Source organism: Anabrus simplex, chromosome 2 (genome assembly GCF_040414725.1).
Source record: "Anabrus simplex isolate iqAnaSimp1 chromosome 2, ASM4041472v1, whole genome shotgun sequence".
In the NCBI taxonomy this organism is placed as follows: domain Eukaryota; kingdom Metazoa; phylum Arthropoda; class Insecta; order Orthoptera; family Tettigoniidae; genus Anabrus; species Anabrus simplex.
In genome coordinates this window covers 277144705-277288883 of record NC_090266.1, presented here as the reverse complement: position 1 = coordinate 277288883, position 144179 = coordinate 277144705, and positions in this window count along the sequence as shown.

Below are 144179 nucleotides of genomic sequence, written 5' to 3'. Positions count from 1 at the left end.
CTATATCTCCGAATTTTCATCTCCATTTTTCTTCCCCCATACACCAACTCAACGCTGTTAACAGTTCACTCAGTGTCCAAATTGTAAAACAATCTTTACTTCAGCTTCCTCAATTGCTAGCTACTGATCCCCGTAGCCTAACCATTTGGCTTTTCTCTGCTCGTAAATTTGTTAATCTTAAGTTGGCTTCTTTTCCACAATTGATTGGTTTATCTACTAAAACTACGGGATTTTTTTCAGAATTTTGGCTGGATAACATCTCTCATTTTTATACATGGTATGAATTACGAAATGCCGTTCAAATTATGTTTTGCCTTATGAAATACGTTTTAACCTTAATACGGAGTTCATTCGCCGCCATCAACTACCTACTGAACCGGCACATGACTATTTAGATTCTATCATTACAGAGAGTGTTGTACTAAATATTGCTCATAATGTCATCGAATTAATATCTATTGTTCAGTATTATGCTTCTCCTTCTTTTCGTCAACTTCTTAATACATTGAACCCTCCAACTTCTATGCTTCAAATGTATAATCTGGCTCAATCACGTGCTATATTTGCATTAAGTGATTCTTATTCTTTCGTTCCACCACCGCTTGTTACCTCTTCTTCTCAACCTACGTCCTCCGTTTCTAGTGCCCCTAATGTTGTTCGATCACCTATTTTTTGTTTTCGTTGTAAAGGACAGGGCCATATTTCAAAATTGTGTACTAATTCATCTTCGGGAAACGCCCTTCCCCCTCGTCGTCAGGCAGTCGACACACTACTGGGGCAAACCTGCCTTCCCATACTCTGTTGCCACCTCACCACAACTCTCAAGTTTTATCTACTTCATTACTGTCTTCTGATTATTTTTTCCCAGTTGTGCCTCATTTATACGTCAGGCTTCTCACGTCATTGTGACTGTTAATAATTTACCTTCTGTTGCTCTTTTAGATTCCGATGCCGCCGTGTCTCTTCTTAGTTAAGCGTTTTTCAATCCTTACAATCAACTAGTTCTCAGTTGCATTCTTTTCCATCTTCTACCCAGTGTGTTTCCGCATCTAATCAACCTCTAAATGTTCTTCGTGCTATTTCGTTAAATATAAAGATGTAATATTTTTCCTGGCCCTTTACCTTTCTTGCTGTAGAAATATTATCCTCTCCTATTATTTTAGGTTTCGAATTTTTTTCTCATAGTGGTCTTGTTTTGGATTCGGTCAATGCTGAGGATTCTTTTCATTTTTCCTCTAAGTCAATTCCACTGGTTGATAATTTTTATTACCCCTTTTTTTCACCAGCCTGCCTCCTTTACAATTAATTATGTTCATTCTGATCACGTTCAGTCTTTGCTTATTGAATTTTTGGATGTGATTACCCCAAAATTAGGCACTGTTAAAATACTGCTCACATTGATCTCACCGACCCAGCTCCGGTTCGTTCTTCCCCCTATTACTAGAGTGCTCCCAGAATGAAAATTCTGAATGAATTGGTTGATCAAATGCTTAAAAATGATACAATTATTCCTTCATCTTCATATTATGCCTGCCCCGCATTTATTGTGGATAAACCGAATGGATCCTTTAGATTTATTGTTGATTATAGGAAATTGAACTCTTTCATCTTATATGACGCATACCCTATGGCCAAATTACAATCTGCTTTTCAGCACTTCTCTAATTCTAATTTTTTTACTATTTTTGACTTGAATTCCGCTTATCATCAAAATCCTCTTGATGATGTAAGTTCTCGCTATACCGCTTTCATTACTCCAAATGGTCTATATCAGTTCACAAAGGTCACTTTTGCCTTAAATCTTGGTTCACAGATTATGCTACGTTTTGTTGATTCTTTGTCTTCGGATACCAAATACAAATTTTTTATTTCCTTTTATTAATGATATCCTTATTTATACTCCTGATTTTAATCAGATTTAGTTCACCTTCGCGAAGTTCTAACTCGTCTTCATTTTGTTGGCTTAACTGTTAACCCCTCCAAGGTACTTATTGCTCAGTCATCAATTAACTTTCTAGGGCATATTTTAAGCTCACAGGGTGTTGCTGTCGATCCCGACAGGGTTTCTGCCATCCATAAAATACCTCCTCCTAACAATTTAAAACAATTGCACTTCTTTCTTGAAGTGGTTGGCTTTTATGCCAAATATATTCCAAATTTTTCCTAAATTTCAGAACCGTTAAATCTCCTTAAAGGGAAAGGGGTTAAATTTCACTGGGCCTCTCCCCCAACAAGCCGCATTTGATATGTTGAAATCTAGACTATCTCAGGCTCCTCTTTTGCAAATTCCAGATTTTAATTTAACTTTTGAACTTTCTACCGATGCTTCTGACGTCGCGCTTGGTGCTGTTTTACAACAGACTAAAAATGGTCCGACATTACCTGTTGCCCACTTTAGCCGTATTCTCTCTTCAGTTGAACGTAAATATTCGGTGTATGAAAGGGAAGCTCTAGCCCTCATTCTTGCCATTGAATATTTTGTGGAATATCTTGATCACCGTGAATTTTTATTAACTTCTTCAGGCGCACCAACCGGAATGTTAAGAGCCACAAAGTTTGAGAGTGATGGTTAACATCTATTTTAATAATAATAATTTTTGCTTACGTCATATTAATTTCTTTTACGGAGATGGCGAGGTGCTAGAATTTTGTCCCGAAAGTGTTCTTTAACCTGCCAATAAATCTGACGTATTTGAGTACCTTCAAATACCACCGGATCGAGCCAGAATCGAACCCGCCAAGTTGGAGTCTGAATGAAAGTGCATTAATTATCTGAGACACTCACACCAGCAACATTTATTTTGATACGTTTCATAAGTACAGCAAAAGTTTTTATAATGCTTCATTTAACTCTTAGAGATGTTTTTTGTTTGGAAGTACGATCTGTAGGTACGTTTAATTTATTTAGTTTTAAAACATGTCCATTATTCGTTTGAAACAAAAAGTCCGTTGTTCTTCCTCAAGTCATTTCCGGTACTACTCATTTAGACAACCTATCCCGTGCATTCTTTCGCTGACGTAAAGAACGTTGTTTACGTACACGTCAATACGACTTTGACTTGTTCCTTCTCCCTTTATGCATTGTAAAACGGGGATAGCAGCATATATTTCACGTCCCGGAGTGCATATCCCAAACCTACGTTCGAATAAGTACAATATCACACATTCTTGCAGGCCTCATATCGACACAGATTTTCTGGTCATTACCACACTCACAGGAGGGTGAGGCTGGATATTCCAATCCACCAAAGGATGTAACAGCGAAATAACTCACATTATCGCCGACTATTCGATAATTTCCAGTACACGGAACCAATCACCAAAGGTTCTGAAGCCCCTAAAATGGAAACAAATTGTTAACAAATACAATGACAGTCTCGCGAGAATGTTACGTAACATGGCGTACCCTAGTAGCGATAGCCTTCAGCTGTTCTTGTAGTTTAAATGCCATGAACATTAACAAAACTAGTTTGGCAAGAATCTTATGTAACATGCCTTGGCATAATAGCTACTGCCTTCAGCTGTTAACGTATTTCACATGCTCTTAAACAAACAAAACCGGTTTGGCAAGAAATTTTCTTAACATGTCGTGCTATAGTAGCCACAGCCTTCAGCTTTATCCGTAGTTCAGATGCTCCTGAAAAGAAACAAAATTAGTTTTGCAAGAATTGTCGGTAACATGGCTGTAATCAAAGCAAAGCTATTCATTCATAACAACAAGGCGTATTACCTAATCTGAAAACATCGTATCCCTTTGCTCACGAAGTTAACTTCCGAGTATTGCTGAAACCATATTATAGATATACCACCAATTCTTAACTTAGCTTAACACTCGTATGTGATTTGGAATGCCATAATGGGGTATATATACGATTTCCCGCGACTTTACGCTAAGCTTTTAACATTCAAAGACCGAACATTACTGCCTACTGGCCATGGGCATACTTGCACGACCGTAGGTCGGCAATGTCTTTGAGGTTGAGCTAGAGGTAGGCCCTACTCTTGAGGCCTGTGGTAATGTGATGGGGAGGGCCCATGTAAAATAAACGATGGTTGGTACGCGTGGATTATGACGGGGTGGAAGGAGTACCTTTGGTTGTAGGACTGTTTTGTCATATGTTATGTAAAATACATGTAAGGCAAATTTGTACCTATACCAGTAACACCCTGCATATCGTACTTATAATCACTCATATTAACTCTGCTGTAAAGTTTCTCGTGTAAACCTGACGTTGTAACATGGCAAAAACCGTCATAAAAAGAGTGTTCATTTTTTCCTCAGTGACTGTACATGGAATTTAGACAAAGAAGGTAATTGAAGTTTAATGGACTGTGGTTACTTAAACTATTAAATATACTCCCTCCTTTTAGTAGTCGCATTACCTTCCTATTTTCTACTTCCTAAGTCAAGTCTGCGAAAATATCAGACTTACTGAAAATACGGTGACTTGAACTATATCTCCGAACATAATGGTGCATATTGGGACATTTGGTGACGAATAGAAGTACCATTTCATCAACAGAGCAACGGCCAATTAAATTCAAACCTTCCGTTAGAACAGTCGTAGATCCAGGACGATGTCATCGCGAAGTGTGAAGTTTCCCTGCAGTTCGTCCCTTCTACAAGGCACAGGAACAAAAGAATACCATATTTATTTTTCTGGGCCGTGAAATCATCATTCTTTTTTTTTTGCTAGGGGCTTTACGTCGCACCGACACAGATAGGTCTTATGGCGACGATAGGATAGGAAAAGCCTAGTAGTTGGAAGGAAGCGGCCGTGGCCTTAATTAAGGTACAGCCCCAGCATTTGCCTGGTGTGAAAATGGGAAACCACGGAAAACCATCTTCAGGGCTGCCGATAGTGGGGATTCGAACCTACTATCTCCCGGATGCAAGCTCACAGCCGCGCGCCTCTACGCGCACGGCCAACTCGCCCGGTGTGAAATCATCAGTCTTATCAGCAAGTTATTCTTCATAGTCACTTCTTTTATCTACATCACTTCGCTATGTACAGTATTACACCACACATATATGAACAGAGACTTGGATTCTTATCGTGCCCTACATTAAACTGAGCATTATTGATGAGCGTAGACCTATTTAGGCTAGTCAATATAAGGATGACATGAGAATGAACGAATATTGCAAGTGAAATTGTGAGGGAAATTAATGTACAGTATTTTTTCTTGTTCTGGCTTTCTGAATACTCTGCATGCTATCATAACGTTAACAGTGTTATAGATATGTCCAATGAAATGTGTGAGGAACTATTACTTGTACCCCCCAGTTGAGAAGCCATGATGTAACTTCATTGAAGTATCCCAGCCCGGTGACAATAAATAAGAAATTGCTTTCATTGTATAATTCTTAAATCCTAGAGATGGTTGATATGATATGTTGTTACACCAGTCTTGTCAGGTAATGGGAAATATGGATTACATTTTGAGAGAATCCAAATTAACACTTACGACTCTGTCTGTGGTATAGAACGGACTATATGTCACATTTCATCTCAGTACCTTATGTTGGAAGGCTATAAATATGATCGAGTAGAACACCTTAGTAAATGTAATTTAAACATTTATACGCCGCTTAATGCCGCTTTAGAGAAGAAGTGCCTTTTAATGACGTATTCGCGAACTTGTTCTGTGTTTTATAGACATGCAGTACATGTTAATTGGGTTTTCTAATGGAATTAATAAGAAGAAGAAGAAGGAGAATGTAGTAAATAATGTATTCTAGTCTATTTTACAACATCTGTAGAAACAGCTTCGTGTTTCTATATGATCATTTTGCGATATCTTTGTATAACCAAATTTTATTCCTCTCTTCATATTCAAACATGAAGGAAGTTTTAGTTGTAGTTGCTGTCGGCTGGTTCAATTTTGATGCCATAGACAGGGCAGTCAGTAGACTGATTTACTCATTGTTTGCATGAGTGTGTATGAGCAAAATCAGGTAACTCTTGTTACATTGGTGAAAATTACTTTGAATGTGTTTATAGTCAATTTGATCTTATCATAGAATCAAATATATCGTTGCTGTTCAGGCAAAATGTCGTATCTCACAATTTTCTTCGTATACATTACTTCCCTTAAGACTGGTCACGCCTCCCAGCTACATATTGATATTTAGTCCTCCGAGCTGAGTGGCTCAGACGGTTGAGGCGCTGGCCTTCTGATCCCAACTTGGCAGGTTCGATCCTGGCTCAGTCCGGTGGTATTTGAAGGTGCTCAAATACGTCAGCCTCGTGTCGGTAGATTTACTGGCACGTAAAAGAACTCCTGCGGGACAACATTCCGGCACCTCGGCGTCTCGGAAAACCGTAAAAGAGTAGTTAGTGGGACGTAAAGCAAATAACATTATTATTAACGGTATTTAGTCCATCAGGACAATATTCGTTGTGTTCATTTTCTTATGCTTACGTGTAAAGGAGAATGAACCTTACCGTGCCGCACTCTAGGAATGTATGTTTGGACGACTTATTTACGCAGTCATGCAGTATAATGTATTTATGGTTCATTTTCCTTTAAAAATTAGCATACGAATATGAACACAACAAAAATTGTTCTGATGTATTACATATATCTATGTGGCTGGGAGGAAAATAATGGATAGGAAGTAGATTGTGAAATATGACCTTTTGCCCGAGCAGCGATGATATTTTACCTGGGAGTAATATATTGCCAACGACTGCCTGGAGTGGATACTGGTGATCATAGGAATCCTTTATTTAATTGGCAGACGGTGGGTTCTGATCCTATTTCCCTTTCAAGCCTGTGGGTGTTCACCGCTTCATTGAGCATTACAGCAGTGTTTCATTCTGGAAATGGTGGGCTCGAAATCTGCCATCGATATTTCTTAAAATGATTTTCCATGGTTTACAATTTGCAAATCGAGAAAATACCGAGGCTGCACATTTGTTAAGACCGTGAACGTTGCATTCTCAGTCCTAGTTCTTTCCTATCGTAACGTTCCTCAAATCCTACCTGTGTTAGAGCGGATCGAGGCTTACAAATCTACGAAATCGTGCTCGGCACGAAGTACTAATTTATTACACATTGCTGACATTTGCCTGCAGCGCTCAGACGATCAGTACTCAACGGTACAAATAAACATGTTAGCGATCCTGACGCCTTTGGCAATCGACCAAGTTGCATTTGATTTGTGTCGCCACGTTTATACGATACCTAAGACGAAAAGCCATTAAAACATCGTAAACATGGCGAAGAGAGGAAATGTGTTTGGGTTGACCTATTTGGAGTGTTTATCTACTGTACGTCTGGCGGTGTACGTGCTATCTGCATCGCGAAACGGCGCGACGGGGCGCGGCGTCTCGTTGACAAGTTTAGGCCTGTCACGTGTTCAACGCTCATTTCCTTGCCAATTGTCTGCGTCAGGCCAGACTTCTACTCTCGGTCGTTAATTGAAAACTCGTTTAAATGATCGGATTGCTCGCTCCCGTGATAGGGAGGGGTGGGACAACGAACCTTCTCTACGACATGTTTATTTTTCAACAGTTTGAATTTCTTGTGATTTCTCACTTTACTACTTCCAGGAAAAGAGCACAAATGCTATGTCTCTATAATAAGATGAAAGGATGAACTTCACTTGCGCTTTTATGTAAATTACATTACTCATGTCTAGACAGAAAACTCAATAGATTCAGATTCGAACCACTTGGGTATCAAACATTAGTTTGGATAACTTTGGTAATGAATAAAATATCCTAATATTAACCACTCGTTAGTTCCGATTATCCGAAAATTCCCTAAAATATCGTACTGAGTATACATTCGTAACGTTCGTTCGAATGGAAATTTTAAGGCTAGTAAACTTCCGTTCACAATAACTAGTTATTCGAAGTATCCAGTGTCATGTTGATGAATTTCTAAAGTACCTGATATATATCAGTCAGTATGTTTATGGGTGTGTGGAACAATCCAATATACCGAGCTCGATAGCTGCAGTTGCTTAAGTGCGGCCAGTATCCAGTATTCGGGAGATAGTAGGTTCAAACCCCACTGTCGGCAGCCCTGAAAATGGTTTTCCGTGGTTTCCCATTTTCACAACAGGCTGTATCTTAATTAAGGCCACGGCCGCTTCCTTCCCACTTCTAGCCCTTCCCTGTCCCATCTTCGCCATAAGACCATCTGTGTCGGTGCGACGTAAAGCAACCAAAAAAAACCAATCCAATACAGGTTTTGGAATGTGTAAAATTCTCGAGCGACTATGTTTACGCACCAGTGATTCCGAAATACGTTATTAAAGACATGCATTTCTACGAAATGGAGCCAAATATTGTTACAAATAATGATAAAATAATAATAACAACAACAATAAGAAGAATAATATGGTAGAAATTATCAGCCCCTCTATCGCCAGCTTAAACCGACATGACGCGATGACAGGTTTACTTTTCATTTAGCTACTGGCAGAGGAATTCCTGACGTGCTGGGCACGTTTTTTTTTTACAATTTGCTTAACGTCTCAACGACATTAGGTTGATAGTTCTTACGACAACGATGGGATAGGGAAGGGCTGGAAGTGGGAAGGAAGCGACCGAGGCCTTAATTAATGTACAGCACCAGCATTTGCCTGGTGTGAAAATGGGAAACCAGGAAAAAAACCCTTCAGAGCTGCCGACAGTGGAGTTCAAACCCACTATCTCCCGAACCGCACAGCAACTTGCTCGTTCAGGTATGGTTTAAGATAATTACATTTTTGTAAGTGGTTGTTAGGTTTTAGACAGTATTTTCACTTATTGACCCATGTCCGTGTAGGTGTTGTGAGAAGTAGAACAATCAATCATTGATAAATTCCCGGCAGAATTTTTCAGAACGTTCGATGATGATATCTACATCTGAAGAACGACTGCTGAACAGACCAAACAATAGTACTTAAAGCAAGCAGTCAGGATTCAACACTGAGAAGAAGACATATTAAACCGTAGAAGGAGAAGAAGATTTTGGTGGGAATGGGCATAAGTCTCTCAGGAAAAGAAATGGTATCTGCAATATCAACTAAGAGTGAATTTTAATTTCAGTGACCGCAAGGCTTGAAAATTCCAAATATTGTTTGGTAGACGAGTGCAGGTTGGACCTGCTACCTACCATGTGAGAAAAGAAATGTGACGCTTTGATTCTTTGTCGCTCAGTATCTGATTTAAATACATAATTGCTTATGGCATTTCTTGATGACCCATACGACTTGGTAAATATAACTTCTCGTTGGCAATGATACGTTGAGGATTATGAACGTTTAATTATTTCTACTTTCATATTTTAATCTGTTCTATACTAGCACAAATTTACGAGATCTCGGAGGTTTCCAGCCTTCATATTTTGAACTGCCGAACTTATGTCAAAACACATACCTGCTAATAATAGAGCAATTAAACTTTAAAATTTAATGTATCTGTGTAATATGGGTGTTACGATTACTGCACGATAGACAATGGACATACTGCGACAGTACACGAATAGAAACGTACATCACATTTGTTACGGTACTTTTCAGTTTATAATAAAATAATATAATCGGTTGGTATTTAACACACGTTTATTTTTATCCACTGATATGAAAGTTTATAAGCCAAACTCTCCATGAATAAAGGGTAATTTCACCTTCCTAGAAATATACTATGGAACTAGAGATTATGAAGAGCTTTCCAATGAATGGGTGAATGAGTTATACATTCTCTGGGCCCTATTTCCCAAGGAAAGCTGCAATACTAGCCTGCATGTGAGCGGATACGGGCGTGATGAAGGAAATGGTGCACATAGCGTTAATGATTGATTGTGGCTGGATTAGTGAGATTACAGAGTTCGCAACACACTGGAGTTCAGAGCAAACAGAAGTACATATGCAGTGTATTATGAGGAGGAATACGTTCTGTTTCACCCGTGCAGGGACTGAATGCTCTCTGTGTAACGATTCGCTGCTTCATAAAAATGTGTCAGCTGGGCATTTAGGATACTGGGAATGTCCAAGTGAATTTTAAGAACTCCATTTAAAAATTCCTTAAAATGATTGGCAGTAATAATTTGTGTTGAAATGAAGAAATGTGGCATTTAAAGTAACATTACCATGTATAATATCATCCGTTCATAATCAGTGACAAGTTAACACAAATGAAACATTATTGTACATATTTAGTATCCTAATCAATGATTTGAAAGAATCTCAGGAAGTTCTTGTTAAAATAAACATGTAATTATATTAGTACAGTAAGTAAATTCGTGTCCTCATCCCGAAGTGTTGCAGCTCACTTCAGGCACACCCCATTGGAGGTGAGCTGCATGTACCATTTCAACCACATACCAGCCCTCATGCCATTCTTAAATTTTTTGTCTTACTGGCAATCGAACCCGAGCCCCCGAGGGCGGCGGCTAATAGACCAATCGTTACGCTACGGAGGTGGACAAAAGTGAATTGAGCCAAAGGCACGTGGTGTTGTCAACCGGTTACCCATCCAAGTACTGACCACGACCAAGACGAGAACCGGTGTATTCAACATGGTATGACAGTTGGCATTATTACATTAGTAATATAATTATGATATTATTAACACACTGTTTCCTCTTTTCACATATGTGCTAGCGTTCCACAAATTTGTACCTCGTAACCGACACAGTGGAAAACTTGAAGGGTATATAGAAGATAAGAATAGTAGAATAGTGTTATACATCTTAGTCCGGAGCTGCACTCTTTGGGTAAAAGTGGAAATTATAGTCTGCTTCCTGAAACAAGTAATACGAGCAAGTAATGCCCAGACAGTCATGCTTTGAACTTGATAGACCGGGCGAGTTGGCCGTGCGATTAGGGGCGCGGAGCTGTGAGCTTGCATCCGGGAGATAGTGGGTTCGAACCCCACTGTCGGTAGCCCTGAAGATAGTTTTCCGTGGTTTCCCATTTTCACACCAGGCAAATTCTGGGGCTGTACATTAATTAAGGCCACGGCCGCTTCCTTCCCACTCCTAGGCCATTCCTATCCCATCGTCGCCATAAGACCTATCTGTGTCGGTGCGACGTAGAGCAAATTGTAAATAATAATGAACTTGATAGAATTATCAGTAAAGTTCTTTTACAACATTTTGTAAACGTTCTGTTCTGTTAAACCTCCGTGGCTCAGGCGGCAGCGCACCGGCCTCTCACCACTGGGTTTCGTGTTTCAAATCCCGGTCACTCCATGTGGACAAACCGGAAGCGTACTCCAGTTTTCCCTGTCATCCTTCATTCCAGCAATATCATTTCATTTCATCTGTCAGTCATTAATCATTGCCCCAGAGGTGTCCGACATTCTTCGGCAGTAGGTACAATTCCCATCTTCGCCACTAGATGGGGTGATTAATTCATTTCATTCCTGACCCGGTCTAATGACTGGAAACAAGCTGTAGATTTTTCTGTTGTGTTACAGTGTTGTTGGGAGCAGTTTTCCAATAGTAGTAATTAAAATTAACTACTGGAAGAATTATTGATTACATTTTAATTTTCTGAGTAAAATGATTCAATTTATCAGTTACTGTATTGAAACAGTTTTCAAAAATACTTAAGGATCAGGCAATCTGTCGAAAATAAGAACAGTACATTAATTCTAAACCTCTTTGATAACCTTTTGATACCAATGCTAAACTATGCCCATCGGATACGCTCGCGTATTATAAACTAGTAAAGAATATTTTGCTTCTTTAGAATAACAGAATTATCTATAAAGTATTGGGATATTGCTATCTTTTCTTTACAGGTTGCTTTTTTTTTTTGCTAGTTTCTTTACGTCGCACTGACACAGATAGGTCTTATTGCGACGATGGGACAGGAAAGGGCTAGGAGTGGGAAGGAAGCGGCCGTGGCCTTAATTAAGGTATAGCCCCAGCATTTACCTGGTGTGAAAATGGGAAACCACGGAAAACCATCTTCAGGGCTGCCGACAGTGGGGTTCGAACCTACTATCTCCCGAATACTGGACACTGGCCGCACTTAAGCGACTGCAGCTATCGAGCTCGGTGATATTGCTATCAGGCACCCTCTTGTATAAAAAAAATTGGAAAAGTTTTACTCTGCCTCTAAGGTGGACACAGCGGTTAAAATTTGTTTGTTGTAATTAATATTAGCTGCCGAAGCAAATTTCTAACAGGCCTGCGCCATAATTATCTTAGTGTGATTATTTACTCTGTTAGTTAACACCATGGTATACAGAGTGCATCCGTGATGATGTCACAAACTTTCAGGGATAATGGAGTACGACAAATGGATCAGTTTGAGATGAGAAACCGTAGTCCGGAAAATTTCAGATTCTAAACTTATTAATAATCCGAGTTGTTTAACATCCGCCCGTTCTTAACAGACGCCGGGGTGTCGGAATTTCGTCCCACAGTAATTCTTTAACGTGCCGGAAGCTAACGATATGGGGTTGTTACCTTTAAACACCCTTAAACGTCACCGACCTCAATCGGGTTTGAACGCGCTACGTGCGACGCTGTTCAAACGACACCGGGGTATTCGAATGCGTACGATAGAACATTGTGAGACGACGCCATGCCTGCATTGACGCAAGGGAACACCATTTCGAACATTTGTTGTAAAATGGAGCGGCTTGTGAAACTCGTGCAGGTAAACGGACTGAAATGAGCAGAATTTTGCTTAAGCTTTGACTCGATCGTTTCCGGAATATGGTTCCTTCTCTCAAATTCATATATTTTCCGTCCTCCGTCATCCCTGAAAATTTGTAACTTCATCACGGGTACTATCTAACCCCTTGGCACTACAGCCGTGAAAGGCGTTGGCCTACCAAGCCCGAAGGCATGCAGATTACGAGGTGTCGTGTGGTCAGCACGATGAATCATCTCGAGCGTTATTCTTGGATTTCTAGACCGGGGCCGCTATCTCACCGTCAGATAGCTCCTAAATTCTAATCACGTAGGCAGATTGGACCTCGAATCAGCCCAGGTAAAAGTCCCTGACCTGGCCGGTAATTGAACCCTGGGCCTCCGGGTAAGAGGCAGGCACGCTACCCCTACACCACGGGGATCATCAGGGATACAGCCTGTATAAATTCAATGAACAATGAGAAGTTAAGAGATCGAATTTTTTCTCTTTTGTAGTTAATAGTTCCCCAAGCACACAATTATTGTTATTATTCACAGGATTGGTGCCGATATTTTAGATCATAATTCGAAGAGTGAATGATGGCAGTCTTCATCATCATGACTTCTAAATGTGTCTAGAATATGGGATTACAAATTGTAAAATATAATTTTATCGGCCTTACTCCTCAGAAACTAGTTTTACGGTTTTCAGAGACGCCGGTTTGCTTGTAACTCTACCGACTCGGGACTGGTGAATGAGAACACCTTCAAATACCATTGATCTGAGCCAGGATTGATTCTGCCAACTTGGTCTCAGAAGGCTAACGCTTCTACCGCTTGAGCAACTTAGATCGTATATGGGATTTGAATATGGAAGCTATTAAACTCCTTACTTTCTCCGAGATCAAAGGACAAATTTCATTGTTACATCTGTTAAGATAAAATATTTGCCCTCTACATTCTACAGTTCTTTTTGCATGCTCGCGTGTCTTCATCCCTGGCAGATTATTGACAACATTTCACGTAGTATAACTTGTATCACTTGAGTTTTCGAACAGCAAAGAGTTAACTGCCCTTCTAGCAAGTTTTGTCTTCAATTCGCCCTTAACTAACAATTCACAAAGTTAGAATCTTCTTCCATCACTTTATAGACCTCCAGAAAGTTTTTTTTACAAGTTGCCTCAACGTCGCACCGACACAGATAGATATTATGGCGACGATGGGACAGAAAAGGGCTAGGAGTGGGAAGGAAGTGGCCATGGCCTTAATTAAGGTATAGCTCCAGCATTTGCCTGTTATGAAAATGGGAAACCACGGAAGACCATCTTCCGGGTTGTGGACAGACGAGTTCGAACCTAGAAAGTTTAAACTGTCGAGTAAGTTGACTACGTGGTTCGAGACGTGTAGCTTTAATTTGGGGTTCAAACCTCATTGTTGGCTGCATTGAAGATGATTTTCCATGGTTTTTGATTTTCATACCAGACAAATGCTGGGGCCGTAACTAAATTAAGACCACAGTCGCTTCCTTCCCAGTCCTAGCTCTGTCCTATCTTATCGTCGCCATTAAGGCCTATCTGAGTAGCAAAAGGAGAGTTTAAACTGTATGTAGAGCAGCGGACACCACCAGTTCTTTACTTACAGGACGTACGCTATATCTACAAACCAGTTGTCCGTTCAATCGACGTCACCTAAATGTGTGATTACATGACTGGAATGTCCGCTACCGGCGTCTAGGAACAGTAAATTTCCTAGCTTCCAAGTCGGCTGGTCTGGGCTTAATTCTCGTCTCTGCCGCGTTTTAAGGCTACTTAGAGGGACTGGAATGAGGCCCATGAAGCCTCCGGTCAAGTAATTGAGAGGCTGAAGAAGAAAAAGTGGGTTAAATCCCAATGTTGGCCATCGCAGGAGTGATTTTCTAATGCTTGAGTTCACCTCTAATGCTAGGTCAGTAAGTAACATATAGGCTTCGACCACACCCTTCCCAATCCAATCCACACTTGGTTACAAACACATGCATCAGTTAAGGCACCACATCAACTCAATATACCAGACAACATTTCTCACACACTAAACACATGGGAGTGAAAATTGAGAGCTCCCCAGTCCCGTACTCGAAGCAGCCGCGGCAACCACGTCTACTTCAGAAAACAGTGTTCAGGTGTTTTTAATTTTCTTCTGAAACCATCTCGGTGCACACAGTGGTCGTCGTTACCTTTCAACTCTTTTATCACTTGCTTAGATTCGGCATTACATATGGACTAAGCTAAATTTTACGGCCGAATACACTTCCAACCCCAGGTGGAGGAGTGTATTCACTGTCTGCGGTGGTTGGTAGTGTGATAATTTTATGTAAATAAAGATGTGTGTCAAGACGAACATAAGCATGCAGCACTTGAATCTCCACCCCAAACGGGAATTGAATACAGGGTCTTCCTCTGAACCGAAAGACTGTACTACGTAGACCATTGAGACGAGGAACCGGAGCTCAGTATCACCGTTTCAGCATTAATAAATGTTATCAACTGTAAAATATAAACATCTGTATGCTTAGATCATCATTAGTAGATTGTGAATACTGTAAATGTATATGAATATACTATCATTTTCACGACAGCAGCGTACTTGAAATTAATTAACTTCCAGCTTATTATTTCGTGGATTCTTATCCCACTGGTGTTTGGTGGCCCTTTTTTTCTGCATTTACGGGGGCGTTAACTGAGCTTCACGTTTAAAAAGGTAAAATAATAGTATTGCCTCTTTAAATGGTCAGTTTATTGCTTTATAAAAATCAGCTTGTTTCATGACGATATCTCCATTAGTTTTATTGTTATGGCCCTTTTAATTTCATACTGTAGGCTGGGCTTGCAGGTACATGCATCAATTTAAACTCCTCTTACCACTAACCACATGTGTATTATAAGAGGTGCCCTTTTACTATAAGTACCAGCACTGTTGATATCAAATTTGCGACTTGAGCTTTATTATGTGTGTAGAATATTCTGAAACTTAAAAATTATAGAAAAGGTCTAAAGAAGTAAAAATAATAATGTTTACTAAAATTGCGTCTGTAGATACGCCAGTCATATTGTTGGTAGGAGTTATACCATAAACTATAGATGATGGGTTCAGTAGCATGGGAAGTTTCAAAAATAATGCACCATGTTTTATATTTTACATCCTCAAAGATAGTCACTGCTCAGGCATAATATTGTATTATGAACTCAGGACTTTCAACATTTAGTCATCTATTACTCCATATATGTGCTATGAGCAGTTAAAGTTTCATGTAAATCAAATGCATGTTACAAGAAATATTATTTTTAGTCCAACTCTGTGCTGAGCTCGCTGTGTTGGTTAACGATCCCGTAACATCTCCTCAGCATGTACTATACTTACGGAATACGATCTAATAAGTTGAAAGTTCATTTCAAGTAGAATGCGGTCGTGAAATTGTCCCACAATGGGTAACAAGCTCACAGTCTATACTGATGACGGCGGTAGTGCCAGGTCGGTAGCTCAGATCCTCTCCAATAGAACAAATATGACCTAGACAACCGTAGCTCAATTTGTAGAACATCGGACGCAAAACTGGAAGGTTGTTGGTTTGGATCACACTGGTGACTGGTTGGACATTCTTTCTGTTAACATCTCTTCGGCATGTGCCGTATGTACTGAACACGTTGACAGTTTATTTCAAAATTCTCTAAATTTAAATTAGATTTTATTCATGGAGTGTGACTGTATCTTACGAGGGACGTTTTTTTCAACCTACGGCGGGCTATAGAAAAAGATACATTGACGTAACAAAATTATTTTATCACCAGACGTTTCGTGTTTTCGTACTTATTTTTCCACATAATCGCCGAAACAATTTAGGCATGCGTTGTATCGTGAAAACAGTTTTCCGATGCCCTCTGCAAATAAGGCTGCCGCCAATGAGGTAACGTGAATCTGGACAGCCTCCTGCTCCATAAATTCCACCAAGAAGACAGCTTTATGGTCCCTAAAAACGACACCCATTGTTTTACTGTTCCTCACTGTCCTTTTAAACTTTTTTTGGATTGTCTGGAGAAGAAGGATGCATCCACTGCTTGGACTGCCTTTTGGTTTCTGGAGTGACATACAGGACCCAAGTGTCATCGCCAGTAACGAAATATACTTTAAGAACTCTTCCCCTCACTATGGTAACGCGTGAAAAACATTACGGCTGCCGTAATTCGCTGAGTTTCGTAATCATCAGTCAAAATTGTTGGGACCCAATGTGAACAAAGTTTCCAGTATCTTAAGTGTAGGGACACAATTGTGTGCAGAAAAGACATCGAAATGTCCGGGATTGCTGTAGAAAGTTCACTGATGGTTAACCTACATTTGTGGTGGACAAACGAACAAATTTAGGAGGCTTTCCAGACGCACATTACCTCACTCGCGGCAGACTTCTTTGTAAAGAGCTTTGGAAAGCTGGTCTCACGATACGACAAATGCCTAAATACTTTTGTCGATTGTGTGGAAAAATAAATATGAAACTACTAAACTTTTAGTTGTAAAATCATTTTATGTCAATGTGTATTTTTACAGCCCATCGGAGACTGAATAAAAACAGCCTTCGTATATACTTACATATTGTACCAGGAATCGCCAGCGGTCTGGGACGTAATTTATTTCAGCGCGTGGTACTGCGAAGTAAACAAAGTCACAGCTGGAACATTTGGTGAGAGAGCGAGTAACTACGTCATGAGCTCCACGCAAGGAAGTGACATTGCTGTGACGCGCCGATCACGTGTACAGCGCGTGATTGCATGGAAAAGAATGGAAGTTATTTTTACGATATCTTGATCCGGATAAGCTATCAAATAATGGAATATGTCATTTTGTAGCCCATCATTTGAAAGCAAACATAACCAAATTTCAAGTGAATCGTCCCACGGATTTACAAGTATTTACACCTCAAAGGAGATAAATCCTGCCTCGGCAGAATGATATAAATGGACAGGTATTCGCCAAGTAAAAGTCAGTTCATAACTAGCAGCTGACGGAACAACACAATGTTGTACGCGAGTGACTGCGCCGAGGTTCTAACATAGCCGCCACGAGTGAGGTTCGCTGGTAAGAACTTTGCCGTAATTGTCGTCAAAAGACTTGTATTAATAGTGCTACTTTTGGACTTACAAATTTTTCGAAAATTAAAATAAGAACTTAGTTTTCACGAACTACTAGGACTATTTCGTGAATGTGTGACAATAACATAAACTGTGGAATAATGCCTTTGAACTTCAACTCAGTTGAAAGCGATTGTGCAGAACTTGTACTCACACCAGATTTATTTTTAACTTGAAACATTTGTAATTTAAAAGCGTGTGCATATTAAAGCAATTGTCCAGTGAAATACTTAAGTACTTAGTCTGTTAAAACCAATAACGCAATAAAAGTGCTTAAAGATTGGTATTTAATTAAAGTGTGATTAAGTCTAAATAGCATCAAAACATTCGTCGCGGGTGAACAAGACAGGGCCGCATTAGACGATCTCTTCTTTGTAACACTCCAACTATTTGAAAGTACAAACATTCATGAGTTTAAAACACTTCTACTGTTGTAAATAGAACTTTCCTTCTTGTGTCATACCAATGATTATATTGGAACTGTGTCTTTCCTCTGAACAGTTCATCCGATAAATGAGCTTTCATAATTTTCCTGCCAGTGTTAAGAACAGGGAACAAGTGCTCATTACAAAATACCGTGCATACTTTTATGAAGTGCAAATACGAGTTATTTTGAATAGGACACTACTAAGCAATCATAGTCAGTTGAACTTTCACGTGTTCGCTAACACTACACAGTGACGCATGAAATCGTGACAGGTGTCTATTTCTCGTAATCATGATATGCCTGCCGCTACACAAGCTGAATCTCGAATCGACGTAGGACGTGTGAACACGGGAATGGAACTGCGGTACCAACGTGGGATATGGAGCGTGGTGCTATGGTGATGACTTCATGACATCGGCTACCTATGGTAACAACTTGCTGTTCGCTGACCAGCAGCTGTCTACATTCCAGTCCTGAGTTCCAGTAAAAACAGGTGATATTGCACCCTGGTGGGGGTGTGATAAGCGACATGCAATTGTAATTATGATGAATTATTTAGGAATATATATTTCATGTTCAGAATAAATAGTATCTTGCTGTCAAGTACAGTAAGAACAGGCCAGGCCGAGATGGCAGGTTTCACCATACCACAGAATGTTGTCTCCAGTGAGATTAACAAACACAATGAGGGACAGAATTAGGTTTCTCAGAACTTGGGACAACGAAGGAAAGAGAGAGGGTAACTTGTTGCCAAAGTTTTCATAGCCCCGGGCAGTCTTGGTAGTAGCAACAGCGCAGGGAGCCGGGTGCAAATTTCTGAGAAATGATGGCGAGGTATCTCCATGTAACTAGCGGGAGTGGAACACGGGGTTGGCACTGGAAGAAAAAAATATGAGCCTTCCCGGTCACGTGGGTAAGGTGGACCAATGGAAAAATTCACTTGACCAAAGCAAGGCGACAACTTCGTATTGTAAGAAGCACTAGCGAGGCTAACTCCGTGGATTAAACTGATAGAAAGAAGTGAAATATCGATTCAGAATAAAGTGGAATTTAGGAGCCTTACTATACCATAAAACTCATATAAAGTTAATAATTGCGGGAGATTGCATGGTGTAATTCTGAGAATTCATGGACGCTATTCGTTGATTGGCTGAAGGCAAAGGACGCCACAATAGAGCGCGAAACCCCGAGCCGGGATACGGCAGCTAAATTCGCGAATATATCCATTACCAGCGAACGATAATAGTTGAGACTTGGTATAGAGCATTTGAGAACATAATTACATCATTGGATCATATATTAAAGCCACGGGCCAAACCGCAAACTGTCGTATGAAGATATCGGGACTGTGCATCCCAAGATGACCTCCGTTGAACTCGGAAGAGAGGGGATATAAGTATAAATATGAGGTCGTATACTAGGACTCGAAAGTACTTCTGATAATGTGTTCGAGCGGATACCACGCCAGTGGTGCGTAACTACTTTTGAAAAAGCGTTCGAGCCGTGATTACGCCAGGGGTGCGAGTGTGTACTTACTCGTGGAGTAGAGTTCAAAGTATTATATTGTTACATAGTACAGTGATTCATGACGTGTTGTAGCTCATATTACAGTCTTGAGCAGTCTACTAGTATGAAGTGTTTCAAATAGACAGGACTCAGTAAATCATAACTTACGGAGTGTGAGATTCTACCAACAGATTAGGAAGTGCGTTACATGAGAACGGTCACGAGTGTTTATGTCACCTAGTAAACAGTCCATTCTAAACTGATACCTGGTCAGCTACACGAACGTGAGACGGGAAATTCAAGTGCGCGTACGGGCCGTTGTAAAGGGAAACCCGAGGTATCCCATGTTCCTAGTGTCCGGGAAAGGAATGAAGAATGTATATCTACATTAAGCGGGCTAGATACAAGGCCGAGAGTGTAAAATTTGTGAATAGAATTTAGGGTGGAAATTATTCCAAAGTGCAACAGTTAATTTATTTGTTTTTATTCAAAATGTGTAAAGTTGAAATGGGTCAAGGATTAATTCTTCAAGCTGGCATGAATACCAGTGGAATGCATTGCTAAAAACCGGAGGGGCTATGGCTTCTCGTCCGGTTTTAGCAGACTACAATGGCAGAGTTGAGTATCTTTTAATATATTTATAGATTGCTATCGTTAGGGGGAGGAAATCATATTATTTTATCATGGTAACTTGATTGTGAAACGAGCCGTTACGGCTCGTATAATTTCAAAGATAGATAGACAAAGGGACAAATTAATATGTAGATTAGACCAAGCACTCATCATAAGTTGATTATTAAATAGAGTATAGTAGTGTTGAGTTGTTCATTCAAGTGCTTGAGTTGTTTGCGATGATATGGAGCATGTTTCACGTAAAGATAATGTAAATATTCATTTAGAAGTGCTTCCAAAGTGTTTTTCCGTTATCGGAACCTTTATAGATATTAAGGCATGTTGTTAAGATAATCCAGAGGTAGGATTACCAAGTGATTTAAATTGTTGTGGGACGGAATGAAGTCCATTGATTTGTTTGTAAATATCGCGAAGTTCGCCAGTGGACAAAATAATAATAATCTGTACAAGTGTCGTAGTACATTAAAATTTGGTAATGTGTAAAGGCGTGTTTAATAATAATCTTTGAGAATAAAGGCACGGGCCTAGTTGGATAGTATGATTGCAAATTAAAGTAATTTAAATGTGGAGATCACATGTGCCGTGAAATATTATAATTTGTGCATTGAATCCGGTTTTAACACTAATTGTTGATTTAACGTTTTTGGACTCCATAATAATCATAAATAAATTTGGTAGAAACGAGATAGGCACTTTTATAATATGGGCACGCTATGTTTGAGGTCCAGAGGGATTTGAGCCAAAAGTTGAGATTTGGAGTTTTGTGGGACAGAAATCCGGCCCGAAATGAAAGTGAATTGTACTGATGTTGATGAAGAAATAGATGGATCTTAAGGCCCACATAGGGGTTGTATTTATATACCGGTGTATTGAGTGGCAGAATAGAGTCCACACACCGAGGGTTAATTTGTGAAAGTGTTTTGAAGAGTTCCAATGGATAAATGGACTTCAAAATGGAAAAGGAAGGAATAATTTAACACTTGCAGAGATTGGAGGTATTTGCCCAACTGCCAGGTGTTATGGGATTTGAGAATTGTCTTAGGAGCATATGGTCTCCATGAATTAACGGCAGTACGAAAATAAGGTGGCGGATTCGAACACTAGTATGTCCCGACCGATGTGAATTCGGTTCTTGGTGATTTCTGTTTGGGAGAGAACGTATGTGACCAAATTATAAAGATGGGGAATAAAAATAAAGATTCTCGAAAGAAGTAATAATAATAATAATATTCCAAGTAAATCATATCTGGATTGATTAGTGCCAAAATAAATCGGAATTGTAAAAGGGGTTATGCGTTAAACATATTAAGAGTGGACTACCGTGTAACAGGCGAAATAAATTTTTTTAAATTAATAATAATAATAAATATTTAAAAAAAATACTTTTTTTGAAGAAGAAGAAGAATTTACTTTTTTTATATTTTGGACATAATAATGATGTTGGGAGTTGAAATGAAAAATTTGAGATTTTTAACTAATAATAATAATAATAATGAGAATATTTGATGAAGGAGAAGAAGAATAATCAAAGAAGGTACTTTTATTACTTCAGATGAAAATAAATAAAATCGCGAAAAGTTGAAATATTAGTCCGAGGATGATTACGGGTTACGATAATCATGATCTCCACGAAACATAATAATAATAATATTAATAATAATAATAATAATAATAATAATAATAATAATATTTAATAAAATATTTTTTATTTATTTTTCTTATTATTTCGGATGCTGATGATGGATGATACTAGTGAAGTCAGCTGGCGAATTAACGTAATAATGTCAATTGGTTGTAAATAATAATTTAAGTTAATATGTGTAAAATGAAGGCAAATCCCTACATCTGGACCATTAGGTTAGAGTCCCTTTGTCGTATTCCTTCAACTAACGATTAGCATATCTTGGTTAGGAACCCGGGGAGAGTTTGCAGTTTCCCGGGTTTGTCTCATCTCAATCAAAGTGGAGGCGATAACATGGTCCATGCGATCGCGCCTACTTAGCCAACAGGTATTTGGTCCATGATCAAATATGGTCATGGTGTTAACGAAGGTAAATCTGATACCTTCAGATATCAACGGTTCCACCACCCAAATGGAAGGGTGGTCAAAAGTGACAAATATTATGTAATCATTTTCAGGAATAATTTGCCAAATTACCGGCAAATCAAGGGTCAACAGATTTTGATTGTGTGTAAAATTTCATTTGTTTACTTAAATAAATGCTCCTTTAGCATTTGCAAGGAAACAGTTCCAGGTTCTTGTTCTTGTAGAATAGTAAACCCTTAGTGACCGTTTAAATATCCGTCCCCATTCCTAGGACGGAGCCTTCATAATTTCCCTTTGATCTGAATATATATATATATATATAATTTGTGTGTTTTATGATGAGCCTTAAAGTTAAAGATTAGAGTGTCCCGTTCAACCCTGTAGTACTGATTGGATGGCGCCCTTACATTTAGTTTGAGATATTATATCTCAAAATATTTTTTTTTGTTTATGAGTTGCGATAGATTCGGACCGTAACACTCCCTGAGATAAATGCTGCTTGGGACTCAGGCTTTGAGCGGGTACATCATGGCGGCCAACGTGAAGGGCTGATTGCATCATGCTTGAGCAACGTGTGACTTTAATTTAATTTTTGCAAAAAAAAAAGAAACAAAAAACCGAAACGAAACTTTGTTGCATTAGCGACGACATCAGGTCACACAACTAAGAGACGGATTCCATAATAGTTAGACCCAATTGTGGGACTTAAACATTTCGGCTGAGTATATTATGATTAAACCCAATCGGGGTATTTGAATTAATTATAGACCGCATCACGGTTATGCGTTGTTGGGAAGCATTTATTCAGATCTAGGAATGTAAATCTAAATAGTGATGCCATCATCTAGTGTACGAGATTACCCCATTATTATAATACGTTGTTTATTAAATTTGATGTTTACATTTCATTTGTTTTTCATTTATTTATTCGGTCATTGTGTTCAGAAATTCATTAACATAGCATAGGCTAGTAATAATTTCCGAACGGGACTCATTTTATAGGATATTAGAAGTAGGTTGTTGGGCTCATCAGTTAGTAAATATTTTTTTTTGTAAATTTTCTGATGCGATTTTATATCTGCGAATGTGGAGGCTCCACATTTTGGTCACCAAAGGGCAGTAGGAGTATATTGTAGGAACAAGGAGAATATGGTAAAATTTATACTTGGTACCAAACTCCAAGTTAATACAGGAATGTGAACTGGAACTGTCGACGAGAATGTATTAATTTCAGATTTAAAGCTACGAGACGGCTGTGTTACGTCAAAATTTTTAGGTGGTGTTTGACATAACAGTTTCAAAATAATTTTCTATATGTGTCTGACACGTATTTATTCTGGATGGAACCAAGCAAGATTTGTTGTCCTTATTCTACTCGTTGTTTAATACGAGTGTGGTAAGAAAATAGAAATTTAATTCGAGTAAATGAACCGTTATATGATAGGACCTTGACCAACTGTTAAACGTAGTGCAGTAGGGCGAGGAGCCGTTTGGCCCTAATTTGTTATTATATAAATTCATAATGTCTGATGTAGAGTGGGAGATATCCCAGGATGGACATGTAGGAGAGGAAGAATCGCTTACGTTGGCGGAGATGATGAGGGCTATGGCTCTTCAACTTAAGTCGTTAGATAGATCTGTAGAACTGTCCAAATCTTCTTTAAAACAGTCTATGGAGCAGAAATTTGAAGAAATGCGGATTACTTGTGATAGTAGTAAGATGGAGTTAGTGGAGCAAATAAGTGAAGTGCGGACCGCGTGTCGAAAGTACGAAGGAGGAAATGAAAGAACATTTCGATTCAAGTCTTATCCGAGTGACCGAGAGGGTAGAGCGAGTTAGCTCCGAAGCATTGGAGGATCGTAACGAAATCAGGGAAAGGCTCGTGGCAGGACTCAATGAAATCACGACCCAGATGTCAGCTGATCGTGATGAGTCAAAGGCCCAAAATGACAAAATGCGAGAGGAGTGTCGGCTAGGACGGGAGGAGATTAGGTCTCAGATCCAAGGCCATATCATTCAAGCCGTACGGAAAACTGACGAGATAGTGAAAAACGTGGAAACGCTACATACTGACCACCAACGTACGGAAGCGAAGGTTTCGGTTCTGGAGTTAGAAGTTGAATCCCTCAGAAATAATCGTGAGGTTTCAACCAAATTAGAGGATGCAGGAGTCCGGATCGAAAGTCTAGATCACAGGTTGGAGGCTTGTGAAGATATAAATGTTAAGCTGATCAAAACGACCGAAGCACTTGAAATACGGGAGCAGGAAACCGAAGAGTTGGAACGAAAATTAGGCAGTAAACTGGAAGAGTGCGTGGAGAGACAGTTTAAGACTAAGTTCATTGCGGATGTCAACGCGGATAAAATAGATGAACTGAGGAAGGAAGTTGAACTGTTAAAAACGCACGAGGACAGGTCCGGTACTCGAGACTTTAACCTAGAGTATAGGGAGTTCGAGACCCCAGAGAACAGAGGGTTGAACAGGATGAAGGAGGAAAACTTGGCAGCTGATACGACAGGTTCGAAACTCCACATGGGAGACGGATCATCGTCGGCTTCTGCGAACAATGCGACGTCTCCTATAGTTCATTTTATTAGGATGTCAGATGACAAACCTCCCAAGTTCGATTCTCGAGGGCAAATCACACCAAAATGGTTCATCAGGGAGATCACGAATTACATCCAAGAGCACAGGATACCTGCCGAAAAACAACTGCGGACAGTGGAAAAATTTCTGGACGGAGCGCCAGCGATTTGGTTCAGGGCGTTTCTTTACACCTTTGATGACTTCATGGGGTTCCTCCAAGCCTTTTTACAGAAGTATTGGAGTATGGAGTCGCAGCAGAATCTCAGGTTAGAGTTATACTCGAGACGATACTCTACTTCTGCGCCAACAAAGTACTCCGAGTACTTCACCGCACAATTTCATATAATGCGCGAGTTGGACAATCCGGTCTGTGAGACCGAGCTCATAAGTGCTATTGCGAAGCAGTTGCCGTTTGAAATTCAGCGAATGCTGATTGCTTCTAATGTACGCACTGCAGTACAGGCGGAAAGTCTGTTAAGGCAACTTGACCAGACGACCCATCACGGAAATGGTAGGCACCAAAGATCGTCAGAGCCGCAAATTAATAATATTGAGATGGGGACAAGCCCGAAAACAGATTCCACTAGAGACCAGAGCACGAACACCAGTCGTGAATTAACAACTTCTAGCGGTAGAACGTATGAGCAAAATTGGCAACCTAGACCATGGAACAACCGAGGGACATTTCAGGAGAAAGGAAGACCGCAGTACCGGGGAAACTTCCAGAGAGATAGGGGATACCGAGGATATGAGGGAAGGAGGAATAACAGTCGACCTTACCCGTACCCAGGACGGAACCCATCCCAGCATACAGCTCGTCAGAAGCCAAATGACGAATTGGAGGCTAGACATCAGGAGAGCAGGCGATATATAGATGAACTGAATAAACGGAAATGGAAAGACGCGATCCAGAATAGGAATCCAGATGAACAGGTTTCCGGAGCTGAGAGCATACAGCTACAGCAAGCCAGATCGGAGCGCCAATTGGATCCGAATGCAAGCCAATTTGACCCTGAACAAAGGTTCGGGGCTACAAAAAAACGCCAAATTTTAGAGGGGAAATGGACGATCGCAAAGATCGATTCATGGATAGCAAACCCGGAGGAATTAATCGACGACCCTCAACCTCTGATCGCCAAGGGCATCAGACAGTTACCCATTATCTTTACTAGGATTGGGAACTTAAAGATACGCTCACTTATTGATACAGGCGCTAGCATCTCCGTAGTTTCACAAAATTTAATGGATGAATTAAAATCAAAATTTAATATCCCTATTATTCCAGTTTCAAGTATCAAAATTCGAGGGATATTTCCGGAAAAAATGTCATTTGTAAGCAGCAAGCTTTATTAGAAGTCGAAATTGGTCAGTCGACCTTTCCACACGCATTCGTGGTGATGGCTAAGATTAACTACAACCTTATCATTGGAGCTGATTTCATGACGGAGTATCACGCTTTGATTGACATGGGAGACAATACAATCAAGTTCAAGTGTGAAGATAGTATAGAGGACGCATCAATGGACCCTCAGGAAGCGACAATAAATAACGAAGAAACTGTCTGGAATACGGAGGTTCAAGTTTGGGACAACGAACTAGTAGACGCAGCCGGCGTTGAAACAGAAGAAATCGTAGGAACTATGGGAGAAGATGATGGGAATTGTGAGAAGAACATTGAGGGAAAAATTAATGAAGCAAACATCGATCTAGAGGGCAAGGCAAAATTAGCGGACATTTTGAGAAAACATTGGGACACATTTGGCGCGAAACAGGGGAAGATCCAAAATTTTGAATATGAATTAAATGTTAACGACTGGTCCCCGTATAAGAGAAAGGTATACCCTGTCGCGGAGAAATTCTATCCGCAAGTCAGGGATGCTATTAGGGACATGGAGAAGGAAGGTCTTATATCTAAGTCCCCGACTCCATTCTTGAACCCGTTAGTGGTGGTCAGAAAACCCGATGTTTCCGTGCGCATTTGCCTGGACGCACGGGCCATAAATGAGAGCCTGGTACCAGAATATGAACAAGCGCCAGCCATTAAAGAAATTTTAAAGAAATTTAGGGACATGAGGTTCTTCTCGACGTTTGATCTCACCTCGTCCTTTCATCACATAGTATTAGAAGAGAAATCAAAATTGTTGACTGGATTTTTGTTTGACCAGCAAACATATGTTTTTAACAGGCTCCCATTTGGTATTAAGAACGCTGGATCAGTCCTTATCCGCGCTCTTGATCGAAACCTCAGCCCTAAAGTCAGAGACACAACCATTCGGTATCTGGATGATATTTTGATAGCCACAAAGACTCTAGAGGAACATTTAGAAATCATCGACGAGGTCCTCACAGATTTGGGGAAGAATAACTTCAAAGTAAATCTACCTAAGTCCCATCTGTGTCAAGAAGGAGTTCTGTTTATGGGTCACTTAGTTGACGGAGAAGGAGTACGACCAAATCCTTTGAAAATAGAGGCAATCAGGTTATTCCCAAAACCTACCAAAATTAGACATATCAGGCAGTTTCTCGGTATGTGTCAATTTTTCGCGGATCATTGCCCAGAGTATACATCATTCGTGGCACCATTGCAAGACCTTCTCAGAAAGAACAACCGTTGGAAGTGGGATTCAGCATGCGAACAGGCTTTCGATCAAACCAAGCAAAGGCTATTGCAGAGCGTAAAATTAGGATATCCAGACTACGAAGCAAAATGTATCATTCAGACGGACGCTTCCACCATAGGGATCGGAGCGGTCCTATTGCAAGAAGAACCAGAGAACAATAGCAAGAAAACATACATTGCGTTCATGAGCCGAAAATTGCGGAAACATGAGACCAAATACACCATCACCGAGTTAGAGATGTTGGCCATCGTCAATGCCTTGCAATATTGGAGGAAGATAATCTATGGTTTCCCGATTATCATTCGCAAAGATCACAAGGCATTGACATTCATACTGAAAACCAATATGGCAAGTGAGAGGGTCAGCCGTTGGGCTTTGTTTGTTCAACAGTTTGATCTTACCGTTGAACACTGCCCAGGGAAATTGAATATCTTGGCGGATACATTAAGCCGTAACCCGAACCCAGACGATTTCGCGATACACCGTTTGGAATTGGTCGATGAGGATCGTGAGGTACTTGAAAATTTGAGGGAAATCGGAACGCTGCAGAAGAGAGACGATTTTACCAATTTAATGATTGATTTCTTTACCCAGAAACTTCAACCTGCCAGTCCCGAATTTGTTAGGGCAGGCGAAATGGCTCCAAATTACCATTAATACAATGGGACCCTGCACAAGTTCGTGGACGAGAACCATACGAAGCTGAGGATAGTCGTGCCTTCGGAGATCCGAAAGGCACTTGTAAATCACGTCCACCGAGTCATAGGCCACGGTGGAATCGGGAAGGTGTTATCCACGATCCAAGAAACTTTCGTATGGAATAGAATGAACAAAATTGTCAGAGATGTATTGCGAACATGTGACATTTGTCAGCGCATTAAGCCGAATCCATTCTTGCTCAAACAATCACCGCGTCCATTGTTACCAACTGAGCCAAAAGAGATGTTCGCAATGGACCTATACGGCCCTTTGCCAAAGGCCGGCAGGGGAAACAAATTCATTTTAGTAAGTTTAGACGTGTTTTCCAAATTCGTAGCTCTATATCCCATGCAGAAAGCAAATTCTAAACTGGTATTGAGGGGGATAATATCTCACATAATCCCAAATATGGGAAAGCCGAAATTCATCTTGACTGACCATGGAAGTCAATTCACATCCTTGGCATTTGCAAATGAACTACGCGAGCTAGACATCAAACATGTACTGAGCTCGATACGGCATCCTGAAGCCAACCCTTCAGAGCGAATCATGAGGGAGATCGCCAAATTCTGTAGGATTTACTGCTCAGAAGCACACTGGCGATGGATCGATGTGGTACCGATAATCACAGAATGTATCAATACCACTATGCACGAAGCTACGGGACGGATACCTGCGGTGGTTCACCATAACCAATTTCCAGCCAGACCATGGCATGAAGTCGTCGATTGCCCGACGGATCCGCGAGAATCACAAGAAATGTGCGTAACTAAGACACGTGAACACCTGCAAGCGCAAGCTGATAGAAGGTTGAGGAGGCTGAGGAACAAGCGGTTTCATCGCCCATTGAGGGTAGGGAGCTTGTATTAGTCAAGAAGCCGACGCCATTGAATCCAGAGCAAAAGGTATACCACAAATTTTTTCGACTTTATGTGGGACCATTCAAAATTATTCATACTTACGAGAATAATTCCTACAAGGTCCGGAGCATGGATGGCACCACAGAAAGTGTGTACAACGCAGCAAACCTTAAATTGTACCACACTCCAGCCGAGGGTATGGAAGAAGGCGGAGAAGACGAAGAAGACGAGGCAGAAGAAGAGGGGAAGGAGATGAAGAAGAAGATGCCGTAGGAGAAGAAGAAGCCATGGAAGTAGATGTAAATATGATCCGGCCTACACCAATAGCCAGACCATGTTCAGAATGTGGAAACCTAGACAGCGACGTCCTGGAGTTCATAGCAATGATTCGTCAGATAGAACAAGAGAACGAAGCACTTCGGAAGGAGAATCATCGACGACGGAACGAGATTGTTGAAGCCAAGGAACTGCTTGAGTTTAGAAGGATGTCAGAAAATAATTGATGACGCTATAGTGATTCAAAAGTTATTAAAAATTTCATGTATGCACAAAATTTTTAAACGTAGCGTGGGAAATAATGCACCCTGGTGGGGGTGTGATAAGCGACATGCAATTGTAATTATGATGAATTATTGAGGAATATATATTTCATGTTCAGAAGAAATAGTATCTTGCTGTCAAGTACAGTAAGAACAGGCCAGGCCGAGATGGCAGGTTTCACCATACCACAGAATGTTGTCTCCAGTGAGATTAACAAACACAATGAGGGACAGAATTAGGTTTCTCAGAACTTGGGACAACGAAAGAAAGAGAGAGGGTAACTTGTTGCCAAAGTTTTCATAGCCCCGGGCAGTCTTGGTAGTAGCAACAGCGCAGGGAGCCGGGTGCAAATTTCTGAGAAATGATGGCGAGGTATCTCCATGTAACTAGCGGGAGTGGAACACGGGGTTGGCACTGGAAGAAAAAAATATGAGCCTTCCCGGTCACGTGGGTAAGGTGGACCAATGGAAAAATTCACTTGACCAAAGCAAGGCGACAACTTCGTATTGTAAGAAGCACTAGCGAGGCTAACTCCGTGGATTAAACTGATAGAAAGAAGTGAAATATCGATTCAGAATAAAGTGGAATTTAGGAGCCTTACTATACCATAAAACTCATATAAAGTTAATAATTGCGGGAGATTGCATGGTGTAATTCTGAGAATTCATGGACGCTATTCGTTGATTGGCTGAAGGCAAAGGACGCCACAATAGAGCGCGAAACCCCGAGCCGGGATACGGCAGCTAAATTCGCGAATATATCCATTACCAGCGAACGATAATAGTTGAGACTTGGTATAGAGCATTTGAGAACATAATTACATCATTGGATCATATATTAAAGCCACGGGCCAAACCGCAAACTGCCGTATGAAGATATCGGGACTGTGCATCCCAAGATGACCTCCGTTGAACTCGGAAGAGAGGGGATACAAGTATAAATATGAGGTCGTATACTAGGACTCGAAAGTACTTCTGATATTGTGTTCGAGCGGATACCACGCCAGTGGTGCGTAACTACTTTTGAAAAAGCGTTCGAGCCGTGATTACGCCAGGGGTGCGAGTGTGTACTTACTCGTGGAGTAGAGTTCAAAGTATTATATTGTTACATAGTACAGTGATTCATGACGTGTTGTAGCTCATATTACAGTCTTGAGCAGTCTACTAGTATGAAGTGTTTCAAATAGACAGGACTCAGTAAATCATAACTTACGGAGTATGAGATTCTACCAACAGATTAGGAAGTGCGTTACATGAGAACGGTCACGAGTGTTTATGTCACCTAGTAAACAGTCCATTCTAAACTGATACCTGGTCAGCTACACGAACGTGAGACGGGAAATTCAAGTGCGCGTACGGGCCGTTGTAAAGGAAAACCCGAGGTATCCCATGTTCCTAGTGTCCGGGAAAGGAATGAAGAATGTATATCTACATTAAGTGGGCTAGATACAAGGCCGAGAGTGTAAAATTTGTGAATAGAATTTAGGGTGGAAATTATTCCAAAGTGCAACAGTTAATTTATTTGTTTTCATTCAAAATGTGTAAAGTTGAAAAGGGTCAAGGATTAATTCTTCAAGCTGGCATGAATACCAGTGGAATGCATTGCTAAAAACCGGAGGGGCTATGGCTTCTCGTCCGGTTTTAGCAGACTACAATGACAGAGTTGAGTACCTTTTAATATATTTATAGATTGCTATCGGTAGGGGGAGGAAATCATATTATTTTATCATGGTAACTTGATTGTGAAACGAGCCGTTACGGCTCGTATAATTTCAAAAATAGATAGACAAAGGGACAAATTAATATGTAGATTAGACCAAGCACTCATCATAAGTTGATTATTAAATAGAGTATAGTAGGGTTGAGTTGTTCATTCAAGTGCTTGAGTTGTTCGCGATGATATGGAGCACGTTTCACGTAAAGATAATGTAAATATTCATTTAGAAGTGCTTCCAAAGTGTTTTTCCGTTATCGGAACCTTTATAGATATTAAGGCATGTTGTTAAGATAATCCAGAGGTAGGATTGCCAAGTGATTTAAATTGTTGTGGGACGGAATGAAGTCCATTGATTTGTTTGTAAATATCGCGAAGTTCGCCAGTGGACAAAATAATAATAATCTGTACAAGTGTCGTAGTACATTAAAATTTGGTAATGTGTAAAGGCGTGTTTAATAATAATCTTTGAGAATAAAGGCACGGGCCTAGTTGGATAGTATGATTGCAAATTAAAGTAATTTAAATGTGGAGATCACATGCGCCGTGAAATATTATAATTTGTGCATTGAATCCGGTTTTAACACTAATTGTTGATTTAACGTTTTTGGACTCCATAATAATCATAAATAAATTTGGTAGACACGAGACAGGCACTTTTATAATATGGTCACGCTATGTTTGAGGTCCAGAGGGATTTGAGCCAAAAGTTGAGATTTGGAGTTTTGTGGGACAGAAATCCGGCCCGAAATGAAAGTGAATTGTACTGATGTTGATGAAGAAATAGATGGATCTTAAGGCCCACATAGGGGTTGTATTTATATACCGGTGTATTGAGTGGCAGAATAGAGTCCACACACCGAGGGTTAATTTGTGAAAGTGTTTTGAAGAGTTCCAATGGATAAATGGACTTCAAAATGGAAAAGGAAGGAATAATTTAACATTTGCAGAGATTGGAGGTATTTGCCCAACTGCCAGGTGTTATGGGATTTGAGAATTGTCTTAGGAGCATATGGTCTCCATGAATTAACGGCAGTACGAAAGTAAGGTGGCGGATTCGAACACTAGTATGTCCCGACCGATGTGAATTCGGATCTTGGTGATTTCTGTTTGGGAGAGAACGTATGTGACCAAATTATAAAGATGGGGAATAAAAATAAAGATTCTCGAAAGAAGTAATAATAATAATAATATTCCAAGTAAATCATATCTGGATTGATTAGTGCCAAAATAAATCGGAATTGTAAAAGGGGTTATGCGTTAAACATATTAAGAGTGGACTACCGTGTAACAGGCGAAATAAATTTTTTTAAAATTAATAATAATAATAAATATTTTTAAAAAATACTTTTTTTTTTGAAGAAGAAGAATTTACTTTTTTATATTTTGGACATAATAATGATGTTGGGAGTTGAAATGAAAAATTTGAGATTTTTAACTAATAATAATAATAATGAGAATATTTGAGGAGGGAGAAGAAGAATAATCAAAGAAGGTACTTTTATTTATTTCAGATGAAAATAAATAAAATCGCGAAAAGTTGAAATATTAGTCCGAGGATGATTACGGGTTACGATAATCATGATCTCCACGAAACATAATAATAATAATAATAATAATAATAATAACAATAATAATAATAATATTTAATAAAATATTTTTTTATTTATTTTTCTTATTATTTCGGATGCTGATGATGGATGATACTAGGGAAGTCAGCTGGCGAATTAACGTAATAATGTCAATTGGTTGTCCATGTGATCGCGCCTACTTAGCCAACAGGTATTTGGTCCATGATCAAATATGGTCATGGTGTTAACGAAGGTAAATCTGATACCTTCAGATATCAACGGTTCCACCACCCAAATGGAAGGGTGGTCAAAAGTGACAAATATTATGTAATCATTTTCAGGAATAATTTGCCAAATTACCGGCAAATCAAGGGTCAACAGATTTTGATTGTGTGTAAAATTTCATTTGTTTACTTAAATAAATGCTCCTTTAGCATTTGCAAGGAAACAGTTCCAGGTTCTTGTTCTTGTAGAATAGTAAACCCTTGGTGACCGTTTAAATATCCGTCCCCATTCCTAGGACGGAGCCTTCATAATTTCCCTTTGATCTGAATATATATATATATAATTTGTGTGTTTTATGATGAGCCTTAAAGTTAAAGATTAGAGTGTCCCGTTCAACCCTGTAGTACTGATTGGATGGCGCCCTTACATTTAGTTTGAGATCTTATATCTCAAAATATTTTTTTATTGTTTATGAGTTGCGATAGATTCGGACCGTAACACTCCCTGAGATAAATGCTGGTTGGGACTCAGGCTTTGAGCGGGTACAATATGAAGTGCATTTTAAACCACTTTTAAAACAAGTGCATAAAATTCCACAAAAACTAACTTTCTTCTTGCCAAGTGGAATAGTAAAATCAGTGACTTCATTTAGCAGTTTTACGAACAATTATTACAACGCTCATTGGAAACTAGACTTTTACTAAATTCTAGTTTGCGTTCTTTTCGAAGCGTTAAATTTTTCTTACGTATAAAAACTTTTAGGGAGAACTTCACAAACTCTGAAAGTGAAAGAGTACTTATTTTAAAGTGAAGGAATATTTATTATTATCATTTAAAAGACTGTAGGAAAGAAGTGAAATTTATTATTTAAAAAGACTGTAGGGAAAACAATTCAGTATTTGTAATTTTGAATTTGATCTTCTGGCGAAAGACATTCATTTCAATCTTTTGTGGATATCACGTTTTAAAATCAGGCAAACATTCCATTACGAAAATTTCGTAAAATAACTTGCTTTATTCTTTAAATAATTTGCCAACGAAACAAATATTTCGTGAAAAGGAGCAGGAATAATACAGTAGGAAACATTGCCCATAAATACATGGTGGTGAATAAATTGAGTTTTAAGCCCAACTATTATTTTGCACTGCGTACGCCTCTCTGTACCTGCTCCATAAGAGCCGTCCACCCCTACGTGAAGATTCTCATGCCCAGATCCCTGATCGTTTCCCGGTACAATATGCGGTATATATTCATTTCAGTTCATAATTTCGACTTCAGTCAATCCCTCTGTTCCAAGAAAGCGAGTTACATCGTGGGTGAAGTCCCTGGCGTTTGAGGATGTTTAAATGCTACCTCCTCCTGTCTTTAGTTTCCCACACGTTAGAAAACTCATGCGGAACAAAATTTCGACATCCTGGTGTCTCTTTAAAGTATATTGTAATTATGTATAAATACGAGGTTTAGGGCATAAGTAATGGCAACTATTTTTCTCTTAAATTTCCACGTTGTTACCATACAATGGTCAAATGTCCTGGAAAGCATTGAACTCATAGAACATAGACACTTCACGAGATAGCGGTGCGTTGTGCAGGCGATGGGACTGCATTAGTAAGTCAGGATCCATGCAGAGTGGATGTGACGAGGCAAGAATAACGTGCATACATTAAACAGGCTGCTCGCTGGGGTCGCAGTGCCAAAGAATGTTATAGAGAGATTGTGGAAGCTATGGGGAATAATGCACTTCCGTTCCGAACCGATGCGAAGTGGGCAGCGGCATCAACATTGACGTAAACAAGCAGCGATGTCCACGGTCCTGAAGACTTGTCAGTGTCCGGACTGGTGTGACACGTGCAGCCATTATCCAGTTAATGAACGTAGATAGAAGATGGAGACTACTTGAGTTACAAAATGAAACGGGCATTGAAAAATTAACCATCCACAGAAATTTACGGGAAGATTTTCAGCTGCATAAAATTGAATTAAGGTGGGTGCAATGTTCACTCCCTCATTTTCAAATTGGACACGTTATGGTATACGCTTTGATCGCTTTATATGCAGCTGGCAAGAAGGAGAACAAATGCTGGAGAGAACAGTGACCGCGTATGATCTCGAGCTACAACGCCAGTCTGGAGAATGGCAACGGTCAGAATCGCCACGAAGACACTTCACTCCATGTTGCACAATGGTGACAGCAGCGTAGTACACAAACTTCCTGCAGAGACAGTTACGCCGTGCCATGTGAACAAACAAATGTGTTCTAAGAAAGCAGAATTATCTAGAAACATATCCAATATGTTGAGAGAAGTAGAGTTGAGTGGTACAGAGATACAAATTAGTTGATGTTATTGTAGTTCAGTTTTTATGATACCGGGACAGTAGTGAAACGGTCATGAATGATTGTGTATGTTTAGCCGTGAGATGTTGAAGGAGAGTTAGGGAGTTGTGTTGTTGATAATGCTGCGGCAGATCAATCGTGGTTTAATACAGTCATGTGTTGATAGAGATTGTTGATGTATAGTGGTACCGACACTGTGGGCCTTTCGTAAATTACTATGCATTTCGTATGTGAACAGTCAGGAAGTTATTGTGTATATGTTTTGAGAGTCATGTTATTGTATTTGTGTTGAGTAAAAAATATATGTGTAGTCAGGGATAGTAAAGGTGTTCTTGCACTTAACTACATCGCTACACCTACGTTGAAATTGGGCAACGGCAAAGCAACAGACGCCCTTCACGTATTAAACCCAAGTTCCACAATTTAACCTTCTACACTTGTCCTTATTTGAATGCATTTACTCAATAATGTGCAATTTATTTCTCACATATATTGTCACCTTGTTTTAAATAGACTTATCACTTATGCAAAGTCCGACTCGTTGGCTGAACGGTCAGCGTACTGGCCTTCGGTTCAGGGGGTCCCGGGTTCGAATCCCGCCCGGGTCGGTGATTTTAACCTTAATTAGTTAATTCCAATGGCGCGGGGGCTGGGTGTATGTGTTGTCTTCATCATCATTTCATCCTCATCGCGACGCACAGGTCGCCTACGGGTGTCAAATAGAAAGACCTGCACCTGGCGAGCCGAACCCGTCCTGGGGTATCCCGGCACTAAAAGCCGTACAACATTTCATTTCATACTTATGCAAACACACGTTACTTCACCTAACAGACTTATCTATCCCTTCTAGGCCTAAATGGGCCATAGATTAAAAAGTACGCATGTCCTTGAACACTAAGTCATTCCGTCCGTGGGTAACATTCCATCTAGCCATGAAAATATCCTGTCAAATGTACTGCAATAATACGCATTATCTCAGAAAACGAGATATATCAGACTCAATTAGACTATCAATACAATCAAGATATGCTATAACGAAAGACAATCCAGATAGCACAAGGCTACCAGATTATCAAGACGTAAAACTAAGAGACTGACGATCATATTCACAGCCTGCTGTGACCGAGATAGATGCCCTCTCTGGTCGTACATCACCTCTATACAGGGAGTATATATTTTTTTTTGCTAGGGGCTTTACGTCGCACCGACACAGATAGGTCTTATGGCGACGATGGGATAGGAAAGGCCTAGGAGTTGGAAGGAAGTGGCCGTGGCCTTAATTAAGGTACAGTCCCAGCATTTGCCTGGTGTGAAAATGGGAAACCACGGAAAACCATCTTCAGGGCTGCCGATAGTGGGATTCGAACCTACTATCTCCCGGATGCAAGCTCACAGCCGCGCGCCTCTACGCGCACGGCCAACTTGCCCGGTGGAGTATAATTTAAGACTTCGTAGCGGTGTACCGAGGCATAGGAGCGCAGTGGCCGTAATGGCGAATGGACGTAATCGTCTCAAAGAAGCGGCATGTTTACGCCTATAGAAACTAAACGAAACTGAACTCATCATCTATTTAAATGCTCGGGACAAATAAATACATAAATCAAACAAATAAACTAGTAAATTAAATTGAAATCGCCACTGAATGGGTCCGGTAAGGTCGTAAATGTAATACTTTTTTTGCATTACGTGCTGACGGATGTGAAATACCAGTTTCCTGAAGTTCTTTCCGAAGCGACGTACATGGACTGGCTTGCAGTCTTGCCTGTGTATCTTCTAACCTCTCGTGCGTGAGAGCTGTTTTCCTTCACCGTTTTTTCTTATTAGCTACGGAACAAGTACTACACAACTTGTGAACGAGTTATTGAAAGTAAAGTTTCGATGGTACTGTAGTACCGGGGAATTGCCTACGGAAGTTTCGAAGACCCTTTAACTGGTTTCTTCTTCTTATGCAAATAACATTAGATTAAAATATTATCTGTGCTGTAGTGTACTTAACAACCGCGAAAATCCCTCATTCCCCTCTTCAGTTACTGTTGCATCATAGCTTCCAAGTCTTGAATGCAGGGCTATTCAGTCTCACGAGATGACTCGTGTGCGCTTCCTCTATACTTTACTATGGAGACAATTTCCATGGACTTGCAAAACCCAAGAACTGGCGAGCTATTGCATCTTCCTGGATGACATATTATTGTTCACCGTACCTTAGATAACTTTGATATCGTAAGTACTATACATTTCATGACGTACAAGATCCAATATGGGGACCTTCCAGCTTGCACTTCTAATTTATTTACTGGAAAACGTAATAATTCGTCGCTTTACGGTCAAAAGGTCATATCTCACAATGCTATTCCTACCTATTATTTTACTTCAGATTGGTCACTATAGAAGTAGTATAATTGAAGACTTCGCATTTCTGCTTACAGGCCGAGGGAATCCCCAAGCAAGCGTCATATGGCTTGTGTCGAGCTTGACGTGATAAAACGTCTTGCAGCCGACGCAACATTTCGCTAGTTCGTATTGGTTTGGTGTGGTGGGATTGTTTCAGTTTGTAAGCGATAGAGTTCGACAGAGAAGTGGGAGCGTGAACAGGTGTAATTTTGTGTACCGTGTACTGTTAAGTTTTGGTCCTAGTATGTCTGTGTAGTGCGTAAGCAATTAGCAGATAGTTAATACATCGTGGAGTAAACGCTGCCAGTTCTGTGTTTATTACCCCCCTCCCTTACACGTGCATATGTACTATCATAAGATAAAGCAATTCAGAGGACGTTACATAAATAACGCACACTCATTTTATGACGTAAAGGTTGATCTTTTGTCTTTGGACCTCAAAGTTAGAATCAACACCTTGTATGAAATTACTAATGACAAAAGTGAATCTTCACGTATATTAGAATACGATAAACGGTAAGGATATCGACACAGTTAAAACTCCCATCTAAGTGGAAACATTATCATTTAGGACAGTAACGCTCTGCGTTTTAAATAATGTAAAAAAATTGTTAAAAGTTGGTTTCTATTTGGTGGTCATTTAAAATAATATTTGGACTTGTAGAATTCCTATTCTGAGTGGTGCTGTTTTTTCCATAGTAGATGATTTTATTGAGACCATTAAAATAACTGTTCTGCAAAAGCATCTGGTGACTGCTAGAGAGCCTCATGCGTTTCATCTTTTATTAAAAGTGTGCCATCATCCGCAAACAAAAACTTCTCAGATGAATCTATATTCTGCGTTATATTTGTGCATATATTTCGGAGGACCTCCCTTTTTGTTATGCTGTTGGAAATTTCGGTCAGGTACTATCCTACACCGGTGCAGATTTAAAACTACGTGAAAAATTGAAAAAAGGCCTTCTAGTCTTCCATATATATTGGCTGAACAGAATGCTGAGGGCAGAAAAACGGGCTATTTTATACAGTAAGTTACATATAACTTACGGTTTACGATGCATTACTTGCAGAAATAAGGTTTTACAGATTCTTTAGAGTAATTTCCTTTAACCCTCCTATCATATGTAGTATACATGTTGATTTCTTTGGTTGTTTTAAAATGAATGAAGCAAGAACGTTCATAGTCCATGTACTATCTTACTTCAGTTTGTTCAACCAGCCAGTGTAGTGTTTAGCAGTGGCGGCGCGTGACTTTCGTCACTGGGGGTTCAACAGAAGGAAAAATCCCCCCTCCCTCAATATCTCCCCTCCCCCCCTGTCACCTGTGCCATAACTAAGTTCAGAGAATGGGCATAACGGTGCACATAATGTGCATGCCTAAAATCTTCCCTGATGAGAACTTGCACACTGAATGGTGACCACTCATTACATTTGCTCCATCGTAACCTTGTGAAATCAACTTATCTCTATTGTCCACAACTTCGCTCAAAGAAAATTTTAAACACTCTGCTATTGTCTTAGCATCATGACTAGAGGGTAGAGGAAACCCCAAAATCTTTCAACTGGTTTACCGTTGGGAAGAATGATAACAAATTGTGCTGTAGTTGATATATCGGCGGTCTCATCTGCGATTACCGAAATGAAGTGCGCTGTGGTGATTTTTTCCTCACGACAGATTTCATACATACACGAAAGCAAATAATTCTGAATGTCTTTCAAGGTGCCTCTGAAAACAGTAGCTTTGGACAGATGGTCTCTTAATGCAACGTCAATTTCAGAACTAAAATTGACGAGGCCTCGAAATATGCCAGGATTCGATGATTCACTTGTTTCGTCATGCCCACGCAATGCCATCTCAAACGTGCCACAGAACTTCACACAGCACATAGCGAATTTTCCGTACTTGGTCGCTGTCTCTTTCCACAGACTGCCTGTAAGCACAGTCAAATTACTGACGGTTATCGTGTCTTCCCAGGAGATCGAATTTTAACTGGGCAAGCAAATGAGATTTAGAACTTCTGTGTTTCTTTATTATTATTTTTTTTGACAAATATCCTACATCTACCACTCCGACTTTGGTCCAAGTCCCTTCGCTTTCATCACCCATGAATCATAAAAGATGAAAACAAATCAACATGTTAGTAATTTCGCACCCATAGATCCACTCGATTCTTTTATACCGTATAAATCCATTCTGAATTTACGCACGATTTCATTACTTTTACTTTTAGGATGCCTCGTTATATCAAGATCAGGCATTAGGCGTCCGGCATCCTTAATGTTAATCTTAAATTTACGCTCAAGAGAGAGAGAGAAGAAAAGTTTGTCTTCATAAGTATCGTATCACTGTTCAAACTCATTATGTAGCTCCTTACCTTTCCCGGGACCAAAATTACGGACGCAACTACAGTGCACCAAAATACACACACGGAGAAAATATTGTAACTTCTTTATGCCCTAAAAATTAAGTTTCTGAACGGCACAACAGTGCAGAAAAACACTCACACGCTTGCACAGCGTACAATAATATTACGAATTATGATAACTATTGCAAACTGTTGTAAACACTAGCATCACACTTGAAAAACAGAGTAACCTTTAGGGATGTATGTTCGCAATGTTGGTAACTTAAATTTAAGAACTCCTGTGGCTAGGCAAATAGCGTTTTCTTTGGTATTACATTCCCGCTACTCTTTGCCTCGGTGATTTTTAAGTTACTTTTCTCTCAAAAGAGTAATTATTCCAAAGAAGGCAAATGAACAGATGTTTAGTAAATATTGATGTATTTGGGAAAAGACATCAATTGGAATTTGGCAATTTAATGTGACTGCTGGCAGTAATGGTGCTCTTCAACACTAGCGCTAATTATGTGCACTATTTTCTGGTACGTAGTTGAATTCCCGTAAGGGCAACAGATGGCAGGCACATACTTACCCGAACACAAGGTCAGTCTAGACAGACCTTGCTCCAACACCCCCCGACAACACGACTGGAGAGAGTGGCATATTGCGCATGCGTAAACCACGGATATCTGTTTCTGCGATATCCTGATGTTGTCTACGTGCCGGCCGATGTCCCCCCGCACCTCGGCACTCCCTTCGCCCAGGTACAGACGGAGAGATTTCCTTCCAAGGGGGTTCATTCCAGACAAGTATCCAGCCACGGAACGTGCGCAGTTCACATGAATTGAAAGCTAGTACGAGTATATTACGGATAGATGGGCTAAGCAAGAGCTTCGAGATTGACAAGGGAGTTATGAATATTAAATAGTTGAATAAAATGTGATATAAACTGGAGGTTCATTGCTCCATTTCGCTATACCAGAAACCTCAACTGGTGTTTAGTGACAAAGAATGAGTGAGCAGAGGTTACATAGTGTTGAATGGAAGACATAGCTGAAAGAACTGAGGTAGAGTATACACTCATACAGCAACCCCATACACGAACAACAGCAATGAAATACGTTTTCAAAAGGAATCTGCTTCTTTCAAATCTAGGAACAAATCACTAATAGAGTATTTCTTATATTTATCTTTACCTGCTACTTTCTAGGGGTGCGAAGGTGCGTAGCCGAGGTGGGAGAGGCGTGTTCATTTCACCCACAAGTCGATTCGATTCTCTGTCACAAAGTCGAATTACTTAGAAATGTGACCACTTCTGGAGAGGCACATGTCCCCGGGGCTCATTAAACATTCTCCAGAAATGAGTACCATGTTAATTTCTGGGGGAAGAGAGCGCGGAATATAGAGCTGACTACTCTATCCCACCAAGCGCCAAGATTATGGTTAAGGGTGGTCGTTTCTCTAGGTGTTAGGAACGACAAGATTGTCAGCCTATTGGAATGTGTGTATCTTGTATTTGTGTACCTCTATTAGCTTCTTGCTTAGTAATTAGGTACGGTTAACTTTCCCAGCATTTTCGTGAGTGACTGCGCATACCTGGAAACATTTGAGATAATAGTTGGAATGGACCAAGATCGAAACTGTAGAAAACCTCAATGAGTTCGTGGCTATTGTGGAACGCGTGAATCCAGGTGGAAGGAAACAAGAAAGCATGATTTTCTTACTTAATCCCCGCTCCACGATCCCTAGTGAAACACAGTCTGGTGATATATGAATTTCTGTCGCAGACCTCCTGAGTAATATTCAAAAACGTAATTACTACACTCATGTAACGTTTAATCTATTGCTCGAGTAGAACTGAAATGTTTAATGACGGCTGTCTCCGTCGTGGCAGAGCACAACAAACTCAACAATCTGGAACAGTAATGGAATGTAATAACAGTCACTTGTCTCGTCATATATCGACGAGCTGAGCTTCAGTAAAAGGGACGATATTACTCTAGCAGTCTTCCTCATGGGCCATTGAACAATCCATGCGTAGCATGCATCACCTCCGAAGACGAACTAAAGTAATAGCAATAGATAAACTCGGTGTGAATGCTAAATACACAATAGTAAAGAAAACTACTGATATATTTTGTCGTTCTTTCTCTTGTTACTTACATGTCCGCTGCCCCTCTGGTATTTAACGAATGCTATGCAGAAAAAAATATAAAGTGAACAGAACTCTTGCATGTTATATGCCTTCCAGGTTCAACATGCCGCTCGTGTAATAAAATACCCCCCCCCCCACCACCACCACCACCATCACCAACTAAAAATATTGGGGTGGTAAATTTCAAAAAAAGGGGGGAGATAAACCTATCAAAATATCTTAATCTACTAGTTGCTTTCTACCAACAACCTAGCCTGTCTATCGTCCTCTCTTGACTTTTTTCTTCGCTTCACACATTTAATATTCGTTTCAGTTTATTGCACGAAAATTTCACTGTATGAAATAAGTGCGTACTGACATTCCTTCCTGGCCATTGCGTCGCGTTTGGGGAACGTAAGTGAAATAGACATAAGGACATAATTTTCTTCCAGAATATTTAAAACAGACTAGGCTACTATAATTTCTTCCGAAGTACATACGGTTGACTGGAAAAAGTATGCTTGACTGAAATCATAAGATGTACTGATAATTTAAATTAATTTTACTTCATCCCTCACAAATGTTCGTCCTTTCAACATCACTTCCGATTCTACTGCTCATCCCTTATTTCTAATTTTATAAGGTGATCGAAATTAAATGGAGAGAATAGGTACAACTATCCACTTCATCTAATTTGCCTCATATTATTTAGTCTATACTTGTTTACTTTAAGCTACTTACCAGATAATCTAATATTAATTTAATTTTTCTTCATTTTATTCAATTATCGTTTAACTCTAGTTTCAATTGATTCGTTCTTTCGTGTCTTGGAGTGTAATATCATTGTATTTTAAATTGCACTATAAAAAGTCTCAAGGATTGTACATAATTAAGAGTAAGAGAGGACTAAGGAACTTTTTACAGTGTAAATTATTTAATGTGCGTTATCGTTGCACCTAGAATGACTGTGTATTAATGTTGGCACACGGCTTATTTTCCATTCCGAGTGAGAATCATTTGGCATCTTGCACTGTATTCAGCATGATATGGCAGGCTTTCCAGAAGAGTTGTGAATTATGATATGTTGAAAAGCACTTTGTACTGCATCACGATGCCTAAATTAATTTGTATACTTGAAAATGTTTCTAACTGAAAATGAAGGAATTGCATTCGTAACCAGTCTGATGTACCAAGAGCCCATACTTCTGCTGTGTGATACAGAGGAAGGGACGGAATTCTACTGTACACTCAGGATAATTATCGGAAGTTGCCATGACCCAAATTCAAGTAACCTAATTTGTACTTTCAACGTCCTTATAATCTGTCAGCCGAAACATGTCCATGTATATTAGTTAAATGTGCTGGATATAAATTTGTTTGGCACTGAGTACTAGGTTACCGTGTAAATAAGCATTGAACTACTATGGAAATATATGGGGGAAATAAGAATGGGAAGTGCTTACTGGACCTCTGTGTTGGTGTGGGATAACCAGCTGCGAATTCATTCTTCAAACCTAAGGTTATTCATCGCAACACGTGGAAGCGATAGGAGCACCAGATCCATAATAGACTATGTGAAAACTGGCTTTGATCTGTTGGGAATGCAAGGGTGTTTCTGGTATTTTTCTATTATACAACCACTATCTGATCTGCGGTGAACTATCCCTTTGTAAAGACAATTGCGGTGTCTGACGCTTTTGTCCAGTTTTCCCCACAAATGCTCAATGGGATTTAGCTCTGTATTTCAACTAGGTCAGTCTAGAACTGGGAATGAGGTAACAGATGATTTTTCATTTTATCCCAGTATTGAAAACAATTAATCGTCCCATTGACATCATATCACAAAACTGTCCTTATCCTACTTCACGGTAAGAGCCTGATATCGAACATTGTTTTGTTTATTTGGTAGACGTCGAAAATAATAAATTCTGTCCGAAGAAAGTAAATTGAACTTCCTCTCGTCACTGCAGAGAGACCAGTTTGCAGAGGTCTAGTGTTTGTACATTTGAGCAAAGCGAAGTTAGGCCATCTCTGATACGAGAGGCTTGTCACTTGATCGCCGATATCCTTCGTGCACCTTATTACTAAGGAAACAGGAAACTTTACATTATAATTTGCCTCCAAATCATCGCATTTAACAAGATCAATAGGGCGAAGATTTGTCACAGACTTCCTCCTGATGAGATTATGTGTCCTTGTCGAGGTTTTTCTTCGTCATCTGTACCTTGGCACATTTTATTACATACACTTACGGTTTGTCCAGAAAGCTTCAAATTGCGAGGTACATTTGCTTGATAACGGCCCTTCCTCAGAGCAGTTTTTAGAGATTTCTGCGAACTCTTTCACTTTAGGCATGATATCAGCATCTACAAGCTTCAGCTTGTAAATAATACGATGGTTGGCGCATAAGTAATTGCAACTATTTTTGCACGAATGTGGGATCGGCTTGACAAATGGAAATATACAGATGGGAGTGGGGAGCATAATCTGCTGTGGAATGTGTGAATGATGCCGAGTATATTTACCAGGTGTAGGATATAACGCGATGAAAGTGTCAGCCGTGAAAATCCGTGTGTTTCACAATTTATACTTTCAGAGTGTAGGCCTACAGTAACCTTTATGGTAAACCGTCAATGTGGTCCCTTAGAATGTGTCTGTGTCCCGAACCGTCTCCCACGCAATGATGCATTCACTTTGAGAACGAGGTCAAAATCGCACGGAGACTTGGTGGGTTTTTCCAAAAAATGCTCGATGGGATTAAAGTCTGTAATTCAAATAGGTCAGTCTAGAATTTGGAATGAGGCAACACATGCTTTTTCTGTTTATTCCAATACTGAAAGCAATCTAACGTCCTATCGTCACTTACCAAAGCACCTGATCCATTATGAAGAAAACACCCTCATACCACAAAACTGTCCTCACGGTAGGAACCTGAGCCCTGAGGTTGCCTCCGTACAGCCTCTGCTGCATGCGGTCTGGGGTTGTTGTGGACAAGGATGACATCCTTGAGAAGATCCGGGTGTTTGTACCTAATGGCACGCCGCGCCGCGTCGTAACTCTCTCTGCAGGAAGTTTCTGTAGTACATTGCTGTCACCGTTGTGCCATGTGGAACGCACTGACACGCAATCACGTCTCTTATGGGGAAAATTGCAATGACCATCAGCTTTATAGGTGAAGGGTTTTGCCGGAACTCATGTCTTCTTGGTGATCCTGTAAGCCACCATTCTGCAGACTGGCGTTTGAGCTCTAGTTCATACGCCCTGGCCCGAAATTCATTCGTCACATCCATTCTGCACGGAACCTGGCTTACTACTGCAGTTCTAGAGCCCTGTGCATGATACCTGTCAAATGCACTGCAATCTCGTAATGTTCCCATGCACTGCGATTGTCATGCTTTCCAGGACGTATAGCCATTGTGTGGTAGCTCCGTGCAAATTTGAGGAAACCGATGGTTGCCATGATTTATGGTTTTATTATGCAAAGTCTCAGTAATAATAAACAGCCACGCTACAAAGATTTCTGAGAGGTACTTGAAAGGATCGACTTACCTATCTAATGTGGTACAATCCCTGTTCTGGGCGAGCAGACGTAATGAAATGCGATTGTGTTGTACAAACCCTTCTTGCCAAAATATTTCTGAGCGCTGGTGTACGTGGGGTATTCGTACAAACACCACTAAATGATAATTAAACGGTTTCAATTCACGAGTGTAGAGTTGATGACGATTATAAGCTGACATTTGGAAATGATGACTTATCTCCAACATATTGTACTGTGCTAAACGAAGTGGGAAGGAATAGAGAGAAACTGTGAGCTCAGATATCCTTTAATTCGAAGATGAAAGACTCAGTCACAGAGAATGGCTTTCAAAGAAGGAATGGAGGGATGCGTACAGTTTAGTATTTGAAATCAGATAATCATACCCTTCTAGAAAGGAAGCGAATGATGACAAGAGACCTGTGGTGATTGGCGTGCAGGTGTTTATTTCAAGGATTCATTCCTCAAGGACGTGAAAATCCCCTTTTTTCCTAAGAAGAGTAGAAATCCTAAAAAATAGGAAACTTATTTATAATGTATTTAGACTTTCATCTTACAAAATAATTAAGAAATTCGTGATAAAGTTAGTGTATTATTTGCTAAGATACTCGATCTGGAAACAAGATTCCACCGTTTACTACTTTGCAGTTAACAATTTCCACCATGGCTAAATGGTTAGCGTGCTGTCCTTTGGTCAAAAGGGTTCCGGGTTTGATTCCCGGCAGGGTCGAGAATTTTAACCATGATTGGTTCTTTTCCCTGGCAGGGGACTGGGTGTATGTCTCGTCTTCATCATCATTTCATCCTCATCACGACGCGCATGTCGCCTACGGGAGTCAAATCAAAAGACCTGCACCTGGCGAGCCGAAGTCTTCGGACACCTCCCGGCACTAAAAGCCATTCGCTATTTCATTATTTCCATTTTAATTCCTCATGTGGTACCAAAGTAACGTAAACTCATGTTCCCGTCGCGAGATGGTGCATGATTTTTCAGGACCACTCCCAATGGAGGTGAGCTGCATGTACCATTCTAACCACATACCTGCCCTCCTGCAATTTTTCAATCCGCGGTAGTAAACGAATAGAATACGGCCCTCCGAGGACGACAGCTAATAGTGATACAAATAATACAGGAAATATAAATTTGTAGAGAAACTTTAATTCCTCACGTTTGCAGTACTGTCGTAGCAAGTGTTGACGGTCGACAATGCAGTACTTGATTAGCAATTATGTGCTGCCCTGTGTGAGTATTCATAATGTATTACTTTGAAGATAGCCTCTAACGTTTCACATTTCTTGTATTGTATGAACCTGTATGTACGAAATACGAAACGGATAATATTCAAATTTTAATCAGTATCTTAAAAGAATTACAAAAAGCCACTGACCCATAACTCTTGTAAAATATTTCTCGAAGTCTGAATTATAAAGAATCATATAGTAGGCCTAATTGATCCCATCAGAAAATGGTTTTAAGTGAGAGGAAATCATTAGCCGTATTTAAACCGTAAGGATTCCGTCATTATGGTACAGTGAAGTTACAAGCGATGCCAGAAACTACCATTATTATTACTTCTCCGTCCGTCTCGCATAACTCCATCATCGACGTCGGTTTATGTTTCAGAGATTCAGGGTAAAAATTTCGACAACTTTAACAATGATGGGTTCGGTAATCCAACTCCCTTGCAATTACGTCTTATCTTCATACAAACTTGTATATTGTACCCAACCCAATGGCTAGGGTACAATACATACATACATACATACATACATACATACATACATACATACATACATACATACATACATACATACATACATATGCACATACATACATACATACATATGCACATACATACATACATACATACATACATACATACATACACATAAGCTTCTTCATTATGGACTCTTATGCCTTTAATCGTTCAGTCTGCAATCCTCTGGGAATTAACTATGCGTCGCCACAACCCTCATTTTACAACTAGCTCCGTGGCCTCATTTAGTTCCAATCTTCTTACCATTAAATCACTAGAAACTAATTCTAACCGTCGTGGTCTTCGTGGTGGTGTCCTCTACTTCTCTTACCCTCCATCGTCGAATCCATTATTCTCCTAGGTATCCCATCCTTCCCCACCCGCCACGCTGAGTAGCTCAGACGGTTGAGGCGCTGGCTTTTTGAGCCCAACGTGGGAGGTTCAATCCTGGCTCAGTCTGGTGGTATTTGTAGGTGCTCAAATACTTCATCCTCGTGTCGGTAGAATTACTAGGAATTCCTGCAGGACTAAATTCCGGCCCCTTGGCGTCTCCGAATCCCGTAATAGTAGTTAGTGGGACGTAAAGCAAATAATATTATTATTACTTCTCCATCCGTCTCGCATAACTCCATCATCGACGTCGGTATATACGCATAGCTACATCCATCGAGTTCATTCCTAACTTACCCTTCATCTCCCCATTCTGAGTACCTTTCTGTCATTGTTCCCACCTGTTCTTACCCGAAATAATTCTGGATACCTTCCTGTCTGTTACTTCCAACTTACGAATAAGATGGCCCAAGTCCACACAGCTTTCCCTTCCGTAAAATAAAGTAAAGATACGTTTGTCCGTGAACTCGCTTCTTTTCTTGAAGGATACTGTTGATCGAAACTGCGAACTTACTGCATTAACCTTATTAAACTTCGATTCGATTTCACTAACGGTTTTGCCATTTGGGATAATACACATTCTAAGTACCTGTTCCAGTTTTTATTGCATTCCCGATTTCCACTTCTCCTAGGTCTCTTCCCACCTGACATCACTTTACTCTGGGGAATGCTAAATTTCATTCAATTAGTGTTGGCTACTGAATGCATGATTCGAAGCAGTGTATCGATTCATTCAAATGTCCGAGCGAATCGATTCACAGGAACGGTGAGCTCACGGCTCACGATTCAGCTTATTCCCAGCGGAGAGTGCTGGCGGGGAGCCGAGCTTCCGCTGCAGCGAGACAGTGAATCATGGCACACCGAAAGAATCGTGCGCACAGTACGGCTCACTGAGACACAAGATACACACGGCTCCTTATTAGCACACTGGACACTGGCGGAGAGTCGAGCTTCCGCTGCAGCGAGACATACACTGAGCCTTGGCACACCGAAAGAATCGCGAACGAGCACGGCTCAGTGTGACACAAGATACGCACGGCTCCTTATCGGCACGCCGGACACTGGCGGAGAGCTGAGCTTCCGCTGCTGCGAGACATACATTGAGCCATGGCACACCGAAAGAATCGTATGCAGTTACGGATCAGTGAGACACAACACACACACGGTTCATTGCATTCACTGTCCTCTTCTTGCAGGGAGGTTTAAATAATAGATGGATGTATTTGCAGTGTTAAAAACGTAGCCTAAACATAATTCTAAACTAGCTAGTAAGTAGGTAGGCTATTAAGTTATACTATTTATTAGTTTAATGAATCTTAGTATTATAACTTAGTTGACATTTGACAATTAATTAAACTCGACTCTAGCCTGCCGTTTGGCTATGAGTCATGCTCATGACCACTCAAAAGTACCTGTTTTATATTGGGAAGAACGACTCAGTATTCTCTCAGTTCGTATGTCACATCGTTGCACAAGACTTCAATAATATGTGGACTGTAAGTGAGCCGACTGACGCAATAACTTAATCAACAGTATGTTGAATCAGGAAACCAGTGGGCTACTGTACATCTCGGGTAGCCTATACAAAATATGACGATTTAAAAAATCCTCTGCTGATAGAAAAATACACATTTTCAAAAATGACTGAGCGAATTGTATGTGCGGTTAGTATCGCGTAGCTATGCGCTTGCATTCGGGGGATGGTGGGTTCGAATCCCACCGTCGGCAGCCGTTAAGATGGTTTTCAGTAGTTTGCCCATTTTTACACCAGGAAATCCCGGGACTGTACCTTAATTAAGGCCGTGGCTGCTACCTTCCTAATCCCAGACCTTACCCATCGTGTGTCGCCGGAAACCTTCGTTGTATTAGAGTGACTAGCATTTTTTCTAAGAAAGGAGATCATGGTATGAAGACAAGATGGCAGCAGCGAACACTGAATGCAGTTGCTGCTGTCTTACCAGTACATACTACACAGATGCAGTAGGAGCGGTGACTCTAATGTGCCGTGAATCGGATCACTGTTTCGATTGAGTACGTGAACGGAATCAAATGAATCGATTCACTAAAATGAATCGAATGTCCCATCACTACATTCAATACTCGCTCCATGTCTTGTTTTACTTGATTTTAATTTAAAATATCATTCTTAGATATTTTACTTGTATAACGAATAGAAAGAATTTCAAGAAAAATTATTTAAATTTTTACTCTAAACTTAGTTAACGAGCGGATTTTTTGTGCGCACCCGTAGCATTCTCTCTACACGCCACTCCGTTGTCAACCCAGTTAACGCTGATGGAATCCTCCACATACAATAATTGTGATAACTTTACTGAGGCATTACGGTCTGAATGCGAGGTAGCATTCCTAAACTTATCTCCGATGCAAAATTTACGGCATGATGAGGGAGATTTCCACCATTTTCATTCCAGTAGAGTGAGTGATACTCCTAGTAGCAAGTGGGTCGATTGATATAGTTGTCCCATTTCTTCTCTTAGCCGATAGAGACACAATATTTCAGAAAGGTCTAAATCTCATTCCATCTAAAAGTGTCAACATTGTTTTCCAATTTCGCTGAAAGCTTTTCCGCTGGAGCTTCACTTGTCAGTGGGAGGGAGATTAGATAACCGTTGTAAATGCTATTTTGTTTGTGTGCCGTTGAAACCCTCGGAGGAACAGCACGAATTACAAGGATTTTTTAAACAATGGCAAGGAAATAATAATAATAATAATAATAATAATAATAATAATAATAATAATAATAATAATAATAATAATAATAATAATTGTACGAGATGGCAATATGATATGATTGGATCACTCTCGAGGAGCTAGTTGGAATTGTGGAACAGTTGGAATCCTATACCCTGATCTGAAAAACCATCAATTTGAGACGGTTTTTTATAGCTCATCTGATTCTCCGTAAGAGCTGATTTGTGCGTGCTAGATCTGTTGTATCAAATGCGTTTTATCAATTACTGGGGAGTATAATTTCCAAAGTCGATGCATTTCGTTTTCGGTATTCTCGCTATAGAATACGAAGCAGCACTTACTCTAAGAGTGTGAGGAATTTCACCGCTCAAGACATCCTCAATAAAGTTTCTATGATCGGCTTCGATCCACAATCCTCCCATGAAACTTGCCTTGCAGTACTTGGCTAGGAACGTGGGTAGATAACCATAGAATGTCCGAGTCTCAGAGCCAATTAATTGGAAGCGTTAAATTCTTTCCATTAGTGCACATAACTGATATAAGTACCGTGCTACAAGCTCTTTCCTCTGACATTCAGAAAATATCATTGTAATACATCTTTCATTCGATGGAACCTATGATTGACCATAGTAAAAACTGACAGAAGAAACGCAGTGACAGCAGTACTGCCAACTTAGTGGATTTTCGGCTAAATTTGGCGGAATTAGAAGACTGTTGGCGGAGTAATATATCATTTAGCGGACAGCGGATTTTTTGGCGGAATTCTAGATTTATTATAGCGAAATTTAGTGTTTTATCCATTTTACGTTTTTCAAAATTTGTACTCCAGTCTGTCTCCGAGCTATTCCGTATTTATTGTCAGGAGCTAGCAGTCACATGAGGAAAACATGTTATTTGGATTTGATGTTATGAGATCATAGTATCATAAGTTTGTAATGCGTGGGGAAAGGGTACTTATCTCTTAGTTGACAAGTGACGACAGATAATGAAACTGTGAGAGTGTAGCATCTATATTTATGCTATGAAGAAAGACCGTTTAATGAACTGGCCTGTTCTGTGTGTGGCCCTTGAGGTAGGGGATTCACATAGTTTGCACCGGGAAGTAAAACGCCTACAAGTTTTATCTCGCCGGTTCGCAGGCAGGGGGTTAATCCCAGTGAAACTCGCAGATCGGATGAGTGCAGACATTTACTTTTATTATTATTATTATTATTATTATTATTATTATTATTATTATTATTATTATTATTATTATTATTATTGCTCATTTTTATTGCCCATTATTTGAGATCGGATTTCTTGGCGGAATTTTAGCGAAATTTTAGTAGTATTTAGCGGATCTTGAAAATGTAAGTTGGCAACACTGAGTGACAGTATCAAAGATTGCACGACTGGATATCTACGATAAGTATCCCATTGACTGGAATCCATTTTCTTAGCTTGTCACGTTCGTACACAAGAACAGTGAGATGAATCTGCTGCCGAAGAGTGATTCACTCCGGGCCTTCATATAGCAAATACTTGGCATAGGCCTGGCCTATTCTACTGTAACTCCATGAACAAAGTGCACTTGTTTTCGTATGAAGCGCCGTAATGGTAGCTTTATGAACTTCCGCATTTACTTTACCGAAATTACTCCGCCAGTATCTTTAGCAACATATTCAGAAGTGTTTGATTTGGTTTGGAGGCATAATACATAATTCCGATCTATTCATCATCGTTCTGTAACATTTTATTTACAGAATATGTTCATAAAACAGTCAAAATATGCGTTATTGACTAAAAATAAAATGCATTAATGTCTCTGTGTTAAATACAGAAGACGTTCCGAAGTATTTTCGTATTTCCTTTTCAGGATATTAAGGTATGGGATGTAGACTGGATGTCAGTTCTCTCACACTTTATTACAAATACTAGATGAAGATATAATGAATAATTCTTCAACTTCGGCTTCACAGTGGGAATATTAGAAAGTAAAGCATTTTTGAGGAGGAATTGTTTTGAACACTAGACACTCACACAGTCCTCATCATCCGATCAACGTTTGGGGAATAAGATCTCAAAGGATCGCAACGTTTTTATAATTTAATCAGCATTTACAGACATTAATGATATTCGAGGAACAGTTCATCTTATGAGGAAGTTCTTTCTTACTATAAACTCGGGACTTCATATTCTCTCCTCCATTTCTCGGTGTAATGGGCAACAACTGGCTGATAATCTTATGTAACACAGATTCACCTTTCTGAATGAAGCCTTTGTTTATCACTTCCACATTAACTACAGATAAAATATCATCCATATGCATCTTAAGCAGCCGCAAATGGTAAACTATTTTGGTTAATCTATTAACGAATTTTTCATGTTTGCAACTGAATTTTTATTTTTATTTTGGATTGAATCAAATTTTACAACCCTGATTTCAGTAAAAATGTAAGTGAATTTTAATACGTGAATTCTTTTCTGCCACTACACTTTGAATAATTTATTAACTTTGGTGTATTGGGTAGGAACCTCCCAAGAAGGAATTCTAACTTCATTGAAACTGTCGAAATATTCCTTGAGTTTGTTAAGAATAGTAATAACAGAAAGAAGATGCCATCGTAATGAGGTTCTCTTTCGAAGAGGCTGTGTTACTTTAATTGGACTGTCAGAAATGAAGACCTATCGTCCTCATTAAATCGGATATTCCTTTGCCGCTCCCATAGGTGCTGCACTCTTTTATTATTTCTACTTCCCTTTATTCCGTAGAGGATAATTTCCTCTTCAGAGGTTCTGGTGGTAAGATTATTTTAAACCATCCTTCGATTTCAAATATGTTCCAGTGACTTTCGTAAACAGTATTAGGCTTACATTGAAGTAAATTATAATGGCATGTATTTATTTCAGTCATTACGACACCTTCCAATGCAACGTCATATTTAAGAATTTCTGCCATTTTGTTCTTATTTTATAAAGTAGGGAAAACGTTATCATCCGAACAATTATTTCAGTGTTTGTGTCCTGTGTTAATGTGCTGTCATATCAGGAGGAATGTTGAAGTTAATTAGAGCTAAACAGGGGAAATAATTTATTGATGGTAATTTGTACAGATTAGATGATATGACATTTCCAAAGCGGCTCGTGGACCTAAATTACACTATCACGTACATGAAGGCCCTATTTGCAATAGCCATGGCTCAGCACGTGCACCAGGAGAGCTCTTATTCGACAATTCATAACCACAATTGATTCACCACACAACCATATTTAGGCAAATTGAAGACAGACTCGTTATAAAGGACTACCTGTTGCAAATACATAACCCGATGTACTTATTCGGGGCCACAATGCTATTGACTGTGTCTTCAGACCGTTAGAGAATCAAAAGCAAACGAAGATTTTAGTACCGAGCTAGTTGACCATGTGCGTACAGGCGCGCGGCTGTGAACTTGCATCCGGGAGATAGTAGATTCGAATCCCACTATCGGCAGCCCTGAAAGTGGTTTTCCGTGGTTTCCCATTTTCACACCAGGCTGTACCTTAATTAAGGCCACGGCCGCTTCCTTCCAACTCCTAGGCCTTTCCTATCCCATCGTCGCTATAAGACCTATCTGTATCGGCGCGACGTAAAGCCCCCTAGCAAAAAAAAAAAAGAAGATTTTAGTCATACTTGACTGTTGATATCGTGACCATAGCCACGGGACCTGCAGTTTTACGTGAAGTCCCAACGACAGAGGTGCGACTACCATTAGAGACTGTATGCAAAACCATTCCATCTTGTCAGTAATCCCAGCGCCCAGTGCGTAATTTCAGGAATCTAGCCGGCCAAAACTCGTATCTCGGAAACTAATGGACCGATTTACATAAAACTTACTATGTAACTGCTATTATTGAAGATAATTAAGTGTGTGGCCAATCAAGTACAAACAACAAATTACTACGCCAGGAATAGAATTAGTAATCTTTGTAATTTTAATCATTTTTCGTTATAGCTTTAAGAAATCAAATAGGTGTTAAGGGTGGGACATGCTGTTTAGTATGTTTAAAAACAGATACAGGAATACATGTACTTGCCAAACAATTTATTCATTAGATGCAGTTTCAACAGAATCGCTATCGTCACTATCATTATCTCCTTCGGCAGAACCAGATACAGGAGGCTCAGACAGTAAGTTGAACTTCTCTCGTGAAAGCAGAATCAACTTCCTCCTCCATGATTTCCCTAAGCTGGTAATATAAGGGTCCGATGATATAAGCAGCCTATGGAAAAGGTCAGTATTTGTGTCTTTCTGGAAGGTTTCTTATTATCTCTATTCCTGGTCTCCTGGGCTTCTTTGAAGAGTTGTCCAACAGGTATAACACAGTGCCTAATGACCTCCTGTCGATGACCCAAGAGTCTGTGCAAAGTTACAGGCATGTAGTACGATTTGTATTTTTGTAAGTACAATTGTATAGTTTCCTTTGCGTACATGCCAAATGTCACTTTATCAATGGCATACCCACACGAAAGAGTTTCTACGATGGCTCGTAGATGGTTTATTAAATTTATATCTACTCCAGTAATATCCGTAGAAGTGGAAGCCTTTCTGAAGAATCTTCTAGCGGTTTCCATCATTGGTATTGCCAGCACTTTGCTTCGGATATCAACCAATAGAAGCGTTTCCTCCCTGAACTTCTGTAGTGAAGTCATCTACAGCATTTATTTATGGCGTGTGTATTTTAGGCTTTAAATCAGTGCGTAAATGTATTGTGTTGAATAAGAGTTATGCGATAAGCCTAGGTGTGTGATTTATTTCTTTACCATTAATACTGTGATCTTTTGTAGTAATCTGCAGAATTTATTTATTGCGTCTGTTTTCTAGCTTTTATTGTCTGGATAAATTTATTAATTGCAATTAAATACATCCCCCGCCCCTCGAGCCCATAAAATTATTTGTCTATTTTCTCTCGCAATATGCGTTATATGTCAGTGCTGAGGTTTCTTATGTGCCGTAGATGACTTCTGATTCTGTAAAAACCAAAAATGGCCCCTGTAAACCCCACGTCCCCTTTAATTCATAAAAGTAATTTGTAGTTTATTTTTTTCAGCCTTTTGTCTTGAACTTACATACTGAATTTCACAAATTTATGTGCCGCCGTTTTACCGTGATGGCGTTGAGCCGAGCCGTTCGATATGGCAACCCTGTTGTCATAAGAGCAATTCTGTTTACTTAACATGGAATGAGCTATAGTACTGGCAGGCTTATCCTGACATTGTTGTGATGCACGTCGTTCTGGAAGGCTCATTCTCTGCTCGAACTATCTTTTATTGTACTTCAGCAATTTGTCCCTTTTTCTACTATATTTTGTCCAGCGTGATCGAATTTTAGCACACGAAATACTGACATATTTCCTTATTGACTTAGATATATCGTCGGATCAATCCTCAAAGCCTAAATGTTCTATTACAACATTAGCAATATCATCGTTCCGCTTATATTTCCGGCTGTTCCTCAACAGCTCGAAAACCGACCTCCGGGTTGCAGAGTACATGGTTTCTGAAAAAAATTAATTACCCTCATGGTCGCGCCTGGTCGCAGCAGAAAGTCACAGTTTTCTATTCAATAAAGTATGTATCACTTATCCCAAAGACTTTCATTGCGGAAATCAAAGGCAATCCATTTTGAAAGTCAGCTCAAATTTGTATAATTAGATAGCGCTTGGACACCGTGTACCTGATATTTAAGTGCATATTCCGGACAACAATATAGTAATTTCCAGAAAATGCTACATACTATATAAAATACATACCTTCGTCTAATATAATCACATTGCAAGCTAAAGAAATATTTAGTTCTGACGTCTTTACTGAGCCCTCGCGTAATAATAACAACTGCACGCTCGCCTCGCCAGAATATGATGCCCTTACGGAGGAAAGCCACTTTAGGCCTTCGGTGAGATTAGATAATCAGACAGCGCGACTTTTCAGTACTTAATTACTGTACCCAAGAGTCCTATAAACACAACTCACAGAAAATGCGCACCAAAGACAAGGGTTGAAAATATTATTTTTGGCCGGCTGGATGCTAGAAATTACCCACTGTGCAGCGGGACTCGTTGTTGCAGGTTGTCTGTAAAATGTGTGTGGCTGAGAAACTTAAACATAACGGCAAGCAACCAAGCTTTCACTTTTTATGTCACTGTCGATATCATGATGATAGGTTTGGAACTCCCTATTTAACATGGAATCCAAAGCACAGGAACATGATTTTTTGTTTCAGAAATTCCCATACCCATTGGCCGGGATTCGAACATTGGCCACCTTCGAGATAATCTAGTGCCACTCGGCTCTCACACCCTTCATCCCAAAGTGAGGTAAAGAGACTAATACTGGATAGGCGAGTGCGATAATACAACGGTACAGAATATCCTTGGTTATGAAAGAACAACTTCTTGATCTCTCCTTTAGATGAAGGAAACTGTAAGTTAAAATTAGCCCCACAGTAACACGTCTAAGATAGTGAGTGAAATTTGCATGGGAGAAGAATGTTTCATTTCCTTGTTCTTTGTCATATGGTTAAACGTTTCATTGTTTTTAGAAAATTTTAAAATTTACAAAACTTTGAGGCACAAACACTTCATTTTCTATGGATGTCACTCATGAAAAACTATAATTTAGTAATAATTTGAAATCTGTGCAACAATTATTACATGAGAAAATTAATAGTTTATACAACTCCCATGCTCAGCAGTGACGTCTACATTGAATGGGAGATTTTCTGACAATCATCCTGGAGAACAGGCCGACAAGGCTGCTTCAGTACGAGTTCACTGTAGGCACCTGACCGCAACAGTGAATGACAAGAAGACCAACTAGATTTTCAGGAGACGACGTCAAACGTTTTTGGCGGTCATCCTGTGACGTTCAACACAATTTTTCATCAGTTGTAACACAACAGATTTCATATATTTTAAACAGAGTGCACCTAGAAATCAATGAAAACAACTTATCTGCTATTTATAAATAATTACTTTAGCAATCCGAGAATAGACGGCGTCTGATTACCCTACTGAATTATTGTGCCATCGGAGTTTTGAAGGAGGTCTATTAACCCAACATTTAAAATATTCCTGGTGCATAATCCCTAGATTTATTGCTGGTAGTTAATGGCGTGGGTTAATGTAGTCACGTACTAGTTCGTGAACCATGGGCAACGGCTGAGTGGCCTAGTAAGTGGTCCTAAGAGTTGGGATACCAGTTGCTATGGAATGGGAGTGCGCATCACGGATTCTGAGTCGTGGCTCACCTTTTGCTCAGGCGGCTAGGACTATACAATCCACTGGTAGTCCCTAAACCTTTAAGAGGAGAGGTCCTCACTTGGACTATGTGTAAGTAGGGTAGCATAATGATTCTAGAATGTATCGAGCTCAGAACGTTTTAAGCAGGCCTCGGACTTATGCGAGTAACGAAATTCCACTCTCATTTGATAGGCAGGGGACTCCTTGGCAACAACTTGGCGAACGAAATGGAATTCGATGGTGAGCTACCAAAATTGATGGGACTTATGGAAGAAAGAAAGTAGAACTGGCTGAGTCAGCAAAGAGGATGCATCTGGATGTACTAGGAGTAAGTCATATTCGGGTAAGGGGAGATAACGAGGAAGATATAGGAGATTATAAAGTGTACTTGTCGGATGTTAAAAAGGGAAGGGCAGAGCACGCGGTAGGACTGTTTATCAGGAATACTATTGCACGAAACATAGTTTCTGTAAGGTGCGTAAATGAGCGAATGATGTGGGTAGATTTAGCAGTTGAAGGAATTAGGACAAGAATAGTCTTAGTGTATTCAAAGTATGATGGTGCAAATGAGGATGAAGTTAACAAGCTTTATTCAGCATTGAGTGACATCGTAGTCAGGGTCAACAGCAAGGATAGGGTAGTGGTAATGGGCGATTTCAATGCGAGAGTTTGAAATTGAACTGAAGGATACGAAAGGGTGGTTGTTAAATGTGGGGAAGATATGGGAGCTAATGGTAATGGGAAGCGTTTGCCGGACTTCTGTGCTAGTATGTGCTTCACATTTACGAATAAATTCTTCAAGCATAAGGTTATTCACCGCTAAACATGGGAGGCTATGGGTACAAGATCCATAATGGACTATATCTTAACCGACTTCGATATGAGGAAGTCTGTTAGGAATGTATGAGTTTTCCGGGGATTTTTCGATGATACAGACCACTATCTGATCTGTGGTGAACTAAGTATCTCTCGGGCTAGGATAGCGAAAGTGAGATCTGTCTGCAAACGAATAAGGGTAGAAATTCTCCAGGACGAGGAAATTAGACAGAAGTACATGGATATGATTAGTGAGAAGTTTCGAACAGTTGACACTAAGCAGGTTAAGGATGTAGAAAGTGAATGGGTGTCATACAGGGATGCTGTAGTAGAAACAGCAAGGGAATGACTAGGAAAGACTGTGTGTAAAAATGGGGAAAAGCGAATATCACGGTGGAATGATGAAGCGATTGCAGCTTGTAAACGTAAAAAGAAGGCTTATCAGAAATGGCTCCAAACAATGGCCGATGTAAAAAGGGAATAATTGTACGTAGATGAAAGAAACAGAGCGAAACAAATAGTTGTTGAATCCAGAAAGAAGTCGTGGGAAGATTTTGATAATAATATGCAAAGGCTAGGTCAAGCAGCAGGGAAACCTTTCTGGAAAGTAATAAAGAAAGGAAGGGAGGGAAGAAGGAAATGAACAGTGTTTTAGGTAATTCAGGTGAACTCATTATAGATCCCCGGGAATCACTGGACAGGTGGAGGGAATATTTTGAAAATCTTCTCAACGTAAAAGGAAATCTTCCTGGTGGTGTCGCGAACAACCAAGCTCATGGGGAGGAAGAAAATGATTTTGGTGAAATTACGCATGAGGAAGTGGATAGGATGGTAAATAAATTCCATTTTCATGAAACAGCGGGAATAGATGAAATTAGACCTGAAATGGTGAAGTATATTGGGAAGGCCGGGATGAAATGGCTTCATAGAGTAGTAAGATTAGCACTGAGTGTTGGTGAGGTACCTTCAGATTGGAAAAAATCAATAATTGCACCTATCTATTAGCAAGGGAAAAGGAAGGATGGTAAAAACTATCGAGATATCTCATTGACTAGTATACCAGGCAAAGTATTCACTAGCATTTTGGAAAGGAGGGTGCGATCAGTCGGATGAAAACCAGTGTGGTTTCAGATCAGAGAATGACTGTCAGGATCAGGTTTTCAGTATGCGGCATGTACTTGAAAAATGTTACCAGAGGAATAGACAGTTGTGTTCATGTTTCGTAGATCTAGATAAGCCATATGACAGGGTACCGAGGGAAAAGATGTTCGCCTTACTGAGGGACTATGGAATTAAGGATAGATTATTAAAATCAATCGAAAGCATTTATGTTGACAATTGGGCTGCAGTGATAATTGATTGTAGAGTGAGTTCTTGGTTGAGAGTACGTACAGGGGTTAGACAAGGCTGTAATCATTCACTTTTGCTGTTCGTAGTTCACATGGATCATCTGCTGCAAGGTATAAAGGGGCAGTTACAGATTCACTTAGGTGGAAATGTAGTAAGCAGTATGGTCTATGCTGACGACTTGGTCTTAATGACAGTTTGTGCCGAAAGCCTGCAGTCTATATCCTGGAACTTGAAAGTAGGTGCAATGCGTATGGTATGAAAATTAGCCTTTCGAAGACTAAATTGATGTTAGTAGGTAAGAAATTCAACAGTATTGAATGTCAAATTGGCGATACATTGCTCGAATAGGTAGATTATTTCAAGTATTTGGAATGTGTGATCTCCGAGGCTGGTGACACAGTAAGTGAGACTGAATGAAGGTGCATCGAGGCTAATGCAGTGAGCTCGCAGTTGCTATCAACAGTATTGTGTAAGAAGGAAGTCAGCTCCCGGACGGAACCGTCTTTATATCGGTCTGTTTTCAGACCAAGTTTGATTTAGGGGAGCGAAAGCTGGGTGAACTCAGGATATCGTATTCATAAGTTAGAAGTAACAGACATGAAAGTAGCTAGAATTATTGCTGTTGCAAACAGGTGGGAACAATGGCAGGAGGGTAATCGCAAAGGGAGGATAAGGGCTAAGTTAGGAATGAACTCGATGGATGAAGTTGTACGCATAATCCGGCTTTGGTGGTGGGGTCATGTGAGGCGAATGGAGGAGGATAGGTTACCTAGGAGAATAATGGACTACCGAGCTCGATAGCTGCAGTCGCTTAAGTGCGGCCAGTATCCAGTATTCGGGAGATAGTAGGTTCGAACCCCACTGTCGGCAGCCCTGAAGATGGTTTTCCGTGGTTTCCCATTTTCACACCAGGCAAATGCTGGGGCTGTACCTTAATTAAGGCCACGGCCGCTTCCTTCCCACTCCTAGCCCATCCCTGTCCCATCGTCGCCATAAGACCTATCTGTGTCGGGGCGACGTAAAGCAACTAGCAAAAAAAATAAAAAAAATAATGGACTATGTTATGGAAGGTAAGAGTAGTAGGGGGGAGACCAAGACGACGATGGTTAGGCTCAGTTTCTAATGATTTAAGGATAAGACCTATAGCACTAAATGTGGCCACAGCACTAGTTGCAAATAGAGGATTGTAGCGACGTTTACTAAATTCACAGAGGCTTGCAGACTGAACGATGTAAGTCATAACGGTCTATAATGATGATGTATGTATGTTTTATAAAATTATCTCATCGCGTTCACACCCACTTGATTTCAAATGTTACCGTAAAGTTGGTCACCATCTTTACATACAAGGAAATAGTTCTCGTATGCGATCATCGATAGTGATTCTCATTTAGAAGTTAACTCACCCCAAAGGAAAGAGCAAGTAAAATTATGCCTTGATTTATTATCTCTTTATATGAGGAACTGGATGAATATATAAATTGGCTATGTAGCTATTTGTAAAAAAAAATCCAAGGAACCATTGCACGTAAGGAATCAGCGAATATTTGCCGTGAACATACTGTACAATAGGTCAATGGAATTTTATACGGAATTATAACTTCCCAGCGTGAAAGAAATCCTCGTCAATGAGGGCAGGATGTTATCTGCTACTGGCTTCGCTCACCACCTTTAATCTCAACCAAACGACATTTTACGAATAAATTCCAATTTCTTGGACGTCCATTCACTTTAAAGCTAATGCCAACTGAAATCCTCCATCCTTCATCATTATCATGGAAGATCCATTCTTAAACCTGACTTAGTTATAGCATATGCTATTCGACCACTACAACTACATTGAAATATGTATCATTCTTCGTACACTTTAATAATAATAATAATAATAATAATAATAATAATAATAGATGAAAACATAGAAGGTCTAAGGCCTGAACTCTGAACAGTATATATTTCCCCAAACGTACTAGGTGGATAAAAAAAGAGAAATTCGATGAGAACCCAATAGTACCCATAGTACTTGTCAGACTATTAAATCAGACCCCATTCAATTATTCAAATACTTCATATGATTTGGTGTGAGGATGAGGGTGGAAACGAGCTTTATGCCACACAAAACGTTCCAAGTGATCAATTCGAAATTACACTAGTGTCCAAATGTTAAGGATAATCACTAAATGTGGCCATGCCGCCTGATAGGAATGTCAGACGGATTGCTGAACAAACGGAAGTTGAATCACACACATTTGTCACACAAATTGCCCAAAGAACACTGTTAGATAGGTTGTGGTAGCTAAGGCAGACCTTTGACAACAACTAACAAAACTTGGCAATGTCTTTCACAACAAAATATGCTGTTGATAGGATGTATGGTTACCCCTAACGACCACACATGCTTCGCAGCGACGTGGCATGTTGTCTATCAGATGGTCCAAGTGCTCTTGTTGCAGTCGATCCTATTCCTGCGAGAGGGCAATTCGAAGGTCTTGGGTGGTCCTGGGTGGAGTCTGACATGATCCAATTCACCTCCCCAATGCATCCCAGGCATGTTCAATAGGATTCAAATCCGCGGACCTCGCTGGTCAGTTCCATGCGATGAATGTCTTCCCCAGCGAGAAATGCATCCCCCCGAGGAGTGCGGTGCAATCGGGCATTATCGTCCATTACGAGGAAGTCTGAACTTACCACACCTCTGAAGAGTCGGATATGTGGTCTCATTACCTCATCCCTGTATCTCCGAGCGTTAACAGTGTTTCTAGGACCATCCATGAAGATGTACAGGTCCGTACGGCCATTCAACATGATGTCGCTCCACACCATGACGCCACCACCACCATACTGGTCCCGTTCCACGATGTGCCTGTGGTTGTATCGGCTACCCGGTTCTCTCCAGATTAATGTGCGACGGGAACGTTCTGCAAACTGAAGTGGGATTCATCTGTGAAGAGCACATGCCTCCATTCATTCATGGTCCAATTTCGATGTTAAGGGCTCCACAGTAAACGGGCCCGTCTCTGTGCTGGAGTGAGCGGGACACACACCGCTGGACGTCGGGCAAACAGCCCTACTGTTCTAAGCCTTCGGTACACAGTTTTCCTGGAAACGGAAACCCCTAAGACGGCTGCAAGCTCCGCCGACAATTGTCTTGCAGGTGCACTCCAATTTTATCGGGCGGTTAAGGCCATATATCGGCCCTGCTGTTGGGTGGTTACTTGGTCGACCTGGTATTGGCCTACGACTAACATCTCCTGTGTCTGAAAATCGTCTGTAAAGCCTGGAAAGGACACTTTGTGGCACATTCAAGGACAAGGCGACTTCGCTCTGGGTCTGGCCTGCTTCCAGGCGGCCGAGTTCTACTATGCAGAAATGGGTCCAAATGGCGTCGTTGTGCCATTATGTTGTCACGTTCACCACGAGGCTACACTCCGCACACTATAACAGGGCAAACACGACTGAGGGAATATGGGGCGCAGGTACTGGCTGTGTTTACCTTACGGTTACGCCGCTAGCCAAAGCAGGGAACACTCCTTTCCTATACAGAGCGAAACACGTAAGGTTGGTAGGTGCATATGTCGTGCGATTTGCGGTCTATTTCCTGTTGCCCTGCTTACTCGTAACTTATGCTTAACGTTTGGACACTAGTGTACAAGAGCAAGTCTATTTCAGGTATTTCGGGTGCAATGATCCAAATGAAAATATAGCAAGAGAATAATATGAGGGCCTATTTGTTTTACGTCCCACTAACTACTTTTACCATTTTCGGAATATAGAGAGATGATCATGATGCTTGTCGTTTTAAGGGGCCTAACATCTAGGTTATCGTCCTCAATATAGAAAAAGAACGAGTAGCATTGATAATAGGGTGAGGTAATACAACAGATGGTACTCTTGTTAAAATGAAAATGAGTTTACAGAGGTCATTATCCTTGCATTTCTTTGTACTCATCTCTAATTTTCTGTGTATGAAGGAGTCGTGTGAGGCGTAGGTAGAGGGAAGAGTGCTTAGGTAACTAATAAAATTGGCGACGGAGGGTAAAACAGACAGACAACGAAAGCTAAACTCGGTGGTATGGGTGTATACGTTGATGTTTACATTTTGTTTTCCTTTCTCTGCAAGTTCTATACCATCTGAAACATAATTCTCAGAAATGTTACTTAAAATGCTCGTACCAAGTATTCACTCGCTCTCTTGTCATTGACCATGTCGCATATTCTTAAGTCATATTCTTAAGTCATTATAGGTAAGTAATTTACCTTGTACGGTATTTCTATAGCCTTCTTCTGGTACGTCTTTGTTCCACAAAATTTGTGATCTCTGTAACAGGAAACACCCGTTGTCTCCCCCAGCTGATTCCCATGTTTAATTTTGAAATCTCCTTTATTGCTCTTTCCATGCACTTGAAGCTCTCCGCAATTTAATATCTTTATCTCCAAGTTATATTACTCACCTAACTTCTTTCTCTCCTCTTACCGTCTAATTTGTCTTGCTTTTCGCTACGCTGTTCCTAATTTTTCAATTTTCCAACTTTTCCTTTACTGCAAGTGGCTGTTATAGGACTCCTCTCAAATCCTTTCCTCAAGTCACAATTTCGTAAACAAACAATTTTGTGCCCATTCTTTAGCTCCTTGTGGTACCCCTCACATCCGTTACAATAATATAAGCAATAAAGGTGACGATACATTTAATAGCTTCTAATCAGTACAATACTTTATAGATAGCGGCTATCGGGGAGAGTAATACATTAATTTGTTTACATATTCATAAGAGATAAAATATACTATCTGATGCCTCGCAGCAAAGAGAAATCTGCAGCGAGGGCAGCCATGCGCCTGGAGCAAAAAGACCTGCGACCAAAAACATGAATAACGGATCACATCAATGAAGACAAGAAATATGTAAACGTCACCCCGGCAAGTGCCTTAGATTGGTGTAAATTGCAACTGGTGTGCCAACAAGTGGATCCTAGTACCGTGCGGGAATAACTCTAGAAAGATATAATAATAATGTTATTGGCTTTACGACGTACTAACTATTTTTTCGGCTTTCGGAGACGCCGAGGTGCCAGAATGTTGTCCCATAGGAGTTCTTTCACGTGTGAGTAAATCTACTGACACGAGGCTGACTTATTTGAGCACCTTCAAATACCACCGGTCTGAGCCAGGATCGAACCTGCCATGTCGGGCTCAGAAGGCCAGCGCCTCAACCGTCTGAGCCACTCAACCCGACACGCTAGAAGGATGATTATGTGATGCCTCCTCTTATTATTCTTTTCCTAACCTTTTCCATGATTTATTGTGATTCACATCTGATGTTTATTCGGCCCAGGTTTACGGCCGGATGACGCCAATCCTACTTGGACGGATTAATTCACTATTGCGTGTTTCTCTGGTCGATAATAGTGTGAAGAGGTGTGTATTAAGATGAACACAATCTCTCATCTCCGAGCAAGAGGGATTAAAAATCCTCCACCCAGTCGGTGAACGAACCCGCGACCCTCTGAACCGAACGCAAGAACGTTTACCATTTAGCAAAGGGGCGGGTTAATTTACTTGTATGTCTTTAACGTCAATAAAATGATTATATTACTTTCTATTCTGTCCTTTAGACGTATTACGTTGAGACTTCGTAGTCAATACTCGTGGTACTAAACAGAAATAAGTGGTGCTGCATGTGCTAGAGACAATGGTATTTAATGCTGAAAAGGTCAACATGATCCTGATGTATAGAGAACGTAAAAAGAATGCTGTTCCGTGGTTTCCCATTTTCACACCAGGCAAATGCTGGGGCTGTACCTTAATTAAGGCCACGGCCGCTTCCTTCCAACTCCTAGCCCTTTCCAGTCCCATCGTCGCCATAAGACCTATCTGTGTCGGTGCGACGTAAAGCAACTAGCAAAAAAAAAAAAAGAGAATGCTGTGCAATGTGTACGCTGAGAGATAACCAGACAGACATCAACCATCACTACGACAATTTGAGAAACTCATCAATCAACTAAGAGAAACTTCTTCGAAACACGCCAGTGCCTGGAAGAGCATTCACCAGTTTCTACATTGTCATTCTAGTGTTAGGTTTGATAGGTACTAAAAAAAGTTTAAATAGGCTGTTATATTTGCACTAAAAATAGCCAAATGAGTCACTTAAACAGTCACCATTGTGTAAAATAGGCAACAAAATATTCATGAAAAAGTACTTAAAATGTATTAGTACACTCAGTGACAAATTTTCAATATTTTCCGGTAACAGTCCTCTTCCGATGCCATGAAGTATATTTCTGTATTGTGAGAAGGATCTCTTGACATCATATGAACTGATGGGGCAAAGCTTCAATGAAGCCAGTTCACCTAATTTTAGGTCTACTGTTTCACTTACTGCACCTCAGAGCACATTGACTAATTTGACTCTCTCTTTCCACGCTGGAATTCGTTGCAGGACCCTATGAGCCCTTTTCCTGATAGCGGCTACCTTCACAGATGTTCGCTCAAAACTTATCGTAACTTATTTCACAAATGTACTCCACAAGGGGCATGCCACTCCAGTACAACTCTGTGATGGCCCCCAGCAAATTGCTGAAGATGCCTTCATGAACGCCAAATCTGATCACACCGATGGGCAGGACATGCCTTACTTGGCTTTTCTTATACAGACAGCATCTCCATCGTCCATTATATAGCGTTGGAACCAAACAACCTGCCACGATGCATACATTAATGGGCCTATAAATGCTACAGTGAAACGCGATCGAAATCCTCAATCTCGAAAAGTATAAAAGGGACAAAGAACTTACTTCCTGACTTCAAACTTGGCAGACGAGTACCCTTCAATCGTTAGTGAAGCTGGGGTCCCCCATTGATCCACTGCTTCAGCCAGTAAGAATTGGAAGATTTTTCTTTCGGCATTGCCTAACATACGTCTTCAACACGATCTCAAGACAAAGCGTCCAACACTTGGAAGCGAGGGGGGAGATAAGGGATATAGGTGTGTACATCATACGTCGACGTTGATTCGTTAATTCATATTAGCGTAGAAAGTGGGAGGGGTGGAAAGCTTTGAGGACAAATTGTCCCTTGCTTTTTCTGAAGATAATGTCTCAATCTGGAGAATTGCAGGAATTCTCCTTATTGTAAGTGGGGTAAATAGATGTTGAGAAACGAGAAAATACAATTCTGCCGAACATACCAGCTGGAATATACAGTAGGCCTACTCCAAATTGGCACGAACCCCTGGAATAGACCTTTATAGGCACAATAACACCAACAAAATTTTGCTAAAATGATCCTAAAATGGACTTATATCTTAAAAACCTCATTTTCGGTACACAGGAATAAAATTGGCAAATAGGCAAAATCACATTCCTAGTCGTTAAAAAACTTTCAAATATTCACTGCCCCTGTTATCCAAAATTTATCAATTTCAGCATGTCCCGTGTCCCTTAAGGTAAATAACTGCGCTACACGATTTTAGTAGAGTAGCATTTAAAGCAGTACTTGTACACGTTACTACGAGGTATAATGTGTGAGAAAAATAATATAGAGTAGGGAATAAGTTAAGAACTAAGAAAGAAGATATTTTAAGGAAATACAGAGCAAAAAAATGGAAGGATAAATGAAGATTGGATCGATAGTGACTTGAACTGGTGCACCTTATATCTTGGAGCTAGCACTTAGAACACTATCCTACGAGAACACTTCTCTGAATGCTCGGTTATATCACGTCTTATAACAGGTGTTTGAAAAAAAAAGTTGAGAAATCTCGAAAACTGAAGCCAGTGCGACAGGATTTCCAAATACGTCGATGTCACCATACTATACACCATCCCACCACCCTATCAGCATCATAGTCGTTTAATTCTATGCAAGTCAGCTGTTTTGAATCCTAGTCATTCGTCTTCTTCTTGGCTCCTTTCGAATTACTTAGGGTCGGCACTTTGAATGGATTTAGCCTAGTTTTACGGCCGGATGCCTTTCCTGACGCCAACTCTATGTGAAGGTAGGTATTCAGAGTTGCATGTTTCTACGGTGGTTTGTCATGTGATGTGGTGTGTATTTGAAGACGTGTATTAAGACGAACAAAAATCCCAGCCCCCGAATTAGAGAAATTAATCAGATGCTATTAAAGTCTCCGACTTGGTCGTGAATCGAACCTGGGGTCCTCTGAACTGAAGGCCAGAACGCCGAATATTCACCCAAAGCGCCTGACTTGAATCTTGGTCAGTGAATAATAGATTCTGGAAATTAAATTTCACATCACAGTGGTACAGATTCCATGTAGTACGACAGATGCTGTGACTTATATTACAGGATTTAAAGTCATGCTCAGCGATAGGTTTCCTTCCTTCCCCGAGCGGATTTATTCGGCACATCCTTCACAAGTGCTTGAACAACAACAGTGTGATCGTGGAATAATTGCACGTTGTCTTTAATAGTGTTATTGCAGTATTCAAATGACAGTAACCAAGAAGATAGTAGAATACCTTGTTAGTCTGGAACTAGCCTCTTTAAGTCTGGTCTTTTATATTCTGCACACATTTTCTACATAGTACATTACGGCGTGGAATGCAAATATAAAATTGAAAAGCAGTTTCAAGCTTTATGAGGAGAGCAGGGATTGGAGAAAGTCTCCAAACTTTGGTGTTACCTGTTGACAAAGAAGATAAGTTCCCCGCACGCTCATAAGACTAAAACAACAGTAAGGTGCTTGTAACAGTAATAACATGAACTGAACATCAAAAATACTCTTTTCTACAACACCAACTTACAGAACCACTATTAGTGATTGTGAACTAGAACTGTAATCTATTCTACTGGACAACATTAATAGCAGATAACTGATTAAGAAGGCCCTGACACTTCTTCTTCCTCTTCTACCACTTTTCTCACTCCCTGGTAGGGTCACGGGTAGACCTATGCAAGACGATATCTAGACTCACTCAAACTCATTTAGGAGAAGTGGGTTCCGCTGAGTCTAGACTCGTTCAGAGCTTCCGGCTCTATTCAAGGGGTGTTTGGAGAAACCAAACTCAAAAAGGCGCTCAACTTCTCTGAGTAAATGAGTCTACCGAGCAGTTATGCTGTCGGATCACAATGAACAGAAAAGAGTTTCGAGTTTCGGTTGACTCGTTCAACTCACTGTTCAAATATCGCCCTTTCGACTGAGCAGCTATGAGTCTGATTCGAGTCTGTCCAGACTCCTGCGTCTGTATCTGTTCGTTGTCGCATTAGGCTCGTTCTCAGACCAAACGCTTTGGGTAGTAGACGTGGAGGCGGAACTACCTCAGACTCAGCTATTGCTCGTCACTAGTAACGGGTGACCCCTGTGGGTGTGGGACCCAGACGAAGAATACACCCAAGGTGTCACCTGCCTGTCGTAAGAAGTGATTAAAAGGGGTGACCAAGGGATGTTCAAATTACAACCATGATACTACTTGAAATTAATACCACCCCGCAGGGAACACCATGGCTCGCTTTTACTTGTGCGTAGAACCACTATGTTAGGTACACAATAGGTTTGTGATTATTAGCGACAGTGTGTGCTCAGGATGCATTTTACAGTACCTGTGGTTCGCACCACTATACGAGCGACACCATGGGAGTGCGAATCCCTGTAGTTAGTCCACTTATGTGAAGAACACCATAGGTTTCCGTTGTCTGTGTAGGTTTGAGTTGCCTGGAAAATGCGACACAATGTGCGAAACACCATAGGTCTGTGCTACATGTGCGCATTACATTACCTGTGAGAAGAACCATAATGTGTAGAATACCGCGAGTCAACGCTACTTGTGATTAGTACTGCAACATGACAAACACCATGGTATTGTGAGTTAGTCGCAGTCCCTTGGTCATTAATACTATTGTTTAACGCTAGTCTCTGGGAATGTGGGGCATTGTGGGTCGGATCCACTGATTGTTTTAAATTCATATCCATCCATTCATTCTTCGTCCTCACGTTTTGAATTTGGTCAGTGGAGGATTATGGATTTTTAATTATTGTCCTTACATTTCGTTTCATTTCGTGCCATTAGGGGCGTATGACCTAGATGTAAGGCCCCTTTAAACAACAAGCATTATCATCATCATGGTAACGGGTGCGAACTGTGTCGCAAATATTGACTTCGCTCTGTTTTACGGCCGGATGCCCTTCGTGAACCTTATGTGGAACGACGTATTCTCCATTGCGTGTTTCTGTGGTGGTTGGGGTGGTTGGCATTGTAGTGTGTTGTGGGTATATGAAGAGGAGGATAAATACAGACACTCAATCCCCGAGTCATAGGAATCAATGAGACACGATTCAAATCCCCGACCCGACAGGGAATCGAACACGAAACCCTCTGAATTGAAGGCTTCGACGCTGACCATTCATCCAGGCCTTGGCACTATAAACGCAATTTCTGTAAATTGACACCCATTATAGTGAGCAATCAAGATTAAATTAAATTGAACTCGTGTCCTCGTATTAAGGTAGTGGGACAACTCTTTTCAGACACACCCACACATACCAACCCTCCTGCCATTATTAGATCTCTAGCATGAACGGCAATCGAACTCGGGCCCTCGAGGACGGCAGCTAATAACACTAATCGTTACGCTACGGAGGCTGGTCCCATTCGAGGTAAGGCATTGAGTTTAAGCTCAAACCAATGTTCAATGAGATAAAACTGAAATCAGCTTTCCTAAGGTTCAGTGATCCATAGGACGAGGATCGTCAATAGTAAGAGTCTACAAAGTCACACATATTCTGTATGAGTGTTCGGCCGGATACGTTCCTCTAAGGGACACTCTCTTTCCAGTATCATTGAAATAGTGTTTTTTTAACTTTTAGTAAACTAGCGCAGATTAAAAATTTGAAAAAAGGATTTTGTGGATTGTTATAGTAATTGTATTTTAAAAATAAATGTGTAAATCTACTATCTCCCGAATGCAAACTCACAGCTGCGCGCCCACAAATCGCACGGCCAACTCGCTCGGTTCAATAAAGGATTGCATAACATTTGTCTCTAGGATGTCATACAACATCATCTATGTCCGCTGTCAGCTTTTCAGTTGCATGAAGGGTGTTACGTCCTTTTCTGAGTCCAAATTGTTCGTCTGGAATTGCATACGAGATTACTCCAGTGATTCTTTTTGTTAAAAGGTTAGACAAAATGTTGACAAAGTTATTCTGTCAGGCAGGGCCTCTCAGGCTGAATGCACCAGTGCATTGCGCTGTGCACGGTGCAAAAGACGACTTCGCTTGGTTGATCAGAGTGCAGACCCCCACTCCTCGATTTGGAGCAATAGCGCTGTTTCCCTCTTTCCCCACGCCTGTCTCGCTCGCTCCGCCTGTCTCCTACTTCCTCACTTGCTCCGTAGCGCTACAAATCCGAGCCGAGTTGAGTCGAGCTTAGCCGAGTAGCCCAGAGACGATACGTTGGTCCGAGCTGAGCCGAGTGGGACCGGTGCACTGTGCACAGGAACTCAGCGCCTCAGTTTTCATGCGTGAGATTTTGGGCGTTTGAGAGGCCCTGCTCTAAGGCTACTCCTCTATAATAGTTTGGGTCTTGTGCATCTCCTGTTTCTTTGTACAGTACCTTTAATGTGGACTTTCTCTATTTTTCTGATATATGAGGGCTGCATATAAAGTAGTGGCAACGTAATCCAGACACTCGCAGGAGATCGGGTATGCGCAAATAAGATGTGGGAGCGGTCAGGTGACGCTTTTGTCGATGTGTAGTGTGCATTTGATGGGCTATCTAGTTGTGAGTGTTGTTGCTGTGTGGCATTGAAGTGAAGAGTGCCGTTTTCAAAAGTGATCAGCGTTCGTGGATTAAAACCAAGGTTGCCTGAGGCAAAAATGCACCGAACTGTTACCGGGGTTTCACGAAGCCTATGGCGAGAATGCATTACCGTATAGGACAGCTGCACGATAGGTCAACGTGTTTCGTGTGGATCGGAATGAGACTGCGAATTTGCACTGCACAGGTCCCGTTGGCTCTCACATCAACTCACCGACGTACAGAAATGGCCTCGGTATGCTCTGGCTGCCATCCACCTGGACAGATACCGCAACAAAGAGGCGTTTTACTTCAACGTATTGTCGTCATTGATGAGACGTGGGTACGAGCCTACGAGCATGAATTAAAGCGACAATCGAATGAATGACGTCACAAAGGTTCGCCACGTCCACAGAAGCTTACGCTAATTGTGGCATACGACTATGACTGTGTTATTTTTACGCATGCTGTGCCTGAGGTACAAACCGTCAACACTGACTACTATTGCCGATTTCTGGAGCGATATCTGCGTTCGGCTATGCGACACAAACGTCCACATATATTGGGAGACGATCGCCCTGTCGCAAATAATGTCAAGCTCTTATTGCAACGGTGGCATTGGGAGGTCATTGATCACCCTCCGTACTTACCAGACATGAGTCCTTGTGCTTCGACCTGTTTCCGAATTTGAAGGAACCCCTCTGAGGCTGCCGATTTCCTGCCGTGGTGTCTGTACTCGGCGCAATAGGGCGTTCCGTCCCTGCCGTAAACAGAGAAGGCCTCGCCAACGGACCCCTACGGCTTCCCAACTTTTGGCAAAAGTTAATAGACCTTGCGGGTGACTACATTGAAGGAATGCAATTCAATTGTACTTGTTAGTCCATTGAATATTGCGTTGTATCTATATTGCCAATACTTTATTTAAATCCCTCGTATTACTCAGTCCTAGGCAAAGTTTCATTAGCTCTGTGATTTCTGGAAGCATAATCGTTGCTGTGATGTTTAGATGTTCATTGAATATTCTATCCTGATCAGAAGCCTTGTTGTTTTTCAGGCTTAGTATGTTTCTTGAACTTCCACTGTTGTGAAATGTCCAGTATTCATCCGCTTTACACATAAAAGTTTCGAAGCATAAGAGGTCGGGGTTGTTTTCTTGTTTAAAACATTGGCAAAACGTTTCTCCCAGGTGACCATTTCTATTCTTCCTATTGTAGGTGATCTTTGGGGGTTTCAATGCCAGGTATGTGTCAATCTTTGCTTCTTCTATCATCTTACCTGCCTCAACTTCTATGAAATCCTTTTGCTCTGATTCTTAATATTTAATCCTCTTTCCCTAAGTTATTATAAATTCGTAAGTCCTTCGGCGGCTTTTGCAATATGCAGAAGATGTAGGACTCGCTTCCTCTCTTGATAACATTCGTCGTTGAACCATTTCTGGGCTTTTCTTTTTGGTCTGGGTAAAATACCTGGTTAAATAAAGGCTTACATGGCTGCAGCTGCTAATTCTAGTTTAACTCCCTTATACTGTCTTTGAAGTCTCCTATGCTGATCAGATTTTGTTGTAAATTTCTGATATCCAACCTTCTTGATGTGAAATTTGTGGGTTGTGATGCGACTACTGAATTTGCGAGTTTTTCTATGATAAAGTATACTATACTACGAGAATGTTTCTTGAGTGGAGTTTCTTCTTTTGTTTAATGAACGCGTTTTGGTTGACCAGTTTTAATTCTCCAATTTTGTAAAAGATGAGCTCTATTGCACCGCCACCATTTTGACTCAAAATATGTTCTGTGTCTGATGAGCATAAACTCATATTTCGCCATCAACCGTAGTAACTCGTATTTTCTGTTGTAGTCGACTTAGATTCTACAGTATTACTGAATATTAAAGTAAATCTAGTGGACAGCAGGGTAAGACGTTACACTTTTTTACGAAATACACTGTTGCTCCAGGTACCTACAGCTGGATGAAATTGTCTCCATGTATTAAACATGTTACAAAACTGGACACATTACAATAATGCAAATGGAATACAATCAATGAACGATTAGTCGTCTAGAAAAGGAAACCTGAAACAATGCAGAGCGTACCATCTTACCCCACCGGTGAGGTAAAAGTGATTCTAATAGTGGGGCAAGATACACTCTACAAGACCGAATCCTGGAGTCTAATTTCTGTTAATATGCCGTATAGACGAATCTGCCTTTCCCCCTGTAATCTGTACACCTCGTACGGAGCCGTAACTTGCACTTGTTACATTCATAGTATCCAGTCTTCTGAAGTTGGGGCTTAATATTCTCCATTACATTCTGGACAAAGTGGAATCTTTTTATTTCATTCTGCAGTCGATTGTTCATTGCGTTTCGCCTTAATTTTCCTGCCTTCTTGTTACTCAGTTGTTATATATTTAATGGGAGAACGTGTGCGTACTTCACACTTTAAGGTGAGTCTCTCCCTCGTCAAAGAACAGGACAAGTCTCTATAAATCTGTTGCAGGCAAATGGTAACGAAGCCCAACAACATAGATGTCAATGCTTATTTTTACAGGGCCAGATGGTGAATGTTTCTTACCGCAAACCAATATTCTATATTTCATTCGGCACCAAACCAAGAATTCTCAAGACTTATATTTCCTCATTTTTGGCTATGAATCGATGTACCCTATTTACCTCGACCTTAGTGTCTGGTGATTTTCTCAACGTGTGTGTCTGTGTTCAAGAGTTCCCACCCTTGTCGTCGTTGAAAAGGAAAGTAAGCCTATCAGCTTAGAATCCAGGCTCAATACGGAAGTATTTGAAGACGCTCAAATATATCAGCTTCACGTGAGTCGATTTACCGGACAGTAGAGGAACTCCCGTAGGACAAAATTATGGCACCTCGGCGTTTCCAAACACCGTTAAAGTAGACAGAGGGATTTAAGTACAAAAACATTATTATTAATAATAATTTTAATAATAATAATAATAATAATAATAATAATAATAATAATAATAATAATAATAATAATATAGACACCCTGTTATCAAAGACTGGATTCAGTTATGAAAGCTACTTGGTAGTCAATTGTATAACTGGTATGTGAATGAGGGACCTTGTGAACAGTACATGAGGAAGAGAAGGTGAGATGTTTACTTGTCATGTATTGTTGAAATGAAATGTCGTATGGCTTTTTTAGTGCTGGGATATTCCAGGACGGGTTCGGCTCGCCAGGTGCAGATCTTTCTATTTGACGTCTGTAGGTGACCTGCGCGTCGTGATGAGGATGAAATGATGATGAAGACAACACATACACCTAGCCCCCGTGCCATTGGAATTAACCAATTAAGGTTAAAATCCCCGACCCGGCCGGGAATCGAATCCGGGACCCTCTGAACTGAAGGCCAGTACGCTGACCGTTCAGCCAACGAGTCGGACTCATTTATTGTTAGCAACGCAGAACAAACTACCTCTTCAGTGTTTGGAATGGATTATCATTGTTTATTTGATAAGTGCGAAACGGTGTTCAGTCATTCACGAGTTAGCCTATTCTGAAATTACGTTCAGTGATTATGAATCATGAAAATTCTTCGAAATTTGTGTCTATTCCACTCACTATAATAGCTTGGAGCAACGTGATCAGAAGACTAACATACTATACGTCTGTTTCCTTTGAAGTGTTGCTGGTCAATGCAGCTCAACAATTGACCATTCGATACGAAGTGTATGAGAGATTCACAGTCATACCTAGTGAACCAGGTTAACGTTTTTATATTTTGATACGGTTAGTGTATATGAAACCCTTTCCTATTCACTACCGCAGTGAACCAAGGCATTAGTTTATTTGCTGTCCCAGATTTGGCACCATTGTAAAGGACAAGTGAATAGAGATTTTATTTCCTTAACAGCCATACTGAACCAAGTCCCAATTATGGCAGGAGTACGCAATAATTACAATCAGTCAAATAGCTAACGAAATCAGTAACGATTTCAAACCTTCTTGTGAAGAAAAAATATTCCTCTGTCATATTTGAATCAACGAATAAATTTATCCAAGGTAACTAATATTGTTCTAATTATATTAAGAATAATTAATTTGTACTTCTAAAATATAAGGATCGAGCTCGATACCTGCAGTAGCTTAAGTACGGCCAGTATCCACTATTCGGGAGATAGTGGATTCGAACCCCACTGTCGGCAACCTTGAAGGTGGTTTTCCGTGTTTTCCCATTTTCACACCAGACAAATGCTGGGGCTGTACCTCAATTAAGGCCACGACTGCTTCCTTCCCACTCTTAGCTCTTTCCTATCCCATCGTCGCCAGAAGACCTATCTGTGTCGGTGCGACGTAAAGCAACTTGTAAATAAAATAAAATATAAAGTGGTAGGAAATTATCAGTTATATTTCCATATTAAAATTTACATTACCACTTTACTAGAATTAATAATCTATTAACAATTTATAGGCTTTATTTCTTCAAATATTGTGAAGTGAACTCTGTCCGTTATTCTTCATAACCCCTCATATGATGGACTGTATGGAGACAATAATCATCATCACCATGATAATGCAATGAAATGGCGTATGGCTTTTAGTGCCGGGAGTGTCCAAGGACATGTTCGGCTCGCCAAGTGCAGGTCTTTTGATTTGACAGCCGTGGGCGACCTGCGCGTCGTGATGAGGATGAAATTATGATGAAGACTACACACACACCCAGCCCCCGTGCTAGAGAAATTAACCAATCAAGGTTAAAATTCCCGACCCGGCCGGGAATCGAACCCGGGGACCAAAGGCCATCACCCTAACCATTTAGCCATGGAGCCGGACACCATGATAATAATGATGAGTTGATTTAAGGTGTCTAACATCAATATTTTTACTGAGTGCAGCTCCAGACTACACTGAACACTTCGGCTATGAAGTTCTAAAAAGGAATTTTCTTATTTCCTAACCATTAAAATATTGTATTTATTTGCGCAGTAATCTGAATGATAGCATTTTTGTATTCTAAATAAATTTTCTAGATCAACAACTGCAGTTGGCCTAGCGCTGAGGAGCAAATTAGTAGCTTACATACAAGCCCCTCTTCTGAAGGCAAATTGAATAAAAACTTCGCAAGTCTGGATTAGTTAGACAGAAACAATTCCGCATGCGAAATTAAACAGAGAAAAAATCTAAGTTGAAAATGGAATTGGAAAAAGCTCGTTTGTACTCAGTCTTGTACGACCGGAATAATTGCATTGAAGAAGTCTTAAAGTTTAGAATCAGCATTCGATTACAGAATGCTGTTTATAAGGAAACTGATGTAAAGTCAATTCCATTGTTAACGAGTGAAGCTACATACATTTTTATCACACACAGTACATCTGTCTGGAATTCCCTGAATAACGGAGGCACTTGAATTTCTGCATAACTCAGCGCTGAAGCTAGAAAAACCGTAAGTTAATTTGCTGAAGGAGAAGGCACTTAATACATTCTACATGTTCTGCTCCGAAGGGTATTTATACACATTATATACGCATATTTAGAATTAAAATAATACTACTCTAACTGGAGTAGCCTGCATTCTGCATGAATGTAAAAGATACTGAAACTGACCACAGTATGAGTCATGCAGCTGATTTCTTATCAGGCCTAATTTAGATTAACAGGGAAGATCATTGTTCAGAAACAGAACTTTGGATGAGAGACTGATGACGACTAGAACATTTGAGCTGCTTGATCATGAAGTATGGTGATTAGGAACCTTCCTGTATGAAGGCTCTGGCAGAAACGTTCCGACCATTCTGATCAGGGATACGAAGATAACTGATCTTTGCTCAGCATCTAATTTAAAGAACATTGAAGGAATAAGGAATCACTCGTAATACGGAGTACTGACCACGTTATATCCGGCATTGTCACCATTTTCTAGAGGAGTTACCAATGATAATTATCTGCGGAAGTCTAGATGTTTTGTACTATCGATGTCTGAAGTGTATTAGTATTTATTAACATCATCGACTTCGCAGTATCGAGAGTTCCAATATGGTTGGGACTGTTATTTCTTAGGAACTGGCCATAAAATTGATAATAAGTCTCTGGTTTGTACAGTTTAAGTTCCCATACATTGTTACTATGTTTCATTGTCACTGGAGATGTACCGTATGTAGAGAATGGCATTCAAAGAAACCAACAGTGCACTATATTCCAAAGTTACGATGACAGGAAGAATCAACTTCTTGCTGCATGGGAGGTTTCCAATTAGCCAATACTTCTAATCGGGAATTCACTAATTCAGTATTGCCCCTATCAAGCTATACTACCACTGGAACCATGTTACAGTATATTATCGTACATATCTATTCATGGAAACGTAAAATATTCCTATGAAAATGTTACCTGTAATTAAGTAAATCCCTCTTTAATTTTCGCGATCTACTCAGTAGAACTGTGCAAAACGGCGCATAGACTCGCTCAAACTCATTTACAAAAAATAGGTCCTGTTCAGTCTAGAATCGTTCAGAGTTTCCTGCTCGTGTGCTTTATTCAATGAGTGATGGGGAAGGACAAAATTCTACAAGAAACTCACTTTCACCGAACTGTGATGCTTTCTGATCATAACGAGCAGAAACGGGTCTGGACTGATCGAGCAGCTCAGGTACTTGGAAGTGAATCACTCTTGGTACAGTGATGCCACATGCATTGGTTCTCCGAACATATTCCCTGTACAGCCACTGAATGTAACACTCAATAACGCACCCATGTGAAGCAGAAACATGGCAATAACTCGCAGTTCTATCAACCACCGGGTTGCTGAACAATGCAGCGGTCTGTTATACCGAGCTTATTATCCAGTTTCGAGCTTAGGGTTGACTCGCGCAGCTCACTGTTCAGATATCACGACACAGAGTAAGTGTCTGTGCGGCTTGAGTCACGTAGCTATCAGCTTTCCTTCGGAAGATAGTGGGTTCGAATCCCACTGTCGGCAGCCGTAAACATGGTTTTCTGTTGTTCCCCCTTTTCACAACAGGTAAATGCTGGGGCTGTACATTCATTAAGTCCACGATCGCTTCCTTCCCCCCCCCCCCCCAAAAAAAATAACCACGCATTTCGACTGAGCAGACTCGTTCATTTATGAATCTGCCTCTGTTCGTTCTATCAGCAGACTTGTTCTCTGGCCAAATGAGTCGGGTAGTCGAAGTGAAGACAAAATTTGCTCAGATTTGATTATGACACGGTTCTACTACTCAGTACATGAGCTAAACTAAGAGATCATTGATCAGGCAACCTGAGGAGTAGTTTACCGCGGTAGATGTTCCTGTTGCTGTCCACACACCAAATGAGTTGGCTGCGCAATATGGGCCGGGTATCTGTAAGCTTGTATTCGGGAGAGAATGGATTATGACCCCGCTATCGACGGTCCGGTAGATGGTTTCTGAGTTCACTCCTTTCCACACAATGCGAAATGCCGGGGCTGTCTCTTAATTAAAGGGTCGGCCGCTTCCTACCGAATTAAATAAACCGCTTTCTTATCTCAATGTTACTGAAATCCTGCTTGGGTTAGTGCGATGTTAAACTCCTAGCAAGAAAAAAAAATACGTGCATTTGGGTGGTCTCATCGTTTTCACTCCTTCTTCAGTTGGGAGTACGTAGATTGCTTACTCACGTGATAACCAAGCCCATTATTGCTGAACATCCGAGATCTCACGAGCTGTAATGTTATTCATAAAGCTATAAATTAATAAGGAAAGTGGATTAAATATGATCTTTTCCCAACCCTGCTTATAAACTATTATTATTATTATTATTATTATTATTATTATTATTATTATTATTATTATTGTCATCATCATCTCTAGTATCTCTAGGCCTAGGACAGAGAAAGTGAAATCTGTGTGCAAACGAACAAGGTTAAGAAAACTCCAGCGCGGGGAAATTAGACAGAAGTCCATGGATATGATTAGTGAGGATTTCCGAACAGTGGACACTAATCATGTTCAGGATATAATCATGTTCAGGATATAGAAAGAGAATGGGTGGCATACAGGAATGCTGTACTGGAAACAGCGAGGGAATGCCTAGGAACAACTGTGTGTAAAGAAAGGGAAAAGCGAATATCTTGATGGAATGATGAAGTGAGAGCAGCTTGTAAACGTAAAAGGAAGCCTTATCAGAAATGGGTCCAAACAAGGGCTGATACAGACAGGGAATTGCACGTAGATGAAAGAAACAGGGCGAAAAAGGTAGTTGTTGATACCAAAAAGAAGAGAGAGATTTTGGTAATAACCTGGAAAGGCTAGGTCAATCATCGGGGAAACCTTTTTTCTTCTTTTTCACAATTGGTTTTATGTCACACCGATACAGGTAGGTCTTATGGTGGGGGAAACCTTTCTGGACGGTAATAAAGAATCTTAGGAAGGGAGGAAAAAAGGATATGAACAGTGTTTTGGGTAATTCAGGTGGACTCATATTAGATCCCAGGGAATAACTGGACAGGTGGAGGGAATATTTTGAAAATCTTCTCAACGTAAAAGGAAATCTTCCTGGTGGTGTCGCGAACAACCGAGCTCATGGGGAGGAGGAAAATGATTTTGGTGAAATTACGCTTGAAGGAGTGGAAAATGTGGTAAATAAACTCCATTATCATAAAGCAGCGGGAATAGGTGGAATTAGACCTGAAATGGTGAAGTATAGTGGGAAGGCAGGGATTAAATGGATTCATAGAGTAATAATATTAACATGGAGTGATGGTAACGTACTTTCTGATCGGACAAAAGCAAGGGACCGGAAGGATTTCAACAACTATCGAGGCATCTCATTGATTAGTATACTAGGCAAAGTATTCACTGGCATCTTGGAAGGGAGGGTGCGATCGGTGGTTGAAGGGAAGTTGGATGAAAACTAGTGTGGTTTCAGACCACAGAGGGGCTGTCAGGATCAGACTTTCAGTATGCGCCAGGTAACTGAAAAAATTCTACGAGAAGAACAGACAGTTATGTTTTTGTTTCTTAGTTTTATAGAAAGCATACGACAGCGCACCGAGGGAAAGCTGTTCACCATACTGGAGGACTATGGGATTAAGGGTAGGTTATTAAAATCAATCAAAGGTATTTTTCTTTGCAATTGTGCTGCAGTGAGATTTGATGGTAGAATGAGTTCTTGGTTCAGGGTACTTCCGGGGTTAGACAAGGCTGTAATTTTTCACCTTTGTTCTTCGTAGTTTACATAGATCATCTGCTGAAACGTATAAAGAGGCAGGGAGGAATTCAGTTAGGTGGAAATGTAGTAAGAAGTCTGGCGTGAACTTGAAAATAGGTGCAGTGAGTATGGTATGAAAATTAGCCTTTCGAAGACTATATTGATGTCAGTAGATAAGATATTCAAGAGAATGAAATGCCAGAATGGTGACACAAAGCTGGAACAGGTTGATAATTTCAAGTACACCCATGTTCATAAAACCTAGAACACCTCATACGAATTTTAGTGAAAAATGGAAGGGTATATATAGGTATTTTAAGGCAGAAACAAGTTCCAAGAAGGACATTCCAGGAATAATTAATGAACAAGGGGAGTGTGTATGTGATGATCTTCAAAAGGCAGAAGTATTCAGACAGCAGTATGTAAAGATTGTTGGTTAAAAGGATGATGTCGAGATAGAGGAGGAGACTAAGGCCAAAGAAGTAATAAAATTTACGTATGATAACAATGACATTTACAATAAGATACAAAAGTTGAAAACTAGAAAAGCGGCTGGAATTGATCAGATTTCTGGGGATATAGTAAAGACAATGGGTTGGGATATAGTACCATATCTGAAGTACTTATTTGATTATTGTTTGGTCGGAGGAGCTATACCAGATGAATGGAGAGTTGCTATAGTAGACCCTGTGCATAAAGGAAAGGGTGATAGACATAAAGCTGAAAATTACAGGCCAGAAAGTTTGACATGCATTGTATGTAAGCTTTGGGAAGACATTCTTTCTGATTATATTAGACATGTTTGTGAAATTAATAACTGGTTCGATAGAAGGCAATTCGGTTTTAGGAAGGGTTATTCCACTAAAGCTCAACTTGTAGGATTCCAGCAAGATATAGCAGATATCTTGGATTCTGGAGGTCAAATGGACTGTATCGCGATTGACCTGTCTAAAGCATTTGATAGGGTGGATCATGGGAGACTACTGGCAAAAATGAGTGCAATTGGACTAGACAAAAGAGTGACTGAATGGGTTGCTATATTTCTAGAAAATAGATCTCAGAGAATTAGAGTAGGCAAAGCTTTATCTGACCCTGTAATAATTAAGAGGGGAATTCCTCAAGGCAGTATTATTGGACCTTTATGTTTTCTTATATATAGAAATGATATGAGTAAAGGAGTGGAATCGGAGGTAAGGCTTTTTGCGGATGATGTTATTCTCTATAGATTGATAAATAAGTTACAAGATTGTGAGCAACTGCAACGTGACCTCGAAAATGTTGTGAGATGGACAGCAGGCAATGGTATGTTGATAAACGGGGCTAAAAGTCAGGTTGTGAGTTTCACAAATAGGAAAAGTCCTCTCAGTTTTAATTACTGCGTTGATGGGGTGAAAGTTCCTTTTGGGGATCATTGTAAGTATCTAGGTGTTAATATAAGGAAAGATCTTCATTGGGGTAATCACATAAATGAGATTTTAAATAAAGGGTACAGATCTCTGCACATGGTTATGAGGGTGTTTAGGGGTTGTAGTAAGGATGTAAAGGAGAGTGCATATAAGTCTCTGGTAAGACCCCAGCTAGAGTATGGTTCCTGTGTATGGGACCCTCACCAGGATTACCTGATTCCAGAACTGGAAAAAATCCAAAGAAAAGCAGCTCGATTTGTTCTGGGTGATTTCCGACAAAAGAGTAGCGTTACAAAAATGTTGCAATGTTTGGGTTGGGAAGAATTGAGAGAAAGGAGAAGAGCTGCTCGACTAAGTGGTATGTTCCGAGCTGTCAGCGGAGAGATGGCGTGGAATTACATTAGTAGACGAATAAGTTTGAATGGCGTTTATAAAAGTAGGAAAGATCATAATATGAAGATAAAGTTGGAATTCAAGAGGACAAACTGGGGCAAATATTCATTTATAGGAAGGGGAGTTAGGGATTGGAATAACTTACCAAGGGAGATGTTCAATAAATTTCCAATTTCTTTGAAATCATTTAGGAAAAGGCTAGGAAAGCAACAGATAGGGAATCTGCCACCTGGGCGACTGCCCTAAATGCAGATCAGTATTGATTGATTGATTGTATTGATTGATTGAGAGACTAGAGATAGGAAGTTCATATTCAGAGGGCATGTGCATTAGTGTGTTGTGAAGAAATGATTAGCATTTGAACTCTCGGCCCTCAGGTTCAATGTCCACATCGATATCCTGGCACCGAGCTCGATAGCTGCATTCGCCTAAGTGCGGCCAGTATCCAGTATTCGGGAGATAGTGGCTTCGAACCCCACTGTCGGCAGCCCTAAAGATGGTTTTCCGTGGTTTCCGATTTTCACACCAGGCAAATGTTGGGGCTGTACCTTAATTAAGGCCACGGCCGCTTCCTTCCCATTCCTAGCCCTTTCCTGTCCCATCGTCGCTATAAGACCTATCTGTGTCGGTGCGACGTAAAGCAACTTGCAAAAAAAATATCATCTTGGCGCATCACCATCGACTGGTAAAATGTGCCTGCGTCTCTCGTTGTCGCTATAAACCGAATGTAATGGATCAGTGTGACTTGAACGTGCAGTATGCCTCGCAGACGTATGCGAGCATCTTACAGTCAAATGAGTGAGCTTGAAGGAGGGCACATTATTGACATGAGAGAACGTGATGCATCCATCTGGGAAATTGCTGCTCGTGTAGGTAGAAGTGTGTCGGCGGTGCAACGGGTGTGTACGGAATGGTTAACAAAAGGCCGTAGAACACGACGAGACCAGACCCCCCCAGAAAATCGACACCTTATCCGAATAGCATTGGAGGACAGATCTGCAGCCTCTACGGATCTGGTACAACAGCGGAGTGGTGTAACACATCGTACACTATCAGGAATGACAGTCGGTCACCGTTTATTACGGTCTGGGTTACCGGCGCGTCGTTCACTTCTCCGCCTAATATTGACTAATGTGCATAAACACGCTAGACTGTAATGGTGTGTGGAACGACGTCACTGGGGACAGGAATGGCAGCAGATAGTGTTTTCGGACGAATACAGATTCTGTTTGTTTGAAAATGATGGCCGCATTTTGGTTCGCCGCAGACAGCAGGAGAGGCATCACATTGACTGCATTCGCACAATACATACAGCGGCAACTCAAGACCTTATGGTGGGGGTTGCTATTGGGTACAACTACAAATCACAGTTGGTGCGTGTACAGGGCACTGAGAACAGTTTGGTCTACGTGAATGACGTCTTGCGACCCGTAGCCATACCATTTCTGCACGACACCCCAGGCGCCATATTTCAGCAGGACAAAACACGACCATATGTCGATGCACGAACACGTGTCTTCTTGTTTTCACAGGACGTCAGACTGTTGCCCTGGCCCGATCACCAGACTTGTCGCCAATCAAAAATATGTGAGATATGGTGAGACGACGGGTGCGGCGCTGTGACCCAGTGCCAACCACCAAAGACGAACGGTGAATGCAGCATGGATGGCTATACCCCAGGACGCCATTCGCGCCTTATACACGTCGATGCCATCGCGCATTAAACACGTTATCAGTGCACATGAAGGACCCTGTGCCTATTAGGCACCAGGACACTTATTGAACGCAGGTGACTGAAATGCTAATCGCTTCTGCAGAACATACGAATAAACATGTCCTGTGAATATGAATTTCCTATTTCTAGTCTTTCAAGGTGTTCTGTTTTCTATGAACATCAGTGTATTTAGGATGTGTGTTCTCCCAGGGTGGTAATATAGTAAGTGAGATTGAATCAAGATGTAGTAAAGCTAATGCAGTGAGCTCGTAGTTGCGATCAACAATATTCTGTGAGAAAGAAGTCAGCTCCCAGACGAAACTATCTTTACATCGGTATATTTTCAGACAAATTTGGTTTTACGGGAGTGAAAGATGGGTGTACTCAGGATATCTCATTCATAAGTTAGAAGTAACAGACATGAAAGTAGCTAGAATGATTGCTGGTGGAAAGAGGTGGGAACAATGGCAGGAGGGTACTGGGAATGAGGCGACAAAGGCTAAGTTAGGAACGAACTTGATGAATGAAGCTGTACGCATAAACCTGCTTCAGTGTTGGAGTATTGTGAGGCAAATGGAGGAGGATAGGTTACCTAGGAGAAAAAAATGGACTCTGCTATGGAGGGTAAGAGAAGTAGATGGAGACCAAGACGACGATGGTTAGACTCAATTTCTAATGATTTAAAGATAAGAGGTATAGAACTACAGCAACTAGTTGCAAATAGAAGATTGTGGTGACGTTTAGTAAATTCACAGGGGCTTGCAGACCGAACGCTGAAAAGTATAACTGTCTATAATGGTGATGCATACATATATATATATATATATATATATATATATATATATATATATATATATATATATCTATTATTATTTTAAAATATATTAACAATACTTCACAATAAAAACATGGGCAAATTAACGGTAAAATAATGAAACACATAACTTACGTACTTTTCAGACATCAGAAGCAACAAACTGTGTCAGTTTAGTTGAGCAACTCATAGGAAAACTTGCTTGACAAAACTATCCCCACTACACTACCTGGAGAAGTTAGACCCTAAACAGCGTCATAGGCAGAATGCTGGGCTACCATTCAAGCAAAAAGAAAATGCTAAATATTAGAGAGCACATTTTTGATATTCAAACAGAAATAAGTCGTGCCTGGACTTAATTTGTTTCCTATATTATCTCACAAGTTATTGTATCGTTAGTTTTGTTATTTCATGTAAGAATCTGTGTATGCCATACTGATGCAATCGGAAAAAGTCATTATACTCGCACAATATTCGTGAATCCTTTGTCTCATTAGGTATTCAGGATGTTCAGTGTTCAAGTAATATCATGAAGTAATATGTATCCATTTGTCCAAGCTTTAAAATATTCCATGACAATTTTTATAAAAAATCTCGATTCGTCGCAGTTTAAGGAAGACCGCATGTTGTAGTAGTGAAACAGTGAATAAAGTCGAAGGATCCAAATTTTTCTCAACTGCGAAACGTGAAGTCGCAGCTGAACTCATGATTCGCTATAGTCGTGTAAAACAGTTTTATCAAAAAACTGATGGAGTAAAGAAGATGTTTACTCGTGGAGGAACAACTACCATTTGCACTAACTGTATAAAAGATATTTCTATCTAGCAATGTATTTTATTACCGAGAGTTGGGGATGAAATCTGTTTGTGTTGATGATTTGAAGTTTAATAAATCGGTCTTCTTCTATTTATATTAAGAAATACTTTTCTACAAAAAAACCGAATGAAGTTTAGTCATTCTTATCAAACTCTATCAATAATTTGACAGAAGTTATAAAATTCTTCATATTTTTTCTGATGGCTCCCCAAGACGGAGTCGAAACTGCTTTGTGGGGAGATTTGTAATGTCTCTTATTGTTCGGTTTGACGAGATTCTTCACAATTTCACAATTCGTGGATATTCCTTCAACCCTTGTGAGCGTGATTTTTATACTGTATGGAGAGGAATCTGAGGAGAATAGCGTATATATTCTCGGCCATATACAGCAATGATGGAAACCACCTCAAAATCACAAATGTTTACTCTTAACGATGTGATTTAAATCTTGGTTCTTGAATTTAAAACTGGTTGCCACAGCATTATAAGAAAGCTGTAAAATCGATGTGTTCATACGGAAAACCATAGAATAAGAAATGCCACTTTCAAGTGTCAAATTATAACTCTACTTGCAAAAGCTCTGAACCTCATGAAGTAGAATTAGCAACATTCATTAGGGATTATGTAGGTATAAATACACATTGTGTAACATAAGTTCCCTAAAATTGACTCCACCATCTCATTTCAATAAACCATGAAAACTTTGAAAATACTGAAAATTTTTCGCAGTACATCCAAAGTGGATTTGCTATTTCGATAACGGCAGTAGTATACCACATATGCCAAAGACACTCCATAAAGGTATTTCTCAAGCGTGAGCCCTAATATACAGGATGTAATATTAAGATATCAATGAATCCCCGTAACGTTTTCTATTCTCCCATGCCTCATGTACCTACTTCACTTTTACACCTGACGCTCTTCCTCTTCCTATTTATGCAGAAAGATAGCAATCACTACCAATTTCACGTCCGTAAACCTTGCCGCCTCAAAAATAACTGACTTCCAATCACTAAAATGATAATGACAGGTTTGTATAGCAGTCGCAGAAACGTAACGGATATCATAGAACTGAAATGACACTTTACGGATACGTGTAATTAAACCTTAAGAAGGTATATACCGGTATTAGAAAATCAAAATATTTTAATGATATAAGTCTTTACATGATTTTTAAAAAGTAATCGTGTAAATATTCAGTTATTTATGGCATTTATAGTGTAAGTCTTATTTTGCTGCAAATTGCGAAAAATCACTGTATTAGAACCACATGAATTATTAAGCCGTGTGTGTGTGTGTGTGTGTGTGTGTGTGTGTGTGTGTTTATGTGTGTACAACGTTTCGCCCACAGAGTGCTATTTGGCTCTTCATTTGGACTACCATGCCATTTCAAGACTCTGCCTATCAGTGCCAGTCAGTCTAATCATAATAATAAAAAAATATCATTATAATTATTATTATTATTAAAGGTTTTTATTTTCCACCCTGAAGGTGTGGAGTGGCCCGCTTATAGGACTGCGTCCTCCCTCTGGCCAGGAGATGCTGGGTATGATTTACAGAGCTCCACCTAGTTAGAAGATAAGGATTGCTGCTATCTAAGCACTGAAAATGCGTAATTATAAAAATGCAATCATGCGAGAGGAGATGTAAAGAAGATAAAAATGAAGACCTAAGCTATGATCGAACGACAATATTGCTGAAGATCTGAGAGGAGGAAAGATGGAGACAGAAGGATCCCTGGAGAGGAAAGCTTCGAGATAAAAGATCTAAAATAGAAATGTTGACCCCTTATAATAATGGCGAAGAGAAAGAAGAAGAAGAGAGGATAATGTCAGTTTCCAGAGCTACTATTTCATATTTTTGAACAGCGTTCCTGCAAATTAATATCTGAGGGAGTTGTTATCAGTAATCCTGGTCCGACCAGAATTTCATTGTAGTCTGCCATACTCATAGTGGTGCGTACAGTAGACTTTGATATGTGCATGAATGAGTGACAGTGAATGACAATGACATTTGAACAAGACAGGCTCGAGCGCTTTATCATGTCACAGATCATGCTCGCATTACTATATTGACCGCAGACGTAGGTCCACTGCTCGCCATACCGGCTGGTTTGACATGCATATCCTTTTCTCCACTTGCATACTTCTTCCCATGATTACTATATTTGATGATGAGTCAAATTTTATATTAATATAATCTATTTGTTCCTAGCGTAATTCTGCTCAAGAATTACAATTTCGAAGTTCTGGATGGTTTCATCATATTAATTTCACACCCGTTCGTGGTATGACTAAATATTGTAGCCCTTGATTCGAATTTAATAGTGTGTTTAGAGTGCTCATGTGTATGAGAGAGAAAAAGAGAGAATGCACGACTGAAATGCATTATTGTACATATTATAAACATTGACAACTATAAAAAAAAAAAAAAAAATCGTTGGCTTTCTTTTAAAACCTCGCATGTCCCAATGCTCTTCCTACCAATTATAATCCTTACTACTGATTAAGCCTCCAAGCCACATATTTATATGGAGTCCTTCAGAATAATTTTCGTTGTGTTAATTTAACTATGCTAATGTGTGGAGGAAAATGAACCTTAAATACATTATACTGTAGGAGTGCATAAATTCACCATGCAAAGGACACCTCTACAATACGATATGGTAAGGTCTCCGATCTTGGTTAATAATAATAATAATAATAATAATAATAATAATAATAATAATAATAATAATAATAATACAAAAAGGAAAAGATGGTACGTTAGGGACATATGGACACTCTAAGGGGGAAAAATTAACTTTGGTCATGTTTTATTCACACATTATTTCAAGCATTTCCCTGATTATTTTGTACATAATTAGATTATATTTTGGGATATGTACGGCAAAAATATAAAGTACATTACACGTTATAATTATCAAGTAAAACAAAGATGCAAGAATGTGCACTTCTTCCGCACTTAGGAAAAATCTGACTCTAGGTATGACCTCGGAATAGTGATAGAACTATTGTACACAGTGGGTCCATATAAGCCTAAACCGTTCATCGCTACAGTTCCCCACACACATCTCTCGTTGAACCGTTTCCTGCATTCCACACTACAATGAACTCTTGCCTCATTGCAGCTGTCGTCATAAAAATTGTCGACACATATTGCGCAGTACTTTTCTGAGCAGTTAAGGCTGCTTGAGAATCTAGCCTCGCCGTTGCCAACACGCCGAGTTCTCGTTGATGCCTTTCGATTCGAAAGATTCCCTTCAATTTTGGCGTTTTCTCTTCTTTAGGTTTTTCTGGTAGTCCTGTGATGTTACCATGGAGGATTCTCGTGTTATTTTCCTATTCTTTTAGCAGATTGTGGTGTTAAAATCGGAACAGCTCCTAGATTCAGCAACTGAGTGATGTTAATGCAAGTGAAACTTCATGTTCGTATAATATTGCTCATTACTGGCATTATTCTTTACAGTGATAACTTCTCCAACATGTACATAATTTGAAAAAAATTCATTTAGCAAAAGGTCATATTCAAAAATGTCGTTTTGGAGGATATCGGGAATGCACGGATATATACTACATTTCCGAAATCCAATGGTAAAGTTTCCTGACATTGCCAATTTGTCCCAAGCAATCTGTAGAACGTTTCCAAAATTATCTTTAGTGATCCCTTTACTGGGCGAGTTGGCCGTGCGGTTAGGGCCGCGCAGCTGTGAGCTTGCATCCGGGAAATAGTGGGCTCGAACCTCACAGTCGGTAGCCTTGAAGATGGTTTTCCGTGTGATTTTCCATTTTCATATCAGGCAAATGCTTGGACTGTACCTTAATTAAGGCCACAGCCACTTCCCTCCCACTTCTAGGCCTTTCCTATCCCATCGTCGCCATAAGACCTATCTATGTCGGTGCGACGTAAAGCAAATTGTAGACTTAAAGGATCCCTTTCCCCGGGTAATTGCGAACAATATTCCTGATGGCCTCATTGTAAAAATATTTGGCGTTCTTGAAATAAGACATATGAAGAGGCTCGAAGTGGAGGGTGCTGCGGGACGGAAGGCACAGGATCCGTGTTCTTAAAGCTGACGCCTTATCAAGCACATCCGGATCCTTACAGCGAGTTCAGTGTCCGTCAATTATCAACGGAATTCTGCCCTGGGGTTAGTAACGGTTTAGGTGATCAATAACTGGAAACTTCAACTTTATCATCAATCTCCAACCTTCCCATTTTATTTTTAATTTATCAATATATTACAAACATCAGAATAAAATCGCATTACAAGAAGATTATTAATATCCTAATACATTAAATTTCCATAATCATTGATTAATTCTATTAAAATTGAATTATCGACGCAGCATTAAAGCGTGCCCCCCAAACATCTATCCTGATTTAGAGATTCATGGAGATTTGGACAATGTTGAGCTTGTCATGTCGACATCCCCCCGAGTTCGGTTGATGGGCAGGATGAGGCAGAACTTACCAAGCTGAAGATTTGGCGATTTGGCCATGACAAGACGGCATCCCCAAACCTAAAACATTATCTTACAACTACCGCATGTCTACCTATTTCCTTACTAAACCTCAACCTTTTAATCATAATTTACTTGCGATCTCAGTTTCAGCTGTTCAGGTGGCTTGTATTTATAATGATAATCTTCAACTGAGATGATAACCATGAGCACATAAACACACGCTTTCAAGGAATGTAGTTAAAAGAGTCACCTGTGGAGTATAGTGGTTACCAGTAGCGCTAGATGTAGAAGTGTCGAGTTCTCCCGTATGTAGGGATATCACGAACTTACCTTGATAATGAAAATCCACAGCCTGTTTCCAGTCATTTGACCGGGTCAGGTATGGAATGAATGAAGCCTCCATCTAGCGGCGATTACCTTAATAATAGTAATAATTGTTATTAATATGTCCGGCTCTTTCGTTGAATTGTCAGTGTGAAGGCCTTCATTCCAGAGCACACTAACTACTTCCAGTGCTTCACCGTCCGAGCCTTTCAGCCCTGCGTTGTTAAGTAAAATTGTCGTGATCGGTATGTAGATGGGGCGGAACAGCTACCTATAGAAATCTCTAGATTCGTATGCCTGACTAATGATCATTAGTGGCACTTACCATGTCCCCACCGCCTAGGAAAGGATAAGCCATTAAATTATTTTACCAAAATTGACGCCGTCTTGACACAAACTATCATGGAGTTATTTTCCAAAGAATGCAACATTGGACGGGGTTATCGTTGTGCCACTGAACAATTGAGGAGTAGAAAGAAGCAGAACATTCTACTAGCAAACAACTTCGATTCACATGCTTTACGAGCGGTCCGTTGACTAAACTAGATACATTGATCAAACCTACAATGCCCGGAAGTGGGTAAGGGACCAGGGAAGGATGGACCGTTCATTCATTACTATATGCCATCTGATCAGCACAGAGCTGTTTACGGGTCATAGGACACTCTAAAGGCGTATTTTACCTTAAATTATGTGGATCAAGGGGAAATTGTTCCAGTATTAAGCGGGTAAGCTGTTTTGAGTAATAATGTTCGGCTATTGTTTCAATACAAATCCATTATATGGCATTAACATCATGCCAAACCGCTTTGTATAGACGCTCAGTTTCAGAAAATGGCAGGCTTTTGTTGTAGCGGATCAGTTAATTATTGTAGATCGGTGCTGCGGGCATTGTTAAAATACACCCCCCTTCAATGAATAAAGAATTTAACCCATGGCATTTGTTATCACACACAGAAGAGAATCTCCGGTAGTGACGATTCCCTAGTTAAATCACAAACAAATACACATTTATTTGCTATAATTTAAAAAAATACGTCATTTGATGAGGCTCAAGCGTGTTATCTAGAGTTGATCATGTCACTAGCAGTGACTTGAAGTAATAATAATAATAATAATAATAATAATAATAATAATAATAATAATAATAATAATAATGTGATGTTATGAAAAGTAATCAAAGGCATTTATGTTGAAAATTGGATAGCAGTGAGAATTGTTGGTAGAATGAGTACTGGTTTCAGGGTACTTACATGGATAAGACAAAGATGTAATAGTTCACCTATGTTATTAATAGTTTACATGGATCATCTACTGAAAGGTATGGAGGGATTCAGTTAGGTGGAAATTTAGTAAGCATTTTGGCCAATGCTGACGACTTGGTCTTAATATCATGTCAAACTGTGCTGAAAGACTGCAGTCTAATATATAGTAACTTGAAAATAGGTGCAATGAACATGATATGCAAAGGAGAATTTTTCAAGACTAAAGTGACGTCAGTAGGGAAGAAACCTAAGAGAACTGAATGTCAGTTTGGGAATACAAAATTAGGACAGGTAGATCATTTCAAGAGTTTAGGATGTGTATTCATTCTCCTAAGATGGTTGTATAGCAAATGAGATTGAATCAAGTATAATACAAAGCTAATGCATTGAGCTCGCAGTTGCGATCAATAATATTCTGTAAGAAAGAAAGCAGCTCCCGGAAAAAACTACCTTTACACCGGTCTGTTTTGAGACCAACATTGCTGGACGGGAGTGAAATTTGTGTGGACTCAAGATATCTTATCTTTAAGTTAGAAGCAACATATGAAAGTAGCGAGGTGTGGCCATGGCAGGAGGTATTCAGAATGAGGAGATACAGGCTATCTTAGGAATGAACTCTATGGATGAAGTTGTACGCTTCGTTAGTGGGTCGTTAAAGGCGAATGGAGGACAGATTTCCTAGGAGGATAAAGGTCTCAGTCATAGACTGTAAGAGAAGTAGAGGGAGGCTAGGATGACGATGGTTTAATTCAGTTCTAATGACATAAAGATAAGAACTTTGGAACTTGTTCTTGTTGCTATTTGCTTAGCGTCGCACCGACACAGGTATGTCTTATGGTGACGGAAAGGATAGGAAAGGCCTAGGAAGTGGAAGGAAGCGGCCGTGGCCTTAATTAAGGTACAGCCCCGGCATTTGCCTGGTGTGAAAATGGGAAACCACGGAAAACCATCTTCAGGGCTGCCGACAGTGGGGCTCGAACCCACTATCTCCCGATTACTGGATACTGGCCGCACTTAAGCGACTGCAGCTATCGAGCTCGGTAACTTTGGAACTGAACGAGCCAATAGTGCTCGTTACAAATAGAGAATTATGGCGATACTTAGTGAATGTACAGAGGTCTGCAGACTGAGCACAGGAGGAAGGCATAACAGTCCACAATGAAGGTGTACAATAATAATAATAATAATAATAATAATAATAATAATAATAATAATAATAACAATAATAATAATAATAATAATAATAATGATAATAATAATAATAGTTTTTATTTACAAAAATTTCCCACAGTTGATGGTTGCCGTCGTGATCAAAGCATAATGAAACAATGACATTTATAATTTTGGCTTCCAATGGTAATTTGTTGATTATATTACTTTTTAAATGTCGCTTCAACAGTAATAATGAATATCAATTATTTCTGAATGAAATAACAACAATAACTGTTTTTATTTACAAAAATGGACCTTGTAAAGTTAGCAATTATATGGTTAGTAATTTTCTAAAGTCTAAATTAAATTGCTTCCAAAAATGTACAATGAATCGAGAAATAGTCCCTCGGGCCCCTATCATTAATCCTGTCACTCTGATGTCTCTCAATGCTACTTTGTCTACAATAACGTATAGTTGGTTCAGACATCAGCTTCATTTCCCTGTCAAAGTCTTCTGGGTGGTAACTTACGTGGAGATTTCAAAGATTTCGAAACGAACTCTTGGGTCTATTGTATGTCTTTCACAGTCTCAATTCCCATAATGCCACCATTATCGGTAAGTCAGGATAATTCTTCGGCGAATAATAATAATAACAATAACAACAATAACAATAATAATAATAATAATAAAACTATGTTTTAAGCGCCTCTTCAATACTGTTATCGATTTTATAATATGCTAAAATGCGGGAATTTTCCATTTGGAAGATTTACCTTCACGTTTAACTAAATCCACTGACACGGGATTGGCGTATTTAAGCATTTAGCTGTTTGCACTGGTATTCGATCCCGCAACATTGAACATAGCAGGTGAAAGCCTAACCAAATGTGCTTGACAACTAATCAAAATAATGTAACGATGGGCTGGTGAGGACAGTATTCTTAGAGTGCGAGTGACCGAGGTGACTATAAATCCCAGAGAAAACCAATGTCGCTTCTGCATTGTCCTGCACAATTTTCACATAGCCGTGCCTGAAAGCAAAAGATTATATCGTCTCCTAAGAAGTAATTCCTCGTATCTCACAATGTTCTTCCTATCCATTATTTTTCTTAAGACTGGTCACGCCTCGTAGCCCTGTATGGATATACAGTCCATCAGAACAATTACCGTTGTGTTCGTTTTGGTACGTCTGTGTATAAAGGAAAATGCACCTTATATACAGTACACTCTAGGAGTGCGTAAATACGTCATACAAACATACATGTCTGCAGTACTGTTCATTTTCATTACATGTAACCATAGGAAAATTAACACAACGAAAATTGTTCTGATGGACTACATATCCACAAGTGGCTGGAAGGCGTGACCTGTCTTAAGGTACATAATGGATAGGAAGACCATTGTTTCATACGAGGTATTGCTTCTTAGGCGACGATGTGTACAGTTTCACAACTTCTCAGGAGAGTCGAAACTCACTTTTTAATAATATATAAGGTAACTTAGGGAGATCCCGACATGAGGGAGAACTCGACACTTTTAAGCTTAGCGCCACTGGGGACCACAGTACTCTACAGGTCGAACTAGTAACTACATGTATTGGAGCCGTAGGGTGTTGTGCTCATTGTGATCCTGGTAGCAGACGATTATCACTATAAATACAAGACATCTGAATAGTCGAAGGTGAGTATGTAAGTGATATGTGATGGAAAAGTAACGTACTATAAGAAAATGAGTAGGTTGTATAACGAAATACGTAAATATGCGATATTTTTAAGACAATGTTTGAGGTTAGGCGCAAAAAGCACGTTTTGGAGAAGCGGCCATGTCATTTCCAAATCGCCAATCATTCAGCGTGGTAAGTGCTGCCACCTCTTGCCTGCCAATGTAACTCGGGGAGATGTCGACATGACAAGCGTGGGAGATCCCGACACTCCCGGGAAAAGGGATCACTAAAGATAATTTTGGAGACCTTCTAAAGATGGCTTGGGACAAATCGGCCACAGCAGGAAATTTTACCGGCGGATTTAGGAAATGTGGCATTTATCCGTACAATCCCGATATCCCCCAAGAAGACATTTTTGAATACGACCTTGTGCAAGACGAAAATGGTTCAAATCACGTACATGTTGGAGAAGATATTGCTGTAGAAGCTAAGGCCAGTAGTCCTACATTATCACAGGAACATGAAGCCTCACCTGCATTTACACCTCCGAGTTGCTCAGTGCAGGAGTTATCTCCTGTTCCGATATTAAGACTCCTATCTGGAAAAGGAAGTGTAAGAAGAGTGCAAGAATCCGCCATGGTGACTTCTCAGGATTAGTTCCTCAAACAGTCTTAATTGCTCTGAGAATTACTGCGCAGTATGTGATGGCTATTTCTATGACGACAACCGAAATGAGGCATGGGTCCAGTGTAGTGGGGAATGCAGGAAATTGTTCCACGAGATGTGTGTGGAAAATGGAAACGACGAACAGTTTATATGTGCCCACTGTGTACAATAGTTGTGTAACTCTTCCGAGGTCCTACCTAGTGTCAGGTTCTCCCTAAGTGCGGGAGAAGTGGACATTTTTGCATCGTTTATTTATTTTCTAATTTACAATGATATGAAGTGTTATTTTTCGCCATAAATAATAGAAAACATACACTAACTGTGTACAAATTCACCAGGTAAAAATTGAACTATTTTGCAAATAAAGCCAGATCAGAATTACAGGTTTTTGCTTAGCGTGTCGAGATATCCCTAAATGACCTTATCTCAAGTCGTGTGTAACATAAGACAGTGATTTATATAATTCAGATTTCAGTACCATTTTGTAGGAGGAATTCTGGTACGCTTTATTTAAAATCTAATTCTAAAATGTATAAGGTATTAAGAATATAATGGACCTACGCTCAGTTTCCATAAAATGTTCTACGGAATATTATAATTCGTTATTCGATTTAGTGAAGAATATAAAGTATCTGCATCACCGAAAGTTATTTATTAATTCGTAATTACAGTGCACTCTGTATAAAAACCTACAGCTTAATTTGACATGAAACAAAACCTTGAGAAACAAGTGTATTACTAAAATATGAAACACATCCGGGAGATAGTAGGTTCGAATCCCACTATCGGCAGCCCTGAAGATGGTTTTCCGTGGTTTCCCATTTTCACACCAGGCAAATGCTGGGGCTGTACCTTAATTAAGGCCACGGCCGCTTCCTTCCAACTCCTAGGCCTTTCCTATCCCATCGTCGCCATAAGACCTATCTGTGTCGGTGCGACGTAAAGCCCATAACAAAAAAAACATGAAACACAATAAATTATATATCATTTTATAAACGTTCAATTTCTTTCACATCATGTTGAATAGCCCTGTAAAATGATGCATAACACAGTGGCACCCATTTTGTTAATGTTTGAAAGTCCTCGTATTTTGCAGATCTAGTAAGTTTAAACGATGTGGAACTTGTGCCAGTAGCTCTGGAGAGCAAACCTAAGCTGATGTATGATATAGACCTATTGAAAAATGTCGCCTCTAGAAAAAGGTTTTCAAATAAATCATTTCACGCAATGTAGCAGAGACCTTGAGAGCTGTACTATCCTCGAGTTTTCGACGATTTAGCCAGTACCAGATCTTTTACGATTGATGAACGGAGAAGGAGAATTCCCATCGGGGAAGCAAAGGCTTTGAAAGCTTCAGTTTGAGTTTCATGGAATGTTAAATAATGCTTAATTTGAGCCGAATAACGAAGAATAGAAATTTCATTCCTTTCTGTTGAATAGTGTACATCTCTAACTTCACTAATGGCGAAACTCACTCACTCACCATCGAATCATCTGATGATCACTTAAGAGTACTATTTCCAAAATTCAATAAACAAATAAAGTCACATAAAACTACAACATTGTGTGGAGACACTCCAGAGAGATCGATTTTACTGTATCATCGGCTAGAGTAAAACGGGACGTACAAATTCACGCTCAGCGGCCAAGAGGTGTCAGACCAAAAAGCCCGCCATTGACAGCTGGGGCCATACGATTATTATTATTATTATTATTTATTATTATTATTATTATTAAAACGCAATTGCCAAATCTCTTAGCGTAAGTCGGCTGTTACGTGGCTGTGGACAATACAAATCGGATGAGGAAGATCTGCTGTCTGCCGAAGAATTTGAGGAAGCAGTATGAAACGCAACACTTGTATGAAGAAGATAATGCTACATTTTATGTATTTCACCTTCATAATATAATGATTTTAAGTTAGCTGGTTACATGTACGAAAATAAGAACAGTAGCAGAAATATCCGTTTCTCATATCGCTAGCTTGCTGCTATATTCTTTATGTCGCACCGACACAGATACGTCTTATGGCGACGATGGGATAGGAAAGGCCTAGAAATGGGAAGAAAGCGGCCGTGGCCTTAATTAAGGTACAACCCCAGCATTTTCCTGGTGTGAAAATGGGAATCCACGGAAAACAATCTTCAGGGCTGCCGACAGTGGGGTTCAAACCCACTATCTCCCGGATGCAAGCTCACAGCAGCGCGCCCCTAACCGCATGGCCAGCTCGTCCGGTGTTTCTCATGTCTAAATTCTTTATACGCTTATTAATGGATACAACAATTAATATTTCAATCCACATATCACTGGACCATCAGATTTAATTGTTTCCTCTACTACGAATATTGTATTGACAATGTGTTTATTACTTCTTGTAGACTGGCTGTCTAGGATGGCTAGTTAACTGCTTGCAATATGGTTACTATTAAGGATTAACTACTGGTGCCGCTTGTTGGTGTTTGCATGTGTTTAAATGCGAGTGATTACTGTCAATCCACTTTACCAGCACGTTAGAGAAACCCTCTTTAGAGAGAAATTCTTCTTCTCCTTCATCATCATCATCATCTTCTTCTTCTTCTTCTAACTAATCGAGTTGACTGCGTGTTTTCATAAATAACTGTGCTATGAACATGTATTCGGGAGAAGGTGGTTTCGAACGCCACTGTCCGCAGCCATGGAATTTGTTCTCCATGGGTTCGCATTTTCACAACAGGCAAAGTAAGGCCATGGTGGCTTTCTTCCCAATCCTAATCCTGCACTATCCCATCGTCGACGCAAGTCGACGTAATGTAAAACCAATAACAAGGAAAGGAAAGAATTATTACTTTTATTATTATTATTATTATTATTATTATTATTATTATTATTATTATTTCTTGTCCTGGAACAGACCAGAGCCTCCGTGGCTCAGGCGGCAGCGCGCCGGCCTCTCACCGCTGGGTTCCGTTATTCGAATTCCGGTCACTCCATGTGAGATTTGTGCTGGACAAAGCGGAGGCTAGACAGGTTTTTCTCTGGGGGTACTTCGGTTTTCCCTGTCATATTTCATTTCAGCAACACTCCAATATCATTTCATTTCATTTCATTTCATTTCATTTCATTTCATTTCATTTCATTTCATGTGTCAGTCATGAAACATTGACCCAGAGGAGTGCGACAGGCTTTGGCAGCCGGCACAATTCCTGTCCTCGCCGCTAGATGGGGTTTCATTCATTCCATTCCTGACCCGGTCGAATGACTGGAAACAGGCTGTGGATTTTAATTTTTCATTTCTGAAACGGATCAATTGGATTCACCAACGAAGTAGTTCTGGAAGACTTGTAACACTAACGTTGCTACTTCATCATCACGAAAATACAGTACAGCTTACGTTACCTTGATTAAATTACATTAATTAATATTATGTGGCCAGTGACATTCTTTAAATCCACCGTCTCATTTTTCTCCTTTAAGAAAAGGATAAAAGTGCCCACCAATGATGACATGGAGATACCGAAATGTGTATCCATGTTCAATAAATCCCCTCCCCCCATGCGAATCGTGCTTGGTCAACCTTTCGTCGGAGCAAATAAGCCAGTAGTGACAGGAGTGCGAAGACAAGACGACAGCTGGACGAAGGAACTAAGCTGACGTACAACTAGCTGACCTTAATCCCAACGTCGATGCCAGCCAAATACCCTCTAGTCTGACATCGACATTGGTTAATCGATTCCACGTGCAATTCAGTATACTGCCAACGTAACATCGGAAGGCCTATTGTAGCGAGCTGGCATCATACTCAACTAACACGATAGCGTTACGTCGGGGTCAGCTCTCTCACAATAGCATGTTCTCCGTACTTTTCTGAATACCTTCAACCATGAACTTGTTTTCAAATTACTCCAAGTTGCTGATATGTTTTCCCATTTATGTGACGTCGTAATGAGTTACGTAGGCTTTGGCGGTGATGGGATGCGAAAGAATGAAAGGATGAGAAGGAAATTGCTACGGCCCCAGTAATTACCTGAAGTGAAAATTAACTTTAGAGCTATTGACGGTGGGATTCCAACAGAAAAGAGAATACGTAATCTTAATGTAAGATACAAGAATTATACCGCGTAGCCAACTCACTCGGTGTGTAAGTTGCTGAATGAGTGCAGTGAGTTTCAAGTATCTTTAATGAATGCACACATTTCGCAAATCCAGCCCGGAAGATATCATCCAACATTAACGCTGCAGAATTGACACATACTGGCGAATACTGACTTGTATATAAAAAAAAACATAATTCCACTATTAATGCTAATTGAGGTAATTTTTACTTCTTGTGTAATACTACAAGCTAAAAGTCCCAAAAGTGTTATTATCCTTTAAGTGTTCTGAACCTCATTTCAGTTCTGAATTTTGACTCCTGCCCCTCTTGGTGTTAGTAACTGTGATTACTTTCAACTTTAGACGGGTGATATAAGACTAGAATAAAATGTATTTCCAAACCTTGCCAGGATATGCAAAACAATCGCAATCCTATCGGTGGACGGAGTTCTAATCAAGCAAGTTTGATATATTTTCAACAAAATGGTATTTCCTATTCTTTCTTAGTTGAGCAGTCTCTTAAAATAATGTTTCATCGATCAATCCGTCGGTAGACACTTGCTGCTCGAAGTAACTGCCCTTCTCATTTCAATCCTATTTTGAATTAATCGAAAAATAAATTTTTGTCATGTGTATCTTTGTTTGTGTGTTCATATTTGTAGCGTAATTCCGACACTCACAAGGTTAAGCCTTTGTCATACTTTTTTTTCCAACACTGTAAGAAATAAAAAGTTCCTTTTTTCCTGAAAAGTAGTCTTCTCCGCAATCGATATACTACGATACTGCTAATTTATCAGAAGATTTCAGAAGTAAGCGTGAGACAGTTACTTCTGGAATGCGTTTCAATTCATCCACTACAACCCTGTGGATAGTTACAATGGCCTCATACCGCCTCATACCGTCATTCCTTCATGGTTCTCAGTCGAGGGAAGAAGGAACAGAGCAGTGACATATAAAGAAAACAAGCTCTCACGTTGTGATAGCAAGAAATTTCTAACCTGGCGGTAGTGTGTGGTCGTGTATTGACACTGCATATACTAGACCAGAAATCACGCACGCTATGTTCAGGTTCATGTATCTATAGAACACGTAGCCCAAGGCAAAATATACTCTATGGAGATAACTATAATGTAAATGTTTCTGAAATATACTGTAAACGCAGTTTTGGATATTTCTTGACAGTAATTGTAAGTGTTCCGGGGTATATGTGAAACGCAGAAAGAGGTGAAAGAAGGTGCTGGGTGGAATGGGTATATCTACTATATCAAAGATTAAATTAAACTTTTGCCGGGCTGAGTGGCTCAGACGCTTAAGGCGCTGGCCTTCTGACGCCAACTTGGCAGGTTCGATCCTGGCTCAGTCCGGTGGTATTTGAAGGTGTTCAAATTCGTCAGCCCCGTGTCGGTAGATTTACTGGCACGTTAAAGAACTCCTGCGGGACTAAATTCCGGCACCTCGGCGTCTCCGAAAACCATAAAAGAGTAGTTAGTGGGACGTAAAGAAAATAACATAATTATTATTATAAAATTATACTTTAAAAATAAAGGTTATATTTCTTTTCCAAAAACAAACTTAACAACTTTTCACTTAGTGAAATAACAATGACAAATTTGGATATTAAGATAGAGAACCCCAGAATAGGGAATTTAACAATTTTTGATTTCGGGCCCCCAGTTTACAAATTTACAATTTCTCAGAAGTGGTATTATTTACACAAGGGCAGAAATCACCCAAATTCAAGAGCACTTTGCTCCAAAGGTTACCAATCTATAGCCTTCCAGCGGCACCCGTCACTGTTACAGGAAATTCACAATCTCAGAAAAGAGCGTACATACTCTCCAACATTAATCAAGGAGACGGCGCTCCCAATTTCTTACAGCCTACTCAAGGCAACATTACATCAAAAATCTTATACATTTCTGACCTCGCTAGGGCTAACCTACAAGTTACTATTTTACACAGGGGTAACTAGTACCCAACCTACTGGGCCTTCGTGGAAAAAGAACAGGTTAAATTACTGGCCCGAACACAAAATGAATGGAGGCGTACACTTGCGCTCCTGGAAAATTAAGTATAAAATTCTTAACTGGGCTCTCGGCCCGATGATACAGGTGCTGATCCCAAGCTACTGAGGTGACTCGAATGAAGGTTAATATATTACAGGAAAAAAACCAGTTACAAAATCGTAGTCAACTCAAACCAAGTTCAAGGGGAGTTCGAGAGGGTAACGCACTCTCTATCCCTGATTTACAGTTAAAGACGTTATGAAATTTTACATTAGCCGAAAGAAAATTTACATTTTAGAAAAGATTGGTTACATAGTTAGAAATTCGAGCCTTCCCCTCAGATAAATTTGCAAAGACAGCTAGAAAGATAGAATATTGGTGGCCATTACCTGGGCTGTTGTTCTGTCTGCCGAAGAATGAGGCGCCCCGCCTCCTGTCTTAACACACACGCTCAGAAAGGCGACGATCATTGAGGCAAGGTAGCCAGAAAAGCCTCAGCTTATATACCCGAGGGGATTGTTCGAGAGGGTTCTGGACTAAATCCGAACCCACCCTCTCATTTTTATTGGCCGAATCCAAAGTTACACCCATAAACCAACAAGAAGCCTGTGATAGGCTGAAAAATAATTACAGAAATTGCTAATTAGCCAAATTCAAAAGCTGGCGGGATGAGAAGGAATTGTTGCCAACCCAAAAATAAATGAACATTGATTTAGTTATGAAAACGTAGAAACAAAAAATTTCTTTAAATCACAGGTTCTTCCACCTTGCAACAGAGTGCATGACCTCAATTTTCGTAGAGACATCTATTGAGAAAAGTTCACACTTCTTAATGTACACCAAAACGAAACAAAACAAGACAAAACAAATCCAATCAGTTTAGGAAACTTAGAAATGACAAACTTCTCAATTATGCAGTAGTGACATCTTCTGATTAATGTCCCAACTTCATGCAGTAACAGTTTCACGTTTTGTTTGATATATAGAGTTCTTTAAGGCACTTCTTTTGAATGTGCAGAGTTGAGGTGTACCTCCCGGTACTCTAAGAATCACGGCGAATCTATATAAATAAAATTGTAGGGGGTCCGCTGTCTGTAATTTCTTTTGTTTTGCCAATTTTTCAGATATTTATCCGTTTTAGGTCAACTCAAGACCGAATCGGTGGTTTTTACTTTTCGTGTCTGTTTGTCTGTTTGTCTGTTTGTCTGTCTGTTTGTCTGTTTGTCTGTCTGTTTGTCTGTTTGTCTGTTCCAACATCACGTCGAAACGGCTGGATAGCTCTCAACCAAACTTCATACTTAGAGTATACTCATCCCGGGGAAGGTTTCGATATATATATATCATTTTAAAATCTTTGAATAGACGGGGGGTTTATAGGAAAACCAGAATGGTTTTTCCACCATCACTTCGAAACGGCAAGATAGATCTCAACCAAACTTCATATTTAGAGTATACTCATCCCGGGGAAGGTTTTGATATGCATATCATTTTAAAATCCTTGAATACACGGGGGGTTTATAGGAAAACCAGAACGGTTTTTCCGCCATCACGTCGAAACGGCTGGATAGATCTCAACCAAACGTCATATTTGGAGTATGCTCATACCGGGGAAGGTTCCAATATGCATATCATTTTAAAATCTTTGAATAGACGGGGGGTTTATAGGAAAACTAGAATGGTGTTCCTCCATTTTCTCTTATACTATTGATTTTATGTAAACTTCATTTACCGTACGTGAAACGCCTCTTCATTATAAACAACTTTCGTTATGTTCATAATTTACCTTACTCTTCACATGACGGAGAAATTTACAATTTTCCGCTGGTATCATGCTCTGCATTGAGTGACCGACAGACCGACAACGAACCTACAGGTTACCATGGCAACGTCTCTGACTACATGCCAGCAGCGAAGTAACATATTGCCATTTTCCTCATCATGCTTTTAAATTCGTGGTTGTTCCTTGGATAGAAGGAAACGGAGGCGTCAATCGGCCTATCTGCGCGATATTGGCGGAATATCGTTGGATGTTATAACCGCCCTCGAATAGATTAAATAATAACACCATTAGTCATCTTCTTATTATTTGTTTACCTAGGAATGACTGGACCTAAATTTCTCCTCTGTTACCGCTTTATTATATCCATAACTCACACTAGCATAATTTATTTAGGGGCATTTGATTTTCCAATACATTAACTTCGCATTTACATATTTGTCGTTATCCGGCTGTCCTCAGTTATAATCCATTTTCTATTACTTTCAACTTTCTTAACTGTATTATTTTCTTCCTTAATTACGCCGATGTACGCGAGTGCTACAAACTACTGGATGTATTTCCACCAGGACTCATATTTAGAATACACCTGTCCTTGATAGGTTTTAGGGCAAATATTGTTTCTAAATCCCTGAACTGACTGGGGTTTATACGAAACCGAAACAGTGATTTTGCACTTCCACAAAATATACACAACCAACGTTAATTTAAATCTACCTGCCTTGGTAGAAATTAATTTCTAAACCTTTTTTTCTCATGTGCATCATTTCGATACGAGGATTAATACGGGAGATATCAATAACGGACCGTTTTTCTGTACAAGTCCCATCGGACTTAACTCACGAGCGGGTGCGTGTAAAGCGTATTCCTTACAACTTGAAAACTACTGAAGACATTCGAACCAAAATTTATATTTAGCATCCACCTGTCCAAAGGTAAATGTTAAACGTAAATAACATTTCATGGACTGGCGGTTTATAGGGAACCGAAATGGTGATTTTACTCTCCCACAATATATACAGAACAAGACCAACCAGACTGGAAATCGACCAAACGTGATGGAATTCCACCTCTAAAGCTTTTTTTCATGTGCATTTTTTCGTTAGGAGGATTAATAAGGGAGATATCATGAATGATCACTTTTGCAGGTTAAGTCCAGCGGACATAGCCCAAAAGGTGTTTTACATGGAGCAGATTCCTTATCTATATAAATCAAATCGTAACGACTGTGTGCCTCTACACTGACTATTTTGGCGAAATTTTCGTACAGCTTTCCGTTTAAGGGGTAATAATGACCATCTGCATAATTTTTGGTTTAGTTTCCTGAAAGTCCTAATTTTTACCCGCCTCGCCCAAAATCCAGATTGCGGCATAATCTGCCAGAAGGAAAAGAAGATAATTGAAATTGCACAAAATTACACGTTTTAGCCTGTAACGAACGGAAAACATCCAAGATCATTAAATTTTTCACTTTTTATCCGCGAAGAATATCAAAATATGCAGGCAATTTTAATTATGGTGCAGACCTTCGGAAATTCTTATCACATAACAGATTGCACAATCTCCGTTAAATTTGGAATGATCTACAACCTTGGTCTTATGACTTTTTGCCGTATCTGTATCCCTTTTACGTTTGATTTTTCTCTATTAATCGATGTTAAGTCAATTTGAACTTTTCACATGCATAATTCATACTTTCGATTACTCATATGAAATACAGAATCATCAAACTCTTCACGAAAATTGGCCCACCCAGTAGCCATATGTGAGCCAAATGCTATGTATGTAGCTGTCACATAATTATCCGAAAAGTAATGTAATGTGAGATAATCTTACAAAAACGTTACCCTGTTCCACGTTTCTAACTCAATCTGACCCAAGAATGGATGACATATCATAGGACCAGCCATTTAGGCCACTAAATCCGGCGTGTCTTATGGTATAATCCTTTGTCGATATGACGTACGTTTAGTAGCAGTTAATCTGTAAATGAAGGTCTTCAGTATTGTAAACACGTATATACTTTCGTATGTCGGTCTATATATATTCACTGATGTCGATTTTTAGCGATCGAGAAAGGGTGGGTCTGCTATTGTAATCAGTACTCCCCACACCGACTTTGACTGGCAGTATGAAAGGGTTCCTTCTCCAACTCCTGTGTAACTGTCATTAGTAAGGAAGGTCTACAATTGTAATGAATAGTTCACTTCTCGATTTGACTTGCAGAAGGCAAGTGAGCATGCAGTTTTGTTTAAAACTCCCCTACCCGATTGTGTTTGGCAGTAGACAAGGGTGCCCGCCATTATAAAGAAATGTCCTCATCTAAAATGTGACTGGCATTAGGCATAGTGGCCTGCTATTTTGATGGAAACTCACCAACTTGGTGTGACTGGCAGTAAGCTGCCTGGAAGTAGGAAAATGGGCCTGGCATTATAATGATAACTGCACAACTCAATTTCGAGTGATAGTAGGGTAATTGCCTGCCATTATAATAAAAACTCCTCAAATGTAATCTGTCTGGAAGTAGGAAAGGGGGCTGCCATTTTAACGAAAACTCCCCAAATCGATTCTGTCCGCTTAGTAGGCAATGGGGTCTGAAATTATAATGTAAACTTCCCAACTCGATTGTGAATGGCAGTAGGCAAGTGAGCCTGCCGTTATATCACAAATCCATAACAAACACTTTACATTGGAAACAACGTACGGGGACCTCCCCATGCTCTTTCTCGGATAACGCTAAGAGACATGCAATTTTAAAACAATCTTATTTAATGCATGTACACTATTTACTTCGATATTCGAATACAATGTAGAATACCGTAGCGAAGCACGGGTACATTCGCTAGTTAGAGCATAAAATCATCAGACAGGTTAATTACGAAATCATGTGCCTATTTTTATCATTTTGTTGTGGTTTCACATTTTTGAAGCTTAGGTCAACACGACTGCCTGTTGTTATCTCTCGATGGATGCAGTAATTTTGCATAGGTCCATTGCCATTGCCTGGAGAATAACCAATTTTTAAATGAAGTGTGCGTTTCATTATTAGTTGTGAGTATGGAAGCTGCTGAGATATGGGGTGACGCTGAGTAATGACGCTCAAAGCAGGCCAGTGCTTGAGAATGCTGAGACATCAGCTCATATTGCCTTCTTGGTTCAGTGAGCAAAGCAACTGCAAACATCCTCGGTCCTCACTTTGCTTTGTATGTCTCATAATGCTAGCGTGGGTTTATTATTAACTGGTTCGATAGAAGGCAGTTCGGATTTAGGAAAGGTTATTCCACTGAAGCCCAACTTGTAGGATTCCAGCAAGATATAGCAGATGTCTCGGATTCAGGAGGTTAAATGGACTGTATCGCGATTGACCTGTCTAAAGCATTTGATAGGGTGGATCATGGGAGACTACTGGCAAAAATGAGTGCAATTGGACTAGACAAAAGAGTGACTGAATGGGTTGCTATATTTCTAGAAAATAGATCTCAGAGAGTTAGAGTAGGTGAAGCTTTGTCTGACCCTGTAATAGTTGAGAGGGGAGTTCCTCAGGGCAGTGTTATCGGACCTTTATGTTTTCTTATATATATAAATGATATGAGTAAAGGAGTGGAAACAGAGGTAAGGCTTTTTGCGGATGATGTTATTCTCTATAGAGTAATAAATAAGTTACACGACTGTGAGCAACTGCAACGTGACCTCGAAAATATTGTGAGATGGACAGCAGGCAATGGTATGTTGATAAACGGGGCTAAAAGTCAGGTTGTGAGTTTCACAAATAGGAAAAGTCCTCTCAGTTTTAATTACTGCGTTGATGGGGTGAAAGTTCCTTTTGGGGATCATTGTAAGTATCTAGGGGTTAATATAAGGAAAGATCTTCATTGGGGTAATCACATACATGGGATTGTAAATAAAGGGTACAGATCTCTGCACATGGTTATGAGGGTGATTAGGGGTTGTAGTAAGGATGTAAAGGAGAGGGCATATAAGTCGCTGGTAAGACCCCAACTAGAGTATGGCTCCAGTGTATGGGACCCTCACCAGGAATACCTGATTCAGGAACTGGAAAAAATCCGAAGAAAAGCAGCTCGATTTGTTCTGGGTGATTTCCGACAAAAGAGTAGCGTTACAAAAATGTTGCAAAGTTTGGGCTGGGAAGAATTGAGAGAAGGAAGAAGAGCTGTTCGACTAAGTGGTATGTTCCGAGCTGTCAGCGGAGAGCTTGCGTGGAATGACATTAGTAGACGAATAAGTTTGAGTGTCGTTTATAAAAGTAGGATACATCACAATATGAAGATAAAGTTGGAATTCAAGAGGACAAAATGGGGCAAATATTCATTTATAGGAAGGGGAGTTAGGGATTGGTATAACTTACCAAGGGAGATGTTCAATAAATTTCCAATTTCTTTGAAATCATTTAGGAAAAGGCTAGGAAAACAACAGATAAGGAATCTGCCACCTGGGCGACTGCCCTAAATGCAGATCAGTATTGATTGATTGATTGATTGATCGATTGATTGATTGATTGATTGATTGATTGATTGATTGATTGATTGATTGATTGATTGATTGATTGATTGATTGATTGATTGAGAGGTTACTACTTAACTGCATAATTTATATTGACTGGTGATAAGAAGCCATTCAGTTTTCGTGCTGAAGATTTGACGCATGAATAAAAGAAAGAAGTTAGAGATAGTATTTACAAAAATTCCTTGCAGAATGTATACATACCAATAATTCAGGAATGTATTTTCCCTTACAATTTGTTTTACGTTACACCGACACATAGGCCGATAGATCTCATGGCAATGATGGGGCATGAAAGGGCTAGGAGAGGGAAGGAATCGATCGTGGCCTTCATTAAGGTACATCCCGCATATTTGTCTGGTATGAAATGGGCAATCACGGTTAACAATCTTCAGGTTAGTCGACAGTGGGGTTCGAACCCACTATCCCTCGAATACAAGCTGACAGCTACGAGGCCAAAACCGCGTAACCACTCGCTGTATACATTTCGATGTTCGTAACTGCCGATAATCTAGTTTTGCTTTGTTAGAAGGTCTTCCTTTGCTACCAACGGCTCGCTTATTAGATTCAGGAATTTACAGAAGCAGAAGCAAGGTGGTTTAACTTTCCTTCGTTACGCCCTTATGAATTCCAACAGTATTGCTCAGCTACATCTAAGAGGTGCTAGGAGGGGCACCGTGTTTCTCCTCTAATAGATGTTACCTATCCTGCACTCGGGATATAGTCTACAGGGTCTCCCATTTAAATTAAGACCGAACGCACGGTGTTTGTACACTGCGGTACGGCAGCTGCCTCAGCCGAACTTATGCCGCGCGTGGCCGGCCTGCTTTCAGCGTGTATACAATCTTATATGAAATCTTACCTGATAACAGATGCTGGAAATGTCGTCCTTCCTGGATTATACAGGCATTGTATCTGGTAACCACATTCTGGCAGACGCGAGTGAATTATGCAATTTCATTCGTAATATTTTCTTTCACTTCCTCCAATGTGGGAAAATTTGTTCGATACACATTTTCTTTCAATTTACACCACAAGTAAAAATCACACACTGTTAGATCTGGATAACGAGGGGGAAATAGACCAGCACTGATCACCCTGTCTGCAAACACTTCCGAGATTGTAAGGAGGGAATGTTCTTCTGTATGAGCAGGGGATGAATCTTGTTTCCACCCACGCGATTTTTCTTCTTTAAAAACTGAGGGAGGAATGGCGTCAAAATGCCATCTCGATACTTCTCTTCATTTACTGTCGTCTCGAAGACAGTAGGCCCAATTATTCGTCTTGCACTAACAGCACACCAAACACTAATTTGCCTCTCACAATGAGGGACTTCATAAACACCATTAGGATGTTCTACACATCAATGGCGAGATTTATGACTCTTAACACGACCATTAAGATGAAACCAGAACTTTTACATACGAAAATACGGCGTTGCGATGATAAGTGTCTCATTATGTTAGCAGCTGAGATTCAGACTTCCCCGGTCGAACACCTGGAGGCTGCTTGCAAGATCAAGAAATATGCGCGCGCCTCCCATACTGCAGGTTAGGTATCGGAGTATAAAAACGCAGCTTCGAAGGTCTTAGTTTATATGAGAAAACCTGGAGTGAGTTCAAACCCTACTATCACCAGCCCTGAAGATGGTTGCCCGTGGTTTCCTATTTTCACACCAGTAAAATTTGGGGCTGTACCTTAACTAAGGCCACGGGCACTTCCCTTCGACTTCTATCCCGTCGTCGTTTCAGTGCGACGCAAAGCAAATTGTGAAGAAAAAGTAAAATAAAAATTTTGTTTGGTACAGGGACACCTTCTGGTCGGTACGGTCACTACCACCCCTATGGCTGAAACGTGAATGGAAAGGCTTCGGCTGAGGCACATTATTTTACTCTTCGTCTTGTTCCTCTGGAGTAACGTCGAACTTGCCTCAGTGAGAGGACCTGATCATAATTTGTTCCTATAGTGACAACAGTATTGTCATTCCACCGAACGATGCCAGTACTTTGAACAGTAACATGTCAATGCTTTTACTTACATTACAAAATTAATTATGTTATTATTATTATTATTATTATTATTATTATTATTATGATTATTATTATTACTATTCCCGACTCGTTGGCTGTCTGGTCAGCGTACTGGCCTTCGGTTCAGAAAGTCCCGGGTTCGAGTTCAGGCCGGGTAGGGGATTTTAACCTTCATTGGTTATTTCCAATGGCTCGGGGTGTGGGTATTTCTTCTCTCCCCAACATCCCTGCAACTCACACACCATAACACTATCCTCCACCACAATAATACGCATTTACCTACATATGTCAGATGCCGCCCAACCTCATCGGAGGGTCTGCCTTACAATGACTGCGCTCGGCTAGAAATAGCCACACGAAATTTATTATTATTATTATTATTATTATTATTATTATTATTATTATTAAGTTGCTTTACGTCGCACCGATACAGATAGGTCCTAGGACGAAAATGGGCTAGGAGTGGAAAGGAAGCGGTCGTGGGCTTTATTAATGTACAGCTCCTGCATTTGCCTGGTGTAAATATGGGAAACCACGGAAAACCATATTCACGGCTGCTCACAGTGGGGTTCGAACCCATTGTCTCCCTTATGCAAGCTCACAGCTGCGCACCCCTAACCGCACAGCTAACTCGCTCGGTATTATTATTATTATTATTATTATTATTATTATTATTATTATTATTATTATTATTATTATTATTATTATTATTATTATTGTACCGGGCGGTACACCTCCACGCCGCTAATTTAAAATTTGCGCCAGTTAAAACTCCTCTGCTGGAGGAAGTCTGAACTTTATTGACGGTATTAATTTTTAAGTTTCTCAGAAGATGTCACTACGTGGAAATTTTGGAGTTTTTGAACTGTGTCATTTTCGACGTATTTTTGTTTTGCTTGTAGTAAGAAGTGTGAACTTTCTCTTCTAGAGGACACTACTGAAGATCAACAATAGTGCACCCTAGTGCGGAGTGAAAGAACTGTTTTTTTTTTTTTGGAGAAAATTTAATTTCAAAAGTTTGTTCTTTGCTAAATTTCTTTCAGTCATTGTTTAAGTTGGCAATATTAACCCTTTCTTTCCCCTTGTTTTTAATTTAGCCAATCCCGAATTTCTTAAATTAATTTTCCACCAATGATGTGTTTCTTCTTCATCTTGTGTAGGGGTTTTCTTTAACCACCAATAAAAAGATTGTGGGCGGGTGTTTTCCTTCCTAAAACGCCTCGAACTTTCCGCGAGAGTATATAAACTGCTGATTTTAGGGTCCCCGCGCCACTTCTGTACCATCTCTCAGTGTGTAAAGTACATAGCAGGGGGCGGGTAGCGCCTTTTTCTTCGGCAGCGGTCAACAACAAGGTAATGGCCGATTAATAACTTCTTTGTTTGCTAGCTCAGCAGTTTAACTCTCGGGGCGGGTCCGAAGTTTTTCCATAATGTAACCTTCCTTAAAATGTAAAGACCTTTGGTATCTATTCTATCTTTAAACTACATATCGGGATAGAGAGTGCTTAACCCTCTCGAGCTCCCACTCATATTGTTTTGAGGTGAACTTATTTTTCTCAACCTATTCTTCTTTAACGTAATGTAAATTGTTTCTTTCTTAAGTCACCTCTTTAGTATGGGATTAGCCCTTGTATTAACGGCCTAGTGCCAAGTAGGTTTTAAACAAAGAGTATTAGGAGCGCAAGTTCGCCTCCTCTCAAATTGTTATTTTAGAGGTCATGTAATTAATCTTTTCTCACTTAATAGACCTCAGTAGGTTGGGTATTTTACCCCTGTGTCTATGTCCTGAGAGGACAACTTGAAGGTGGAGTTTGGTGTGGCCTTTCAGAGGCTTAAAGTTTGAGAGCGAGTAGCTCTTTCTTGAAAATTGAGTGTTGTATGCCTCGAGGAGGCTTTTCTGTGTAATTTGGAGCAAGTGCTCCTGAGCATGAATGGGGTTTTCTGCCCCTCTGTTAAAACTTATTTTGAAGTAAGGTTGGGCTGATTGCCCAAGCATTGTGAAGTCGGGGCCCGAAGCCCAAAACCTGTAAATACTATTGTTGCTCTTTGTTGCCTTGCTATTCTGTACCTGCCATTCTTGTTATTTCTGAGTTTGAAAAAAAAAATATAACCTTGTTAATTTTACATGAACTCTAATTTCGTAGCTTGAGACCCGTTCACACCCGCACCTTCTTTCACCTCTAACTACCGCAAAAATTCGGTAACAAGTGGTAGCAGAGCGTGGTTGAATGGGTCTCAATTTAGCCCCTTTTGACGGCTAAACATTGCTTTGATTCAAACTCTAACAATTTTCTCAGTTGCTGGAAATTTTGATCTTTCCTGTTTCAAAATTGTTCTGTCATCATGCCCGGCCCTCGCGATGTTCTCCATCTTAACTATTTGCGCAAGGAGGAGTTGATCTATGAGTTAACTATCAGAAATGTGCAATCTGGAGGCACGGTTGCGATAGACACCAACAAGCTTAGAGAGTCCCTTGATTTGCCTATTTCCATCCCCAACTTGGGAGAGAAAGAAATTGATGACTCTCTTTCCACGATCACCGAGAATACTACCGGGCTAGCATCGGTAGTTAGTTTTTCTGATGAAAATGATCCTTCTCCTAATCAAATTAAGCGCGTGCAAGCCAGGCTATATCATTTTTCAAATAGGGTTAACGATCTGTTGTCTCTGAAGTTGAATGACGTTCAGAGGAAGGAAGCTAGTACGTTGCTTGAGAGTATTTCTGAATTATCTAGCAAGGTCACTCAATTGTTAACTGGGGAAGTTCCTCCCAAAATTGATCAACCCACCACGATGAATGTAGGTAGCGAGGAAGAGCCTCCTAAGGGAGAAGCCAATAGGATAACCGTTGCTGCTCAAACTATCTCTGCCCCATTTTACAACGAGTCTGAACGCCGTGCATCGTTGAATAATATACGTTCGGAATTAACTTCCTTGCCATTGAAACCTTTACCTACTATGTCACCCGGGTTTAGCAGCTTGCCTCATCCATTGGCAATGTTGCTCAGAGGTATCTCTAAGTTTTCCGTTAATACCACCAGTGACGTAATTTCATTTTTAAGATTTTTAGTTGAATTTCAGGATCATGCCCTTGTGTTTTCTCTTTCCCCATGTCAGATTTTGCAAATCATCTATCCCTATGCTATTGGTATTCTCTCAGACAAAATCGTAAGAGCCATTGCCGAGCAATCATCTATTGAGGATTTCCACGCCCACTTGCTAGCTAACTTCATCCCGGCTAGGGCCAGGTCCTCCCTTATTCAGAAGTACTATTATCGTGTACAGCGTTTGGATGAAAACTTGGCAGACTTCATCCAAGATATTAAATTCTATACTAGGGTGTTTGCTCTTCATTTTCCTGAAGAGCAGATTGTACAGGCTATTGTAGAAGGAATTTCACCATCCTATAGGTCATATTTGTGTTTCGCGGCGTGCCCGCAAACCTTCTCTGAACTTGAAGCATTGGCCGTCTCAGCGGAAGGAGTTAGATACGCCGATTCTTTGCGTGTCGCGAAAGAACCCCCTCCTTCGTTTAGTAATCCTCGGCCTCCACCTCGCCGACCAGTCACACCCCGTAAATGTTATGCTTGCGGGTCGCCTGACCACCTTCGCAATAAGTGTCCATTGATCAAAGCTAGTAGGGCAAATAATGGAGCTGGCTCATCACAAGGCTGTTTTAAATGTGGGGCTTTCTCACATATCGCCAAGAATTGTCCCAATTCGAATAGCACCCCCTCCTGCTCAACCTCTGGTGCAAATCCCACCAATGCCAATAATACCAAGTGACTAGCGGCTTCGGCTGAGTCGACTAATTCTGCTTCCCAAGACTCAGCCCCGGGCAAAAAGGTCGTAAATTCAGGGAACGTTCAGTCGTCAAATTCATCTTTTGAATGCCCCAAAGAGTGTCTTAGGATTGCGGCAAATACCCCCGCACCTGTTCCTTTCCTTAAGATTGAGTTAAATAACGAGCCTATAACAGCTCTATTAGATTCAGGCAGTGTTTGTTCAATTATTTCGGACCAATGGTATTCAAAATTGCAATCTGTTTGTAAACTACCTGACTATGTCTCTTCTTCTGTTCAATATGTTTCGGCTAATTCATCTCCATTGGAAATCCTAGGTTCTGTAAATGTCAAAATTCGTATTTTTAAATTTACTTGGAAAATCAAATTGTTTGTGGCTAAGCACCTGTCTTGCCCCATCATATTGGGAGCTGACTTCATTTCTCACACCGGCCTAGTGGTCGACCTTCAGAGTAAGTCGTGCACATTCAAATTTGCTTCCAATTGTAAAATTCCCTTGTTAAAGTGTAATTCTGTATCATGTTCATCTATTTCGCCTACCCAGGATGAGATGTTGTTAGACCTTAGACATCTACCTGAGGAGCAGGCTGATAGTATTCGTAAATTATGTCAGTCATTTCCAGAGGTGTTCTCTGATACTCTTGGTGTTACTGACCTTATCGAATACAAAATTGAGGTCACGGATTCGATTCCTGTCCGTTTTCCACCTTACAGGCTATCTCCACCTAAAATGAAGGCTCTGAAAGAAATCATCGATCGGGTGTTGAAGGATGGTATTATTAGGCCCTCTAAGTCGGCGTATTCGTCACCTATTTTTCTAGTCCCGAAACCCCAAGGGGGCTTCAGGCCTGTCATTGATTATAGGGCTCTCAATCGGAAGGTGGTGTTACAATCTGTGCCCCTTCCCGACCTTCATTCTTGTTTTTCATGGTTCCGTAAGGCCAAGTTCTTCACCATCTTGGATTTGAATCAAGCCTACAATCAAATTCCCCTTGCGGAAGAGTCTAAACATCTTACAGCGTTTGCCACGGACTGGAATTTCTACGAATACAACCGCGTGCCTTTCGGGCTCCCCACGGGAGCAGCTGTACTCACTAGGCTGCTAGATAGGGTCTTCTCCGACATCAAATTTGAGTACTTGTACCACTACTTGGATGATGTCGTCGTATTTTCAGAGACTTTTGAAGAACATCTAGATCATCTGCGAGAAGTTCTCGATCGCCTTCGTAAGGCTGGGTTAACTGTCAAGTTGTCCAAGGTTGCCTTTGCTAAGCCCTCTATGTCATTCCTAGGGCATATTGTGTCACCTGATGGTGTTGCAGTCGATCATTCTAGAACACAGGCCATCCGTGATTTTAAACCTCCCAAGGACATCAAAGGTATCGCCAGGTTCATTGGTATGGTGAATTTCTTCAGGAAGTTTATTCCTAACTTCGCTAATAGAGCGGCGCCCTTGAACCTTCTTCGTAGGAAAGGCATCAAATTCGAGTGGGGACCTTCTCAACAAGCCGCTTTTGAAGATCTTAAATTAGCTCTCTGTAATGCCCCTGTCCTTGCTATGACTGATTTCTCTAAGAAATTCATCGTCCAAACCGACGCGTCGTCGTCAGCAGTAGCTGCAGTCCTTCTTCAAGAGACTGAACTAGGGAGGCGACCCATCGCCTATGCATCTAGGACCTTGTCGGCTCAAGAAGCCAAGTATTCCATCTATGAGCTCGAAGGTTTGGCAGTTTTATTCGCCTTAGAAAAGTTCCGTCTCTATCTGGAACATGTCAAATTCGACCTGGAGACAGATAATCAAGCCTTAAGCTGGGTCTTAGGTAGGCCGCGTCGTACTGGTCGTATAGCCCGTTGGGCCATCCGTATTTCTGCCTTCCAATTTGATGTTAGGCATATCCGAGGTACCGAAAATGTTGTCGCTGATGGACTCAGCCGTATGTTTTCCAACGACCTCGAGACCCATGAACCGGTCGACAGTTCATCACCTCCCGAGTCCATACTATCTGATGTTAATGCCATCTTAACAGATGCTCCCATGCCCTTTAGGGATATCGAGAAATACCAACGTGAAGATCCGACTCTGGCTCCGATAATTGAAACCCTTTCTTCTGGGGAACATGTTGTCCCTTATGTTCTGAGGAATGGTGTTCTATGTTGCCCTTCGAGGCATGATAAGATGATGAAGGTTGTCGTTCCAGCTGTTCTTGTGCCTATGATCTTCAAGTACTATCATGAGACCCCATTAGGGGGGCATCTTGGAATCTTTAAAACTCGTGAGAAAATTCGTGAAATGTTCATCTGGAAGGGTATGGACGGTGACATCCGTGAACTAGTAAAGGCTTGTAAATCCTGTTTGCTTAGTAAACCAACCATGTCCACCAAGGTAGGCCTTTTGTCTTCTCATCAAGCGTCGCGCCCCATGGAACGCCTGTATATTGATTATGTAGGACCCTTCCCCCAGTCGAAGGGAAATGCCAACAAGTTCATCTTTGTATGCGTAGATGGTTTTACAAGATTTTCCTGGTTATTTCCGACTAAGCTGGCTACCGCTCAGTCCACCATTACTTGCTTAAATTCTATTTTTGCTTCTTTTGGTCCGTGCCAATATATTGTGTCTGATAATGCTAAGGCGTTCACATCAAATCTTTTTCGTAAATTCTGTTTTGACTTGTCCATCTCTCATGTAACTACTTCTGCTTATTACCCTCAACCATCTCTGGCTGAACGGGTTAACCGTAATCTCAGGTCCGCGCTTATTGCCTATCATCATGAAGGTCATTCCAGGTGGGACACGTCCCTGCATTGGTTAGCTTTTGCTTTGAATTCGGCGGTTCATGAATCACATAAATTTACTCCAGCCTCTTTGATGTTCAAGTTCGTTCCCAACACGCCGCTCTCTAACCTCTGGTCTCTGAGTGACATTCTACCTGAGACAATAGATCCGGATAACATTAAAGATCTTTGGAAGAAGGCTAAAGCCAATCTTAAAGTGTCTCATGAAAAGGTTAGGGAAAGGTATGATCGTGGACGGAGACCCACCCATCTGAAGGTAGGTGACCAGGTAATGGTCAAGAATTTTGTTCCCGCGGGCAAGCTTGCCCCCAGATTTCATGGGCCGTGTGTCATTCTCGATTTCCTTACGCCGGTTACGCTGTTATTGAGTAATCCAGCCACCGAGAGGATATTTAGGGTTCACCTGTCACAGGTGAAACCAGTGTAAATTTTGTGTTAACTTGCTTCATATAATTTAAAAGGAATATGAAGGTTATATTTTTTTGAGTTTCACTTTTAAGGCATTCTGCCCCTTCTATAATATTTTGTTTCATATGTAAGTTTTTTGTAAACCTTCCCCGCACGGTTAAACTGCCATCCTATCCTTGCCACGGCCATTACCACGCTCCCGTCTCCTGCTCCTCTACACACAGTGGCTCGCTTCTGAAATGAATTGCTGCACGCTGCTGGCCCCTCAACCTCTCCACAATGAATGTACCCTACTATTATTCTGGTCCAACAGAAATTCTGCCGCCTAACTTTAATGTTTCAGTGCCCCCGCAGCCGCGCGGCACTGTGCCGCGACTGGGGTAGAGGAAGGGCCCCCTCGATCCCAGCGAGGACGACATGTGCACGGCGAGCCGGAGCTCTCCTCCCGGCCAAGGCTGATGTGCGGTGCACGACCTGCTTCTGGCCCGCAGCCTGTATTTGTTCACCGCGGGCGCGGCGTGCTTCAACACCTCTGCTCCCCTCATAGTGCGGGCGAGCGGTATCTCAGGGTACTTGAGGGGCCCGGGCGGCCTCCTCTGAACGCAAGCAGTGGCGGCTTGTCTGGCCGTTAAAATCATCAACGTTTGAAGTACATATCCAGCTATATGGACATTCCAGTTCAACTTTACTACCTTTTCTTGGGTATTCTACGGCAATATTTGGTGGACTTAGAAAAGTTTCCTCAAATTTAAAAACTAAAGTTTTCCTTCTGAATTCAACTTCTACAAACATAAAGTTACTGGTGAAGTAACTACAAAAATTTTGAAACTGAATCAAACCAAATTAAGAAAATCTTATAAATACTTCTGCAATTAATCTCCATATCAACATCAAAACTTGGATCTTGCTTTCAAACAAATTTCATGTGTCACCCCTGGAGGAACTTTTGGGGGGGGGGGGAGGTCTGTACCGGGCGGTACACCTCCACGCCGCTAATTTAAAATTTGCGCCAGTTGAAACTCCTCTGCTGGAGGAAGTCTGAACTTTACTGACGGTATTAATTTTTAAGTTTCTCAGAAGATGTCACTACGTGGAAATTTTGGAGTTTTTGAACTGTGTCATTTTCGACGTATTTTTGTTTTGCTTGTAGTAAGACGTGTGAACTTTCTCTTCTAGAGGACACTACTGAAGATCAACAATAGTGCACCCTAGTGCGGAGTGAAAGAACTGGGATTTTTGGAGAAAATTTAATTTCAAAAGTTTGTTCTTTGCTAAATTTCTTTCAGTCATTGTTTAAGTTGGCAATATTAACCCTTTCTTTCCACTTGTTTTGAATTTAGCCAATCCCGAATTTCTTAAATTAATTTTCCACCAATGATGTGTTTCTTCTTCATCTTGTGTAGGGGTTTTCTTTAACCACCAATAAAAAGATTGTGGGCGGGTGTTTTCCTTCCTAAAACGCCTCGAACTTTCCGCGAGAGTATATAAACTGCTGATTTTAGGGTCTCCGCGCCACTTCTGTACCATCTCTCAGTGTGTAAAGTACATAGCAGGGGGCGGGTAGCGCCTCTTTCTTCGGCAGCGGTCAACAACAAGGTAATGGCCGATTAATAACTTCTTTCTTTGCTAGCTCAGCAGTTTAACTCTCGGGGCGGGTCCGAAGTTTTCCATAATGTAACCTTCCTTAAAATGTAAAGACCTTTGGTATCTATTCTATCTTTAAACTACATATCAGGATAGAGAGTGCTTAACCCTCTCGAGCTCCCACTCATATTGTTTTGAGGTGAACTTATTTTTCTCAACCTATTCTTCTTTAACGTAATGTAAATTGTTTCTTTCTTAAGTCACCTCTTTAGTATGGGATTAGCCCTTGTATTAACGGCCTAGTGCCAAGTAGGTTTTAAACAAAGAGTATTAGGAGCGCAAGTTCGCCTCCTCTCAAATTGTTATTTTAGAGGTCATGTAATTAATCTTTTCTCACTTAATAGACCTCAGTAGGTTGGGTATTTTACCCCTGTGTCTATGTCCTGAGAGGACAACTTGAAGGTGGAGTTTGGTGTGGCCTTTCAGAAGCTTAAAGTTTGAGAGCGAGTAGCTCTTTCTTGAAAATTGAGTGTTGTATGCCTCGAGGAGGCTTTTCTGTGTAATTTGGAGCAAGTGCTCCTGAGCATGAATGGGGTTTTCTGCCCCTCTGTTAAAACTTATTTTGAAGTAAGGTTGGGCTGATTGCCCAAGCATTGTGAAGTCGGGGCCCGAAGCCCAAAACCTGTAAATACTATTGTTGCTCTTTGTTGCCTTGCTATTCTGTACCTGCCATTCTTGTTATTTCTGAGTTTGAAAAAAAATATAACCTTGTTAATTTTACATGAACTTTAATTTCGTAGCTTGAGACCCGTTCACACCCGCACCTTCTTTCACCTCTAACTACCGCAAAAACTCGGTAACAATTATTATTATTATTATTATTATTATTATTATTATTATTATTATTATTATTATTATTATTATTATTATTATTATTATTCCCTGCTTCTTGGCTAAATGGTCAGTCCAATGCTCTTCGGTTCAGAGGGCCGTTTGAATCTCGGCCGGGTTGGAGATCTTAACCTTAAATGGTCAATTCCCTTTTTTCGGGGACTGGGTGTTTGTGCTTTCCGCGATATCCCTGCAACTCACATACCACTATCCTCCACATCTTCTGTCACAATATCACGCAGTACCTTATACACTACAGACGTCGCCTACGCCCGTTGAATGGTCTACTTTTCAAGGGCTGCACCCTGCTAGAAATAGCCACATGAAACTTTTATTATTATTATTATTATTATTATTATTATTATTATTATTATTATTATTATTATTATTATTATTATTTACCAGCTTACTAGACTTTTTATCTAAACAGGCTTCGTGTGTTCCTCTTTTCAGCTAGGGGAGAGGATGCAACGTTTGGCAATTCGATTTGATGAAATTGTTTCTCTTACTTCAATTCCTCTTGAATTCAGATAATGCAGAAGCTCCATACTGATAATTAAGTTGGTGAAGTAAAAGAGATATGGAATATTTGCAATCACTTGACCAGTGTAAGTCATTGCTACTAATTATCCCGAGACGTTATCCACATATTTCTCATTGCGAGTCCCAGCGCCTTGGTATGTTTCCAGCCATGTAAAGTAGCCATCACTTGAACGTTCACACCAGAACTTTTAACCATACAACGTATTGACTTTCTTGAAACAGAGAGGAACGTAAAGACATTGGAAGAGGTGTTTATATGATTGTATGACGGAAATGAATTGCTACTGGCAGGCACGATGAAATTTTATAGCCATGTCTTCCAGAATATGCAGCCATTGCTTCGTCAATTGTACGGTACCGTTTATGGTGGTGCAACATTTTTTAAACATTCATTGAGTACACATAATCATCTTCTTATTTTTCCCAAACGATCAGATTTATCAAGTTCGTCGTTGTTACAAACATTAAAGTTTTTCACAATGAATTCGAACCTGTCTCTTGATATAACGGGCGCCAGGAAATTTTCTCCGCAGTGCCTACCTGCTGCCGTGCGAGGGAGAATCAGCAGTTCAGTTGGCAGCACGGTGTCATACCTGTCACCCTCGCTCGCCGAGAGTTCAAGGTCAACAGGATAGCAGTACAGGGAAGGCCACCACAGCTGTGGGCTGTCAAAATCGTCACTGCGTATTGCATTATGTATTCAGATAGGTTATTTAAATAGTGCAATGGGTTACAAGCGGTAAGAGAGAGCTTTTTTGGTGTATTCGTGCCAGTTACCAGTACTCTCCTATTGAGCTGACTTGTGGGCTGATTAATTATGTATACATGGATTTTCCTCATATCCGAAGTCTTCGTCTGTTAGATCATCTATTGTACTTATTGGTGCAAGAATGCATACTTCTACATCATTACCAGGAAGATCATCAGTGGTAACCAACAGCTCATAACGTTCATGAAGTGTAAGATTTTCATATGAAAAAGAAGAAAGAATATTGTCAAATAACCCTGACATCCTTCTGGAAGGGCCTATGAAAATAAATAATACTAATAATAATTATAATTTTTATTATTATTATACATTTCAATACCGAGCTCGATAGCTGCAGTCGCTTAAGTGCGGCCAGTATCCAGTATTCGGGAGACAGTAGATTCGAACCGCACTGTCGGCAGCCCTGAAAATGGTTTTCTGTGGTTTCCCATTTTCACACCAGGCAAATGCTGGGGCTGTACCTTACTTAAGGCCACGGCCGCTTCCTTCCCACTCCTAGCCCTTTCCTATCCCATCGTCGCCATAAGACCTATCTGTGTCGGTGCGACGTAAAGCAACTAGCAAAAAAAAAAAATTATTTCAATTGCTAGAAATATGAATGAGTAACGAAGATTCAGGATGCTTTGACACCAATTGTTAAAAATATATGAATAGTAGTTGCATAGTACTTACCTTTGCGAAACTATGTCCGTCAATTTATCCATTGCTAGAGAACACCGAACTTTACAAAACTACAAGAAATAAATTGAGAGAAGAGGTCTTATTGTAATACCGTACTGTTGTCAACAAAATACATTAATGTTATGCTTCATTATGTGAAGCGTGTTCTTCATTCGCACATTACTATTAGCTAAGTATGTGCCGGTTATTCCCGGCGTCGTTCACCGCTTAATTAACTGACGGGATAAAAGTAATGCACAGCATGTAGGTGTGGCTGCTTTCATATAAATCAGATCAAGAATGGAAGTCTCTGGGAAATCACCTCCTTCTGAAGTCGCGGAGTACCGCTTAATGTTTCTGTTGATTTATCTTCATTATCTAGCTACGTACAGAATGTATAATCCGTCACTGTTGTTGTTTCTGCGGTTAACTGATTTCTGACACAACGTGTTATTACACAGCGTAATCTCTGTGTAACCATTCCACTAACGTGGCATATGACCTGGGGATTATCTTCATCTAATGTGTTTATGTTGAAACCTCCTGTTACTAAATAACTCATTTGGTATTTATATGAAAATATTCCAAGTAAATACAGTACATTTCATTTTGTCGCAAACAAGTCACGGGACAACATTCTTAAGATATACCAGATAATGTTAAAACATATGCGAGACAGCTATTTTCTAATTTATCAGTTCTTTGTTATTCAACTGCACAATCATGTATTCAAGTCATGAGTAATGAGCTACACCTTTTACCCCTAAAAATGTATGACCATTTCACCTATTTCTTATCCAAAAGATGTATCAAAAACTCAGCGCTTTCCTAACATGTTCACATATATAGATAAGGTAATGTATCAAAAACTCAGCGCTTTCCTAACATGTTCACATATATAGATAAGGTAATGTATCAAAAACTCAGCGCTTTTCTAACATGTTCATATATATAGATAAGGTAATGTATCAAAAACTCAGCGCTTTCCTAACATGTTCATATATATAGATAAGGTAATGTATCAAAAACTCAGCGCTTTCCTAACATGTTCATATATATAGATAAGGTTATATATCATTTTTGGTGGCGATCTTAGGGCTCTGGGCCATTTCCTACACTCAATCACTGTTTCATGATTTGACTAAAATGCTACAACGATAAAAAATAAAACTAATAAGAATAATAATAATAATAACAGTAATCATAATAACAATAATAATCAGAGAAACATTAACTCTGAAACTAACCCTAATACGTAATTATTATCTGCATACTATAATACAGTAGTTGATCATTATGGTAGCTATGAAACTAATTCTAACGCATAATTATACTCTGACATACCAAAAGTCATGGGATATATGTAGGCCTATGTAAAGGTGATAGTTGGTAGCGCCACCGTATCGTATGTCTTGAAAGTACACAGACCTGTATCAGGTGTGATCTGACATCTCCAGAGAAAGTGTAAACACTTTGTGTGCTGGTCGTGGCAAGGCGACGCTAGTTATCGCCTTTCGAACGGTGCATGGTAGCTGGGGAAAGATGGATTGAACATTCCGCTGTCGAAGTTGTATTTAATATACCTCGATCGACGGCGTCGTGTGTGCACCGGGAATATCTCATGGAAGGCATTGCCACCCAGAATGAAGAGCGGACAGCTGAATATTAATGATCGCGATTGGCGGCGTCTGGCTAGAATTCTCCGTGGTAACAGACAAGCCTCAATCTATTAAATCTCATCCACATTTAATGCAGGAGGTACCAAACGCATATCTAGCAGGTCAGTGGGATAGGGGAGTAGAAAATCCACCAGAATGCAATTGTTAACACCACATTGGACATAGCTTCATATCTGGGTGCGTGACGTTGTTAATTGGACCCTGGAAGACTGGCAACATGTAGCTTGTTCCCATGAGTCACTGATCAAGTTTCGAGCTGATGGCAGTGTTCGGATATGACGCAGGCCCCATGAACCCATAGACACTATTCGAAAACAAGGCAATGTACAGGCTGGTGAAAACTCCGTAATGTTATGGGATGTGTTCATATGGCATGGACTGGATTGGCTGATCCACCTAAGCAGGTCGTTGCAGCCTTTCATGAACTTTACGTACCCCTGCAACGATGCGATATTCCAGCAGGATAATACACCGTGTCGTCGGCTCTAAGTTGTCTAGAATTTGTTCGAGGAGCGTTCTGGAGGGTTTCAATTATTGCCGTAGCCATATCTTTCACCTGATATGAACCCGTCTATCATTTACGAGACGTGGTGAGGAGATCTATACATACCCAAGGCCCTTCACCTACAAATAGCAGAAAGCTGTGGGTAGCTATCAAAATGGCAGGCGTCAGGATATCTCCACAGATGTTTCTTTCGTCTCTGTTCAATCACTCCTTCATCCAGCAAAATAATGAGATTTACATAACTTGATTTGAAGCTCTTGTACATGTAGCACGGAAACTGTACGTTTCAACATTTGGGTTCCTATTCAGACCTTTATCAATTCTACCCCTCTATAAGCCCTAGAATTTTGTAATGGGAATTACCGGGCACTATGTATTTTTGCAACTGGGCAGTTGAATATAAAACATTTTTATTATTGTATTGCAGGATACATTGTGTGGGCTCTTAAATTGGTACGTTCCTTTTACCCAATCTGAGACGATTATTTTTGATGACGTCCACATAACAGTAACTGACTTGTTAAGTAACCTTGTTCAATGTCTTAAATTCTGTTCAATAAATTACACAATAGGACTGAAAGGCTACAGCGCTGGATATCCCAACTATCAGCAACTATTGTTCCTTCAAAGTAGTACGAGAAGACTTACGACAAGCCAGTGTACCATAATTTACATTAGAAGAAGGATGCGTCGACTTGTGATTAAATTCAACGACACATGTATGTTGCATTTAGAAATCATCAAATGTATTTATTTATTGATTTAATCCGTTTACCTTCCAGGGTTGGCTTTTCCCCCAGACTCAGCGAGGGATCCCAGCTCTACCATCACAAAGGCAGTGTCCTGGAGCGTGACGCATTTGGTCGTGGATAAACCTCAGGAGGAGGACCAGTACCTCGCCCAGGCGGCCTCACCTGCTATGCTGAGCAGGGGTCTGGTGGGGGATGGGATGATTGGAAGGGATAGACAATGAAGAGGGAAGGAAGTGGCTATGTCCTTGAGTTAGGTACCATCCCAGCATTTTCCAGAAGAAGTGGGGAAACCACGGAAAACCACTTGGAGGATGGCTGAGGTGGGAGTCGAACCCCCATCTACTAAGTTGACCTCCTGAGGTTGAGTGGACCCCTTTCCGGACTTCGTACTACTTTATAAATTTCGTGGCAGAGCCGGGAATTGAACTCGCGCCTCCGGGAGTGGCAGCTAATTACACTAACCCCTACACCACAGACGCGGACGAAACCAATTTGTACCGGGCGAGTTGGCCGTGCGTGTAGAGGCGCGCGGCTGTGAGCTTGCATCCGGGAGATAGTAGGTTTGAATCCCACTATCGGCAGCCCTGAAGATGGTTTTCCGTCCGTGGTTTCCCATTTTCACACCAGGCAAATGCCGGGGGTGTACCTTAATGAAGGCCACGGCCGCTTCCTTCCAACTCCTAGGCCTTTCCTATCCCATCGTCGCCATAAGAACTATCTGTGTCGGTGCGACGTAAAGCCCTAGCAAAAAAAAATGTACAAAATGCTAATTGCTACACACATATGTGTAGACCTTGTTGTAATTCCGATTATAATTCTCTGTGTGCACTCTTACATGCAGCGCCATTGAAAAGACATATCCTTCAAGAGTAAATCAGACTACAGCCCCACATGAGTATACTGCAAGAAATCAGATTAAAGAGAAATTATTTCAAGTGAAACGATTGGTTACATCTTTGCAGTTATACAGTAAATACTTCAGTGACCTTAAGTACAGATACGAATGCTCACTACCAACTCTCACGTTCAAAGAACAAAAACCGGGCGAGTTGGCCGTGCGGTTAGGGGCGCGCAGCTGTGAGCTGGCTTCCGGGAGATATTGGGTTCGAAGCCCACTGTCGGCAGCCCTGAAGATGGTCTTCCGTGGTTTCCTATTTTCACACCAGGCAAATGCTGGGGCTGTACCTTAATTAAAGCCACGGCCGCTTCCTTCCCATTCCTAAACCTTTCCTCTCCCATCGTCGACATAAGACCTATCTGTGTCGGTGCGACGTAAAGAAAAATGGCAAAATATAACAAAGAAAAAATTTCGTACATTCATCATTCGATAATTCCTTAAATACAAATGTCACTCCTTTTTTTTCAATTCTTCAGTCTATTTATACTGCTATAATGGATCTTCAAATCAATTTTAATAATTATGTGCATTTGAAGTTTGAGAAAATGACACTACCTCATCCATCGCCTGAGGTTGGAATAAATGGCGTAAATCTTGATGTGTTCCATGGAGGGAAAACAGTGAAAAATCGTTAGGTTTAACCTTTCTCTTGTTCCATCAAAAATATATACTAGAGCATAGACCAGTAGCAGAAGTATGTAAAGCTCCTTGGCTCAGTAGTCGGTGTTGCAGCCTTCGGTTCAGAGGGCCCCAAGTTCGATTGCACGCAGGCCAGGGTTTTTAAGCACGTTTGGTTAAATCCTCTAGCTCTGCGGCCAGGTGTTTTGTCTTTTTAACACACATTTACATACAACATATCACACTACCAACCACCACAGGAATACCAATAGTGGACACATCTCTCGGAATAGAGTTACGTCAGGAAGGGCATCCGGCCGTAAAACTGACCTTAATCCTCGTTAATGGCGACCCCAAATGATTGGGTAAAAATGCCAGTGTAGGAGAAGAAGATGGTGAAGGAGAAGAAGAAGACCAATAACCTAAGTATGAGCGGTCGTAGAAATATAAAGTAAGAAGTGATCCTACCAATGCTATTTATATCGTATGAGGGTACAAAATAGTAAACACTTGAAAAGGAAATCACATTAAAGCGAAGTGTTAACCGGACTCGCGTAGACATCATGGAGAATAAACTGAGCGTCCGGCTCCATGGCTAAATGGTTACCGTGCAGGCCTTTTGTCACAGTGGTCCCGGGTTCGATTTCCGGAAGGGTTGGGAATTTTAACCATAAATGGTTAATTCCTCTGACACGGGGACTGGGTGTATGTGTCGTCTTCATCATCATTTCATCCTTATCACGACGCGCAGGTCGCCTACGGGAGTCAAATCAAAAAGACCTGCATCTCGGACACACCCGGCACTAAAAGCCATACGTCATTCCATTTCACTTCGCAGCGCTGCACAACTGCTGTGTTCACTTTGTCAACATCACGGTATACTTCAATTATTTATCTTATAATGGAACAAAAACTCTCTGGAATATTAGGTGAGCTACTTTCCAATATGTCACCGATAACTCCATGTTTCCACTTCCAAGTCGTACGTGACGTGTTAACGCATACCAAGTTCTGATGGAATTGACAGTGTTGGCTGTGCATTTGTAGTCTATGAGAACGACGCTGAAATATTTGCAGCTCAGTGTAAACTTTCTCCCAACAGCTCAATTATTCTGGCAGAACTTCGGGCCTTAAAGTGTTCGTTGCAATGATGCAAAACTAACAACGGAAGAGTCTTCAGTGATTCGCTGATGATGATGCTTGTGGTTTTAAGGGGCTTAACATCGAAGGTCATCGGCTCCCTCAGTGATTCACTAGCTGCATTGAATTCAGTAAACGATAAATATGACTTAAATCGAATACCTGTCAATATCAGAGCAATAGCTCAGGAGTGTTTGCACATCTGTACATCTTGGATTAGAGGTCACACTGGGTTTGCTGGTAATGAAAAAGCAGACTCCTCAGCTAAATCAGCTGCTACGTCTCTTTTGGATGTTGCATATCATAAATCTCCAATATGTTGTTCAAAGACAAATCAGGTAATATATTTTACATCAGTGGAATATTGTTTTAAACGATCGGTTACGCGAGAAATATTTTTCTGGAAGTTCAAAATCGACTGTTATGTAAAGCATTAGTGCCGAATTTTGTTTTAACTCAATTTTTAACTGGTCATGGAAAATTTAAAACGTATTTAGAACGCTTTAAACTTAATGTTACAGGTGGCTACTTATGCTTTTGTGGATCAGTTCAGAGTGCATCATTTGATATTTGAGGGTCCAGTGTTTGAAATGTGAAGATATTATTTGCAATGTCACCTGAATGGTTGTAACCTGGAATTTTCTAACCACTGTATAATGTACTCAAGAGACAATGTTGTTATGTGCGGTTTCCCACATTCATTAACAAAATTTTGTGTAAACTAAATTAATAAGAACATCTCTTTTTTGTGATTTTAAACTATAACCCTAATATACTGTACCTATGGTAAAATAGGGTTCCGATATTTTGGGGGTACTAAATAATAATAATAATAATAATAATAATAATAATAATAATAATAATAATAATAATAATAATAATAATAACCATAGAATGATGCAATGTAAGATTCAATTTGAAGGAAGCATTCATTACGCCATGATCTACAAAAGCTAAATTTTTATTTCATTGAGGACGCTTCGTACGTCCTCTTGTTCATATGGCAAATATACCGTAAAATATAGGATATGCGGTCATTAGCTGTTGTCTAGTTCAGTCCATCCGTCTGGGTGTTTCATGATTTACTAGAAAGCCGTCCCTGTAATCGAAATTCTATTGCATATTTGTACCTTTGTACTTCATGAAATTGTCTAGTGTTGAGTATTTCACAAGATATTTCCTTGAGCACTTGATGATTCTTTTAGTCAAATAGAACGTAGTAGAGTACTGTATGTCTATAATAGAAAGGCAACTGATTTTTACTTTGTGGAATATTTCCTTCATCAATGTCATTTAAAATTTGAATGTTCGGTCTTGGACCACAAAGTATCCAGCACGTCCTAAGGGAGAGCTTCTCCATTAAGGTGTTCAATGCCTCAGTACGTGATTATTGTGTAATTACTATCGTGATATTGAAAACAACGAGCAACGGTAATCATTTCGTGGCGGCACAGACCATCCATATGTCAATATTATTCTTTTAGTACCGTACTGTTGGTGATTTGTTGAGGAGAGTGATCGTGTTGCCTACGTTGTTTCTGAGGTCAAGCGAAGGGACTGTCATACTGAGGGACGTAAAAGTGCTCGTAAATTGCCTAATCCCTATGGCTTAGTTCGTCAAATCACGGTTAGAGCCGCCTCTCATTAAAATAACATGCTGAAACCAGGGTACTAAATCCTATTGAATTTCCGCCAGAACGTGTTCCCAGCTTTGAGCGGTCGATAAGCTTACACAAACTTCAACTCGACGATCAAGAACCAAGGCCTAGGTAAAAATACAGTTGAAAATCTCTTATATTTCAAAACAACAATATAGACTAAACTTCTCTCCATTCCACTTCCTTCTCAATTTCTCTCTGAGAGTTACCGTCTCAACATTTGTAACTAATGTGCATCCAATCAGTCTTACGAGAGATAATTGCAGAATTGAAAATGTGTCTATCTGTAAAATGCGGATGAATTTTCTGCTTATCTATATTCACTATTTATAAGGAAGTAGAGTAAAATCAAATAATGATTTTGGGGTTGGAGCTTATATGTGTAAATCGACTATTCAGTCCGAAGACTGGTTGGATTCTCAACAGCTCCACCCACCATCGGCTGTTATAGATGCGTAGGTGTCACTGAAGAGACGCATAAGGAAAGTGATGATTGAGGTAGTTTCCCGTTGCTTTCCTCACCGAGCCAGAAGCTGTTATTACGTATCAGTCTGCCAAAACCACTCAAATTCACGCGTCTACCGACCCAAAAGCGACGTTTTCACACCATTCATCAGAGGCATTACTAGTATCATACCTCAGTCACTTTCATATCGTCAAAGCCAAGGATGAAACTGAGACAGATCAATGAACGTAACGAACTTGATTTAGCCCATACCAGAAGACATAGTGCACTGTAAACACTATGTTTCGCCAGCAAGGGGAAGGAGCTTATATATAAGGGGCAGTCAAATGAGAACCGAACACCCGCTATAACGTGACCATGGAATGGATCAGGATTAATGGCTCGATGAACCTGTCCTGGGCGCTCATCTAACCATTGATATTTCTCCTACGAGTAACCCCTCACCATATCCATCAAGCAAATGGAATATCGATGGTTCAGACTGGACGGATAGAATACTTGGGGAAACACGCTCTTTCCCGACCCAGACATCTGCAATGGACAATTATAATACCTTTATAGAGATGATAGAACGTGCTGCTCATATATCTATCCCTCTGAGTAAGCCACCTGGTCATAAGAACACTCCAACAGCATGGTGATTGTTCCCGAGCCATTGCTCTCCGGCGATAGGGTCTCCGGTAGTTCCGAACACACCCTACCCAAGACACATACCTACCTTATGAGAAGATTTCTGCTCGTACTAAGCGATTGCTCAAGAAAACTAAGAAACAGGGTGGGCAAAAAGACTGCTCCACATTGAATAACAGAACCTCAATAGCAGAGGCATGCCATCGTACTACTGACACAACACTGTCAAAAGATTATAGAAAATATATGTGATATTCCATTTGAGCAATGCATATGCTCTATGGAAGTGAACAGATCACTAACATGTCTACAAAAATGATCACAGACTGGCGCAGTTATATCAAGATGATTTTACTCTCCAGTATCCTTCATCTGTTAAGATTTATACTGATGGCTCTAAAATATCAATAAGCGGTGTAGAATGTGCATTGTACTGTCCTGAACAACATGACGCTCAAGGCTTTTGTTTGCCAGAACATATTTCTATTTGTGCAACAGAAGCTATTGCCATTATAAAAGCTCTCAAATATGTCAAACGATTCTGCCGTAAATGTATCACTCTCCTTACCGATTCACTGAGCGTCCTTTCAATACCGCTTATCCTCCGGAAACCCATTATATACAACATCAGTGTTATTGAAATAAATACGCAGACGGACATAAATGTTCACACAGAGGCTCATTAACCCATTAATCAGTATAAAATATTCACTGTAGCAAACTGCGTACGTTGTTCGGTCCATCATGAATTGAAACGATACATTATGCATACAAACGCTAAATTACGTACAGTAAAATCCTGATCATACATGAAGAGATGAGGAAAAATAAGGTCGGGCATTGATCGTATGCCTGGACAGAAGCCTACACACGCCGGTGAAAGTTATTCCAACACTCTCCTCATCATATGCAGACAACATACCACACTACCGACCATCACAGAAACACGCAATAGTGATTACATCCTTTCATATAGTGTTGGCGTCAGGAAGGGCATCCGGCCCTAAAAAGGGCCAAATCCACATGTGCTACGCCCTTAACACCCGCGATCCCACAGGTGTGGGAAAATGCGGTAGCAAAAGAAGAAAGAAAATATTCACAAATATTAGATATAGGCAATGTGGAAACGAACAAACAAGGGACAAATTATGTGGCGTATAGAAAATTGGGAACATGAATATGTGTGTGTTATATGTTCAGTCTTCAGTCCTAATGCTGGTTGGATCCTTAACAGCCCTGCCATCAGCTGTCATACATGACCTAGGCATCACTGAAGAGGCGTACTAGGGGAATGAGGAGTGAGGTAGTTTACCGTTGCTTTCCTCCCCGAGCCAGTAGTTGCTAGTATACATCAGTCTGCCAAGCCCACTGAAATGCACGCACCAACCGACTCTTTGAGCATCATTTTCACACCATTCACAGCAGGGACTGACTGCAGAAGGAATGGCATTATTAGCATCGCTCATACCTCAGTCACTTTCATATTGTCAAAGCCAAGGATAAGACAGAGACAGATCAAAGAAAGTAACAAAATTGCTCTAGCCCATACCAGAGGACATATTGCCAGCAAAGGCATAACATGAATGTAAACACGTGATAAGAATAACATCAGTAGGATAAACAAACACAATAATAGATCGGGAGGGAGCAACAGATAGACGAGACAAGGACACACATGAAAACGTTGAGGGATAAAAACAAACATCACATCTTCATGCACTGCCATTTTCAAATACACGGGCTCTCTCCTCAATAATTCTAATTCTGCATCGTTTTCTTCTCACTTTTGACAAGCTCGTTTCTCCTCGCCAGCTTCATCAAGCGGGTGATCATCAAGATTCGATGAGAGGTCATCAAGACAGATCTTCAGACTTGATGGTAGAAGTGTACGATTAGAAGAAAACCGGAATAAGCCTGTAAAAGAGAAGATACATAAGATAAAGATGAATAGAGGTGGTAAAAGGTAACGAACACAAGAGAAACACAAAAGGAGAAAAATAGACAAGAACGAACATAAAAACAATAAAGGACATGGCGAGCACACTTGGGATTGGTGAGGAGGGACCCAATCTATTAGATGATGTGGAGTTCGTCCTTGTCCGTCAGCGTTTTAATTGTGTCCTCATCTCATCTTTCTGTTTCGCCCTCCTCTGAAACAGGTCTGTCATTGTGTTCATCATATTACATGTTCCGTCCGACAGATATCAGGTTGTTAAATTTCCGTTGACCGAGCTCGATAGCTGCAGTCGCTTACGTGCGGCCAGTATCCAGTATTCGGGAGATAGTAGGTTCGAACCCCATTATCGGCAGCCCTGAAGATGGTGTTCCGTGGTTTTCCATATTCACACCGGTCAAATGCTGGGGCTGTACCTTAATTAAGGCCACGGCCACTTCCTTCCCACTCCTAGCCCTTTCCTGTCCCATCGTCGCCATAAGACCTATCTGTGTCGGTGCGACGTAAAGCAGCTACCAAAAAAAATTCCGTTGTTTAATGTTGTTCTTTATCTGTTTACCCACCAGGGTAGGTTCTTCCCGCGGACTCAGCGAGGGATCCCACCTCAACCGCCTCAAGGGCAGTGTCCTGGAGCTTCCGACTCTGGATCAGGGATACAACTGGGGTTAGATGACCAGTACCCAGGCGGTCTCACCTGCTATGCTGAACAGGGGCCTTGTGCGGCTGCTGAAGTTAGCCAACCAGATCACTTCGTGGGCGAATTCAAATTACTTTTGCGAGGCGGTGTTGTTAAATCTACACATGGCTGAATATCAGGTTGAGAGCACCAATCGAAGGAATAAAACTTTTGCCATGGGAGGGATTTAAACACGAAGCCCCGAGTGGACGGTATCGCACCTTATCTGTGGCACCAGCTGAAATCAACGATATTTTTGTCTTTGATGCTGATTTTATGGCATGGCTCTTGAGCCACGTGCAGACTTCGTAACACTGCCTCAAAAAGCCCATTTCAATTCGCGCACGAAGCGATCTGTTTGGCTAACTTCAGCAGGGATAAAATAACAATGGCGTGAGATATTGAATTATTTTTCAAATTATTTATCAGTACGACCAACCCTCTAAGGCCTACAAGGCTCACGTTGTTTCCGACCACTCTTTATGTGGATATGCAATTACCTGAGCGCTAGGAAAGTCATTTTGTTCTGAAGCATGATATACACATATCTTCTTTGACACTCAATTTCGACTTTTGCATCCTTTCTCAGTACACTCAGCTGTGTGTCTACACCTTAGTCCACTTTCCTGATACGGGTTCAGGGATAAATTTAGATTAAATTATATGGCATGTTTTACGACCGCATATCCTTCCTGACGCTAACCTCAGCTGAGGAATTAATGAGGATGAAATTAATAATGGTGAATGAAACTTGGTAAGGACAGGGAGAAATCCGCTGTGGCCTGTGATTAAGAACTGCCCCGGCATTTGCCTGGAAGTAAAACTGAGAAACCCTCGAAAGCCATTCTTAGATCATCCGACGGTGGGGTTCGAAGTCACTCGTCTCCCGAATGTAGCTCATGGCTCCGTAGTCTTAGCACGTCAACACTACGCTCAGAAAGTTCGAACGTAAATATAAGATCTTCCAGGACAAGCATTGCCACTGTTTACACAAAAGGTTCCCAAACACGTTTCTCTGTGTAGTTCGTTGTACTGAATCACTAATGATTTTATTTATAGTAGAGTTGATTTTAAGAAGTTACATTTCATTAAAGACGCATCTGAAATTTATCGTAAATAATTTCCATTTGCAATTAACAAAATTAGTATGCGTTAAGTCGTGTGCACTAATACGCAGTCCTCTCCTCCTCGACGGTTAAATATTCATATTTTATAGATTTATTTAAACATCTGTGGTCTTTTCACAGCTCGGTATTCTGTAACATACGATGAGAAAGCCAATCGCTGTGCACCCCACACGAATGTGCGCGGAAGCGGATAATGCGGTCGAGTACCGTATGCTCCACATATTCTTTCCTCATATACATGGCAAATATATTTTCGATGCTGAGGTTTACATTGGTTACAATTTGTAGAACCAATCGTCATAGACAATTTAACTCTCACCGCAGAAAACTCCCACTCTAAATTGCTTGTTTCTCCTCTCTTCCTCAATCCCGACGTAACATATATAACACATTTTTCTTTCAATGCACCTTTCCCCGCTGCTTAAGAAAGTGAGTGTTTTGGACGTATGATATCATATACTGTACAATTACCACTACTCGTCCGTCACAGTGGTTGTCGCGGATTTCTACCGATGCATCATATATGATTCATTTGGTAACGTCCGGCTCCATGGCTAAATGGTTAGCGTGCTGGCCTTTGGTCACAGGGGTCCCGTGTTCGATTCCCGGCAGGGTCGGGAATATTAACCATCATTGGTTAATTTCGCCGACACAGGGGCTGGGTGTATGTGTCGTCTTCATCATCATTTCATCCTCATCAGGACGCGCAGGTCGCCTCGGGAGTCACATCAAAAGACCTGCACCTGGCGAGCCGAACATGTCCTCGGACACTCCTGGCATTAAAAGCCATACGCCATTTCATTTCATTTGGTAATTCAATCATTCCTTCTTCTAGGCGTGAGAAACCAAATATTTTGACCTGTGATATAATATACTACACAAGATGCAACTACTCGACCGTCACTACTTTATCCTCGACTCTTTTCTTAGGTATTTTACATGCTACAGTGCATTTGATGCAAGAGGCGTTAGACCTCAGTGTTCCTACAGTATACCAAACAAGATACCACATACAACCCATCCATCACATTTGTTCATTCTCTCGGTTTAGTTCTGAGGTATCATATATGATAGCGTCCGACTCGTTGGATGAATGGTCAGCGTACTGGCCTTCGGTTCAGAGAGTCCCGGGTTCTATTCCCGGCCGGGTCGGGGATTTTAACCTTCATTGGTTAATTCCAATAACACTATCCTCCACCACAATAACACGCAGTTACCTACACATGGCAGATGCCGCCCACCCTCATTGGAGGGTCTGTCTTACAAGGGCTGCACTCGGCTAGAAATAGCCACACGAAGTTTTATATATGATAGCTGGGTTTACATAAAATAATTAATATAATGTGTTTTAACCACGTATCGCAGGTCATTGATAAGTCATAATATTTCTCTTTTGCCAGCGGTTTAATGTATCACTAACCCACATAGGTTTTCGGTGACGATGGAATAGAAAAGAACTAGAACTAGGAAGGAAGCGGCCGTGACCTTTAATTTTGGTACAGCCCTGACATTTGTCTTACGTGTAAAAGGTAATTCCCCGGAAATCCACCATCATGGCTGCTGATGCTGGGCATAACCGGTTTGTGTATAGAGTTCATCCACTGAGGTCATTTCTAACTTAGCCATTATTTCCTCATTCCAAGTGCCCTGCTGCTATCGTTCTCATCTTCTTGCACCAGTGATCATATTCGATGCATTCATTGTCCGTTACTTCTAACTTACGAATAAGATATACCGAGGCCACCCAGCGTTCGTACCAATACAGCAAAATCGGTCTGAAAACAGACCATAGTGAAGATAGTTTCGTCCGGGAGCTGTCTTTTCCTTACAGAACAATCGCAACTGCGATTTGATTGATTTCATTGCTACATTTTGATTCAATCTCCTTCCTATACTACCATCTTGGGAGAATATATATCCTACATAATTGGAATGATCTACCTTTTCCAGGTTTGCAATCCCGATTTAACATTCAATTCCCTTAAGTTTCATCCGCACTCCATTAATTTTAAAATCTTGGAAATGCTCATTGTCATATCATACTCACTGCATGTATTTTATATTCCAAGATATTTCACTGCGGACTCTAAGCGCAGTCTGCCATAAAGACCAAGGCTGTACATTACGAGGGTTGGAAATTAAATAGTGGTGACCCTGCTGCGGAGACGCTATGCAACGGAATCTAATATTGTCGCTGATAGCATACGTTGGTTACATACCTACCTTACCTCACAGTAAATGGACTCGCCCTTCCCACATCACCTGCGTGCGCACAAGCGAGAGAAACACAGTCACGTGTGAGCTAGCGGTCTAACGTAACGTTGTCACTATGTTTTTCAAACAGGAACAACGGAGTTGGATCAAGATTGAATGTGCCAGAGGTCGTACAGCACGACAGTGTCATCCAGGTCTTCAAGAGGCTTGCGGGGAATCTACATTGCCTTACAGAACAGTGGTACGTTGGTAAAAGCCTTCAACGATGGTCGGCAAACTGTGGCGGACATTCATCGGGCAAGTCGTCCTACGGGCGTCAGTGAAGAAGTGCATGCTCTTGCCGCGATACTGGACAGTGATCGAAACCAGACGATTCGTGAGCTCAGAACTGTTTCGGAGATTCGACAGGCAGTAGATCGCTCCATTCGCACCATCAACAGAACAGGCTCTGCTAAAGGTATACTACGACTTTGACATCGCTGACAACGGCTTATACACAACGCTGGTGACTACATTGAAGGACAGTAAAAGTTGCTAACATGAAACTCTGTTGTATCTGTTGTAAATAAATAGTTGCCACTATTTAAGTTCCAACATTCGTATTTCCACCTAAGTGAATCCCTCCCTGCCACTTTTGTAGGTAGAGTTAACCTACAGTATATTGTATGTGTGTTGTCGTTGTAACACGTCGAATGTAGTGTGTTGGGAATCAGAGTACATGTTCCGAAAGCCACGGAATGTCAAATCGAGGTCAGACAGGATGATAAAGCCAGCAAAGATACATGTGTTTACCATACCGAAAAGTTACCCTGAAAGCGGCTTATCAACGTTCATCATAGCAGATAGACAAGGTTACACAATGCTGTTGCGCAGGAAAACGGAAGAGAGCAGCTCATTAGAACGCAGTAGTTCCGAAGATCTGAAAATTATCGAGCAAAGTTGCCAAATTAAGATTTCATCAATCGGAGTAAGGAATAAATCCAATAAGGAAACGGCTTAAGGTAAATGAGTGACAGAATAAGTGCCAATTAACAAAGGTACAAATCCTTGTCATTTACACTCAGGTAGACTCGAAGGTGAAAGATAGAAGCTCATCCATATCCATATCCACGGCCTGGTTCTAATGCAACGTATGTGACAATGTTATTCCTATCCATTATTTAAGGCTGGTCACGCCTCCGAGTTATATGTGGTTATGCAGTACATCAGAACTACTTTCGTTTTGTTCATTTTCCTATACTAACGTGTGAAGGAAAATGGACTTAACCGTACAGTACTATAGGAATGTATGTTTGCATAACGTATTTACGCACTCCTACAGTAAAATATATTTAAGGTTAATTTGCCTTTACATAATGTATATTGAACCCTTTAGGTCCATATTGAGGGATACCTACCTTTCTTACCTATCAGCAAAGTTCATGAGATCTGTCTCTTGGGTCGTATCGGGTTCTTCGTCACTTGCTGAGGTAAAGGTAGGGTTCAGTAATTCTAATCTATCTACTGGAATGAAAGGTCTATTTAAAAGATTCCTATTTATTCAGGAAAATTCTGAAGCAATCGGTCAATGGTATCATAGAAGTCAACTGTGTCCACTGGACACCACAATCATTTTTACATAAACGTCAGAACACTGGTGTGAGACTTTAACGTAACTGCCTGACGGGCATTCTTACTAGAAACCATTGTCTCAATTATTAATCATTTAAGAAAGGAAAGTATGGAAATCCTTAAATTCGGCTTCCACGTGAGACCACATGTACCATCATAGTGACTCGTTATGGTCCAGCCCTCGTAACACGAACTCTGGACTCCGGTTATAATTAAGGCCGTCCAATCGGTGTGTGCCACACAGTGGTTCTACGGCATGGACCCTTAATTGAATCGATGTGACCTGCGTCTATGTCATGGACCGACATCTAATCTTCTAAGTTACATTAAAGTCATTGTGGATGATGACCGCAAGGAAATGATGCTACAATGGCATATGGCCCTAATCTAAGTCACTGAGGTTGATGACCCCCTGACCATCCAAGTTTCTAGGCTGAAGGCTAAACACAATTAAGTTACATCGGTTTATGACCAAAGTTCCACTTTACTATCCCCAGCACATTCACTGCTCAATCAATCAAAGTTCAATAATTACAACAGTAGCAATGCTCACAAACTTTGTGGCAGTAAAATCCATTTCCTTCGGATATGTCCCCTTAATCGTTACTTTACATGTTAATATTCCCCAGAAAACAAACTAAAATTTCCAGAATGCATCTCCAAGTTATTCGCTTGATTAAAGTTATTTCAAATGCGGTTTCACTGAATTTAATAATTAAATAAATTTAAATAATTGAACGAAATGTTAACGAACAACAAATTTTATCTCCGCGGACTCTGGTTTCTTCACAAATTTCTACGCAGCTGTGATGTGAATTCAATATTGCGATGTTTATCTGGCTGGAAAAGAATTGTTACATAATTCATGTCCAGCTATATATCCTGTCTCGTGATATCACGCTTAAAAATCTAATCTAGTCCTAACCGTTATTAACACTTGGATATCCTAATAATCTACGCACAAACCAAACAACTCGCCATATAATTACGATGTCATATCTCGTCATTACCATTATGAATTTTGCACACCCCTCACAGACAAACCGATCATCACGACCATCGCTCTATATTTTGGACAACCCTGAAATTGGGTTACTCTGTTTCTTATACTCAAAGTTCGTGATTTCAAATGTTCATTACGTCCCCAGTTACAGTATTTCACAATACTTAGATCATTACCGGCTATGAATTTCAACTAAATCCAGCATTTTAACGTTTTCCCTGGCCGAGAATTACAATCTCAATTCCACACGGGTCCCGTTATATCCCCGCTGTCAGCTGAGGCCTCTCATCCCCCCAAGCTCGCTTGGCAGTTACAGGAAACACCTGGTTTATTCACAGTTGACTGGCTTCTCAAAATGCTCCCTTTAAACTCTGCCGACATAATTAAAGAAATACGATATTCTAACCAACAAAATGCACAGATTTTGCTTCAAGATGCCCACACTAATTATACGCGTCGCCAATTGATACCGCTATGGATTTCTATGAATTTCTTTCCATTCCAAACATTATAAAATATTCCTCGGGCTATCATGTCCCGGCTTCAATGACAGGACTCTAACCTGATTCGCACATCTCATCTCAACTCATATAAAACATTCCTCGGGCTTCCGGGTCCCGGCTTCAATGACAGGTCCAACCTGATTCACAAAACTAACCTCTGTTTCCCAGCTCCACAATTATCATCGACAAAGAACTGGAATAAAATCCTCACTAGAAATCCCGACATCTAATATCGCACAATGCATTAATCATGAATAACTTCGCATAAATGATATCGTATTTAATAACTTGATTTTTACGAGAAATGACTGAAACATTCTACTAGATCTTTTATTGTCAGTCAGACACAGTTTAAAATGGGCATTAAAAAAAACGTTTCTCTCCGTGACCAAATTCATCACCCTAGGTTCTCATCCGACAGCGCGCTTCCACTCGATTGAAAATGAGTAACCATGGATTATTATTATTAACGTCAAATTGCAGACAGAAGAATTTTACGTCGAATGAACATCTTACTTTGACATCACAAAATACAGGCAGTACACTCACACGGATGACGATCTACATTGGACGTGATATCACTTCGGAACCCTATTCAATAACTTTTACAACATTATACGGCCCTCGCAAGACTTCAAAATTTTATCCAAGTGGAAAATAAAACAAATGACTCTTTTAGTCGTACTCTCACATTTACAAAACTTAGTAGGGGTGACCACTGCGTCGTATATCCCCATTCAAATACAAGAAATCACGAGACAAGATATAAGAGGTAGTAAGATGGAAAGTCACCTACCTCATGTCGTCACGCCAGTATTCGTCATAGAGCTCACCTGTGACCCTGGCATTTTATTTAGCCATTTTTACATTCATGGCTTCACAGTTCATTATTAATTTTCTTCAGGTTTCCTGGAATAAAGCATAAAAAAAAGATAATACCCTTCACTTGTTTGTTGAGTGCACACGATGGACTATAGTTATTTACGCACACGAATTACTTAATCACATTAGAATTTATTCAGTACTTTGACAGTCCTATCTGGTACAATTATTTCACTCAAGAAAACTATCTCCTCATGGAATCAAGACTTAGCCGCAATGGCTAGAATCTGCAGTTGAACTCAGTCTACTTTCGTTGGTTTGATTTCGCAGAGCAGCTCAACAATTTTTCGTCCGCTTTGTATCACAAATGCCGGAGAAAGAGACTTCGTCATGGCGTCCCTTCATATTTATAGCAGTTACCCCCTTTCCTCGGATCTCTCCCTTTGCCGCCAAGAAAATTTCTATAAATTTTCTGACTTACCTAAACTGCAATTTCAAGAGTTTTGAAAGTGACTACATGCTTGCTACATTTCTGGCGGTAGTGTTCATGGACATTTAAAATTTTTACGGGTTCGATTTGTGAGATGATTGACCTCCTTTGATAGGCACTATATTTTTTTGACTTGGCGTGGTCACGCCATGTACACGCGCTTTGAAATAGTTCATAAAAATGACTTGAGATTCTTCCGCCGTCGACACGTGTGGTTGACGTCACGTACCCCAGAGCGTGGGACCGAAGGTAATCACCCCCTCGTCACGTGTCAAATCCATGCTATCAAGAATCCAACTTTTAGTTTAATTGTTACATTATGCATAATGTTCTTAGGGCACAAAGGTCATGGGTTCATATTTCCCCCAAGACACGAATTCCTTTCGCGCAGTGACAAGGAATTTCCTTTAAAATACTCCAGATGGCGAAATTTCTAAATTTGACGTCTGTTGAAACATGACCTTTAAATGTAAATTCCTTCCCTCTCTCTTATGCAGTTGTTCATCTTCTGGTGTACGGATACTGGTTGATGCCTTCAGCTTCCTGGTAGTTCTCCACTGAATTTTCGACTGAGCTATTTATCCCTTCCTCGCCGTCAAAGTCTTCCTCGCTGTCAAAGTCTTCCTCCTCAGAACCTTCTTCAAATTCTCCCTGTTCTATCGAGATTTTCTCTGTAAGATTCCAATACTCCTCAAATGCTCTCAATATCACAGAGTCTGGGACTTGCCTGCATTCCCTACATCGTCTCAGTGGGTCATCCTGCTTTTCTTCGAGCGGTTCCACATCTTGATCCACCACTGATTCAATGAGGTTAACTTCCTGGTCCGCCATATCTTCAGGTTTGCGCTAAACCTTCAAGTTGGCTGCATTGAAAATAGCCTCAGAGCGTCCATCTGACGACTGGATTTTATAGGAATTATTTCGGAAACTCTGGATGACTTTAAATGGACCCATATACAACGGTGCAAACTTCGCGTAATACTTGTCCTCAGGTTTTGAGAGAGCGGGTTTACGAACAAGCACATATTCGCCTTCTTTCAAGGGCCGATGAAATCTCTTATTTTTGACGCGTCTCAAACGTCGGTCAGCTTGCTGACGAAGATGCCTAGCTGTCTCTTCAATGCGCATCGCTTGAGTCGGCCGTGGGTCGCTCGGACACTTCACCACTGCGTGCCATGGTCTCAGAGGATAAATATTGGAATGAACCACATTTGGGACGCACCCTATAGATTCGTGGATTGTGTTATTCACGCAATCTTCTATGATAGGTAACACATCCATCCATCTCCAATGCTCTTGAGCACAGAAGATCCGACAGAACTTCGCGATGACCTGCATAATTCGCTCTGACGGATTTCCCTCCGGATGGCGAACTGAACTAAGAATATGTCGAATTTCAAGCCTTTGCAACTCCTGTTTAAATTGAGCTGAGGTAAATTGTGTGCCGTGGTCCGTTAATAAAAACATGGGCTTCCCCATAGTTGGAATTATGGTCCTATTTATACCTCTTAATACCAATTTAGTGTTTGCTTTCTGTAATGGACATAACGATGTGAACTTAGAGAATACGTCCACGGTTACCAAGACGTATCTATTCCCTCTACGTGACTTGGGAAGGACTCCGTAAATATCCATCGCGAACAATTCACGAGGTTTAGCTGGTAAGAGAGGTATCGGTGCCTGTCGAATGAGGTACGGGTTCGCCTTAACCCTCTGGCATGTGTCACATGTAATTACAAGGCTTCTCACGTCTTCTCGTAGATGAACCCAGGTGAACGTTTCCTGAAGGGTAGCGGTGACCTTGTCAATCCCACCATGACCGGTTATCCTATGGGCATGCCATATAAGACCCTTCCTAAGTGGTGGTGGTACCACAATTCGAGATTTAGTGTGATCCTTGTCTATGAATTTCAACAAGGTGTTGTCGACAAACAAATAGCTCTCAGCTAGCTTCTCAACTTCTCCACGTCCTGGGTCGTCATGTGGAAGTTCTCCCTTCAACAACGAAATTAACCTGCCACAGAACTGGTCCTGTCGTTGACATTCTGGTAATCGTGTCAGCTCATTTAGAAAGGTTCTATCTTCGTCAGTTAACTCCACGAAGTTCACCTCATGTTCGTTATCGTTTGGGTTTCGACTCAGGGCATCCGCCAGGACATTTGACATTCCTCAACAGTGCTCGATGGTCAGATCAAACTGCTGGATAAACAGTGCCCACCTAGCTACTCTCTTGCTAGCAACTACCGTCTTCATCACAAAGGTCAAGGCCTTGTGATCCGTCCTAATGGTTATAGGGAATCCAAAAATCATCTTCCTCCAGTGCTGTAGTGATTGAACAATTGCAAGCATTTCTAATTCAGTGACACTGTATTTTAGCTCGTGTTTCCTAAGTTTACGGCTAAAGAATACCAAGTAGTTCTTCTTTTTGGGTTCTTCTCCTTCCTCTTGGTATAAAACTGCACCAATCCCTACGGTGGAAGCATCAGTTTGCAAGATAAAGGCCTTATCGAAATTCGGGTACCCTAGCTTCACACTTCTAGCTAACATCTCCTTAGTATCCCGAAAAGAAATCTCATGTTCCCTAGACCATTTCCATCGATTGTTCTTTACTAGCAAATCTTGCAATGGAGCCACAACCTCCGTATAATTTGGACAGTGATCACTGAAAAATTGACTCATACCCAAGAACTGTCGGACGTTCTTTACCTTGATAGGCCTTGGAAAGTTGTCAATTGCCTGCAATTTCACTGGGTTAGGGCGTACTCCTTCACCATCAATGATGTGTCCTAAGAAGAGAACTTCCTCCTGTCCGAAATTTGATTTTTTTCAAGTTGATCTTAAAACCAGCCACCCTGAGATTTTCGAGTAGCAACTCGAGATGATGAAGATTTTCCTCGAAATCCTTCGACGAAAGCAATATGTCGTCGACATATCGCGTAGTTATGGCCTTAACTTGCTCGGTGAGGTTGCGATCTAGGGCGCGTATGAGAGCTGCACCGGCGTTTTTTATTCCAAACGCGAGACGGTTAAAAACATACGTGTGCTGGTCATACAGGAATCCAGTAAACAATCTTGACTTCTCATCGAGCATTATATGATGATACGACAAGGTCAGATCAATATTAGTGAAGCGGCGCTTGCCCCTAAACCTCCTAATAACTTCTTTGATGGGAGGAGCTCTATCATTTTCAGGGATTAGTCTGTCATTTACGACCCTCGCATCCAAGCATACCCTCAGGGACCCGTCGGGCTTCTGAACGGTAACTAAGGAATTAACGAATGGGGTATTTGCCTTGGAAATCAACCCACTTTCTTCCATCTCTTTAATAATTTTTCCAGCCTCCTGGCGATGTTTCTCCGGAATGGGATACGGCCTACGTTTGAACGGCTCCCAACTGTTTACAGCCAACACATATTTGAAATTTGGAATGCATCCTGGCTTTGAATCGAATACATCCTGATATTTGAGAAGTAGTTCCCTCAACTTCATCTTCTCTTCCGCCGTCCCTGGGCATTCTGATACTTTTTGATCTATCAAATCTTCTACAGCCTTTCCCAATTCAGTCTCGAGGACATCCCACTCTTCCTGGTTGACCTCTTCTGTTCCCTGTTCCATCTCCTCTTCTGTCTCCTTAGAAACGGTAGTGAAATGGACTTCTTCCTCACACATTCTTCTCCCAGTCTGACCCAATGATTCTTCGTTTAGAGCTACTAATTCCGGTCCGTCATCCTTCCTAAATTTCACCTCTCTCCTTCCTAAATCGATGACGGCATTACTTTCACAAATGAAGTC